General features: G+C 54.6%; 31 protein-coding genes across 31 annotated transcripts; 12 read left to right on the top strand and 19 right to left on the bottom strand.

Annotated features, from left to right (window-relative positions):
• Positions 1–420: 420 nt before the first annotated feature.
• Positions 421–1867, bottom strand: CORC01_12190 (beta-lactamase family protein; the record flags this gene model as incomplete). Its single annotated transcript, XM_022623811.1, has 3 exons — positions 421–561; positions 690–1720; positions 1783–1867. 3 exons carry the CDS (start codon positions 1865–1867, stop codon positions 421–423), a joined length of 1257 nt encoding a protein of 418 aa, XP_022469710.1.
• Positions 1868–3162: 1295 nt separating this feature from the next.
• Positions 3163–3799, bottom strand: CORC01_12189 (cyclophilin type peptidyl-prolyl cis-trans isomerase/CLD; the record flags this gene model as incomplete). Its single annotated transcript, XM_022623810.1, has 2 exons — positions 3163–3588; positions 3722–3799. The coding sequence occupies 2 exons, from the start codon at positions 3797–3799 to the stop codon at positions 3163–3165; spliced, it is 504 nt and encodes a 167-aa protein (XP_022469709.1).
• Positions 3800–4838: 1039 nt separating this feature from the next.
• Positions 4839–6814, top strand: CORC01_12188 (major facilitator superfamily transporter; the record flags this gene model as incomplete). The annotated part of the gene is made up of 4 exons (XM_022623809.1): positions 4839–5005; positions 5072–5495; positions 5565–6692; positions 6764–6814. The coding sequence occupies 4 exons, from the start codon at positions 4839–4841 to the stop codon at positions 6812–6814; spliced, it is 1770 nt and encodes a 589-aa protein (XP_022469708.1).
• An 865-nt stretch (positions 6815–7679) lies between these two features.
• Positions 7680–9939, bottom strand: CORC01_12187 (HSF-type DNA-binding protein; the record flags this gene model as incomplete). The annotated part of the gene is made up of 2 exons (XM_022623808.1): positions 7680–9414; positions 9503–9939. 2 exons carry the CDS (start codon positions 9937–9939, stop codon positions 7680–7682), a joined length of 2172 nt encoding a protein of 723 aa, XP_022469707.1.
• A 2276-nt stretch (positions 9940–12215) lies between these two features.
• Positions 12216–13859, bottom strand: CORC01_12186 (cyclophilin type peptidyl-prolyl cis-trans isomerase/CLD; the record flags this gene model as incomplete). The annotated part of the gene is made up of 1 exon (XM_022623807.1): positions 12216–13859. One exon carries the CDS (start codon positions 13857–13859, stop codon positions 12216–12218), a length of 1644 nt encoding a protein of 547 aa, XP_022469706.1.
• Positions 13860–15010: 1151 nt separating this feature from the next.
• On the top strand, positions 15011–15520 carry CORC01_12185 (uncharacterized protein; the record flags this gene model as incomplete). The annotated part of the gene is made up of 1 exon (XM_022623806.1): positions 15011–15520. The coding sequence occupies one exon, from the start codon at positions 15011–15013 to the stop codon at positions 15518–15520; it is 510 nt and encodes a 169-aa protein (XP_022469705.1).
• A 350-nt stretch (positions 15521–15870) lies between these two features.
• Positions 15871–17063, bottom strand: CORC01_12184 (deoxyhypusine synthase; the record flags this gene model as incomplete). The annotated part of the gene is made up of 3 exons (XM_022623805.1): positions 15871–15942; positions 16011–16790; positions 16845–17063. The coding sequence occupies 3 exons, from the start codon at positions 17061–17063 to the stop codon at positions 15871–15873; spliced, it is 1071 nt and encodes a 356-aa protein (XP_022469704.1).
• Positions 17064–18715: 1652 nt separating this feature from the next.
• Positions 18716–25915, top strand: CORC01_12183 (myb-like DNA-binding domain-containing protein; the record flags this gene model as incomplete). Its single annotated transcript, XM_022623804.1, has 1 exon — positions 18716–25915. One exon carries the CDS (start codon positions 18716–18718, stop codon positions 25913–25915), a length of 7200 nt encoding a protein of 2399 aa, XP_022469703.1.
• Positions 25916–26721: 806 nt separating this feature from the next.
• CORC01_12182 (short-chain dehydrogenase) lies at positions 26722–27846 on the bottom strand (the record flags this gene model as incomplete). Its single annotated transcript, XM_022623803.1, has 3 exons — positions 26722–27287; positions 27344–27412; positions 27465–27846. 3 exons carry the CDS (start codon positions 27844–27846, stop codon positions 26722–26724), a joined length of 1017 nt encoding a protein of 338 aa, XP_022469702.1.
• Positions 27847–31360: 3514 nt separating this feature from the next.
• Positions 31361–32715, top strand: CORC01_12181 (arrestin; the record flags this gene model as incomplete). Its single annotated transcript, XM_022623802.1, has 3 exons — positions 31361–31438; positions 31535–32419; positions 32473–32715. 3 exons carry the CDS (start codon positions 31361–31363, stop codon positions 32713–32715), a joined length of 1206 nt encoding a protein of 401 aa, XP_022469701.1.
• A 1601-nt stretch (positions 32716–34316) lies between these two features.
• On the bottom strand, positions 34317–35507 carry CORC01_12180 (origin recognition complex subunit 6; the record flags this gene model as incomplete). Its single annotated transcript, XM_022623801.1, has 2 exons — positions 34317–35277; positions 35326–35507. The coding sequence occupies 2 exons, from the start codon at positions 35505–35507 to the stop codon at positions 34317–34319; spliced, it is 1143 nt and encodes a 380-aa protein (XP_022469700.1).
• Positions 35508–36263: 756 nt separating this feature from the next.
• CORC01_12179 (uncharacterized protein) lies at positions 36264–37013 on the top strand (the record flags this gene model as incomplete). Its single annotated transcript, XM_022623800.1, has 3 exons — positions 36264–36387; positions 36462–36780; positions 36851–37013. 3 exons carry the CDS (start codon positions 36264–36266, stop codon positions 37011–37013), a joined length of 606 nt encoding a protein of 201 aa, XP_022469699.1.
• A 95-nt stretch (positions 37014–37108) lies between these two features.
• Positions 37109–38365, bottom strand: CORC01_12178 (tRNA wybutosine-synthesizing protein; the record flags this gene model as incomplete). The annotated part of the gene is made up of 1 exon (XM_022623799.1): positions 37109–38365. One exon carries the CDS (start codon positions 38363–38365, stop codon positions 37109–37111), a length of 1257 nt encoding a protein of 418 aa, XP_022469698.1.
• Positions 38366–38685: 320 nt separating this feature from the next.
• Positions 38686–39273, top strand: CORC01_12177 (RNAse P Rpr2/Rpp21/SNM1 subunit domain-containing protein; the record flags this gene model as incomplete). The annotated part of the gene is made up of 1 exon (XM_022623798.1): positions 38686–39273. The coding sequence occupies one exon, from the start codon at positions 38686–38688 to the stop codon at positions 39271–39273; it is 588 nt and encodes a 195-aa protein (XP_022469697.1).
• A 369-nt stretch (positions 39274–39642) lies between these two features.
• Positions 39643–41153, top strand: CORC01_12176 (ZPR1 zinc-finger domain-containing protein; the record flags this gene model as incomplete). Its single annotated transcript, XM_022623797.1, has 2 exons — positions 39643–39771; positions 39825–41153. The coding sequence occupies 2 exons, from the start codon at positions 39643–39645 to the stop codon at positions 41151–41153; spliced, it is 1458 nt and encodes a 485-aa protein (XP_022469696.1).
• A 3491-nt stretch (positions 41154–44644) lies between these two features.
• On the bottom strand, positions 44645–46121 carry CORC01_12175 (uncharacterized protein; the record flags this gene model as incomplete). Its single annotated transcript, XM_022623796.1, has 3 exons — positions 44645–45438; positions 45639–45855; positions 45906–46121. 3 exons carry the CDS (start codon positions 46119–46121, stop codon positions 44645–44647), a joined length of 1227 nt encoding a protein of 408 aa, XP_022469695.1.
• A 2851-nt stretch (positions 46122–48972) lies between these two features.
• On the top strand, positions 48973–50424 carry CORC01_12174 (tRNA splicing endonuclease subunit; the record flags this gene model as incomplete). The annotated part of the gene is made up of 1 exon (XM_022623795.1): positions 48973–50424. The coding sequence occupies one exon, from the start codon at positions 48973–48975 to the stop codon at positions 50422–50424; it is 1452 nt and encodes a 483-aa protein (XP_022469694.1).
• Positions 50425–53225: 2801 nt separating this feature from the next.
• CORC01_12173 (uncharacterized protein) lies at positions 53226–54296 on the bottom strand (the record flags this gene model as incomplete). The annotated part of the gene is made up of 3 exons (XM_022623794.1): positions 53226–53538; positions 53613–53791; positions 54240–54296. The coding sequence occupies 3 exons, from the start codon at positions 54294–54296 to the stop codon at positions 53226–53228; spliced, it is 549 nt and encodes a 182-aa protein (XP_022469693.1).
• Positions 54297–54803: 507 nt separating this feature from the next.
• Positions 54804–54947, bottom strand: CORC01_12172 (uncharacterized protein; the record flags this gene model as incomplete). Its single annotated transcript, XM_022623793.1, has 1 exon — positions 54804–54947. The coding sequence occupies one exon, from the start codon at positions 54945–54947 to the stop codon at positions 54804–54806; it is 144 nt and encodes a 47-aa protein (XP_022469692.1).
• A 2287-nt stretch (positions 54948–57234) lies between these two features.
• On the top strand, positions 57235–60393 carry CORC01_12171 (uncharacterized protein; the record flags this gene model as incomplete). The annotated part of the gene is made up of 2 exons (XM_022623792.1): positions 57235–57332; positions 58452–60393. 2 exons carry the CDS (start codon positions 57235–57237, stop codon positions 60391–60393), a joined length of 2040 nt encoding a protein of 679 aa, XP_022469691.1.
• Positions 60394–61144: 751 nt separating this feature from the next.
• On the bottom strand, positions 61145–62241 carry CORC01_12170 (phytanoyl-CoA dioxygenase family protein; the record flags this gene model as incomplete). Its single annotated transcript, XM_022623791.1, has 2 exons — positions 61145–61821; positions 61914–62241. The coding sequence occupies 2 exons, from the start codon at positions 62239–62241 to the stop codon at positions 61145–61147; spliced, it is 1005 nt and encodes a 334-aa protein (XP_022469690.1).
• A 352-nt stretch (positions 62242–62593) lies between these two features.
• CORC01_12169 (uncharacterized protein) lies at positions 62594–64387 on the bottom strand (the record flags this gene model as incomplete). The annotated part of the gene is made up of 6 exons (XM_022623790.1): positions 62594–62757; positions 62835–62963; positions 63120–63551; positions 63656–64036; positions 64113–64161; positions 64385–64387. 6 exons carry the CDS (start codon positions 64385–64387, stop codon positions 62594–62596), a joined length of 1158 nt encoding a protein of 385 aa, XP_022469689.1.
• A 757-nt stretch (positions 64388–65144) lies between these two features.
• CORC01_12168 (uncharacterized protein) lies at positions 65145–65669 on the top strand (the record flags this gene model as incomplete). Its single annotated transcript, XM_022623789.1, has 1 exon — positions 65145–65669. The coding sequence occupies one exon, from the start codon at positions 65145–65147 to the stop codon at positions 65667–65669; it is 525 nt and encodes a 174-aa protein (XP_022469688.1).
• A 339-nt stretch (positions 65670–66008) lies between these two features.
• Positions 66009–66944, bottom strand: CORC01_12167 (uncharacterized protein; the record flags this gene model as incomplete). Its single annotated transcript, XM_022623788.1, has 1 exon — positions 66009–66944. One exon carries the CDS (start codon positions 66942–66944, stop codon positions 66009–66011), a length of 936 nt encoding a protein of 311 aa, XP_022469687.1.
• Positions 66945–67768: 824 nt separating this feature from the next.
• On the bottom strand, positions 67769–68899 carry CORC01_12166 (uncharacterized protein; the record flags this gene model as incomplete). Its single annotated transcript, XM_022623787.1, has 1 exon — positions 67769–68899. One exon carries the CDS (start codon positions 68897–68899, stop codon positions 67769–67771), a length of 1131 nt encoding a protein of 376 aa, XP_022469686.1.
• Positions 68900–71027: 2128 nt separating this feature from the next.
• On the bottom strand, positions 71028–72096 carry CORC01_12165 (short-chain dehydrogenase; the record flags this gene model as incomplete). The annotated part of the gene is made up of 3 exons (XM_022623786.1): positions 71028–71484; positions 71556–71886; positions 71973–72096. The coding sequence occupies 3 exons, from the start codon at positions 72094–72096 to the stop codon at positions 71028–71030; spliced, it is 912 nt and encodes a 303-aa protein (XP_022469685.1).
• Positions 72097–73386: 1290 nt separating this feature from the next.
• Positions 73387–75743, bottom strand: CORC01_12164 (ATP-dependent metallopeptidase HflB; the record flags this gene model as incomplete). Its single annotated transcript, XM_022623785.1, has 2 exons — positions 73387–73854; positions 73908–75743. The coding sequence occupies 2 exons, from the start codon at positions 75741–75743 to the stop codon at positions 73387–73389; spliced, it is 2304 nt and encodes a 767-aa protein (XP_022469684.1).
• A 3158-nt stretch (positions 75744–78901) lies between these two features.
• Positions 78902–80411, bottom strand: CORC01_12163 (uncharacterized protein; the record flags this gene model as incomplete). Its single annotated transcript, XM_022623784.1, has 4 exons — positions 78902–79874; positions 79937–80016; positions 80070–80261; positions 80337–80411. The coding sequence occupies 4 exons, from the start codon at positions 80409–80411 to the stop codon at positions 78902–78904; spliced, it is 1320 nt and encodes a 439-aa protein (XP_022469683.1).
• A 5960-nt stretch (positions 80412–86371) lies between these two features.
• Positions 86372–87232, bottom strand: CORC01_12162 (uncharacterized protein; the record flags this gene model as incomplete). Its single annotated transcript, XM_022623783.1, has 2 exons — positions 86372–86534; positions 86958–87232. The coding sequence occupies 2 exons, from the start codon at positions 87230–87232 to the stop codon at positions 86372–86374; spliced, it is 438 nt and encodes a 145-aa protein (XP_022469682.1).
• An 8922-nt stretch (positions 87233–96154) lies between these two features.
• CORC01_12161 (uncharacterized protein) lies at positions 96155–102607 on the top strand (the record flags this gene model as incomplete). The annotated part of the gene is made up of 3 exons (XM_022623782.1): positions 96155–96389; positions 102142–102214; positions 102280–102607. 3 exons carry the CDS (start codon positions 96155–96157, stop codon positions 102605–102607), a joined length of 636 nt encoding a protein of 211 aa, XP_022469681.1.
• A 1773-nt stretch (positions 102608–104380) lies between these two features.
• CORC01_12160 (uncharacterized protein) lies at positions 104381–104623 on the top strand (the record flags this gene model as incomplete). The annotated part of the gene is made up of 2 exons (XM_022623781.1): positions 104381–104507; positions 104553–104623. The coding sequence occupies 2 exons, from the start codon at positions 104381–104383 to the stop codon at positions 104621–104623; spliced, it is 198 nt and encodes a 65-aa protein (XP_022469680.1).
• Between the last annotated feature and the right edge of the window lie 6042 nt (positions 104624–110665).

The following is a 110665-nucleotide window of genomic DNA, read 5'->3' as shown; positions in this document are numbered from 1 at the left end:
CATCACAGGGTTTTGAGTTCTTTACTTGACTGGTTGCACATGCTTGCGCCTTTGTCATGGTAGATTATAGCGAAGGCGAATGATGGAAACTTTCTTTTCTTGTTTCTGCATGGCTAGTTTCTTTCTAGTGACCTTGTGTGTTTGTGTGACATTTGACGAGATGGGATTTGCCCCGTATGACGCCGCAATGAGCTGTGGTTGAGCAACGGCAGTACCATATTGCGATGGAAGATGTGGATCGAGAAGAAGATGACAGGATACCTGCCTTTACACTAGGTGCTTTGCTCTATCACCGTCTAATTTACTCCGAGCACCAAGACACGGGCCATCGTGGCGGGCAATAGTTCCTGGAAGTCGACATCCAATGTCTAAAGTTGACATGGGAACCGAAAACAACCAACCAGACTTGCTATCTCTTGCTCAATACCCTCTCTTCAAACTCTGGACTCTCGAGTACATTTCGTCTTCAAAGGCTTTGATGTAGCCCCTGGTCACCGCCTCGCCGGCCGGCATGATCTGGGTGCCAAACACACCAGCGAGTCCGGTTTCGCGGTCGATCCACTAGATTAGTGAGTCCCGGTCAGCACCTCTCAGCAATTCTGTCACAGGGTTGCGGCAAGGAAGGAGATAAGAATTGGGGGGAAAGGAGGAAGAGAGAGAGAGAGGGAGAGAATGGGAGTAAAACGCACCCAAAAGATATTCGCCGCCCCGCCCCAAATCAATGTCCCCGGCCTCCGGCGCGGATGCGCCTCCCCGTCGACGAGCAACCCGCCAAACGCCCAGTCATACTCCCGCGTCGGGGGCAGGTCCCCGACAGTCCACGACGAATCCTCCATTTTCTCCAAGAGACTCTTCTTTGAGGCCTCGCCCAGCTGCGGGCGGAACATCCCCGCCGCGGTCTGCGGGCGGAGGAGCCTGCCGTCGTCGAGGAGCAGGGAGTGCAGGATCACGAGGTACTCGTCCATACGCCCGTACAAGCCCTGCCCGCCGAGCGGGGCCTCGACGCCACGTTGGAGGTCGATGCCGACACCGGTGGTGTGCGGGATCACGCGGCCCGTTGAGGCTTCGCGTTCGCTTAGTGGCCAGAGGGTGTTGTTTCCCTTCTCCCCCCCCTTCTTTTTCTCCCCCGCCTCCTCCTCACCGGCGACGCGGGCACGGGAAAAGGTGAAGGATTCGAGGCCGAGGGGTTCAAAGATGTTGGTGCGGAGGTAGGTCTCCAGGTCGACGCCCGTGACGGACTCGACGACACAGCCTGCCCAGTCTATGCTGTTGCTGTAGGACCATTCGCGGCCCGGCTGGTAGACGAGCGGGTGGGCGAAGCGCTCTTCGACGTTGGCGCCGGAGATGGGCGTGATGTCGTTGAGGGCCTGCCAGCGTTGGATGACGTCCGGGGAGAGGAAGTCGTAGGTGGTGCCGGCGGAGTGGGTCAGGAGGTGACGGAGGGTCAGGGGGTTCCCGCGGGGTTCGAGGATCGGGACCGGTCTCGCATCGTCGTCCGAGGTGGAAGTGAAGCCGGTGAGGACTTGTTGGGAGGCTAAGGCGGGGATGTGGGGTGCGACGTCCTCGTCGAGGGTCACTTTGCCGCGCTCGACGAGCTGGAGGACGGCGATTGTGGTAATGAGCTTTGTGGCGGAGGCAAGCCAGAGGGTTGATGAGGAGGTTAGGGTGGGAATGTGAGGTGTGTTCTCTGGGCTGATGACTTTGGCGTAGTCGAGTTGTCCTTTTGATGGTGTAAGTCAGTACATGGGTTTATATGTGAGGCATGTTTTGGAGATGAGATACCAGATTTGTCCTTTGCGTAAAGGACGACGCCCGGGAGGATACCATCGCGGACGGCGGTCTCGATGAGGTCCTCGAAAGAGCTCATATTGGTATATTGGTCAAGTCACTGCGTAGGTTGAGGCGTGGCTGAACTGGATTTACTATCGAGTACTCTGTACAGTAAACGCACTCACAAGCGAGGTATCGGTGAAGTTTATGCAATTGTAGTAGCACTTGTAAGTATGTTTGATACGAAGACGTCTGGTTTGGAGGTGATCTCGTCCATCTGGAGAGCCAACTCCTCCAATTTTATATCTGATTCTGAAGTTTTGCATTTTGTCCGTGGAAGTCTCGATTCGCGACGTCAAGTACAATATTCGTGAACGAGGCTCCTCCTTGTGTGTAGGTAGTAAGGTATGCAGGAACAACCATCACCAGTTTTGAATGTGAGAGTGAGTGAGTAATCCTGAGCGCCGGGGAAGTCTGCATGGGAATGATGATAACCCCCACTATTGCCGCGTTAATCTCACACAAGAAAATGTAGCACCGGCCTAAGCCACTTTGGGGGGCTTTTCCGTGGATATTGTCACTGACGTGAGCCGGTCTAACTTCCCCCGAACGATGAGGCTGTGCTTATGTTTACAAAGCCCCCATCGGGTCTGAAGAGAGAAGACGGAAAAGACTCCCCGTCACGGCCTAGTAATCTGCCCGACTGCTATCGTCGTCCAAAGTGTCTCTCAACGCTCCTCAAATCTGGAGACTTTGGGTCACCAGTCTGTCTGGAAGTCGACTGATCGAAGCACTAGTCTCGATCAGCTACAGCAACGTTTGCTCGTACCCGACGAGTTCTTAGTGCTCATGCAGGTTACCTCCCAATCAAACCTCGATGCTTCGCTGGTCATACCGCATGATGTTGGTACAAGCTGTTTGGGCAACCTCCCTTTTTTTCCACGTCGACTTCCATTTTGGACGCAACGCCATACGTAGGTGACAAAAGGTTGTGCTGTACACCTGCACGCACACAATCTACTGGCCATTTCTGTACGAAGAGGACATCGTGACGAATGCGGTTCGCCGAAACTAAGAGACTCATGAACACGAAGGCGACGGTATGAACTTCACGTAGGCAAGCTTCCTGTAGCGTAAGCGTGGATCTGTCACTTATTAGGACCTGATTGTGGCCCCTGGCTCGCCCAGCGAGTGTTTGACAAAGCAAGCCTTTATTTTCATCTAAACATTGTGTGCGGTCAGGGCAGTCTTCAACCACGAGACTGTTTGACGTATGGGTATCATAACTTTTCAGGGGACCTTTTTCCCCCTTTCTCCCTTTCCCACGAGCCATTACTAATTCTCTTTCCTCACATTGACCAAAAGCGCAAATCTCAACAGACACAGCACGTCTCACCCAGCCAGCGGGTTCGCATGGATAGTAACCCTCTCAATCGTGACAGGCTCCTTGGGCCGGTTCTTCCGGTCCACCTCCACCGCCTCAATCTTTGCCAGCGTGACGGTGCTGTCGTCCCCAATAATCCGGCCAAACACGGTGTTCAGGCCGTCCAGGTGCGGCGCCTTGTCGAAGAGGATGAAAAACTGCGAGCCGTTGGTACCGGGACCCTTGTTCGCCATCGACACGACCCCGCGCGCGCCGTGCTTGAGGGCCGGCCTGATCTCGTCCTCGAAGGCGCCGCCCCAGATGGAGCGGCCCCCCTTTGGGTTGTCCGGGGGCGAAGGGTTCGCGGGCCCGCCGGTCTGGGCCATGAATTTTGGGATGAGGCGGTGGAAGGGCGAGGCGTCGTAGTAGTGTGATGCGCAGAGGGCGAGGAAGTTCTAAGAAAGGGGTTGTTGTCCGTTAGTAAAATTGTGAAGCTGTCTCGCGATACGATCCGGGGGAGGGGGGGTGGCGGAGGTGGGATGCAGATGCGGATGCGGGAAGTTTTTGGCGACGATTGTGAGTCCTTACCTCTGCTGTTTTTGGGACGCTCTCGCAGAAGACTTCAATCTTGAGGTCGCCAAGATTTGTGTGTAATGTGACGGACATTTTCAAAATGTGTCTGGTGGTCGTTGAGATTGCGAACTCGAAGAATCGTCTGTCGTCTGGTGTTGTTGACTGCGCAAAGCTAGCTTCAAGCTGTATGCATGCTGCATGTATGGGACTAGAAGTTTAAAGTTACTGGTGGACCACTCATTGGGGCCCGGCACCGGTGCATTGAGCTCCGGGTGCCGACTCGAGCTCCTGCAGCACGCCACCCCCACTTCACGAGGGGCTGTCAACTAACAACTCTGTTACGACCGCTTTGATTTCAACTTCAGCTGATACGAGTCGATTTGCCTCGACGAGACTTGCCTGTTTAGATACAACCTTGAGAACACGAAGTCAAACACAGAGTTCAAGATCGCAGCTGACTGCTGCTAGTGCTAGACGTTCCAAAAAGAGTCGTATGAAGCTTGACAACAAGCAACGTGATCGCCAGACAAGCTTTAAAGGGAGTGTCTAGCATGTCCAGTTGACATGTCAAATAACTGAAAGGTCGCCAAATGCCTTCTTCCAATCTCTTTCTCCAACTATACAAGGGTACAACAGTTTTGTTTCGGTGACGTCAAATGCATAGAAACAATCTTGGCCCGGATCCAGTCCTGGCCAAAGTCACGGAGGACACACGGCCCCATGCCGATGGGTGGGCCACACGCGGGACCGGACGGGACGCAAGAGTGGAAACTCGAGCCGGGTGCGCGCCGCCAGGAAGCCCAGAAGGGGGAGGGGGGGGGATGCTCGAAGCAACTTACCGCCCTAGGCATTGTCCGAGAGGGCAAGCCCGTACCGCTCAGCTATGCCAACTCAACTGAACTTATTTGCGAGGTTTCACACGTATTCGGGCAAGTTCTAGAGGAGGGGGAAAAAGGCAGGTTTCCATCGTTCATTCCTTAGGACGATGAAGGTCATCTAGACATTCAGACACTTGAAACTTGACGGACTACCGCTCCAGAATCATTTCTGTCCTTTGCATATAGAGGATTGATTTGTCCTGATTCTATGTTGACATCTGAGCCTTTTTCTGGTCAAGAAACTAAGCCTATAGATGACAAACATGCTGACTTTTAACGAGTTTGTTCGAGATACGTGGGCATGGCATGTCATTCGTGCGGTAACGAGAGCCAAATACCCGGCGTTCCAATACTTTGACGAGAGGCACCCCTTGATCCGTCAACGATACACGGAAAGGAGCTATGATCGGTCTAACTCAGGGTGAGTGGGCATTTGACTCGGGGAAAAGGGCAATCCTGACATATGAACCGTCTTTTTGAACGCCAGAGTATCGCAAGCTTCGAGACACACCGAAGTTCGAGGATTCTCGCTGGACTCCGAGAAGGCGGACAACGACTTCCTCAACCAGACTATCAGCCGCACGACGTGGGAAAAGTATGGAATCGAGAACAGGAGGGGTCTACATCTCGTCGAGTTCTTGCCGAATGACCCAGAGGTACAGAAATACTCCCTTTCATCTATCCATCACTTGACGCCGGAGTTAAAACATGATGAACAGAACCCGAGAAACTGGTGCGTCTTGAAGAAGGCTATCGTCAGTTTCCACGTATGTCTGCTCGTCATCGCCGTCTACGCAGGAGCATCCATCTACACCGTCGGCACCCATGGCGTCCGTGAGCAATTTGGCGTCTCGGAAGTTGTCGCCCTCCTAGGCCTGACAGTCTTCGTCCTAGGCTACGGTCTCGGACCAGTAAGTTCCAGAAACAAGCTTCCACCATGAACTCTTATTTGCAGCATCGTTTAACACCACAAACGCTAGATGGTCTGGGGCCCCCTCTCCGAGATCCCCCAAATCGGCCGCAACCTAATCTATATCCCCGCCCTCGCCGTCTTCGGCCTCGCGCAGATCCCCATCGCCCTCGCCACCAGCATCGGCATGCTCTTCGGCTTCCGCTTCCTCGCCGGTTTCTTCGGCTCCCCCGTCCTCGGATCCGGCGGCGGCATCCTCATCGACATGTACGCCTCCCGCAAACACACCTACGCATTAGCATCCTTCTCCCTCATCGGCATATGCGGCCCCACCATCGGCCCCATTGTCGGCGGCTTCGCCGTCGAGCTCAAAGGGTGGGCCTGGTCCGCCTGGATCGTCTCCTGGCTCGCCGCCTGGACCCTCGCCGTGCTCATCTTCTTCCTCCCCGAGACGAGCGCCGACAACATTCTCTACCGGCGCGCCATGCGTCTCCGAAAAGTCACGGGCGACTCGGGCTTCGTCTGCGAGGCGCAGCTCAGGGCAGATTACACCTCCGGCACTGAGGTCTTCAAGGCCCACCTCGTCAGGCCCTTCACCCTCTTCCTGACAGAGCCAGCCGTCTTCTTCCTCAACCTGTACAGCGCCTTCACGTACGGCCTCATGTACATTTGGTTCGAGGCGTTTCCCCTGGCGTACGGCGAGGTTTACCACTTTGGCACGGGAAAGCAAAGGATAGCGCTACTGGGCCTCATCGTCGGCGTCCTCCTCACCATCCCGCCCTTCTTCCTGTACTACCGCAAACGCATCGAGCCCCATTTCGACCGCGACGGCAACATTGAGCCGGAAAAGCACCTCCACCCGGCCATGGTAGGCTGCCTCTTCATACCCGCTAGCCTCGTCTGGTTCGGGTGGACGGCACGCCCCTCCATCAGCTATCTGGTTCCCATCGTCGGCTCGTCGCTTTTCACGGCGGGTGGCTTGCTCCTCTACATGTCCATCCTCAACTACCTCACCGAGTCGTACCCGGACCACGTCAGCTCTGTCCTCGCCGGGAACGAGCTCTTCAACAGCATCTGCGGGGCGACGTTCCCGCTCCTCATACCGCCAATGTACTACAAGTTCGGCGTCCTCGGCTCGAGCATGATCCTGGCCATCTTCGCCGTTGCGTTTGTGCCTCTGCCGTTTATTTTATACATGGTATGAATAGGCCCCCTCTTTCGACCCCTTCCGCTTGTATAAACTGTGGCACTTTACTGACAGATGAATAGAGGGGAGCTAGACTTAGGAAACAGAGTAGTTACGCGAGAAAAGGCATGTGATTTTGGCTTGATAGAGAAGAGGGCGCTTACTCTACTTTGATGATAATTTTGGTCTGAAGTAAACAAGCATGGATTGCGTAGATCGTAAACCGCTTACAATGACTTCCCCCTCGAATTTGACTCCTTCGTCGGAGACTACCGCTGTTGGATAATTGTGATTTATCTGAGCATGTTCAGTAATGCCTTTGATGACCACTCCCGCGAGTCAAGAAAAGGGAGCAGTAATTAACTATCCAGGTTTCTTGCAAGCACTTAGGTACGCTACCTTGTAATCAAATCTCACGTCAGCCTGTCATCGTCGTTATCAACTAAGTCTGCTCAGCGAGACACGTGAATCCCCTCAGCTCCTCCACAAACCCTCGAGAAATGTCATGCGACAACATGGGTTATTCATCAAGGGTAATATTGAAAGCCCACACCAGAAGCGGCGAGTTTCTTCTACCTTACAGGAAAACAACGTCCTAGGAATTTTCTCAGTGTAGCTAACCCCCTGAATCAAGTTGCCCATTTGCGACCTCAAATCACCCAGTCGCCCAAGAAAAACCTCGAGTCTTCCTGACGCAAGAAACAACGTCCATCCATCCTTCCAGTCCCTATTTCCCAACCCAGTTCAAAGAAAGGGGAAAAGAGAGAAAACAATAAGCAAATTTTTGGATATCATGCTCTTTTCCACGCACAAATATTTCGAGTACCCGCCGCCTTCCGGAAAGAAAGAGATAGAAAGAGAAGGAGGAAAACTCCATATCTTTTTCATCCTCAAGTACTTGATGATCAAGACCATTGCACCACTGACGGTGCTGCTAAAAAGAAAGTCATGAGAGGTAACCAGGCGATGGCAGACCCCCCTTTAAGTCATGAATCATCATCAACCCACTCGTCTGCGTTTGTTACCGCGGTCGGGGCTGTCAGTGAGCCCATCGAAACCATCCCGCGGAACCTCTTCAGTCCCGGTGGAGCTCGGCGTGCCATTGACATTGGCTCCACCGTTGTTGGGAGCCGAGCCGTCGAGAGTAAAGTTAAAGTCGTTTCCGTCGCCGTTGAAGTTGACGCCCGGGTAAGCGTTGTCTCCTTGGAAAGCGTCTGGGTTCAAGAATTGGTCAATATCCAGGTCACCGTCAAAGTAGCCGTTTACGTTTCCGTTCTCGTCGATCCCGGGTATGCGACCAGAAGGACTGAGCGGTCCGAGCATGCTCGAGAGGTGGTCTAGCTTCGCGGCTTGCTCCTCCTGCATGCGGTGTAGCGCGGCGAGGTCCTCTTGATTGAAGTTGATTTGCTGCAGTGAAGGCGGCGGCGCAGCGGAGCCCATGATTGGCGAAAGCGAAAGACCGGGAGCGGAAGGCATAGGGGGCGGCGTATCGGGGGTAGCAGTGACAGATGGAGGCGGCGGATTGGGAGAGGCGGACATTGAGGGCTTGGAAGACTGCGGAGCGTTGGTCGAGGGTGTTGCAGAAGATCGACCAGCCATGGCATTCAGCATCTTGTTCCGTTGGTCGTTGCTCATTGTGGCGGGAGTGTTATTGACGACGTGGGGGAGGTCGATGCCGGATGAGTTATTGGCATTTGTGTCGTGAATAATCTTCATCATGCTCTCGTGGGGATTCGACTCGAGCTCCTGGGCCAGATAGTTGGTGGGTGAGGTGTGGTCGCCGGGCGAGGTTTCAAAGAGCTCCGTGACCGTGCCCATCTCGCGGTTAAATGGCTGAGGCGTCGCCGAGCCGCTAGCTGGTGACGGCGACACAGTATTTGCGCGGCCATTTGGAATGGGCGGGAGAAGCGCTTGCCGACGCTTCGGGATATTGATATTGTTTACTGCCGAGGTTTGTGCTTGGACGTAGTCGCCCAAATCCACAACGCTTCCTTGAGGTACAGAGCTGGAGCTTGTGCCATTCGGAATGATGCTCGCGAGCAGGTCGTTTACACTCTGAGGGCCCGCTTGATCCTCGAGTGTCTTCCTAAACACATTGGCCAAGAAGTTGAGAATGGCGTTGATCGAGTTCTGATGGCGGTCGTGTTGGCTCTGGAAGACCACGGCCTGTTGATACAACGTGGTGTTGTCTTGCTGAATTCGCTGAATCGCTGTCATGATCATTCTCTGCTGCTCGCGTACTTTGGCCAACTCTTCACGGATCAACGTCATTTCCTTCTTCTGTATCGGCATGTCACCCGAGGGTGGCAGGGCTTTGCTGGCAGGTGCACTGGCGGTGCTAAAACCTTGTGTAACGCCATCGTCAATGTTGACGGCGTCCTCCTCGCTGTCGCCCTCGACCTCTGCGTTCTTGGCGCCCTTTTTGCCCTTGTTACCACTCTTCGGTTTATTGATGAGCCAGAGCAGGTTGGGATGCCCTCGTCGGAAGAAGGGATTCGAGTACTCGCTTGGGCTCTTGTTCTTCCGCTCGCTCGCGCGCATCGAGTTGTCCGACAAGCCAACCCGCTTGTGGAAGCCGTACATGTTGAGTTGTCGTACAAAGGAAGCATAGTTGTTGTGCTTGAAGAGGTCGGGAATCAGCTTCTTCGCAAATTCATCCTCGTCGAGGACAATGAACGATTCGCCTTTTTCGGACCACCGAATGAGCTCAGAGTTCTTATCGTCGTCAAGAAAACTATTCGAGATTAGCATGGAGACACACGAAATCTTGCCATACAGTACAATCTCTCGCGACTTTTGGAGATGAGGGGGGCCCAGCTTACCTGCTTAACTTCTGCACGAATGGCGGAATCTGCTTCCGCTTCTGCTGCGCATCTCTCATAGCTTTGCGAGCCATCTCCTCCAGGACCTCGATGTTGTCGGTCTCGGCCATGGTTCCGTTTGCTTGTTGTTGCTGCAAAAGTGCAGAGTCTTCACCGACGAAGGACCAAGGGTCGCTGGGCGAATCGAAATTCTGCCTTGCGCTTGTGGGAACGAGTGCTCTATTCATTTGCCTCCGTGCAACAGCATTGTTGGGGCTCGGTGTGGGCTGCACGAATTGCTGCTGTTGTTGCTGACCGGGGACAATGCCGTAAGAGTTGACAGCCTGTGCCCCTGTGCCGTCTACGAGGCCGGCAGGATCCGCTGACCCTCCCCATCGCAAGAACTGGTCGCTGGGCGGGCTGGGAAATGAGTGCTGTTGTACCTGTGGCATCGGCATGGTGGGTGTTGTTCCTGGGCCTGGTCGCTTTCGAGGGTTCGAAGACATGGAAATATGAATGTGCTTCTGGCGGGTGGTGAGACGGAGTGCCGTTGGGAATCGGCCAGGTCACCGGCTGATGCGGCGCCTTGGAGGCGAACGTAATAGGCTGACGCGGGGGTCGCCTGCTCGATGAGACTCGTTTGAATCTTTGCGGGCCGCGTCTGGGGGTTGGGTTGAGGCTGTAGGCAGCCTGGTACCAGCCTCGCCGTGAGCAAGCAGAAAACCACCTCCTCTTTTTACAGCGGTATCGACAAGCGAGGAGCGGCGGCGGCGGCGGCGGCGGCGAATGGATCGGTCGGGATAGTGCAGAAGAACCGAAAATACGCCTGTGGCATGCGCAAAACCAGGTTTGCTGGGTGCCGAAAGTCGTCGTCGTGGAAGAGCGCGGTGGCTGAAAGAGGGTGGTGGATGAATACGGCTCGTAGTCTATATACGTTCGAACTTGGTCGTGGGCGTGAAGCCGGGTCTCTCTCTATGTCACGGTGCTGAAAGGGCAGGCTGGAGGGGGGAGCCTGAGTCAATCGCCAAAAGCGTGGGGGAAGCTTTCGTAAAGGGAGTCTATTGTGCGGGAAAACCGTCAACAACAATTCGAACTATGGGCTGGCAAAGAAGCCCTTGTCGCGATAGGTCGGGATTGGGTTTCGGCGCAAGGATGCGATTGTCTCGGTCGCGGAGGATGTTGCGAAAGCTCTGAATGAGAGAGGTTCCGCTTCTTTTCTTGGTGGAAAAGGTGAGCTCGTGGTTAGGTAAGGCACATTAGACGGCCTCCGTAGGTACCTTGAGGTAAGGCGTCAGGCGTCAGCGATGGTGCTTGGTGCTTGGTGGCTTGAGATTGTGCTTTGGTCGTTGTTGCTGGCGGTGCTGCTGGCTGCTGCAGACGTAGCGCGTCTCTCACTTTTTTTTTCTTCCCCTTCTTCTTCTCTTCCAAGGTGCGTGGTGGGGGGGGGGGGGTGGGTGGGTCGGCGCGGCGTCGGTGCACGGGTGTGGGGGGGCTGGTTATGAAGAAAGAATATTAGTCAAAAGACGATATTGATGTTTTGTGACGGCTGGCTTCTGGCGGTGGCCGGGGGGCGCGGGGGGCGGGGGGGGGGGGGGGGGGGGGGGATGATGTCGCTACCACGTCGTGTACTGTGGGTTGATGGGATTGTCTTAAAAGAGGATAATTGGATAAGAAGGAGTGTCTCGCTGTGTGCGGGCCTGGCAATTGAGACAAGTCGTGATAGACTCTTTATATAGAAAAAAAAATTGAAGCAATGGACAAGGCCGTCCGAGTAAGAAGGCCACAGGCTCAAAGGCTTGGGAAGAGAGTTAGGCTGTCTGAAGCTGTCTGGTCTGAACGTGGGGGACAATATCGTTATATTATCATTATCAACAAGACGGGACGAGACAACTACAAGCTGAGGATCCAAGGCTGAGTTTAGACCCGAGTGGACCCTGAAGGAGACCTGAGAACCAAGCACCAGCAACACCGGCCACCGGCCACCGGGCTTGGGACCATCAGGGAACCCCATCCAAACACCATTCATAACGGGAAGCGTGGTCGTTTAGGGCCTGCGACTGGGACGGATAGGTTAGGATAAGGTCCCTTGCGCACGGGACAGATCGTCCGGCCCAATCAGCAGTCGGTTTCACCTCGATCCTCCCTGACACTGTCACACGCTCCAGACTGAAGGTGCAGGTCAACCGACCATTGTTCACCTAATAGTACCTATCCGTATTCGTACGGATACTTGGCCTGACCCGACCATTGTGGATGAACGAAACCACCCCGCCATCCTGTCGCCAGCTGTCAAGCATCAACTTTCATAGCCTCCGCCGAAATGCCTGTTTCCACTTTCACCCCCAAACCCTTACTACGAGTCTACGAGTCTACATATTTACACAAGGGTCTGGACTCGGCTGAACTACCTACTGTTCTCTCCTCGGTGACTGCCGTCGTCTCTCAAGGCCATCTCGATGATGCATGTGGGGACCGGCGGGGAGCTGGCCCCTTTGCAACGTCATTTTCCCCCGATTCCTAGCTTATTCTTCGATCTCAATTCTACCAGCACGGTCCCCCCAGTGCAATTTTTGCTGTCTGAATTGCATCGCGGAATTGAGAATTACTAACGCGACCTCCAAACTTTGAGTCGTCATCTTGCTTCAAATTCAAGGGTATCATTGGTTCACTGCCGTTATGCCCGCCCTACAGAGTCGCATTCACCCATGTTCCTTTCGAGATTTCCCGATGCTTTCTACCTTGCTCCTCTGCCCACAAGAGCCGAAGCTCTGGCCATCTTTGCATTCCGTGCCTGATCCCATTCACGCCCGGAGTTTCCGCTCCGGGCCTCTCGCGATGCCTTCTTCTCCTCTTGCAGACTCCTGGCCTTTTCCCGGGGATCAATGACAACCAACTCTTCCTCTGCCTTTTTGCGATAACTGAGATCCTTACCCAGCTTATCCGCTTTAAAGCTGAGTGCCCGTGACATCCACCCTTCGTCGTCGCTGTCTTCCTTGGCGGCTTGGTCCCAAGCCTTGCAACTCTGGCAATCGGCAATAAAGTGAAGATCACAAAGCTCCGCTTCTTCGTCGGCGACCTTCTCCTCCTTGCGTGCCCCCTCATCGGCAGCGGAGGTGGGTCCGTCTCCCTTCTCCGGAGCCTCCTCCGGCGGTGCCTGATCCAGCTTTGACTTGAAGGCTTTCAAAAAGTCGAGAGCTTGTTGGTCTTCGCGGGTATTCGTATTACCGCCGGGTCTTCTCCTCCTACCCCGGATTGACGTCTCGGGAATCATGCTTTCGAGCGCAGACTTCTTGGTCTCCTTGACCGGTTCGGAATGAAAGCTCCGCTTCATGGAGGCCTTAAGAGCAGCAATCTCCTCGTTTGTCTTTTCGAGAGCTGTCCTGGTGTCATGAATCTCGGCCTTTGGCGACGGAAAATCTTGAAGTCGAATAGGAATGGCGCTCTTCTTCTCTGATAACACATCCTTTGGCGGTGCCGTCCGCTTGTCTTCAACAAGCTCGGGATTGGACTCGTCTCGTAGCGGGGGTTGCGGCACCTCGACCTTTGCCTTCCCTTTCGATCTCGATTTGGTCGACTTCTTCACAATTGAGTCATCCTCCTCGTCCACATCCACGACAATTCTCGTGTCGAATTTGGTCTTTTTCAAAACCGGAACCTCGTCGGCATCGCCCTCATCATCACCGAAACTCAAGAGCTGTTTCCCACCTTTCCTCTTCTTCTTTTTCTCAATGACCACAGTCTTGGGCGCTTGGGTCGCTACCCTGGACCTCCTCACCATGTCCTCAAAAGGGTTGACAAGAATTTCAACGTTTGTGATCTTGACAGGGTAAGTCGGTCGGTCCGTGCCTGGGTTGACTTCCGCCTCGCCCATCTTTGCTAAGTTGTATATCGTGTCGCCAGCTACCCGTCCGAACAGCGTGTTCTTGTTGTTGAGTTCGTCTGCCTGATCAAGTGTGAAGAAGAACTGGCTGCCGTTCGTATCGGGACGACTTTCATTCGCCATGCCCAGCTGCCCGCGCCTGTTCCATTTCAGCCGTGAGTGAAACTCGTCCTTGAACCCGATGCCCGTTGGGCCGGCATTGACACCGCGTCGCTGATCCATTGGCCAGGGGTCCAGTTCGTCGCTGAATGCGCCTCCGTCGTAGATGGACTCGCCGCCATTGCCAGTTCCCGTTGGATCGCCGCCTTGGAGGATGAATCCCGGCACGAGTCTGTGGAAGATTGTATTGTCATAATAGCCATCGAGGGCGAGCTGAAGGAAGTTTCGGCAGGTGAGTGGCGTTTGTTTGGCAAAGAGCTCGACGGAGATGTCGCCTTGGGTGGTGTGAAGGATGACAGACGCAGTCGGCTGCGGTTCGAGGTTGTAAATGGCCGACATCTTGGCCGGCCGTCGCGGGGCTCTTTCAAGTCTGGCGTGGAACTTTTAGGCTAGGGGTGGACGAAGGTGGTAATTATGGGAGAGGTGCGTTGAACAAGTGAGTGGTGGGTGCAGCTACAACCTCGGAAAGTTTCTAGAGCGTCGTCGGCGAGGTCACCTCTGAAAGGTTTATCGATAAGATCACGTGCAGCTTCCTCGGAATGTTATCTAATTCGGTACGGATACCGCTCTGCCCGTTCCGCCTGTCCATCTGCTGCACCTCCCTCGCCTGGTCTTCACATTAAGTATCTTACCTCCTTGGTTGGGTTAGGTATGATTCGAAATTTGATTTGAATTACTATCCGTCGAAAGAAAAAGTGGCCGGGAAGCTTGAGTGGTTGATAGCCCATCATTCCACGGCCATGCTCACCTTCGCTGAAGTATAAAGGTTCGAGCCTTGACTCTGCCTTTTGCTTTTGCCGCGACTCTATTTTTTTCACTTTTTTGTCTATCTCTACAAGGTAGGTAGGTATCATGTAGTCCTTATGAATGAATTGACTGAAATTGACAAAACACTCAATGAGGGGTACCTGATTGAAATATTTGATTGACCTCTCAATGTCGACATTATCACCGCTTTGTAATAAACACGGGGTATCACTTCGTTTTAGAGGCTTTCTGAAGAACTCACCCACCTAGCAAGGTCCATGGTCCAAATTATGACAGAACCTAGATTTGGAAGTGCTGATTCCCTGTGGTACACCCATCTAGGACTATTGTGATTGCTTTGGATTGTAGACGGACGGTATGGGCTGTGGAAAACTGAATTTGCACCTATCTCCAATGCACGACTACCCTTCTGGAGATAGGCAGAGCCCTTCCCATGACACTTATCTTAAGGTAAACCGCATTTCTGTCTGCGTGCCTGTCCATACAAGCAAGAAAACAAACCGATACCACTCCATTGTTCGCACAAAACGACGCAAACCGTCAATGCCGTGGCTTCCCTCCAGAGGCGTTCGAGTCCTTTGCTTTCGTCAACCTCCACGGGGCTCACGTTCCGAATATTAGGAAACATACACCAAGCCGGCTCGAGGATGACTCGTGAGACACGTTCTGCTGAACGAAGGCTGGTTTCATTGAAGAAAGACGACATAAGTGCATTTTCGCAGATGACTGAAGCCTCGGCCAGGAACACCAGCACTACCAACCACGGCTCACGGTCTAGCCCAGCAGCACACGCACCTCTGGAACTACCGGCTAGGATGGAAGCGTCTGCGCGGCACGTTGTATCAGGCTGCTGCGTTTTCCCCACGGAGGAACACTTGTGTGCAGAAATCATCGACTATCCAAATGGCCTGTGTGGTAGGATGCGATTACAACAACAGTGTCGATACTTTCCTGAGAGTAACTGCAGAGGAAGTAGAGAGCGCGAGGCATCCAGCTCTCTGAGCTCAGAGTCCGGTAAAAATGGCGGAAGCCGTACAGCTAGCAGCGCGGCAGATCCAGTCTTCACCTCTGAATCATCGAGTTTGAGTGCCGGTTCTGTCTTGACACCGCAGGGCGTTCCGAGTGATTGCCGCAGTAGCGAGATCACCACTGCCGACTTTTATGACTCGCAGGCGACCGAAAGCGCCTGCGAAGACGAGCCGTCGGTTTTTGAAGATGCAGAGGAAGAGTAGTGTTCGCCGTGTTGCATCATACTGGACAAGGATAACTGACCGTCGCTGTAGGGACAGAAAGCCCTGCTGTGTCTGCCCTGGTTGCCCACGGCATTCTAGGCTGTGCCAGGAATGCGCCAGCCCACCAGCTCCGGGCGAGGACGAGGACGATACGTGCTGCTGCCCTGGGCCTGATGCCGGATTCTCTGGGTCAGATGCCGAGGGCATGGAATAACCTGGGGCATGTTGGAACAAAGTCACCTCAGTGGGAGCGAGCAACGTTGCAGAAAAGCCTAGTCTCAGGAACATCATGTAGTGGTGCTCAGGAGGTGGACGATGAAACCGTTTTGTCTTTTTTTCTCTCGTAACGTCTATGATGATTTGTCTTTGGCAAAAGTGTTTGCAACAATGAATGGAAATACCAATGTGGCGTCCGCATAGACCTACAGGCATAATAGGCGTTAGCAATGGAACAGTAATTTTCTCCAAGCCATTTCTCGTGGTGACATACTTTGACGGCATCAGCGCCAATCTTGATCTTGCCCCAGGAAACGGCTTCATCTGGCCTGGCGCCCGCATCACTTCCGTCAAACTCCTGGCCAGTGTTGATGTAAACAGCCGATTCGGCGCCGTTGCGCATCAGGCAAGCATTCGCAATGTGATGCTTGATGACGCCGCCACCCAGAATGATCATACCCGCCCTCTTGGCGCGTACCGAGATGGTGTTGATTTTTCGAATATCCTCGACAATGTCACACTTGAGCTGTCCAGGCGAGGTCTTGAAGGTGTGGAAGTACAGCATGTCTCCCAAGCTTCCGTCAGTGAGCGCCGGGCAGAAGACGGGGATGTCGTTCTTCCACGCCCAGTAGTAGACGGAGCGCTCATCGTTGATCTCCTTGCCGAGCCTGTGGATCATCTTGGATGGCGTCCAGTTGATCTCGTCGTCGGTGCCTTTGCTGGCTTCCTGCTCCTCGAACATCTTGTCGAAGATTGGCACGACCCAGTCCTCAAAGGCGCGGTAATTTGAGTTTGGGACGACGAGGTTGCCGATTCTGTTCTGCCCCTTTTTGCGCAGATCCTCGCCGTTGGCGCTAAAGGACGACATGTAGGTGTCGCCTAAACACTTGATGAAGTCCTCCTCGATTCCTCCGGCCGTAGTCACGATGGCGGACACATGGTTGTGCTTGACCAGCCACCTGAAGACGCCTCTCATGCCGGAGGAGATCATGTTGGAGGTGTAGCCCAGAAAGATGGTGGTCTTGTCGCCGGTTTCTGGGTCTCGCCAGGCCCTCTTGGAACCCCTGTCAGCAGGGTCGTCTCATACGCAGAAGTGGTGGCAGCTCACCATATCGTTGATAATCCGAATGGATTCAGTAAGAGACGAGGCTTGGAAACCCATGTACCTCATGCCATGGTACAGGCTCTCGGCGGTGATTGGCCCTGTGATGTCGTCAAAGTCCAACTCCTCGACCTTCTGGGCGCCCTCGGGCATTTCCTCAGAGACGACGAGGACCGCATCGGTTGCTGCCGCCGGCGGGGCATTGGGGTTCTCTTGAGACGCCATGATATGCGCTCTGTAATTGAAGGACTGAGGCAAGTACTCCGGAAACAAGAAGAAATAAATCCAAAGTGGAAGTGTTTTTCAAAAGTGAGATTGTCTCAAGCCCACCGAACAAAGGTACATACCAGTGAGGGGAGTGGCGATCTACAGCGGATGGTGGGAGCACGAGTCGGCGCAGAATTGTATGGCTATCAGACAAGAACCCTGTGACTGTTTCAACCGAAATAAAGTATGTGTATCCGTACTGTCTTCTTCTCATCAACTAGGGAGCGAGGATATTTGATGGAAGTCGGCGCTGGCGCGAAAAGTGACCATCACACACCACACTCAGAATGGCTCCATCCGGGCGGGCATGGGATGACTCCACGGCCGCGATGTCCAGAATAACGGGCTCCACTCTGCAAAGAATTTTGACGGAAAGGTGGAGTAGGTAACAGGCCGCAGGGTCTGCCACGGCGCGCACACAGGGCCCACCCCAGGGCCACCTCGAATTGGAGTGTCCACCCGAGCAGGTCGGGTCGTCTAATGTTAAGGCGACACGGTGACGAGGTGTGTGTGGTCACTGTGGTGTGTGGGAGGTGCCTGGGCACAGGGGCCAGTGAAGAACGATTATTTGGTTCATTGCACACAAGACGGGGAGGCTCAACGATGGAGGAGACGTACGAAGTGCCTACCTTATCCGTACACCCTTAGGAATCCCCTCACCTTGAGGTACCTTGCGGTAATGTGGATTTGGTGACCAGGACGGACTGTGGACACTAGGTAGGTACCTAATGTAGGTTCTTTCAGTTGGTTGGACAGGACGGTACGGATAGACTCCAGAGGTTTGGCAAACATTGGAGGGTACGTACCGCATGTCTTGAAACCTGGAAATTGAGATTTCGGAGGCAGGCACAGGGCCGAAGACAACAACCTCGAACTGCCGGGGGGCCCGCTAGAAGCCTGAAAGAGCCTAGCGCGACCGGCGGTAAAAGGCTGGCGCTGCCCCCAGGGAATTTGAGATCCAATTCAGCCCAGTGCCAAACCTCGGAACTAAGCGCCACTGCACGCGAACCGTATTTTGCAGGCTGAACGTGGCCGTGGCCGCCGGGGTCCCGTCTTCAATCCTTCAACATCACACGATTGTACCCCAAAGTGCCTGAGTGTCGCACCTCCGCCCTTCATCACGACGACACATAACGTCCGCCCATCCGGAGCAGCGCTGCCAACGGGACACCGTCCACACTCATTCACTTGCTCCCATCCGCCGTACATCAATACCCAGTGCCAAAGCATACCTTTACACAAACACACAACGACCCGCTGTCGGATGCACCCACTCCCCGCCGTGCCCGCTACCTCACCTCCTGAGCAGCGCCCGTCCTGACGCTTATCCGAGGTTGGGACCCGACCACTCCAAAAGTCTTCCATCGACCCACGACAGCCAAGGTTCTCTGGTTCCACGTCCCAATCCAGACACATATGGTATTGGGCTTTTATCATAGGCAACGTTAAGGGCTGTCGCCCGGCCTAGTGCGATGTGAGTAGACGAGGCAACAAACCTAAATCCCCAAGGTCATCAATCTTGCATTCAACCCACATTCGCATGCCAGACCCAGACAAGGCATCGCGCTCGTGGCAAAGCGAGTCAGAGAGACACTACTTCTGACCACCAGATGCGGCCTCCCTTTGACCACAACAGGCGTCATGCAGATGCGAGGCGGCCCCTCGAACGACCCTTTCATGCTAATCACGATCTCTACAGGGCTTCGAGATATTCCTCGAGGTATGACGGGGGAGATCGCGGGGACCGTCGTTCCAGATCGCCTCGCGACCGCTCGCCCGATCGTTACGAACGCGCATCGCAGTACAGTGACGGCGACCGCCGCCGATCTTCCGCCGAAGCGCGCTCCAACACTTCGGCCTTTGTGAACAACAGAGATTCATTCCGCGACAACCTACCCCGTGATCCGCCCCGAGGGCCTAAGGCGCTTTTGGACCCTCCCAGTGGCCCGAGAGGCGGCGGGTATGCCGGCGATTTTAGGGGACGCGGCAGAGGCCGCGGCCGCGGATGGAACCGCGATGACAGCAGGGATCGCGGACGGGACCGCGATATCGATTTCAGAGAGCGACGCGATGGGCCCTATCGAGATGAGAGAAGCCGTGAACGTGATCGGGACTGGGATCGACGGGATAGAGAGAGCTATCGAGGACGCCCACGATCGCCTGGTAGAGGGCGCTCACCACCACAGCGAGACTTTCGCGACAGAGATCCCCCTTTAGGCGTCGATGCTGAACGGTCTAGGCGCGGTTCAAGGGACGGAGGTCCGCCTTCCGCCGGCTCGTCCAACTCTGATCCCCCCTTCGGTATGGGTCGTGGTGGTTTCAGAGGAGGTAGAGATCGAGGACGCGGAGGATGGGAGAGAGGCAGGGGACGGGGTGGTTTCTACGACGAACGCGACCGGTTCGGGCCTCGCAGTCGCTCTCAGGAAGGGCGATGGGGCCGCGACAGAGACGACCGCGACCGTGGGGATCGATGGGGTGATGCTGAAGTTCGCAGAGATCCCCGAGACGAACCCCGTGATCCCCGAGATCGCGAGTTGCTGAGACCCAAGGTTGATCGAGAACGAGACCGAGGCATGTCTTCCCAAGCGCAGTCGCCAAACACCAAGGATGTCTCTCCACCGCCACTCGCCCCTTCAGCACCCGCATTTGGCACCGTTCCCAGTCGCAACGGCCCGGCCGACGGATCACCCATTATTGGCGGCACTGGCAAACTACCACCCACAGCCCCGAGAGCATTCAATTCGGAACGACCCGTCTCTGCCGGACACGGCGGCGGAAGTAGCGGCGGAGATTTCCCAGCACCTCCTACCGGACCAGCGAAAATGAATCTCATAGAGGGCAGCCCCCCCATTCCCTCCGGCCCTCGCGCTCAACAACAGAAACAGCAACGCCCCTCGAGTAAGCAGTGGATAAATCCAGCACTTACAGGGAAAAAGATTCCGGAGTCGCCCAAGATTATGAGATCGCAGAGCTTTGCACAGCAGCAACGTCCAGTGCCCTTCCGCCATGAAAGCGTCCCGGCGGAACAAGGCGACAACGACAGGCGTCCACGCAGTAGTGATGCAAAGGCTGACTCTCACAATTCTGCGACTGAAGGCTCGGTAAAGTCGCTTAATCTTCCGGAACCTGGTGAAATTGTCATCAAATCTGAAAGAGACAGCTATTCCGCAAGAGGCTCCATGGATCGAGATGTAGAGCATCTAGACGATCCTAGAGACACTGTCATGGGAGGAACCGACGGCCATGGATACGAGGAACGTCGGAATCGTGCGAGGCGCGAAGAGAAACTCGACACAGGGACAGCCGACAAAGACGACAGCGACGAGGGCTTGGTGGATGAGGACGAGGAAGAGAAAAAGGAACCACCCAGGCCTGCGAAGGAGAGCCGAATGTCGGTGCCGCGAGTAAGATTCCGTCTCCTACCCCAGGAACCCTCGGCGCCAGTCTCCGAACAGACGTCTGAATCCGACGACGACGAAGACTATGGAGAATATTTCGCCTTGGAAATCGCAAAGGAAGAGGCCGAATTGCAGAAGCTACAAGACGCGGCTGACAGCACCCCGGACAATATCATATCTCGCTACGCTACGGTCGCACACGAAGCCTTGGTGGCGCTTGTCACAGAGTCAGAGGGCCTGGTGGATATGCTTGGGCCGATCCCCGATTTTGTGGAACCCCCGAAAGAACCCCTCCCGATTCTGTCATGTGTTGAGGAGAAGCGCGAAAAGACCCCCCAGGTCTCGAGCACTGTTATACAGCAATCCAAATCATCACCAAAGGAGACTACTGCGGTACCTGGCCCTGTCCCAGTTGCTGTATTCGCGCCGAAGTCCCAGGAGCCCGAGGTTGAAGAGAAGGCTGAGGGAACCACAGTTGAGAAGGAGGCGGACAAGAATCCAGAGAAGGAGGCAGAAGAAGAAGGCGTGGTGACGGCCCCGAAGGTATCCGAGCAAGAACCGGAGAAGGAGGTGGAACCCGTCGTCGAGAAGGTCGCCGAAAAGCCCACTGAGAAGCCTCTGGAGCAGGTTGTCAAGAAATTTGTTGATGGCGCTGAGGAAGCCGCAGACGTTCCGGCTGAGAACAAAGCTGAAAAGCCTGCCACGAAGGCGACTGAACCCGTTGTCGAAAAGGTTCAGGAAGCCCCCATGGCTCCGACCTCTGATGAGCCGCAGCCGAAAACGGAGGAGATGGATATCGACGAGCCTGCTTCCGTTTTATCGGCGCCCTCGCTTCCTCAGCCATCCGAGCCGGTAAATGATGTAGATGTTGCTATGGAAGATGCATTCGAGCCTGAGAAAGCACCTGTGGAGTCGGTTGCCGAGCGCGAAGAACCCAGGGATCCGGTTATGAACGGTCAGCATCTCCTCCAACCATCCAGTGTGCCGATGGAAACTATTGAAGGCGACAAGGGCCTGCCCAGCACACCCTCTCAGATGGACGATGACGACGACAACTCTACCGAATCGGAAGATCCCGACGTGATGCTCATCGATAAAATCCGGCAGTTCTCGGCGACGCCCCCTATTGATAGCTTACCAGACTACAGCTGCCGCCCCTGGAGCCGGGACAGGGATTTCTTGCAGTCGCTTGAATCGGACTCGATGGTCGACGACTTTATTCTGCAGCAGCTCGATAAGATCTCGCTGGAGAAGATGGCTGGGCAAGGAGAAGCTCGCAAGGACTATGCCGAAAACTATATCAAATATCTCGACTTTACAGTCTCAAGCGATCCGATCGCGATCAAGAGCCGAGAAACCTTTATCAGTTGTTTACCGACACCCGAGAAACATATCCCTGTTCCCCCTCCTCCGGAGCTGAAACCAGAAGGTAGGGGAGCTGGCAGAAGATATGCGAGCGAACGGGATCTGGAGAGAGTGTTACAAGCATCCATGCGGGAAGATGAAGAACGGAAAGAGAGAGAACAACGCGCCATGCAAGAGAAATATCGCAGTGAGAAAGAGGCCGTCATTCCTGAGATGTACTGGACCAAGGAGGATCGCGATAACGAATTCTTCAAAGACACCACCGGCTTCACGCCTGTGGAGAAGCTTGTACCAGCATGGCAAATTATGCCACCAATCAACAACTTCACCTCCGAAGAAGCAGATCTCTTCGAGAAGAAGTATCTCACGAATCCGAAGCAATGGGGCGTAGTTGCTGAAAACGTACCCAAACGCAACTTTGGTACCTGTATTCAGTACTACTACCTGATGAAGAAGGAACTCAACCTCAAGGAGAAGCTTAGAAAGCAGCCCAAGCGCAGAAAGAAGGGCAGAGGTAAGACCCGCTCAAGCGCGCTTGTCTCGGAGTTGGGCAACGCCGAAAACGAAGGAGAGGAGAACCAAGAGAACGGCGAAAATGGAGAACGGAGACGGCCACGCCGTGCTGCTGCCCCGACGTGGGGCTTCGAGCAACCGCCTACGGATTCCGACAATGCCACACCAGCCGGCACACCTGGTCGCGGTCGCGGAGCCAAGGCGGATCCCGAAAAGGTCGACGGCAGGAAGCGTGGGAGGAGGGCAGCCAAGGATAAGGAACCGAAGGCACCCAAATCGCAGCAAACTCTTGTAGCGGCACCCACACCCACTTCAGGCAAGGGAAGGTCTCGCTCGAACTCTAGAGTTCAGAACACTGAGTTCCAGCCTCCTCCGCCTGTGCCTGTGGAGAACCGTCTGCCATCGCAATTCGAGGTTCCGGCCACAGGCGTACAGGCCCCTCTGATGCCAACCCAGCAACAGCCACCTCTGGTTGTCCAGGAGCGCCCTGTCCCTATCACCCCTTCGCCGATATCCGAAGTTATGGCGCCTCCATCACTTCGGCCAGAGCCGCCACCACCTCCTACGCAACCAACCGTTGCGACGTTCGACATTGCTCAGCCGCAACCCGAACGCCGTGCCCCCAGTCAGGCGTCAAGTTACTGGAGCGTGTCTGAAGCAAATGACTTCCCTGGCCTCCTGAAGTCTTTCGGTACTGACTGGGTAGCCATCGCGGGTCATATGGGTTCGAAGACAGCCGTCATGGTGAAGAACTACTTTGTCAGACAAAGAGACCAGGGCAAGACTGAGTGGGAACAATTTGCTGCTGAGGCTGACGCGAAGCGAAGCAGAGGTGAGAAGCTACCCGATCCACCACCGCCAACCGTCGGTGGACGAAAGAAATACGACTCTACGCCTGGGGCTTCGTCACATCGGCCTCTGGCCTCTGCGCCTGCTACTCCGGCGCCGCCGACCGCGCCCGAACCGCCGAGCGAACCTCCTGTCACCAAGGTCGAGCCTCCCGCCCAACAAACTGGAAACCCACCCTTTGGTCGCTTTGCCATGCCCATTACCCCGGCACCACCGACGCCATCAGCGCAACAGCAACAGCAACAGCAGCAATCGCAACCGCAACCGCAACCGCAACCGCAACAACCCCTAACCCAAGCTCCTCCTCCCCCTGCTGTTGCCGCCACACAGGCCCCTCCTCAAGCTCCTCAACAGGCGCCGATTCCAGTTCAGCAGCAGCCGGCTGCTCAGCCGGTCGTGTCACAATCAGGCTCGCCTATTGCTCGCCCACCAAGAGCACCGCCACAGCAAGCCTTCGGTTTCCAGGAGAGAGAGCGGGAATCAACTCAACCCCCTCAACCTGTCAGGATCTCACAGAAGCCACCTGCCACACCAATCACTGAGCCTGCTCAGCAACGACCTTTGGCTGCCGCACAACCTATTCAGTCTGTGCAGCCCGACCCATTGGTCGACCGACAACAGGCCGAGAGGCGACAAGAGATGGAGAGACAGGCGATTGAACGGCAGCAAATCGAGAGACAACAGATGGAGAGACAACAGCTTGAGCGCCAGCGCATAGAGCAACAGCAGATTGAGCGACAACAACTAGAGAGACAACAGATTGAGAGACAACAGATTGAGAGGCAGCAAATCGAAAGGCAGCAAATGGAGCGTCAACAGCTTGAGAGGCAGCAGATCGAGCGTCAGCAAATTGAGCGCCAACGCATTGAGCAGCAGCAACTTGAGCGCCAACAGCTCGAAAGACAAGCTATCGAAAGGCAGCAAATGGAGCGTCAACAGATTGAGAGGCAGCAGATCGAGCGTCAGCAAGCTGAGCGACAGCAGATGGAGAGGCAACAGATGGAAAGGCAGAAAATGGAGGCACAATCCAAAGAGCACCTGCGCCCGACTGAACGCACTCGCCTTAAGCAGGAGCCTGAGATGACGCCGCCGCAACACCATTACGAACCTTTCTCTTACGGCCAGCAGCCGGTGCGGAACGTGCCACCTCCTCGATCCGAGCCACCGGTGTCGAGACAGCCTACTGAACCGCCGCGGGCAACGGCGACCCCGGTCCCTCAGGGCTACGGCCAACCCATGCCTCAGCCAGGTGGAAGACTCTTGGGTGATCCTCAGCCGTCCGTCTCAACACCTCCCGGCCAGAGGCCTATCGCTGCTCAACGCCCGATGCCCACCCATATGGACTCATATGGCACTCCTCCCCAACAGCAACAGCCGCCGGCAGCAGCTGCCGCGCCCCCGTCTCGCTCGTCAGCTTCGGAGAATAGGAGATCCAACATCATGTCATTGCTCAACGACGACCCCCCAGCAGCTGCAGCTGCTGCCGCTCCCACACCCCCTCCTCAACCCAAACGTGTCAATGATATGGCTCAAATCAAGCCGTCCCCGACGCCGCCGCCGCAAAGCATGTCTAGAGGGCCTGTGGCCGCGCCGGCACCGACTCCCCTGCGGCCAGAGCGGGAGCCTCCTCAAGCATATCCTTATGGCCGAAATGCTCCCTCAGCCTCTGCGATGCCTCCTTTGAAGCCGACTTACACCGCTTCGCCCCAAGCGCAGCATATGAGTGCCCCGAGGTCAGCCATTGCCTCTCCGCACGATGCGGCGGCGGCAGTCGAGCGTGACTACTACCGCCATCAGTACCACCAGCCTCCAGCGACGAACTCTCCCCAAGTCGCGCAGCCTTATCCGCCGCAGCCCCAGTCTCGTGATCCTCGCGATCCTCGCGACCCCAGGGACTCCAGAGACCCTTACCAGCCTCAGACTGGATACCCTGGATATGGTGCGCCTACTTCCCACGCTGGCTCGCCGCCGCCTCAATATGCTGTGCATCAGTCGGCTTCCAGACGCGAAACGCTCCCCCCACAAGGCAGGGAATCAGCATGGCCTCCTGGGCCTCAAGGACACGCCATGGGCCAACCGCAACCGCCACAGCAACAGTCCTCTTGGCCGCCGGCGTCACACGCGCCGCCTGCGAAGCAATCCCAGCCGGCACCCCCTCCCCAGAATTGGGCCTCTCCGCATATGTCGGCCCAAAAAGCCCCTCCTGCGGGCTCGGCCATGCAGCAACAATCTTGGGCTTCCGGCCCGCCTCAGCAGCAACAACAACCGCCTCCGGGTCACCACATGTCGATGCGAGACGAAAGAGGCTCGTCCATGTACGGTCAGCTTCCTCCCCAGCACCAGCACCCAATGCAAGGGCGATACCCACCCGTCTCTCGGGCGCCGGAGCAAATGCCACCTCAAGCTCCACAGGCGTACCCGCCACGGTACGCATCGACGCCCGCGCCCAGGGATCCCCGGGACCAAATGCCACCGCGGAGCTACACGCCAGTGGGATATGATGCTCGCGGCCCGCCTCCTGGACCCTATCCTCCGGATCCTAGAGAGATGCAAATGCGCGAGATGAGCCGCGATCCCAGGGATCCCAGGGATCCTCGGGAAATACAGCATCAGGAGATGCTCCAGCGCGGCCAATTGCGTCCACAAGATGGCTACGGGAGACAACCTGATCGTTACGGCCGCTAGGCGTATTTGGTTCATTTATCAAGCATGTATCAAAGAAGAAAAACTTTTAACGAGGTGTATGGTGTGTCTTCTGGTTCGGGTACCGGAAGCATAAGGAAACGTAGATTCAGGGACGGTAGGAGACGTGTATTCATAGTGTTTCAAAACGCATAAAGCAGAAGAGTTACTTCAATGGAATTTCAGTCTATCAACCATACCTTGTCTTCAAAGTCGCCCATCAAGTCTGGTGTGAAGTATTCACCCGCACTTTTGAACATGATGTGTCTCACACATGTCATATTTCCAAGCAAAGCTTCTCTCATCATGTACACATGCCGTTCAAACTACTTGGGGCTCTGTTGATAAACATTTCGAACCACATCTTCCCAGCGGCGCCCTCATCATCTCAGCCTCGAATAGCTGAGCCCCCGATGTGATATATCGCGGCCAAAATCCAACACGTCGGCCCTTGTACGGTATGTAGTCCACGCGGATTTGCCCCCGAGACTCGAGGTATTTTCGTGAGCTAGTTGAGAATGTTCGCCGTTCTCGGCGTTGATGATGGATCCTATTGACTACCGGATCGAGGATCCGGTCGACTTGTTCTCCATCACTGGCTCCTTTCGGCTGCTTTCCGTCTTCAAACTACTTTTCGCCCGGCGCCATATCGGTAGATGCCCAGTCTACACAGATTCAGAGCAGGGAGTTCGTGATGGCAGTGCGAGATAGAAGAGTGAAAGTTCAAATTCTATAAAAGGTATACAAGCTAGTCTTTTTTCACATTGTGTTCATCGCAAGAGACAACCCCCCCCCCCTCGGATACCAAATCACTGGTCATCCTCGAGCCCAACCATCTTCAGACTCTCAATCCATAATTTCTTCTCCGCCGCGGGGTCAAACGCGGTCGGCGCATACCCGGGAGCCAGCATACCGGCCTCGGGCGCAACCTGCTCCGCCTCGGCGCAGTTCTCGAGGTACTTGCCCCCCTTACCCTCCCACTCCTTGGCGACGGCGGCCCAGACGGATGTGGCGGCGCCCTGGGCGGTGCTCTTCATGATCTTGGCGATATGCGGGTCCTTGATCATCACTGATATCTCGGGCGAGTGCCTTTGGAGGGGCGTCTCGATGCCGCCGGGCATGAGGCTGAGGGCGTGGAGACCCTTTGCGCCGTAGCGGCGGTCGAGCTCGTTGGCGAAGAGGATGTTGGCGAGCTTGGCTTGACCGTAGCCTGCCCAGGGTTGGTACTCTACGGTGTGGTCAAAGTTGAAGTCTTCGAAATTGATGCGGCCGCCGCGGTGGCCTGATGAGGACACAGAGATGACGCGAGAGTTGAAGGATGGGGTTGAGGAGGCGAGGAGGGTTGGCTTTAGGAGCTGGAAGAGGAGGAAGTGACCTATAGATTTCACGTTAGTGGGCGTGGATTTCGTTTCTGTTGCTTTGAGTTCTTACCGAGGTGGTTGGTGCCGAACTGAGTTTCGAAACCATCTACTGTCTTTCCCTTGGGACAAGCCATGACTCCTGGTTGTAAAGTTAACTCATGAGAGACTTTTGGTGATTCAACATCACATACCGGCGTTGTTCACAAGCACGTTCAACTTGTCAGACTTGCTCAAAAACGTCTTGGCGCCCTGTCTGACACTCTCCAGGGAGCCGAGGTCCAACTTGATGACCTCGACCTTCCCGGGCTTGCCGTCTGAGAGGATGTCCTTGACAACCTCCTCACCCTTTGCGACGTCGCGGACGGTGATGTAAACGTCGGCACCGGCAATGTGGAAGGCCCTAGCGGTCTCGGGACCGAGACCGCCGGGGGAGCAGCCGGTGACGATGACTACCTTGCCGGTCCATTTCCCGACGAGATCTTGATCTTTGATGATTTGGATTGCCGAGGGACGGCTGTCGTTGGGGCCGGAAGTGGTCTTGTGTTGTTCGGCGTAGGGTGCGAGGACGGTCATGGTGGCGAAAGTCTTAGTCGGGTTGTTGATGCGGAGCTGCGGACGTGTAAGTTTTCTGTGTGGTGAAAGTTGTTGGCTTTTTGTGTCTATGTATTGAATGTGACTGCTGATGTGTCTGAGTTGAATTCGAAATAATGGAAGATTTCGTGAGTATATATATCGTGATGCCATTGTGTTGAAGTGAACTGTGACGGAGGGAATGTCTCATGGAGATGCGGACGATGCGGCCGCATCGACCGCACGCGATGCGGATTGTCTGGAGCTAATCGGCTTAAAGCCGCTTTATTAGCCAGGAGTTTCTGGACTTTGGATTTACAGTTTAGCGGCATCGATCCCCCTGCCCATCTCCGCCGTATGGTTGCACCAGATGTGGTTGCTGTATATGTAAACTTTGGAAGTTCATTAGGTATAGCCGTATCTTCATGACTTCGCAGACGGGGAATTATTGACCATTGCTCATATTGCTTGACAGAAGACATCTCTCTGCCAGCTCGTTGGATCTGGTCTCCCTTGCATACTCCGTGCGCAGCAAATTGCGAATCGTGTCTGCAGACATAACTCTTTCCTTGCCGCCTATCGTGCGAATATAGGTCTACATTACATAACACTCCGCTAGTCCGCAAATGCCGGCATCATCGTGCAGGACGCGGACGGATTTAAGAATGAATAGGGTTGGAGCTGGGAAAGGTGAAGTACCGGTATTCAAGCCGGAAATAGGCGATAAGATGGCGGCGGCTTACATAAGGAAAGTGAAAGCACCTTGAGGCACGTGATGACGGGATTAAGGCCTCGGGTTGGGTGGCTCGTGCATCTCGACCCGCTCGACCCGGAAAGCATCACCCCAACGCCGTCCGTCCCATGTCCAGACTCCAGACCGAGATGACGCACCGAGAGCCCATGCCGCAGACTCAGTCTGATAATGATTAAGGTGTTCTGACAGCCCGGGCCTGAGGTCCGGGACAAAGTCTCGAAGTTCAAAACTCGGGTTGATGCCGAGGCCGGTCTTGTCTGTGATTAGGACCTGGGACAGCTTTGGGAAGCTCACCCCTGCTCCGTCCTAGGGACCCCCTACACCTTTTGAGGCTGTTCGTAAGTCCGGGGTGCCTAGGGCTGTGCAGGGCGAAGCTTCAGTGCCCCAAATTGCCAGGGACCATGGAGCCATTTCTAGCATGCCAGGGGTGGTGAGCAGCTTCCAGAACGATGTTTCGCGGCACGATGGTTTTGAACTGCCTACACTGGAGAAGTAAGTTTGCGAGAAGAAGCTGAGGCAGAGAATTGGCTGGTGCGCTTCAAATAGAGCGCGATGACCAAAATTATTGAAGAGAGTCTCTGAAGCCGCTAATGATGGCATGCGAGTCTGGTCATGAAGACGTTGAAACACCACCGCGGCTGTTCATCTGCAATGTAACAAATGCGAACTCGGCTCACGACATTGTCTGGCAGGAAGCACTTTTGATGTTGGCAGCAGACCTTTTTTTCGTTTCGGTTAGCAGTGAATATGACTTGCTTATTCTTATGGGAATTTGCGAATTGATGGAGAGGATGCTAATGAAAATGGTACACAGGCACACAGGGTCGAATTGGTAAACATGGCGAAGATTCTACGATTGACTCGTCACAAACTTGGCAAACCACAAAATTCGAGGGTCATTCTTTCTGCAATGACTATTCATGGTATCAGTTTCCGTGCAACCGGTAGGCATTTTCACTTCCCACTTCCTGACGCTCCTACCCAGATCACTTACAAGGCTCCCTCAGGCGTGTTAGGGTAAGGTAGAGTTTAGACTCTGAAATCGCGTTGGAGGCATTCCCCGCACCTTCCCAGCCCGCCAATCGTCCCAGCAATCACTCCCTGGTCCGGGGCACCCCTCCCCCTTCCAAGTATCTCCCCTCAAGTCTACTTACTCGTCAGTACCTCCTCACAGTCCCGGCCGCTAATTCGAGTCGAATCAAAATATATGATCCAGAAAGCTTCGTTGGGTGTCAGGAAGACGCAATGTTGGCTACTGCTCCCTTCGCCGTTGGATGCCTGTTAGTCAAGGAAGCAATCCAAACCAAATTATCCCCCAGATTTCCGCTCAGACACCGTTATCCGACACGCAAGCCATCACGACGACTGGCCCCCAACTGGAATACCGGGCTGTCTCTCCCACTGGCTCATCTCAAGTGTGGCTCAGAGGAAGAGGCTGTCCCACCAGGAAGCCCTCAAGTATCCGTACATGGTACACCCGCCCCTTGTACCGATCCTCTCATCTTTCTAACGCCCCCCCTGGTAGACAGCCCACAGGCCAGCGGCTGAGCAGTAGGTAGACTACCCAATCGCTACCAATATCAACACACCGGGGGAGGAGAGTGAAGCGAATCCCACACAGAGCGCAAATAGCCGCCTTCAGAGCCTGATCCATTGCTGTGCAAAGCTCAGCAGTCAGTACTCACTGGGACTTGCCATCTTATACCCATCTCAACGTGCGTTTGTGCACATGGGAGGCTGACTGTACGCCCCAGACACCTCTCACACTCCGAGGAAGAGATGACGACGAAGGGAAGAAAGAAAGGGCACACGACAACAAGACAACGAGACAACGGAAACAACGGCGGACCAGCAAAACAAAGTTTGGTTGGCATAGACAGATCAAGGGACGTGTGCGGTGTCCATCTCTGGCCGCATAGCCCCCCGCCACATCGGGCCCCTCCACCAACAACCAGCCTTCAGGTCTACCTACCTGAGGTAAAGTACCTCGACAAAGCTGTGGTCTCTACTCCCTCCACCCTCTATTACTCGCCAAGCTGAGTATGCTAGTTGCACAACGCCATTCGCAATCCACCGCTCATCCCAGAGCTTCCCTGGCCTGATCTGACCGAACGAGCCTTGTGTGCTGCTGCTACCGTTGCTACCGCCGCTTATGTTTGCCTTGGGAAAATTGATGCAGAAGCGAGAATAAGCTGCATCAGCCCAGCTGCATCCACTCAGAGCCTACCTTAGGTGCCCTGTTTGGCTGCTTCACCTTGCTGAGGTACACAAGTCGCGCGACCTTGTGGCTTGGGCTGAGAGGTCTTGTTTCTGCTGTTCGCTGCTCTCAATCCTTCTTCTCCCCCCCATTCCGCACTCTCTCCAACATCCGCCCGCCGGTCCCATCTCCAGACTCCGGGATAGGGCGCCGCTTCTCCAACCCCTCCGACTTTGCGCCAACTCCCATCTCGACGCTGGACCGCGCACGACAACTCCCCACAGCGCCCGACGACGCCAAACTCAGGCTACAGGCCAACTGCGATCCGTCCATGTAATGCCGCCGCTTGGCCTTGCGCTCTGCTCTTGCTGTTGCACGTCCCCGATAGCTTGGACTCAACTGTCTGGACCCCACACCCACCAGGCGGCAACGCGCGCAGCGCCTAGGACGCACGACTGCCGCCCACCGACACATATGAGAACCTCACCTGCGTCATCCGCCCAACGCCCTCACCACTTCCACGCCGACGAGAGACGCATCTTGGACTCTCTGGCGATACCGCCAGCATGGCCGCCTTCGTGAGGGTTTCTGGTCCGCCCAACAGCAGCTTCCTGGTCGGCTATCCGGGCATTTCTGCGACGCTAGTACGTTGGACCCTCTGTGATGACGTCGGGCAGGCTGATATGGTCGAATTCCCATTTGCGCGCCGCTTGCTGACACAGTCTTTGCTTGCAATATAGCCCCGAATCGAAGGCAAAGTCGAGATCCGTCCATCACAGGGCTATTCCATGCCCGTTTCCGTTTCGCTAGTGCGCATATGTCTACAACGGAGAGAAACGATACACCCCGCCGCCGAGAATGTTGCGAAGAGACACCTGGGCACCCCGAGAAGGGAAACAACGGATGTGGTCGGTAAAGAGCTACTACTTTTCAGATGTCAATCAGGAAAGGATGCTGAGAGCGTCATTGCGATGGACCTGCCGTTCGTCCTATTCATCCCATTTGGAAGAGGTGGCGAAGAAACGAACCGACGAATACCCCCAGCATCATTGCAACTCCCTAGCCGAACGGCCGAGACGTACTACGAGCTTGTTGTTACCGTGCAACAAGGACACACTCTCCAGAACAAATACTCCTTTCCAATACCACTACAGCGATATGACACCTTGTCGACCTTTGGCATGTACAACAAGCCCGAGTCGAGGCAAGTTAGCGACGCAAGCGTTGTCACACTGGGTATCTCGGTTCCCAAATGGAGCTACGGCCCGCTCGACCCGATAACAGTCTACATTAAACTAGTACCCAATCCCGACTGGATGAAAAAAGCGTTGAAGGTTACGATTCAGAAGATCACCGTCACCATCGAGGAGGAGATTACGTACAACCCAGAGGGCGACGAGCCTACGAAGAAGATCAACAAAGTCGCGAAGAACACGCAATTGGTCAATACGAAAATGCCCGAGGCAGGATACGCAACAAATTTGGGTTTGGTGTTTCCATCCAAGGACTTGCGCGATCCGGATGGCATCATTCGCAGAGGAAAACCAGCGTTTCCCCTCTATGAAGTTACTTCATTCACAACGAGCTCAACTTTGTACAAGATTGAGTTTTACTTGACTGTTAAGGTATGTTGATTACGCTTTGCGACATACTTGCTCACGCTCACGTTCTTCATCAGGCGCAACTAGGATCCACCAGAGATTTGACTGTCAGGCAGCCGCTGGTGATTTGCCCAATGGACCAGCAAGCATGCAAAGAGGAAATGGACGCTATTGAACAGGCGGCCAAAGACGCCTCGCACGTCGATCCGAATAACCCCATGCTCCCTGCCCGGGCGATCGTCCTAGCGAATGACCGAGAATCTCTCCAGACATTGGGGCTATGTCTGGTTGGAGGGCAGAAGAAGCCGCTGATTGAATGAACAACGGCTGGAATCGTACGGAGTATTTGTATGAATTGCGTGGCGGAAATCTTGGCGTCGGGCTGCGGGGTACGAGACCGGCAATATGAGAGGGCTGGCGATGTACCCCGTAACAGCAAGCTTACATCCGATATGGCTGGTTGGTTGGTTGCATCGCAACTTCCATTCTCAGTCGCAGATGTGCAATGCTGCGACCCGCAACAAGGCCGACTCAGCCGACTCAACTGTTTGAGTTGAAGAACGTGCTTAACGGACGAGGAGTCAAAAGGGGACAGGATTGATGGGGTGGCGCGGGAGCGGGTTACCGATTCTACGCCAAATATACTTGGATGGGAACATGAGTTATGAGGGAACGATACCCTCGATGATTGGTTTCTCGCGTCACAACCAAGGGCCTGCTGTCGGCGTTTACACAGCGCTGCGGTAATTCGGCAGGACATGGCATCATCACGGCACGGCACGGCGTTGGCGGGATCTTCCGGCTGAAGAACACTTGAGAGAGCCGGCGAAACTCAGGCTCCTTTGGCATTTTGGCGGAGCACGTTTGGATGCAATATCATGAGACGACGAAACTTGGACGAGGTGGTTGTGTGTTGAGTTGCAAAACCGAGACTTTTGTTTGAAGCTGTACATATTGCCTACGAATAAGAGACGTAAGAGACAAGCAACTCGGAGGTGAGAGATCATTAAAGAAACACCTGCTTTTCAAATATGATCTTCGAGTGCCCCAGAGTTTATCATCTGTGGTAATAAGATTAGAATTAAGTGAACCAGGAGTTCAAAGTATTTCAGATACAGATCTCTAGGGGCTCGTAGGCCGCTATTCGTTGAATCGGTTTTCATGCAAGAAGACAATCGCGGTGCTCAGGATCAGCGGAGGCTGGATTGAGATGATGAGGCAGATGAGAGCCGACCTCTGGCAATTTCCCAAGGCAAAGTTACCATTTGTTTGCGCGACGTACTTCTTGGAGAAAAAGCCAGCCCGTTCGTTACCTGAATTAGTCCCGAATGATCATGTTGGATTGGGGTCCGCGAGAAAGAGGGGGGAAGGAGCGGATGTGGATACACGCATTTTGGGGTGAGATCCAAGGTTCCTTCGACGCAGGTCCGCCGGCAGCAGCCGCACGCTTGTTGCTGTTGAAGAGACTGGGTTCAGAAGAAGGATTCACATTGTTCCAAATAAGCCGTAGGTTCGGAATTGAAAAGAAGAAAGATCACGAGGCAGGTAGGTAGGTGGGTATAGCGCTTCATAAGGTATCTGGCATACGGGGATTGTGCAAGGTGGCGGCGGCATACTTGAGGAGATTATCGGTGCTTCATGCGGCAGAAGGGCATCTGCGAGAGTAAAGTGCTGAGGGTGGCTGGAATACTCGAAAATACCAAGGTTTTCTATTTCGAGCGCCGACTGCCAGGCATGCCGTTTTCTGCTTTCGCAAAGAACGGCGCCGCTTGTCAACTCCAGACCGGTGCGGAGCCGGTCCGCTTTGCCTCTACGGCTGAAATGCCCTCCGCATCGACGGGATCTTCATGGCATAGGCTCAATACGTTGGGAATCCCGCTTCGGATCTAGGCCGTGGTATTGATATCCTTCTCACGACTCCCTAGTCATCCACCTCCATGCGGTCACCGTTTTCCTTCTCCATCAAGTCTATCCTCCTGAGGATACTCTCCTTCCATATCCTATAGTCTCTGCGCTTCTTGTCGCTCAAGAAATCATACCGGTCCAGGAACATCGTGTCCGCACCACGAACGGGCGCCTTGTAAGTTTCGTCTCCCCGGCCATGGCTGGCGGCAATCGCATGGCCCACCTCAATCACATCGCCCAGACTGCGGTACCAATCCGCATCCAACCAGCCGCGTTCCGTGACCTCCCGCACCGCGACATCAAACTCCTTTGTCTTGACCGGCGCCCAGCCCTCCCACGCCTCGTCCTCGTCCAGACCCCGCGCGTCGACCTCCTCCCTCGCCTTACCCAAAAGATCCAGAACCTGCTTCCGCGCGGGCACATAGTTCTCCCGGTCGACATCCTTGCCCGTCGCGAGCTTCCGGACCTGCTGCGCGACGAAGAAGAATACTGCGCCGCACAGCGCAGCCAGGTTCTCCCGCACCCATGTGTCGCGCGTCCTCCGCCCGCCGGGCACAACGACGTACTCCATGCCCGCGAGCATCGTCGGCCCGAGGTGCTTCTGGTTTGTTTCCCTGCACATGTAGCGGATCGTTGGCTGGATCCAGAAGTGGAGACCCGACTTGTCGGACGGGTAGGCGACTTTGCCTGTTGATTTTGTCGGCGTGTTGGGCCCGCTGCCTGCCGCCGCCGCCGGGTTGCCCGTTCGGAACTGCGCCAGGGATCTATCCTTTGTCGGCGTTGGCCGGTGCGGTGTCCTGACGGGGGAATCGACGCCGTGGCGTTGCCTGTTGCGCGGGGTGCCGTTTTTGCCTGGGGTGCGGTTCAGGGCTGTGTTGGGGAGGATGTTGTCGAGGTGGCTGTAGAGGCGCTTGTAGATTCGGGGGGGGATTGGCGGTCGTGGTTCGATTGGGGGGAGGTCCAGGGTGATTTTGAGTCTTTGGAAAGGTCAGCAGCTGTGTCGAGGAGAAGTGGCGGGACCTCACCTGTCGCAGGCAATGTGTGCGCAAGCGTATAGCCGCCCGATTTCTTCGTCTGCCTTTAATGTGCTCGCTCGGTGTCTTGATTGTGCTAGTAGGGAACCCGCGAGCTCTACCAGAGACGGCGGAAGGACTGAGCCGTGGGTCGGCATCAGCGAGAGGAGCGTCTGCTCTATGGATCGATTCATTGTGAGGGGGGTTGCGCGGGTTGAAAAGCTTTCGGCGCAAGACGCGTCGAGGCGCGTGAGAGCTCAAATTCTACTCTAGGAGAGTGTCTACGGCACGGTATATGCGCGCCTCGCTCAATTCTCGTTGAATTATTGAATGCTTCCTATCCTGGTTAGCAGGGTCGGTCGTGGACGGAGTCGGTCGTCGCTGTGTCAAGCTGGAAAAAAAAGGGTTTGGGAGCTGAAGTGGTGTCGAGAATGGGTTTGTTGCGTCACCGAGGCACCCATGGGAACCCAAGCTTAATTGGCACGTCGCGACCCCGGGTCTAGCATGTTTAAGCCCCTGTCAATCGCCGATCCGTGCATCTGCCGCTCTAAGAGGCCGTGGTGGCTCCCCTGAATCTGGCCATGGCGGACGCCACCTGTTCCTGTGAATATTCCATTACCCTGTGCCTGGTTCTCCAGTCCCCATTCCAGTCCGCGGGTATCCTCAGCAATTGCCAATCCACGCCGCGAAGCTCCCTCCTCGGCCCAGCTTTTTCTGCTGTTTTTTGGAACCTTGGTCACCCTAAATAAGGTATTTGGACACCGTACCCATCGACCTGCCCCCGAACCTTTGTGGCTCTTTGTTTAACCTCATCGGCACCTAGCTCCCCCCATTGTGTACCTTATCTAAGTGTCTGACCTTTTGTCTGCGATTATTACACGTGTCGTCAACAATCAGCAAAACTTGCGACTCCATCTTGAAAATCCCCCAAGCAGCCCAGCGATACCACAATGCACACCATTTACCTCGCCGCATTGGCACTCGCCAGCCGCGCCCTCGCTCACGGCGGCGGCGACCACAGCCAGAAGCCCATAGTTGACAAGAATGCCGATTGGATGACGAAGCACATGGCTGGTATGCACATCACAGAACACCAAGGTACCTGAAGGTAGGCAATTGGGGCGCTGACGATTCTTGTCTCTCTGTAGAGGAACACCACATGGAGGGCTGGGATTCGGCCTCCTTCTTCACCCTGCACGACTACAACAGCGACGGCGTCTGGCAAGGCGACGAGATCCTCCGTACATACGGCCTCTTTGACGAGACGAATCACCACGTCTCCGAGGAGAAGCGCTTCGATATCCTCCACAACCTCATGGAGCTGCTCGACGCGAACCACGACGGCAGCGTCGACCGCTCCGAATGGGACGCCTTCATCGCCAGCGGCAAGACGCTGCCGGACGTGGGCATGGGTCCGGGGCACCATGGCGACGACGAGTACGAGTACGAGATTCATCACTGGGAAAAGTAAGTAGTGATTGCGGTTTCCGGGTGATGAGCAGACAAGAAAGAGGGGCTGACGGCAAACTCCATCTAGGTACCACGACGAGAACACCAAGCTCGAAGACCTGACGCACCCCGAAGATATTGAACACTTCAAGAAGCATGAGCAGATGGAGGACGCGCAAGAGAGGCAAGAGCAGCTCGACCACATGGCAGTCGTGGAGGATAATATCCCGCAAAAGTTCCGTCGGTCATAGCGCTCGGTCCCTGTCCGAGACGAGGATGACAGATGACGGGGTGATGTGGGCAGGACAGGATTGACGACGTCGACGAGCAGAGAGATTCATGATGATCATGTAACGCTACTAGATCTTGTAATATGTACATCAAAGACGCAGTGCCAGACATCGGGCGCGTACGTCTTGACTAATTCGACATGCTCGACCGTCGCGGCTCGCCCGCCGCCCTCTGCCGTTGCCGCCCAGCCGTCGAAAAGGCGTTGGATCTGTGCGCGCCGCGGTTCTATCTCGTGGACGCCGACGTTCTCGTGGAGATGAAGCCAGCAGTCATTCTCGGCAGGTGTGGTGATATCCCACGCCGGTCGCCAAGTAGGCTCGCTGGTTGGGAGAAGCCCGCCGTTGACGTGCAGGATGTCGACAGCTGTGCCCGAGGCTCGCATGTCTGCTATCCTGGCACCGGCCTCTTGGTTGTCCTGGAGGAAGATGGTGATTTGTTCATCGCCTGTCAAGAGGTCTGCGGCAGGTAAGCGGAGGTCTTCTTCCCTCTGAACGACCTTTACCCGCCAGCCGTTGGCTACAGCACCGCGGCGCAGTGCCTCAACGCTCCATGGGTTGAGTTCCCAGCAGAGAACCCTCAGTCCGAGCTTGGCGTAGGAAAAGGTGAAGTAGCCGATGCCCGCGTACAAGTCCACCGCCCAGTAGCTTCTGAGAGCAGCGGCCGGTAGTTGCCGGCGATGAGGCAGGGTGTCTGGACCGGCCTGGCTGTGAAAGTCAAGGAGACGCGTCTTCTCCTTGATGTTCCCCCGGCTGAACATGGTCCATCGAGGAGCCCATGTTTGGTGAATGCCGTTCTGCTTGGTCGACACCCAGAAGGCTCCCTCAAAGTCCTCAGGCGAGGGGTTGGCGGGGTTGCTGGAAGGGCCGAAGTCGCCGTGGAGGATCTTGAGCCCGCTTGGAGTTCGCAGGATGTTTTCGCTCTTGTCGGCGATCACACCATCCGCGTCTGTGATTGTCTGCAGAGGGATTCCTTCGTTCACGGCGAGATGCGTCAATGTGGTTGAGCCAGTCTTGGAGACGTCTCGGAGGATTGCGTCCCACAGGCGATGAATCTCATCCTCGCTGATGTCTGGGTGGTTGAGGAGGGTTCGCCATAGGCCCTTGTTGAAACTTCCGCTCGGGAGCAACAGCATGGGCTCGTATACTGTGAACCGCTTGGGCGTGTGCTGGTTGAGTAGGGTCTCGAGCTCGTCTGGGCTGTTCCATGGCTGTGTTTGCGGAGGTACTGAGAGAAGCCAGGCTCTGGTGGCTGCGGATATTGGGTTTTCTGGCTTGGGTTTTTTGCCTCGTGGTTTCTCCTTCCGATCTGTCATAATGATAGTATTTATAGTTGAATGGTGAGAAGAAGTTGCGAGCGACTAGGTAGACTCTTCGACATAAGAAATTGTTAGACCTTCATTCGGCGCAGTACCTTATGCAGCCAAAATCATTGGTGTTGCGACTCATTAGTGCGTTCAGACAACTTTACAGGGGTCACAACGGCTGCCACCTTGAGGACCGCTAGAAACAAGTGCCTTAGGAGTGGGGTGCCGCCAACCAAACGAGCCAGAGTCAACTCACTCATCTGCACTGTCTTCTCATCGTCGCCTTCATCTTACCTTCAAACGAAGTTCTCGAGTGGCCGAGTGAGAAGATGGACGCACCAACTTTGCCAGCGCATTTGCGCTATCTTAACGATGCTGCTCATCTCCTTAGGGCGTCGGCCCCCGAGACCTCGGCGTATCTAATGAGCCACCACAACGAGCTCATGTTCATCAACGATGTTGAGCAAAACGACATTCAACGACAGCACGTCTGCGGCGCCTGCGGTCACATCATGAACCCCGGCCAGGGCAGTTCGCTCAAGCTCGAAACTGAGAAGGCGTTGAAGAGGAAGAGGCGCAGGGTCAAGACTCAAGCATCCAAGACAAAAGCTGAACTCCAGCGGCGGTCTGGCACGCGAAAGCTTTTCAGCTGTGGAAAGTGCAACCGCACCACCAAGATCTCGTTCTCTGCGCCGCCACCGGCCGTGAGACGCCGATCCAAAATTGAGCAGCTGCCCGCGGCGAAGAATCAGCAAGCCGCGGCGGGCGAGGCAGCTAAACCGGCCACGTCCAACTCTAGCAGCAAGAAGCGTGCGAAGAATCGCAAGGCCGGGTTGCAGGCTCTGCTTAGCCAAGCCAAGACCTCGTCCTCAGGTGCCAGGAACTTGAGTCTTGCCGACTTTGGACGGTTGGGATGAGAAAGGCTTAAGCACGCGCTTCACAACACGCGAACGCTGGAGTACTTACGGCGTCCAGCTCCGCGATCCTCTGTCAGTGGCGGCCATGACAAACCAACGAGCGGGCGGGCAATTCTCGGGAATATTCTCGAAGGTTTCCTGCCTTGGGAGGAACCCGGGGACCCGCTCGATGACACACATCGGTGCCCGGCCTGCAGGGCCTGCAGCTGCGATTGCCCCTCCAAAAATTTCGAGACCCCGCCATCGCCATCCCACCGAGTCACTTGGATCCCCCGCGACCGATAACAAAACCGACAACGAGGCCGCTGCGCGATGAAGAGAAAGTACGACCACTCCCAAGAAACACCTACCAACAACAAATCATTCGCCATGGCCGCTCCCGATTCCAAGACGACGCCGAATGAGTTCTTCCAGGCCATCGGCTCAAAGGTCGACGGTAGCGATGACCAGAAGGTTGTCGAGGAGATTGAGTCTCTCTGCATGAACTGCGGAAAGAATGTGAGATGCGCTGGGTCCTCAACTGTTCGGCTTTGGACTAACTTGACATTCAGGGAAACACCAGACTGCTCCTGACCTCGATCCCCTACTTCCGCGAAATCATCATCATGTCATTTGCCTGCGAGGAGTGCGGCTTCGCCAACAGTGAAGTCCAGCCTGCAGGATCCATCCAGCCCAAGGGCACACACTACGAGCTCCGCCTAACCGCGATGGAGGACTTTTCGCGCCAGGTTGTCAAGTCCGATACGGCGACCGTCAAGTTTATCGAACTCGACCTCGAGGTGCCTGCTGGCAAGGGCCAGCTTACAAATGTAGAGGGTCTTCTGAGCACAGTCATCAACGATCTCGACTTTGGACAAGAGGCGCGCAAGGAGCAGATGCCCGAAGTCTACCCCAAGATCGCCGAGATCATCGAAAAGGGCCGCGCTATGCTCGACGGCGGCTCTTTCCCCTTCCGTGTTACTGTCGATGACCCCGCTGGCAACTCTTTTATCACACCCGACTTGAAGGATGGTGTCGGCAAGTGGGAGAAGCACGAGTACCTCCGTACCGCCGAACAAAACGAAGCTCTGGGCATCTCCGCCGCACAGGCTGACGAGCTGGCCGCTGCTGCCAACCCGGGTTTGACCGCCGAGGGCGACATCATTCCCAACGAAGTTTACAGTTTCCCCGCCAGCTGTCCGGGTTGCATGCGCCCATGCACAACACACATGAAGATGGTCGATATCCCCCACTTCAAGCAGGTCGTCCTCATGTCTACCGTCTGCGATGAGTGTGGCTACCGCTCCAACGACGTCAAGACCGGCGGTGAAATTCCCGAGAAGGGAGAGAAGATTATCATCAAGGTCGACGGGCAAATCGACCTCGCCCGCGATATCCTGAAGTCTGAGACCTGCGCACTCGAGTGCCCCGAGCTCAACCTGTCTGTCAATCCAGGCACCCTTGGTGGTCGTTTCACCACCATTGAGGGTCTCCTGACCCAGGTCCGCGATGACCTGAAGAGCCAGATTTTCCAAGTCGATGGCAGCTCCAGTGGTTCTGGCGGTGATTCTCTCGACCCTACAGAGAAGACCAAGTGGACCGCCTTCTTTGACGGTCTTGACGAGGCCATCAATGGCGACCGCGCGTTCACCGTCATTCTGAGTGATCCTCTCGCCAGCAGTTTCGTCCAGCCGTTGGTCGACCCCCCCGCTCCCGACCCGTCCATCCAACGCGAATACTATGACCGCACACACGATGAGGAGGAGGAGCTTGGTCTGAACGACATGAAGACGGAGGGCTACGAGGAGGAGGCTGCCAAGGAGGCTGACGAGAGGGAAGCGGCTAAGAAGATGGCTGATCTTGATAAACTTTTGGACGCCAACATGGGCAAAAGTTCATAGGACGTGTCGGACGAGGGGATGGCATGAGTAGCATGATGCATTTGGATCTCAGGCGAGAAAGGACGGTACGGGCAGGGACGACAAAGTTAGTCCATGATGATGATACCTACGCGTAGACGGGTTATTGAAAAGTTTTGAAGCCTTGAAATTTGCCTGACGTGTCTTGTGATTCTCGCTGTGTTTAAAGTGTCGTGTTTTGTGTCCATCTGAGGGCACCCCGTACATCATATCTACGCGGTCTACTGACCAAAAGTGAGTTGAGAACAGATCCTTTAGAAATGGTCCGCTGGTACGGATACGCAGTCTCTTCTATCCTGTACCGCAGTCATAGTCGACAGCGTCGTTCTTGAGATCAACTAGTGATCCAATATCATTCCTTGCGACAGCCTTCCCAACGACGTCAAGAATCACGTTCCTCTCATAGCGTACCTATAAATGGACAAATAGTGGTGGTGTTTCCACAGAGAGGCTAGGATGAAGCTCGAAGTATAGCATAGCGACCTGTCGCATAACCTTTATCTTACTGCCCATACTAAAATATCAATACTTAAACATAATCTATTAATCATCCTAAACCTCTAGTAATTTTATCCCCCCCCTACTGCCCCTACTATTCTTAGCTCTTTCTTGTATATATTAGGACGTGTATATATGTGTAAGAATAAGTGTGTATAGGCTAGGTAGCGATTTTAATGATATAGCGGCGACGCTTCTAAGTGTCGGTGAATAAGGTCGTTAAGAAGTTGTCGAACTCGACAGGCGTAGAATACAAGTCCCGACTTTGACAACGTGGTCATCACAATGGTGCTTGATAGCCTTTGTCCCCCCGAGTAAATAGGCAATAGACTACGCGGAGAGCAACCATTAGCTGTTCATTTTCACATACATGGCTAAAAATTCCTAAACACGCGACGGCATCGATGGACGAAGGACGACTCGCAGCATTCGGCCTGAGGTCTAAAGTCAAGCACCCAACCAAGCGCAAGGCCGATGGACACAGCACCTTCGGGCCTAGAGAAGAGAGTCGTAGCTTCGCTCACGTCTTCTATACATACAGCAGCCTAGAGCACAACTATAGGAGCCCTGGGCCCAATAATACTTACTAATTCTTGAATGCCTCTGAGAACGAATTATTGGCGCATCGTCGAAGCCGGCGCGGTTCAGGGCCCAGACCGGCTGTCGGCCGATGCCCCGCTTCTTCAGACAGCATCTGATATGATTGGTCATCTCTTATTTGGCCCCACCCGGGGCCTAGCACTGCCGTGCGGCCCAACATTGCACAATGTACCAAGAAAACAATCAGCCCGGAGTTAATGTGTAATCGCAATGGGCACCCTCACCAGACGTTGGGTGCGTTTTCGCCTGCAATGTTTCACTATTCGGACATGATAGTTGTTTTCTTGGGTTTTTGTGCGGAAGATTGGCGGGGCCGGGGAATCCGGGTCGTTATCCGGATCTCGGCCATGGACGCGCCACCACACAGATTTTCTGGTTTCTTCGGCCGGAGGATCATACAGAGCGATAGCGAGTCACTGTAATGTCTTGCGGGTGTGTCGGAGCCTCGGATTTCCCAAGGTAGGAAAGGTTCCCAAGATCTTGAACCCGCAAACATGGCCAGACCAGTCGGCCAACAAGAGGAAAGCCGACAGTCGACATGAATTGTGCCGTTGCTCCTATTGGATTAGTTCAAAATCAAATTTTGGTGTTGGTTGGAGGGAACGATTCCGGTGGCAGAACATGGTTAGCATAAACCACGCGTGCATAAAATACCTGTCCCAGAATCATATGTTCTTTGTTTCCAGTAAATTTGACTACCTTTTCTCCCTGCGGATAAGTCTGCCTCTATAATTGACATGATCGGGTGGCTACCTTGCTCCAAAGTGGTAAGTTGCTTGGTGGTGGTTGCACACTACATTGTGATATCTACATGTATGGACGCCAACAAGTTTACAATGCATTCTGAAATGAGAGCAGCCCCCACCTCTCGCTGGTCCCACAAATCATATTCCATATTGGGCCTAGCGTGACTACCCCCTGCCGTCAGGGTCAGCAACCACCATTCCCCCGCCCCAGTTTGGACGTGCAAGCTGAGCCATCCGCACCACGCATCTCCCCCAAACGATATTAACACATTTGCCGCTCGGCTGTCAACAGGTAGAGTGGCCGAGTGGACTAAGGCGACAGATTTAGGATTACTAAGCACAGTAGCCTCTGTTGGGAAACCGCGCGAGTTCGAATCTCGTCTCTATCATTACGAAATCTTTTTGTGTTTTTAACATTCCAGCATCTGGTGAAACCTCGAAGGATTTTTCACAGCCATGTTCCCTCCCCTCTTCTTCTTGTACATTACCTTCTTTGCCTCAAGATGACAACAGTTTAGGTGCGTGAAATTCGTAAACGAGGGTTCCATGACTGGGTTGCCTGCGATGGTCTTTTTACATAGAATGAATGGGCTACCTTGGTTTACAAGCCGATCAACATGGGTCCAGCACCTCCTACTGCACGTGTTGCTAGGAAAAATGAGTCAAGGAAGAAAGACAATCAAATAGCTTGGGGGTTATATATACTGGGGCTGGCTGCTGAACTTTCTCCCGACTGTGTTCGTATCACAATTGATGCGTTTTCCAATCATCACACCCCCCACCTTCCAACCAATTTTGCCACTCACCATCAAGGTTCGGGCTCACGAAGCAACAATGTCTATAGCTAGCGACTCCCACTTGGTTTCCACGCTGGTGGTGAGACAAGATGCCGCCGTTGCACTGTCGGGCAAGACCTGGAGGAGATAGACATCTACGTCTACTATTCGCGCGTTGGCATGATGATTCTGGACGGGACGGGTGGCTAGTGACGGGCCAACGTAGGGAGGAATCGGCCATCTCAAAAACAACAATAGTATTGCTTTGGGCGAGAGTCGGATATATGTCATTGCCGTCGGCTGAAGCTTTGCTTGTGATGTAATTCAACTCCGTCCAGCATGCGTCGCCCGACCATACACTCACACCTTCCACAGTCGAGAGCCGCGCGGGTATCTTTGCAGACCAGCCTGGCACTCCACCGATTCCCTTCCAGACATTAATAACAGATGAGATAGGGAATAACGCATTTGAGCTGTGTAGATTCATCCACTGAACTATGGATTTTCACGTTGACTCAAGCAGCAGCATCGCCTGATATGTCTCCTACTTGAAGGAAGCTGACGAATTAATGATGAGCTATCTTGGTCTGTATGGGGTAAGTGTCGGTGTTGTGGAGAGGCTCTGATATCACGGCGCTTGACATCCGCGCCAGGCATGTATGGAAATGTGACTGACATCGAGACAGGCAGTCTTGATGTCTACTCATAGCAGTAAATCTAGACCTAGACTGAACAACTCAGCCTCAGTAAAGTACTTCAACTGGTTTATGAATTGGGCTCTTGACTATGAATACTGTCTGACTCTTCCCTCTTACTACTCGTTATCGTGAATTAGTTGAATCCCAGGTGTTCACTACGGAATTACCACATCTAGGCCATGCTCCTCCATCTCACTCATCAGCCAGCTCATAGGCGTAACATAAGTCACGTCCATGATGTACCCATCTCCACTCAACCCAGAGGTGACCATGCCAGCGATTCGGCCCGTCAAATCCCAAACACATGCTCCCGAACCTCCTACTGCGGTGAAAGCGGATTTTAGAGGTCCATTAGCGCTGACTACGCACCACTCGCTGTACAATCTCTCACTCCGCTCCTCTCCCGTTCCTTGACCCACGACTACAACTTGGCGGATGACTGACTTGACGTTATTCGAAATGCCCCAGGTCAGGCCGGTGGTCAGACCCCTCTTTCCCACAATGAGTTTGGCAGAGCCGTCTTTTGCATCGTAAAATCTCGGCTGGAAGATCTCGGACACTGGTACTAATCCATTCAGGACGATCGTACCATCCGGGGCGGGCTCAAGGAAGTCGATTCGGCGCTGGAGAATGCTGAACTGGCCACGTATGTCGATATTGCCTACATATAACCGATTCTGTAGTTGGTGGGTCTCCTTTTCATGCATTCCAGGGTTGAGTGCGATGAGGGCCCAATCGGCGATGAAGTTGTACTCTACGGACTGCTTGGCCATCACTGCAGGGGATTGCGCGACGAAACCGAATCGTCTTGACTCTGTTGAGGACCGTTGCTGATACTGGTCCAGTAGCCTTTTGACATAGGATCCGTTGTGCTCATAATTTTCGAAACGCTCCTTCTGGATCTCTGGGTCCATGTTGACCTTTCGCTTTAACCTGTTGATTGTGTCATCTATGCTTATATCGGTTGCAGTCAGGGAGTCAGTGGCCGCCTGATGGGATTGGGTCCCCGGCTGGACCATCGGCACCCTTGGTCCAGGAGCTTCTGTGTAGTTTGTTGTATCAGTCGCAGACAAACACACGTGTCGGCAAGTAAGTGTATGCATCGTTAGCTCCGACGGTTGCGATCCCTTTTTCGCAGCCATCACATACAGACATTTCGTTCCTTCTCTGGAAGGTGTTCCTTTGCCGCGATGCCAACACCAATCTGGTCAGAAAGATTCCGTTCGTACTCGTTGTTCGGTAGTTCGAGAGGTTCCTGGATGAGCTTTGGGACTCTTGGTGCGTCCGCAACGACACGAACTAAACGTGAGTCCTTGACCTCCACGTGTACATCGAGGATACCGTGTGCCAATAAATATCGCGGCACCTAAGAGCAAGTAACTTTCCATTATCAGGAGATGTTGAGTTGGGATTCACTGAAATGAACATGACGACTGGGAAATCGTCCACTTCGGGGTATCCAATTCGCAGGATATCAATGGCATCCCAATCTGTTTCCTCTCGGCCCAGCTCCGTGATGATGTCAGAACGCAGGGAGGTCTTGGTTCCGTCGTTGTTCCACTGATCGGCGATCGGATGCGTGCCCACAGGCTTCAGAACTTTTCTTGCTTGACCCCAATGAGGCGATGTCATGACGGGTTTCCAAGGGTCACTGGAAGAGCGAGCGATAAGCCTCGGCCGAGACGGGAGACCATAGTAGTAATTTTTGGCTTCCGCATCATCGATGCTAGCGAGAGAGAGTGACGACGACATTGCTTCCTAAGAAGGAGATTGTGATTCTTCTCTCGATGATGATGACGACGACGACCTTGGAAAAGAAGATTTGCCGGTGTTACGTTTGCGATGACCGTGGGTAAGATGAAGATTGGGCTAAGGGAGTGGGGGCTTTTTGTAGATCGGTTCTGTCGCGGAGAAAGGTTCGTTTCCTATTGATGAGGACGCCACGGTTGAACGAACTTGTAGGGTTCTACATGAAAGTTTGGTGGCGTGGAATACGGTTTTTACAATCCTTGTGGGGAGGAGCTGAAGGGAAAGAGCTTAAGGGAAGGAGCTTAAGGGAAGGAGCTTGAGGGAAGGAGCTTGTCGTTAGCGACATTCAATCAGGGATTCTAGATTAATATAGAGCGAAGCAGATATAGCGGCGCTTGTTTTTCAAGGACACATAATATGGGCATAAAGATTTCGTAGAAGTCGTCGACATGCTCGATCAAAGGGGACCAAAGTACGAAGTCATTGCACTCGTTCAAAGTGGTATATCGGCCACATTATTCGCTTATTTCTTCATTTATCATGTCGTAGGAATGTATTCTGGAAGGAAAAGGCAGTGGATGCACTAATAGTGGATTATTTGACGAGTTTGGTAAATGTGAGTGGGAGCTAGCTTACTTGTTTCTTGCCAGGCTTTCTAGATATAACTGAATTAGGTACCTGGGAGAAACCACAAAGTCAGGAATGTTTTCCGGTTGACCTAGAGTCCATGAGCCAAGTGAGCAATTGAAATTCTGGTAATATGGAGAAGAAACGAAAATTGTATTGCAGCAATTCCAGATTGACCATCTGATGCAGAAGTTCTCAGCCATGACGAAGCTTCATGAGGCCGATTTTACGTGAGACCCAAAGGACGTCTTTCATCCAGGTAGGGTATCTGTTCAATGACTCCCTGAGGCATTTAAGGCATTAGATACCTTAGCTAGGTACGTAAGTAGGCGCTTACGAGACCGGAGGACGTCTGCACCACGTGATCCAAGGCATCTTCAAGTCAATAGTGAGGTTATCGAATGTTCTAGACCCACTCTTCGTCTTTCTTGCCTTGCCCGGCACCTCCTGCCCCTTTGCCCCTTCTCTCCCTCACTCCTCTTCCTCTCCTTCCTTCCTTGAGAAAAACCTCCAACTTGAGAATAAGTTATGTCTGTGTATTTGGACCGCTACTCATACCTTCCTTTTCCACAAATCTACCTTCAACCTGCCCACTCTCCTCATATCACGAGAAGCATCACAACATCGCCGTTCTACTCTGTTCATCATCGCAAATTTGAAGTGAGTCTGATATTTCGCAGTTAATCCGAGCGCACTTTCACGCGAGGCGCGACTTCCTTCGGTTGGATGGACTCACGCCTTTCAGGTCGGCCATATTCTGTTTTCCTTTACTTCGACTCGGGTCGTCGCCGCAGTCTCATCTTGCCCAACTCACAAACCTTTCGTTTGGAGCTAAAAGTTCATCTCACAGAGAGCCGAGAATGGAGAACAATCCTGTCGATCCTGGATGATCTAACCACGCCGACGCCGCCATGGGCAGCGTTACTGACGGAGCCACGCAGAAGACCGACCCTTGGGGAGATCTTCCTGGCTCTGAGTCAAAGGCACGTATTGATTTGAAATTGCCTCGGACGAGTTGCATCACAGCTAACAGTCGTTCAGGATTTCAGTGGAAACGGCGCCACTTCTGACAATCCTTGGGGAGACCAGGGCGGTCTGAATGACCAGGAGAAGAAATATGACCTCAGCGTAAGTCTTGCATTTTAGTCCGGACGTTGTTCACCTGTACATTAAATCTGACCATTCGTCCTAGCGGGTACCTTTCCAGACGTTAGGGGGCTTACTTGGGTTGCTTGCTCCCTGTCTAGAGTGGCGAATAGATCTGGAAGTCGAAGCCTTCCGAAATGAACGCAGAGACAATCGACAGATGCGGGAAGAAGACCCTCTCGATCGAGCTCAAAGTCTCTGCCAAGATGCAGATCGGGACAAATGTTCAATTTATCGATGGGTCCTCAAGAGCAGTCGAGGGACGACGGTGTAACCGCCTACCACGGTCCTGGACAAGACCTTAAACTGGCCCAGGTAGGCGGCCTACCTGCGACTCACCAATTCTGAACAGGTAAGCTTTCCGTGGACAGATGAGATTGATCAGTAATCTTCGAAACATGACATCCAATGGTTCTTGAATACTAATGACTTTGCACTGATGCAGAAATTCATACCGACAAGCTTTCATTCTACAGCGGCGTCCTCATCAGCAGAAAACGAACCTTTCATGCTTATTGGTAAATCCAGCACGATTATTCAACGAGAAAAATCCTCGCCATGCCAAATAATTTCCATCGGCGGACAAAAAATCAAAGTACAACGCGATTGATCTCTATTTGGCCATCCTCGCTATTGATGGCATGTACTAAGTATATACATGACCAGTCCTTCGGCTTTGGATTGTTTCTAGCTGCACTTCCCAGCACACAGCTCTAATTGGCCAAAGCTCACAAGCTCCAACGGCAGCTTTGCCCAATTTTCCCCCCACATTGGAGGGGCTTTCCCGACGACGACTCACACCAAGGCGCATTCTACCTAACTGCAACACCACCCGATATGCAACGCCAGTTGACACACCACCGACCGTAGACCCAAAATTGGAACCGATCGATTAAACCTCCGACGCCAAAAAACACAGCCTCTGGAAGTCTCCAAAAAACCCGAAGCGCCCGCCAAAAAAATGCCCCTCGACGACGACGATAATCCCACCGCGGCGCCGGTCGCGGCCCAGCTCAATAACGACTCGGGCGCCGGTGATGAAGCCGAGGACGAGGGCCTCTTCGACATGCGCCTCTTTGCGTCCATGTTCAACAAGAAGGGCGTCGCCTCGCAGGCCGTCCGCAAGGGCCAAAAAGATTTTGAATCGCATGGCACAAAGGCCCAGGAGAACGCGCTGGAGATGAGCAGGCAGGTCATCGAGGAGGTGCTTGGCTACACGAGAGTGCACAGGGACACTTGGAGCAAGGGCTGGTACTTCCCGGACTACTGGACCGAGGCGCTGGAGGCCATTGAGGAAGGGGACACGTCCGGGCTGGCGAAGCCCGAGTACCTACACGAGTTCATGACCGAGACAAGACCGATATACGCCAAGGAGAGGGTATTGGTCGTGGAGGAGCTGAAGGGTCCGCAGGCCAGGTCCATGGGCAGGGTGATTCGAGGACTCAAGGCACCGAGACCAGCGGTGGGAAAGCTGTGGCTGTTGCCCGAGGAGGCGCTGTTTCTCGTTGAGAGGGGCAGCTTGGAGCTCTGGTGGCCGTACCGCGAGCTCAGGGAGATTCTGCCGCCGCCGGAGGCGAAGCTCGCCGAAGAGCAGACGGTTCCTGGAGACGTGCATTTCGATGACGAGTTCGACGCCGGCGTGCCCTTGAGTTTACAAGCCGCCTACTCGTTCTTCATCGGCCTGGACGGCGAACGGGGCAAGATCTCACTCCCGAAATACCAAGTCTACTCACATCTCAGACGATTGGGATACTACGTCCAACGCGCGCCACCAGAACCTGCAGATTCCATATCCACGCCCAAAGTACCGCGGAAATCACTGTGGCAATGGCTCGTCTCCCTCCTCCAGAGACCGGCGGCGTCGCCCGCAACACCGCCCTACGGACCTCTAGTCAAGCCGGGCGTCTACAGGCAATACAGTTTCGTCTACAAACGCCTCGAGTTACTGTCCCGCTACCAGCCGTCGCCCGCGCCGCAGGAGCCCAAACAGGCCGAGGACCCGTACAAGATCCACTGGCACGTCTGGAAGCCATCGAAGCACCCCAACCTCCGCGTGACGGACCTCCCTCCACCCGACATCCGCATCGCCGTCGCTGACGCGCGGGACGATGCGATCCCGGGCATCGAAGAGATTTCGGCACTGCTGGACTCGACGCCTTATGACGCGCCCAACCCGGTCTCGATGGGCGGGCCGGGGAGGCTCTACCAACGGCTGAGGCACGGGTACCGTAACGTCCTCATCGCCGTCGTGGACCGAGGCTTGGTGAATTTCATGAGGTTCGGGCAGGCAGCGTTTGGTGAGGAGAGGCTCTACGAGAGGTTCGACAACCGGGGCGGGTTCCGCGGCGGGAAGAGGGGTGGGAGGGGTGGGCGCGGGAGGGGAGGAGGCAGAGGACGAGGCCGGGGTCGGTGACTGATTGCTGACCAAACCCAAAATTGGTGTTGCGGCAAGGTTGGGAAGTATGTAGATTCGTGAGGCGGGCGGACGAACTCTACGGGATGGATACCCAAAGACTATCGTGACATTTATAGAAAGGCGTACAACTGGGAAAGCCTCGCGGTTCGAAATGATACGCCGCCAGTAGCTGATAGATTAACCCCCCCCATCAGCACAGCCTTACCGGTTAAAGATGAATTGAAAGGACGTTATTGCCGAGTTCCACTCTTGGAGAGTCCTAGACTGCCCCAGTCTCATCAAACCTTGGAGTATGTCATGGAAACCCCAAACCCCTCGCACCTGCTGTAGAAGCTATGCTGATAACGGCTCTACAAAACTCCAGAATCCACAACATAGACTTCCATTTCTCCCACCCCCTTACCCATTCTTTCTACGTAGTAATACAACGTAAAAGTAAAAAGTCTGACATTGCCCATTAATGCAAAGAGTGAGACGTGTGTCCACTAAGCAAGACCTCGCTGAAATGAGTCATGCTTAGGGACTAAGGACTTAACGCTCGCACTCAATGCTCGTACTCGAGTTAATCTTAACTTATTCTACACTAGGGCATGCCGTAACCTACCTACACTGTCGTATTTGTATATAGTAGGTATTCTTTCGCATTCCCAGAAATTGTCTAGTCAACAAAACTCTAACGGATTGAAACTTACCCTAAAAAAAACAACGGCCGCGGAATCTCCATCGTAAATGCCGCCTTGTCCCCCCCTCCCTTTTTTTTTTTTTTTTTTTTTAGAGAGGGGGCGACAATGATGTTGCATGAATGGCAGTTCGCATCAGACATGATAATGCAGAAAGTCCTCGTCGTCTCCGTCGTCGGGAGCAGGTCATAGTACGCTATTCTTTGATTCCTTACTACCATCGACTTACTTCACGGTAAAGGATGTACTGTCGTCGGCACCTGCTGGTAGAGCTATGGCTGCAAAGACCGCATACCAGGAACCTGCCCTTCTTGAGAACTGACGCGAAAAGCGTCACTGATGCTTTTAACCTAGTTGCATGGGCCTTCAGAATGCAGAGAGTTGCGAATCATGAAGGCTGCCGTACGAAAGTCATGACAGCAGCAGCTAGCGGGCGGCTTATTCGGCGAGAAGTTGGTCAGCGCCGGCTGGAGCTTTATCTGGAGGAGTGTGGGGAGGGGGTCTTTTCCAAAGTCTCAATAGCTTTACGGTGCGGATATAGAATAATCACATGGGGGAAAAAATGAGGGCGCGATGGAAGGGAGGAAGAGAAAGGTTGAACGCAGGGCAGGGGGGGTGGGTCGTGAGGCACGCAAAGGCCATCCATCCATTTTGGTTTAGGTTGCGGAACGCTATCAAGGGGTATCTGGCGAGAGCAAGTTCCGGCTTCAGCCTAGATTGAGTGAAGTGTTGTGAATCCGGGACGATGGAGCCCTCTCGTCTTCCACATGTTGAAAACATCATAGGCCACTGATGGTAACTTGACGAGATTGACCAAAATCCCGTGGTTCAATAAGTCATTGCGGTAAAAAGATACGCTGATGCGTCACCTGGGGGCGAGTCGGCCGTGGTTGGTTGAGTTGCTGTATGGAGATCAGGGTAAGCGAAGGGGAAACACCAAAGGACTGGAGGCCCCTCCCATCCCTGTTGACGTGACCACGGCGACTGCGCAGACCAGTACAGCACTGTTTCTGAGTTTCATTGGGTGGCAGCTCAGTGTTCAAAGTTCAAATGACTGGTCGTTGTCGTTGTTGGTTGTCGCAAGTATCGAGTGCTTGCAAATGCGGCATTTGCGAGTGAGCTCCATGGGAAGCAGCACTGAGGAGGTGATCAAACCGATGGACCTGCCGGGTACGGTTCGCCTGCCTTACGAATAGATGCTCTATCCATTGCCACCTCCCGTATAGATGGAAAGCGTGTGCGGCGAAGTTCTGCGGCCAAAATCAATACCACCTGGCTATCGAGGTGTTGTGCTAGCGAGGAGGACCTGGGGATGATGGCGATGAGGTGATGAAAGAGACCAATCTCATCATTTACCCGCATGTCAGTTGCCTTGTTCGTGTTGGTGGTTGGTTAACATACCTAGTTCTCAACCCGGAGAGACTCCCAGCCAGGCCACCGAGGCCACCGAGGCCACCGAGGCCACCGAGGTCGCCGCGGTCGCCGCGGAAATTGTCGCAAACTCTCCTGCGGTGACCGTACAGCATGATGCACGTGGTAGAGAAATGAAATGAAGAAAAGGAGCATTGCAACGGCGACTCTGCCAAAAAGGAAGCGTTACTAGCATTAAATGCCAAAGAAAGTGCGACAACAGCAGGGTTCGAACCTGCGCATCCGAAGATAATAGATAACGATTGAAGGATCAATTCAAGTCTATCGCCTTGGACCACTCGGCCATGTTGCCATGTGCAATTGTTGAGTTTCAGAGGTGAAATTGAGGACCAAGTACCCATACCACAGAACTAGTGGGTCCCACAGCCGAATGAGACAGTAGTTCCGGTGTGCTGTGAGCAACGCGTGCGATTGCCCTAAAGAAGGAAATAGCAAGTAAGCGTAAAGCAGCGACTCTGAAACCTACATAACCGCAGCGAGCCATTGTCACCATCGATGAAACATACCGAGCACGCTTTCTTCTCTGGTGGTTGTGGGTGGACCAACTGCCTGTAGCATACTTTTGCCGGCGCAAGAGTCAAAACTTGAAAGTGCATCAACTCCGGTTGCCGCGTTGTCCGGCTAGTGGGGAAAACTCGGGGGTTCACGCAAAAAAAAAAAGGGCACCATGAATGACCGAGGTCGTGATTATGAATAGTTCAGGATGGAACATTTAATCTTGGCGGCGAGGCGGAATGCGGTATCCGACATCCATGCCACCCAGCTGGTGGGAATCGCCGGTGCGCCGCCGCATAACTTCGAGAGAACAATGGCACGGGGCCAGCCGGGCCCGGCAACAGGTGCGAGCTCACCCGAGAGGTGGCCCATTATGATCCACGCCCCAGTTTCGGGAGTTCCTAGATAGGGTAGCTCGCTGCGTTTCGAGTTGACGAATTGTAGATCCGTCGTTTGCTGACAGCGCTCCTTGGAAGGGGACAAGGGGGTGTCCTGGCTCTGGCCCCTTTTTGTTTGCACTGTTTTGAATGCGTTGGAGGTCACATGTGTGCCCGACGGGATAAGCGAGTTGCGACAGACAAATCAAAGATAGTCGGTTTGCGTAAAGTATCGTGGCCCTTGGTCGTGTCAGTTGGCATGACATAAACATTAGCAATGCGCCGGCTCCTATTCACAAGGTTGAGAATAGGCGGCGCGCGGAGAAGAGGCACGGCGTGATGCTTGACGCAGAGACCAAGAACCGCCCGGGATGATGCGATCTGATGCGCTGATGCAGTGTCAAGCCATAGATCCACCACTGCAGCAATAACATTCTTATATCAGTGCCACGGCTTTACACGCTGTTCCAAGGATGCGTGGAGCCGGCCACCCGATCAAGGTGGACTCGTCATCGCAACACCAAAGTCCCACGTTCATGTCGGGAATTGAGGAAGAGGATGGTCGAATTTACCTCTTGTATGGCATAAGCGATTCCTTCTGTTGATAACGGCAAAGGTAGCCGAGGCACAAGTAATTGTCTCATGAACCCAAAGCCGAAACTGGTGTAACCTGAATGCGGACGCGTGGGCGATCGCGAATGGTGGTGAGGGACGATCAGAGAAGGAATGACAAAGATAGACATACAAGCCAGCCGATTGCCTCAGGTCAGCGGATCATCGTGTTTGCAGGAGATTCAAACAGACAACGGCTGGAGTTGCCGCGACTGACCTGCTGATCGGGCATAGTTGCCATCGGTTGTACGCGCTCTTGAGTGTCGTGTCGCATGGCGATTGCTTGCGACTTGCGACTTGCGACTGCTTGGCCGGACTTTCCCACCGGGCCTCAGGACAGAACAGAAGGAACAAGTAGTGAACTAAACTCAAGACAGGGGTGGGCCGATATGATGCGGATACAAGGCAAGAAATGCGCTTGGTGGCAGTTGGCTGGCGTCCAGGTTGTCTTAGTTTGTGCTAGCCTGGGTTGTTGATAATGTGAATCAGTACAGTACTTTTTGCCAAGTACTTTGTGTGTTATAATACATGGACTTAATGATATCCTCTCAGATGAGTTGCACCATGCCAGAGGCCAGAGGCCTGACCCCGATAACGAGTACCGATGCCAATGCATGAGCCTGATGGTGCAAGGTCAAAATGTTGAGAGGGGTAAGGGGCATTTGCTCAAAGATAAACACCAATTTGTAGGTACATGACGACAGAGACTCGCGAGGCACTTACCAAGTACGGATACAGTAGTCATATAGTGAACTTTGAGCAAAAGCCAATGGCATTCAATTTAGGTTGGCAGACTGGAAGCGGACCCAACCCAGCCAAGCCAATCCAAACCGTGACCATGCCCAGGCAGTAAGACAGACGTAATCTGAGGATATACATGGAACGGCTGTACCTTTTCATTATACCAACTTGGACCATGCGACATGCCAAACGCTCAAGGTAGGGTACATTGGTGAGAGGCTTTTGCGCGCAGCGCGCGGCGGGGCTCCGCTACGGATACGGTACCACTGGGATTCCAGGGTTTTATCTCACATTTGCCGGTGCAACTGTCAAACAGTCAATCAACTTACAGATACACCGGCGAGGCGTCAATCAAATTGGGTGGTTGCCCCCCCTTTCCAAGCCCCGCTCAAAACCCCAAGTCAGCCAGTCATCGAAACTCTGGTCACAACTGCGACTGGGATTGATAGGGATTTACACGAAGCCGTGGTCACAGCTTGGCTGTACACTACTTCGTTACCACTCTGATCCAGAGCGACTAGACCCTATCATTTGAAGATGCGCGACCCGAAGGAGGTGCGCCCTGGGTAGAAGAGTCCGAGACGGTCGTACAGCACGAGCCCAGATGGTAACTTCCACTGTATAAGTCGTTGGGATATCCTCCACAATCTGTTTAGGTGACGACTCGCAAGAATGGCGAGGTGTTTGGCCCATCTGATCTGGTGCGATCTGGGCACGCGCAAGTCGAATATGGCCTGGGCAGTGGTGGAAGCTGGAGACGGATGTTAGGGCGGCGGTGGAGGAGGAGGAGTAGGGAATAGCAAAGTGGAACGCGCAATCCAGCTGGCCGGGCCTAGGAAAGGTACTATTGATGCAAATTGCTTGGTGCATAGCCGTGCTGTCCTGACTCGATAGGGCGATGACCACCTTACCTTTCCTCATCCGTCCGTCTCCATTACGGAGCATTGGATGTATCATTGGAGTTCCTACAATGTGTGCCGACAGACGACATGAGCCACGGGCCACTTGGATCAAGGTACGGATACCCTTCTCTCTCTTGCTCTTTCCTGTCTTTCACCTCCTGCTTGACCTCCTGCTTGATGGGAGCTAGAACTCACCCAATAAACTGGAACCACCCCCGAAACCAAAAAATCTCAGTCGCAACTCTGGTTGGCCTCTTCTCCCTTGGGGACAAACTAAAACCTGTGTCTCTGTATTTCTCGCTCTTATCCTCCTCCCCCCTCCATCCATGGCCACTCACTCGCCCACTGGCAGAAAATTCCTCTCATTTGTTCAGTAAAACTTTCTCGGCCCTACCATAGTGAACTGATTCCCCCCCCTCCAAGTTCACAGCCGATTCCCATACCAATCGCTTTGTTTCCTTGCCTTCTGCTCCCCCTACCCCCTTCCATTTCCCTCCAAAGTTCCCATCCTTTTTTGCTCCTAACACGCCCCCCCAACTTTACAAACAACACGTCAATAACCCAGGCTCCGACGCGGCCAGGCCACAACAGTACTTGCTCGATTTACACTTCCTTGCCTTGCTGCACGCTGTGCCCGACTTTTACATCATCCCACACACGGTCCTCCTTTGGGTCTATTTCCAACTCTTCCTCTTTCTCTTCCTCACTCACATACACCTCAATAACCCAGTCCCGTCAACTCCTACTTGATGGACTCACACATCCAAAACTGGTGCTTCCATCCATCAACCGCAGCAGTTCTCTCCGCTAAAGACGCCTTCATCTCGTTTAAGGCGCGCTGAATCCTGTTTCCCGCGCCATTCGACTGTCAGCGTCCGTGCTCTGGGACAGAAGCCTGAGGTTCCATTCACCTTGGCTTTCTACCCTTTACCACCCACCTCTCAATCTCGACACACCCTGCTTGGACTAGAAATCCGACTGGGGTGCTGACGACTGGTGACTGGGACTATCGCCTCATTTGGCTTGGCTCTTCTTATTTATTTTATTTTATTTTCCTCAAGTCTAAACTGAACATAATACGGCCAGACGGTGAAGCTGTGGAATCCAATACTTTGTCCACCTCTCACCTCACACACTTATTCACACTCTCTCGTTCTTACCTCACCTCACCTTTCCCCTTCCCCCCTGACACACACCTTCCTCTACACCTTCCGTCTCCACCTTCCCCGGTCACATTCAATCTTGGCCTCAAACACGAACCGCGTCCTCCGATGATTTGGAGCCGTCATTCACCTAAACCACCGTTCCCCCCTTAGCTCTTGTCTTCTTACAACCACACGTCCCAACGTATTTTCATCCAACAACGCCTAACCCGCAAAATTACCGGTCAAGTCCATCATTCTTTTTCCTTATCCAAAGAGCCAGGCTGAACCGCGAGTGTTTGTCGCTTCATTTCCGACAACCCGGGAGTTCACTCGATTTGTTGCGACCGCATCGAGATTACCGCCAGAAAACCTGCTAAACTCACCTGAAGCCGATCGCTACACAACCCACGAAAGACCAACCGCGATGGAGACCACCACCGAGGTTGAAACCAAGCAGCCTTCAGTTGCGCCATCAGAGCCCCAGCAACAAACCCCAGTTGCCGAGACCCCTACGACCACAGAGTAAGTTGTATCTTTGTCTCTTTCCAACCGCTGTTCTGTCTTGTTGGTTGCATCTTAGTTGTAACTTGGTTCTTCCTTCTATAATTGATTGTTCATGTTGAAGAGAGACGCGCGCGCTATGACCAGTGGTGAAGTCATACACTGGGTCGCACCTGGCCGCGATCCATCGTCACCTTCCTGCTTCACTCTCTGCTTGGTAGTCCGCACCAACTACCTTCCCAGTGTCGTGGCCGCACGGCAACTCCTTTCCTTCCGCCCTCTCTGCATCTGACGGCGCTTCTAGCTTCGGCCACCACGCTAGACCGCCAAAGTTCCCTCTCGTCATCCCATCCCTCTTCAACCAGCTCCGACCCCTCCCTTGATTCAACCACACCTCTCTTCCCATCAATCAACCAGAGCACACCCTTCTCCAATTCTTGTGCCCCATCACAATTGTAAACTGTCTGTCAAATCTCCAGTTTACACAGCCTTGTTGAGCATTGGTTTCGTTGACTGTGCGCCGCAACTATTCTGTCTTTGTTCTTACCCTCCTGCGACCCTCTCAGAATGCCATTCCGACGAGATTCCCGCGTTAAGGGCACCACCACCGAAGAGCCCTCTGTCCCTATTAAGGAGGAAAGGTGCGTCGCATTTCGTTGAAACATTCGAATTTTGATTTGAGCTTTCTGGTTCTTGACTTTTTCCTTTTTGCAAGTCAGGCTTCCAATGTTATCTTGGCAATTGACAAAATTCAATTCATACGCCTGGTTTGCTCGTTTTGGACAAGAGTGCAACTGGCGAGTTGCCAAAAGGCCCATGTCGAGTCAGGGACCGATGTGCCCGATTCATGTACACCATCCGCTTTGGATACCCCATGGCTTCTTACCCTTGCTCAACTCGAGCCGTTTGCCGTTTTTGGTCTTGCGCAACTGCTTCCTTGCCAGCCAATCTTTTTCCTCTTTCTCCTTCTTACCATTGGACCGGGCCTTCTCAGGTCCAACCACCAGGGGCGAGTGCCACCGACTTGGTTGCCAAGAACTTCAACAGGGTTGCAAGCGCACCCATTTCGACAACGGTTCGACATGTTTTGGAGGGCAACAAACTCAATTAGGTACGAGCATATACTAATGCCAATTGCAGGCTTAGCAGCACCAATGGCGTCAAGCCACCAGCTCTGGATGACGATGACACCGCCAATGATGACGATCTAAGCCCGCCTCCTGAGAATTTGAGCCCTGTATCAGGCAGCCATGATCGCGCTTTGGAAGATGAGATCGTTGTCGGTAATCGCAATGGTGCGCACAAGTCGTCACCGCTCCGCGTTGTTTCTGATCCGGAGGATGAGAACATGGCGGATGCCGAAGATGAGCCGATTGTCTCCCACTACCCTAAGCGGAAGCGTGCGTCTGTCTTCAACGACTTGAGCGAAGACAAGATGGAGAGCAGCCTTGTCTCAGAGAAGGAGGGTACACCGCGCAGCACCAAGCCAGCCCGTAGGCATGGGCTGGGTGGTGTAAAGGGCGTCATTCTCGGTTATTGGCGCGATTCGCCCGTTCCCGACCCTAGAGGCAAGCATGCCGTGATCGGCTTCATCGATGTCCGGGATCGCCTTCGCACTCGCATTCAGCAAAACACGCGCTTCGGCGAGCCGGTATCGAGTCTTGAGTATCCCCTCCCGCCCGGACCTGGTGGCAGCTGGGTGACTTTCGAGCGTGTCGTATTCGCCGATCACCTGGTTGGTTTGGACCACCATCAAGTCAAGGAATATGTCAAGCTTCGAACGGATTCTATTGAGGTGACGGAGGAGGCCCGTGATGCTGCAGAGCAAGCTGCGGCTAAGGAAGCAGTTCGACGCGTCGAGGAAAACCCTCCCCCCGAGAACGTCGTAGCTCCTGCCATCGCATACGGTGCTGAGATTCCTGACTACGCCACAATGCCGTCCCGGCCGGACTCCAAACGTCGCCGCACTGGTAGTGGCATCGGCACGATTAGCGGAGGACCAGTCCAGCAGACGCCGCCAGCACGAGATATCGTCATGACCCCTCAATTCGACCCTCTGCCAGGTACCAGACCCACGCGCATCGTCGTGGGCTATTGGAAGGGCTCCAGTGAACCTGAGCCTATGAACCGGCACGCAATCTACGGCATCCTGGGCCAAAATGATATGTTTCGAGTCAAGGTGGCGCGAGAGACACGTGACAAGCGATTCGTGGACGGCAACTTCCCCGTTGGAGCGGGTGCGTTGTGGATTCACTGGGAAGAGGTCGAACTGGAGCCTCACATTAAAAACCTGTCTCGCACCGAGGTCAAGGAATACTGCCGTGTCCGTCAATACCAAATCGATCAGGGAGAAAGCCCCAATGAGCGAGCCGACAACGAAGCCAGGGCAGTGTTCGAGGCCCAGCAGCGCGTTGCACATGGTCTCAACAAGCCTGGTTACATGAACAACATGGGCCCGCCCCCTGCCATTGTTCCTCAGCCGGAGGAGATTATCGACACACCCGAGACCAAAGTCGAGGTTAACCCCGAACTGCGTCAGAGCCGCAGGACGGAGAACCGCGGCATTCGGCACTCGCTGCCCGACCTCGAACTCAGGCAATCATCGCGAACCCCGGTGCAGGCCCAAAACAAGATCGACGCCAGCGCACGTCGCGAGATCGCCCGAATCGAGGCCGCACAAATTCGGTCCGAGCGTTTCGCCGCTGACCGCGAAGCTGCTCAGAATGCCCAGGCTGCTCAAGCCGCTCAAGCCGCCCAGATGGCCAACTTGGTACCTCCTCCGATGCCGCCACAAGCTATGTCTAAGATGCCTCTGCAGAACGGCAACGGCAACGGTCCTCGCATGAGTAGCCTTTTCCACGAGCGCGACGAGATGCAGCGCCTGAACAAGGTTTGGGCCAGCCAGGAAGAGCACCGCAGCAAGGTTGGAGGTGAAGAGACCAAGTTCTATGGTGGTATAAAATACGAACGCAAAACCAACGGTCCCTTTGTCGGCAAACTCGTCTCACAAGGCACCATTATCAGTATTGACGGAGAGGATTATGTCGAGTATCGCGTGCTCACGAAGCCGAGTTTCTTCTAGGCGGCCACGACATGGGTTGGCGTCCGCTAAGCGATGATTGACCAGATTATGGGACGTCTCCTGGACGCTGAGTCTCAACAAATCGCTCTCTTTCGGTACTGAGTTCATCGGATGAAGGATTTGGGATTTCCTTTGTTTCTTCCCGCGACAAAAGGAAGCGAGGTTCGGCGGAAAACGGGTCTTTCCTATTATACCCCCTCTCAACCGTTTCCGATTAATTACCTTTTTCTTTTTTCGTCTTTTGGGCGCGAAAAAGCCAGCTCGGTTTCCTTCATCGCCTACGGAGACTTCGCCATGGGATGAGGGGGGACTACTATACCATGTTTCCTTTGTTTTTTTGCTCTCAAACCCTTTTTCGTATTAACTCGCTCGCACACCGATGGCGGCTCGCCTCATCAAACGGTCGTGAGAGACCTGCATTTGTGGGCTTTTTTCTGTTGTTGTCTTCGATTATCATGATACTATTGCTATTCAGAATGGATACCTCTCAGGTGGAGGTGAGAACAGAGCGGAAAGGGGAAAAGCGTGCAGTAGTGGTTAGTAGCTTACACTTAGCAGTCAAATGAATCTTCTAAATGTATTGCATGTCACTTGTAGACTCATGAGGATATCGACACCTGAAGGAAGACCTGATCCGAGGAACCATGGTCATGCTCCATCTTCAGACAACTGACTCGGCATGCGTAATCTTGAATTAACTTAAGCATCTGATCTAGCCTCCGCTCCCAAATACATCCACGGAGCCACATACTCACTTCTCCTGATCAAAGTCATAGCTATTCCCGAACCCCCGACCCAGATAGGAACGAAAGGCCTCGTCCCGACTCGTCCAGTCGACGGGTATCTCGAGGCTGTTGTTATCCGTCTCCAAATCTGACCCCTCGAGTAAAGGTCTCACGTCCTCCGCAAACTGCAACCGCATCGGGTTGCGGTACCAGCCCGCGAAGTGAATCATGGCGAGCATGACACGCACGTCGGGCGTCAGGTTGGGCATGCCGGCGTGCCAGAGACGCAGGTCCCTGATGATGATGCTCCCCTTTTCCACTGTCGGCTGCGAGGGCCCGCGGACGGTCCGACGGAGGTCGAGGAGGTGTGGTTTGATTTTGCCGCTTGCGCGGTCACCGTGGATGCCTTCTTGGGCTGCGACGCCGGAGGGAATGGCGCCGGAGGATGAGGGGAGGGAGGGGCCGTGGGTGCCGAGCCAGAGCTCCGTTGAGCCGTTGGAGGGAGTCATTGTTACGAGAGGGACGTTGATTACGAGGGCAAAGGGGTGGGATGGGTGCGCGAAGTCTGCGTCCGAGTGGACGGGTTGGCGTTGCGGTTTGGACGCGAGGGTGTCGGGGGGCGGCATGGCGGAGTTTGCGGAGCAGAAGGTCCATTTTGGACGGGGGCCTAGGATGGAGGAGGTGATTTGCGTCGCTATGGGATCTAGTTGTTGTGTTTGTGAGTAGGTATAGGCGGATGAGGAGAGCATTATGGTCATGTGAGACGGGAGGGGGGGAGGAGAGGATGAACTTAACTAGTAAAGATTGACTTGTAAAAGTACTCAGCCACGGGGGGCGGATCTTGTTGTAGATTTCCCTGGTTATAGTTGAAGGGCCCCTTGTCGCCCAGGGATCGGAGGTACAGCGCATCCTGGACCATTTTGGAGTTGAGTGCGTCGAGGTTGGCGTGCGGGACGACGTCTCGTACGACGATGAGGCCGTCTCTGTGAAGGTGGCGAACGGCGAGCTCGAGGTTTCGCGGGGAGAGGCGGGCGTTGCGGAGTTCGGAGTGTGAGGGGTGTATTGTTGCTGGCGTTGTTGGGAGGTTTTCGTCGTCGTGGTGTTTGGGTGTAAGTGAGGCCATGGATCGGCGGGTGAGGAGGGGCTTACGAAGATGAAGAGGGCTTGAAGAGGGAGGGAATGGGAAGTGTGGACGAGGAAGGAGCATTGTCGAGGATGAGATGACTCTCATGTTTTAGTTTGGATGAATGTTAGGGGAAGAGACGGTTTATGATATTGATGAAAGGTGCAAGACTAGATTCTCATGTATTTATATATCCCGGAGTGAGGAGGTTGAGACGTCTCCCACCCCAATTCCGAGCTCGGGTTTGAATGACAACGTGCACCCACACCCCTAAACTTTCCCCAGATTTTCTCCAAACCCGAGCTCGGGGTACGCTAACTGACAGCAGCAATAGCTTCCATCATGCGCCTCCTCATTCGTCGTCTTCTGTTGGTGCGCGCGTTGGGGGCGGTCCCCTCCACTCCGCCTCCAGGTCCGAGACGAGTCTCTGGACTGGCCAACCGATCGTCCCTTTGCACGCCCAGAGGCGGCGGATCAGCTCCTGTCTCGAGGCTTCTGTGCGGATGAATCGCGAGCCTGTTTAGATGTCTAAGAATTTCGAGAAAAAAAAAAACACTGACAAGATGGAGCAAAGATTTATGTGGGAGACTTACAGAATGCGATGGGACCAAAGGCGTTGACTTGTACCGAGGGCAAGTTGGCGGTGAAGGCCACGCCGCAGACCTTGAGGGCAAGGAGCTCCAGGATGTCATCCTTCGTATCTTTATCGCCGAGACGGTCGTCTAGTATACTTTGAAGATTTTGTAGTTGATCCGGGGTTGCGTGAATGCAGAGTATCGCCGTGGCGACGAGTTGATAGTGTAATGCCGCAGCTTATGCCCCCCCTCCTTGATTACTAGATTGCCAAGCAGGAAAAGCTATAGAGAGACAAACCCTACCGTGATAATCTCTCAGCAGCCAGATGGAAGGCAAAGCGAGGCCGAGGCCGCGGTCAAGCGTGGAGAAGGGTTCGAAACGCGTTGGTATAGTTCCACGCCATTCACGCAACATCTGGAGCAAACACGACCACGAGTCGCCTGTAACCGATTCCGAGGCCACGAAGCATGCGTTGATGATGCGGCCGAGAATGAGAGTGGCGACGTTGAGGCGGTCCTGGTCGGTTCCTTGACCAGTCGTCGGCAGGGCTACAGGCACCTGGGCAAGGTTTATCTTGAGGGGGCATCTTCGGAACAAGCTAAAAGTGATGTCCTCGCGAAGGTAGTTCCAGAAGCCTGCTGCTCGGAGGCCGGACCCGAAGTCGTCGGTTTGAGGGGTGTTGTAGGCTGCCAGGGAATATGCTCCTTGAAGGTGTCTGTTTGGGTCGACCTCTTCTGTTCTGTTCTTAGTATCCGTGACATCCCACGTCGGGGGTGCGTGGGTCGTAAGGCTCATGGAAAGAGAGAAGAAAATGGCAACATAGGGAACGCAAGCTCACCACTCAAAATCTCATACGACCGCAAAAGACAGACAGAAGCCAGCGCCAGCCCCTTCGAGTGCTCGTCGTCGTTTTTCCCCGCTGTCAGGTCGATCAGCAAGCGGACGCAGTGGCCGTGGTAGAACTCCGCCACAGCCTTGGCGGAGGGCGCGGTCGTGCGGCTCGTGTGCACCGCGGACAGGGCCACAATGGCGGCGAAGGGCAGCGGGCTCTCGAGGGCGGCTTCGGGGAGGCTGGTGGCGAAGGCCAGGGACGCGTCGCCGAGGTCGTACCACGGGGCGATGTCGGCGATGTAGTGAGAAAAGTAACGCGCTATGGACGGGTTCTGGAGGGCTTTGCGGGGGTTGGATGGGGATGGGAAGGGACTTTGTGGCTCGTTTGCTATGGGTAAGTAGTATGTGAGTGGTTCAACGTTCAAAGAGGTTAGGAGAGTGAGGTGAGAGTCGAGGCTACTAACTGGCGGTGTCAGGTTTTGCTGTGTCTCCCTGGCTCTTGCTGTTGTTCAACTGTGGGAGCGGGATGGTGCGGTCACAGTATCGCTGAGCCTTGCGACAACGTTGACATGTGGGCAAGGCTTCGTCACCTAGCCTCGTATTAGCCAGAAGGTATCTTATGGTGGTGAAAATTTGCTTGCATTTGACCTTGCGAACGCGGCAAGTATTGCTGGTGGCACTTGTCAGCACGACGGTCTGCCGGCGAGTAGTAGTATTCTCGTGTTGCCTTCCTTACCATGCTTCGTCTATGTTAGCTTTTCGGTCACAAAGGACGTTCGTTTGCGCCACCGCGTCAAGATTGTGTCTCACCTGCCGGGTTGATAATACGAGGCATCGCGTCTCGACAGATTTCTGGGGATTTTAATGGGAGCCTGATGGGAAACAAGGGGAAAGAAGTACTTGCGACCAAGATCGACCATCCGGGATAATGTGGCTTGTTCAGATGAAACTACATTTGCTGGGAAGCAGTGACCAAGAAGTAAATCTTGACGCAAATACCAGGGATGATGATGAGAGGAATTGTTTCCTTGAGTGAAAACCTCGACTCGAGTCCGTCTCTATAGTTGGAGGGCCGGTACCCCGCGCTCGGAGCGAGCGGGAGAGTGGGTCCCGGTGGTGATCCCGTCTCACGCGGATCGCCGGCAGCCATGTCCCTAAGCACTAGGATCGCCAAGCCCCAAAGATCAGCGCAGAGCTAAGAAGCACTGCTCTAGCGACGGCGTATGACATAAATCACGTAAATAGAATCTCTGAAAGGATCCGAGGTGAAGAAGGGAAGGGAGTGTGTCATGGGGTTCGACTAGTTCAGTACCGCCACGATGAGAAACGTTGCATCAGAAAACAATGAGAGATGATCGAAGGCCATTTTCTTATATAAACCAAAGGTAGTTGCCGTGAGAGGAGATTCCAAACTTTTTCATCCTCACACACAAGACCAACAAACTACGGAACATAATCAATCACAACTTCTTGCCTCCATCAACAACTAAATCAACATGTTCACCCAGGCCCTCGTCAAGACCATCCTACTCGCCGCAGTGGCAACAGCGGCCAGTCTTCCAGTCAGACAAACCACAATACCCACCTTTCGCCTCGCGGCAAACGTGACCAACTTTGACCTCACACCCTCCATCCAGGGCCAAGAGCTCTCCTACACCCCCAATGCCGACTGTGAAGCCAACGCCATATTCGTGCCGGCCGGCCAGGGCGCTGAATTCTACACCACTGGCAGCACCGTCGACGTCGCTCACTTCTCTGGTGACGAGGCCTCTTCCGCGGCTGGACTGATCGTCACACCTGGCGGAACGGCTACGGTGCCCAGCTTAAACACTGTCCAGTTGCAGTGCCAGGCTGCGACATCTGGTGTCACCGTCGCTGACGGAAGTCTGCAGTTCCAGGACGGGTTCTGGATGGCATGTCCTAGGAACGGCAGTGTTGCGTTGAGCTTCAAGGAAGCTGGACAGAGGACCCTCCTTGGGTGTGCTGATGTCCAGCTTCTCAGCATTTCGGACGACGTTTGACGCCAATATCGGAGGGCTGCTTTGAAAGAATGGCTGATTGCATTGAATTACGGACAATACGGGGCGGGAATGGCAGAGGAAGACATTGCTAGTATGATTTGGTTAATCTTTAATCTCACTCGCACTTTATATAGACTGGGCATATGTGAATAGCGGCAACAAATGGACGAGGCGATATGAGGAGGATATTTCATCGTTAGATTTTGGTATTATTTAATCTCATTCGCATATATGTAGACGTATAAATCCACTTCCATGTGTTTTCGACCACTCAGCCAAGGCGAATCAGACCAGCACATGCTGCATCCAGCCATCTCCCAGTTTCCCTTCTGAACCAACTCATTTCGTGCACTGGTCCACAAATTCCGCAATCTCCTTATTGAACCTCTCCGGCTGCTCATAAAACAACCAATGGCCAGACTCGAAGACGGATGACTTCGCCAGACCGGGCCGGTTCTTGTCCACCCTCCTGACCGTCTCGAGCATACCCTCGAGCGGGAAGCAACCCGACTTGCGCCCCGCCATGACCAGCGTCGGCACGCTAATCATCTCAATGGCCTCGCGGTGGTCGTACCGCGTGTGGTCAGCCAGCAGCCTCGCAAGCCACGCCTGGTCGCACAGCGCGCTGATGCCCGTAAAAAACTCCTCGTCCTTCTTCCTCACCTCGGCCGGGATATCGTCGGCCGGATCGGGCTTCGCCCGGTACCCCAAGCACCCGTCCACGAGATCCACGTGCGCCGCCGCCGACTCGTTGATCCAAAACTTTTGCGCGCCCAGCATGCTCGCCTCGTCGTAGCAGCCCGTGTGCGCCTTGCTCTCGTCCCACCCGTCAAACGACGAGCGGTCCTGCAGCGGCGCCTGGTCGACAAAGACGAACCCCGCAAAATCCGCGCACCCAAACAGCTCGACGTACGTCCACAGCACCGCGGCGCCGATGGAGCAGCCTACGGGCACGATCTTGACGTCGGGGGCAGCGCGAGTCAGGTGGTGGACTAGGTCGCGGAGGTCGGCGGCCAGGCGCGCGACGTGGTAGCCGCCCTTTGTGCGGTCCGATTTGCCGTGACCGCGCATGTCCGGCGCGACGACCCAGAGACCCTTGGAAGCGAGGACATTGGCGTTGCGGTGGAAGTAGTCTGCCGAGCCGCTGAAGCCGTGCATGAGGAGAACGCACCGCGTGGCGGAGGCGGCGCCGGTGAGGGGGAGGGAGGACTGGAAGGCGAGCTTGCAGCCGTCGTTGGCGCCGCAGTGGGCGTAGTGCATGCTTGACGTCGCCATGTTCTGGTCTTTGATGGGAAAGAATGTTGAGGCGATGCCGGAATTAATGAGATACCTTTTTTTCTTTCCCTTGGTGAAAATAGTTGTTGGTGATGGACTTGTTTTAAGAGGTTTCATTGACTGTTCAGGGTTGAGTGGACGGCGGGGACGTCATGGCGGGGGATGCTTTCTGTTGGTGGGGCCGCGGCGGGGGTGAATCGGCGGCCCGTAATAGCGGCGCTCCCGTCCCGCTGCCGATAGCGCCGAAGTCTGACGTTAATGAGACGCACATATTCCATAGGCTTCTTGAATTCTCTCAATTTGATATAGTAATGGTTTCCATAGTTTCTTCTTTTCATTGTGTATATTTTCTGTCGACTTACGACGTAAAATGAACATTTTGTTAACAACTCTTCTACCCGAAACGTCAAACACCGCCATATCGTTTGATTTGTGATGGTAAAGCTCTGAACGAAACAACATCACAGACATGTCCAGGATACTTAAAAGTCCTTACGCTATCATATCACATTACAAGTAAATCCAAGCGAGTCAAGTTGTAGAACAATGTAATATGTATTCATTTCCGTTTGCTATTCCTGAACTAAACACAAACTGCCCATGTCGTCAGCATGAAACTTTCCCTATCAATATGAGCATTGTACAGTCAGCAAATTACTCACAACACAAGACCCGACAATATGCCCAACTTTGCTCTCCTGTACAACGCTCACCCAGCGCGCAGTTGAATCAAGGTGTTTCTAGAAACCCTTCTGAAAATGCCCGAGCTCTAGGCTGCAGCACCAACAGTGGTCAGCGGTTTAAAGAGACGGAGTGGGGGAGGTTTAGGGACCCGGGGGAGCACCGGCAGGGAACGTACCATTGGGAGGAGGGCCACCCGGTCCTCCGGGGCCGCCGCCGCCGCCACTCTGGTCGACACCGCCGCCCTCGTGGTAGTGGGCAGCCGCGCTGACATGGTCGTTATAGTCCGCGGTAGTGTCGATACCGATGGTGATCCACATGAGGAGGCCGTCGTTGAGGTCATCGCCGAGGCGGACGTACTTGAGGAAAGGGTCGTAGACGGCGGTGGCCTCGCCCGCGGCGATGCCGTCCTGGAGGTTGGTCGTGAGGGTCTGGCGGTTACTGGTGTAGGGAGCCAGGGTCTCGACCTCGGAGATGAGGTCCTGGTCGAAGAAGAGCTGGCCGATGTTGCGGGCGGTGCCGCCCTCGAATGTGCCGTTGGGGAGGATCTCGGCGCCGTCGGTGGACATGATGTGGATATGGGTGGCGCGGCCGGTGTAGTGGCCGGGGAAGATGTAGTCGAACTCGACGACGCCGTCAGAGTCGGATTGCTGGACACCGCGGCCGTGGGTGGTGTTGAGACCGCCCTGACCCTGGGCCGAGACGCCAGAGTAGATGCCGGTGGCGTTGCAGGCCCAGACGTCAATGATCTGCTCGGGGACGGCGGAGCAGTCGTTCACGTCGACGAACTGTATGTCCAGATGGACGGGGACACCCGGCTGACCGTCAGTGGTGTCGGTGCGGATGAGCTCGCCCTCGACGTAGTACGGGCCGATGGTGGTTTCCGGGACGAGGGCGCAGGTGGCGTTGGAACCAAAGATCTCCTCGAGGGGGGTGTCCAGGGTGTAGTCCGCGGAAGACTCGTGATCAATGGCGGCCCACTTGACGAGGTCGGCCTGGGCGCGCTTCTGGTGCATCTTCTGATCGGTGAGGCCACGCTTCTCACGGAGCATCTGGGCGGTGGCGGCGCGGCGCTCGAGGGCGCGTTGCTTGAGGGCCAGGGCGGCGGGGGAGCTGGAGCAGGCATTCAGGGCGCGCTTGCCGTGGACGGTGACGATATCGCGGAGAGCGATCTCAGCCGCGATATCCTCGGCAGTGTGGCTACCATGAGCAGCGACGGCCCCGATGAAAGGGGAAAGAGCCAGGGCCGCAGCGAGTGCGGAGCGGAGCGCCATGGTGATGATCTCTTGAGATGAAGATGACGGGCTTTGTGCTGGCGAGTGCAGCAGACCACAGAGAGTCAGAAACAAGCTGGAGAAGAGAAGGACGATTGGAGGTGAAGGGCCTGGTGAGAAGAAGAGATATTCGTCGTTATGGCAGGAAAATTGGCCTCCTCTTATATCATTCCTCTTCTTGGCATTTCCATGATCCATCTTGTTTCCTCCTTCCTGATCCTGATCTCGTCGACATCTTGGCATTGTCATGGCATTGCAACATCTCTCATCCCTTCATTTTCCCTCAACTAGCAAGCAGCGATCCACAGGCCAACAATGTCACGCACGACAAGTCGAGCACGGAGCACGCAAAAGCAACGGCACTTCGTACCAGGTAAAGACGTCGTTCCCCACACTCCCGCGCGCTGGCGCCTGGCGAGACATTGTCGTCACTTTTCCTCCAAAGTTGTTTCCACCGGCGTGTGAGGGGCGTGACATATCGTTCGCAAGCTGTGTGGTTAAGCCATAGCAGGGTAGTTGGGATGTAGTTTGGGCGAGTTGGTTCTTCTCGCGCAGCGTTTACAAGGATACCTACCTAGGACTTGGCGTCCGTCACTCCGCGGGTGCGCTGCGGGTCGCAGGGTTGGTGGCATCTGGATGACCAAGACAGCAGTCACCCAATGAAGGTAGAGGCAATTCCAATTGCATTGCGTTGGTTGTCATTTGGCAACACGATGGTCCTCCCGTTCCGCATTGTGAGGTGTGGTCAACGGGCATGGTGCGGGATCGGGGTGTGAGTGGGCCGTCTACCCCCGGGGGGGGGGGGGGGGGGCGGGGGGTGGGGTGGGGCCCTGGGGGGGGGGGGGGGGGGGGGGGGGTGCGGGGGGTGGGGGGGGGCGGGGGGGGGGGGGGGGGGTCCGCCCGGGGGGGGGGGGGGGGCGGCGGCGGTTTGGGATGGCGCATCGAGATGTGGGCGGTCGGGAGGTGGTTACGTGGCTTGGCCGAGACCCAGGCATAAGCAAAAGACCACTCTCGTAGACTCCTGCAGAGAAGCAAAGCACGGCAGGAGGGACGTTGGTATGAAGGAGGAAGGCGGATAATCCTCCTTCCATTACGTGGCTGCCCGCTTCGCCAAGAGATCTCTTAGCCAAACGCGTACAGACGTGCCTGGAGATCCAATTTGGGTGGGTTTCATCTTTCGGAGCTTTGAGAAGGAGGAGGAGGAGGAGGAGGAGGAGGAGGAGGACAAGACCAAGTAGCAAGTACGACGACTTCTGGATGATTGCGATTCCAGTCATGGTTGTGGAGACCCGTCGACGAGCCTCTGGTGGCATGCAGAAGCAGCCAAAGCCACTTATGCTTGAATGTTTTCCCCTAGCCCACCTTTGAAAAGTGGGATTGCAATCTATGGGCCCGCGCCACGAGCGAATGAGGACGGCAGTGAATGTAATGTACGATGTGATATGGCGATGCGGAGGCGGCAGCTAGTGTGCTAGCTTAGGGGGAAGATGATGGATAGACCCGTAGTCCTCCACACGCAGTCCGGAATCTGTACGGCTCTTGTGATATGGTTTCCGGCTATCCACAAAAGAGGAACCCGGAAGATGGGCATCGAGGATGGAAAGTGGTAATGGCGTCCAAACCTGTTCAGGCTTATTGAAGATCCCTATTAAGGTCCCCTTGATCGAAGAGGGTCAATGCGACTCTGCCCCTCCTTCTTCTCCCGTCGACGTGCCCAATGACTTCACTGGAGCCCCTTCACCGAAGTCCATCTTGGAGAATCCAGAGAACCTGGGCTCACCCACATTGGTTAACTTCCTTCCAATCTGTGCGGCCGGCCCCAGAAGCCGGCCGCGATAGCCTCGGCCGCCCACACCTTGTCCACCTTTACCCACCTTTGCCCCAGCCCCTCTTGACTCACCCTTGCCTTGCCTCGCCTCGCCTTGCATGCTTCACATGTCTACGGATACGCAGACACGATTCCTTCAAACTTGCCCTCAGAAGATATGATGTATTCAAACAAAGTGCCTATTGCCCGCACAAGTACACATATCAAAAACTTGGAGAGGAAAAAAAAAAACAAGTCTTTTGTTCCCTTGCTGCAGCAGTCGGCCGTCACCGCCGCCGCCGCCGCAGCCGCTCTCTTTCATCACGCAAGCTTCCCAACCACGTACGGATGTCCCGCGCTCAAGCCACCGTCGACCGCCCACGCCTGCCCATTAACGTAACTGCTCTCGTCGCTGCCCAAAAACAGCGCCACCCGCGCAATCTCGTCGGCGTGGCCGCCGCGCTTCATCGGGTTGATCTGCCCGATCTTGCCCGTGGTGCCACGCGCGCGAGCCGCGTCCCACATCTGGGACGTCATGCCCGTCTCAATAAGGCCTGGGCAGATTGCGTTGACGCGGACGTTGGTTCCCGCGGCCTGGTAGGCGCAGGTCTGCGCGACAGAGATGACGGCGGCTTTGGCGGCGGAGTAAGGGGTCGTGCCGGCGTTGGATCGGATGCCGGCGACGGAGGCGGTGAGGATGACGCTGCCGCCGGGGGCCTTTTTGTCGGCGGACGTCTTGCCCATGGCGGGGGCGGAGTGCTTGGCGGCGAGGAAGACGCTTTTGCGCAGGCAGGGTCAGAGAGGGAGGAACGGTGAAGTGAGAGCATGTTGGCCGGTAAGGGTACTCACCTCAGCGTATTGGTGCGCAGGGTCTGCATAAAGTCATCTGCGGAGATGTCGGTGAAACCGTTGTGAGGGCCGGTGATGCCGGCGTTGGCAAAGAAGATGTCTAGCCTGCCGTAAGTTGTCATGGCGTGAGAAACGACCGCCTTCACAGCACTCTCCTCGGCAGCGTCGAACTGGCGGGTGTGGACCTCGACATTGGGGTACAGCTTGTTGAGCTCCTTCTTGTGAGACTCGAGGTTGTCGTCGGCATAATCGCAAATATAAATAGCCCGGGCGCCGTTCTCAGCGAACTGATGTGCTGATGCGCGACCGATGCCCATGAGAGAGTTTGCGCCTGGCTTGATTGTCAGTCTGCTGGTCGGGACGTTGGGACGTGGTTGGCCAAGGTCCGCGTCCACTTCCGGAGATGGATTGACCGACCTGTGATAATCACGACCTTGCCAGGTACTCGAGGCGCCGCAGAAGGACCGGCAATCTTGATAGGAGGAGGCGCATCGAGACCCTTGCCCAGAGCTTGAAGCCGTTGCGTTGCTTTGTCCGACATGATGATGATGATGATGATGATGATGGATAAATGATGGATATTTGAGGTCAATTCGGCTGGGAACTAATTTACATGAGAGAAGACAAAGGGACAGCTTATTTGGATGCAATGGCAATGCTATGCAAAAATGCGGCGCAGCTGGATGTTGAATATGTAAAAAAAGGTGGAGGGGTATGACGATGCGGAGGCTGAGGGATGGAGCTGGAGCTTGACCTTGGTTGAATTGGACCGAACCGAGGCTCACCGGGGGATTCGAAGACTTGTACCCAGTATCCGTACCCCGCCAATTGGCCGCGCGCTGTCGGTGGGTCTACCCCAGATGTTAGCGATGGACAACCCCCCGGGGCCGGCTCGGGACCGCCTCTCCCCGCTGTGGGCTCCCCATTTCCCACGTCCATCGCTATCTGTAAACATGTCTTCCTTTAAACATTCAATCATATCCGTACATCGCACGAGATTACTACCTACATTCAGCGACAATTCAACGTCGGCGGGTTCAACGACCACTGAGGCGTGCTCCGAAGATATCGTAAACACAAGACTGGATTTCAGTTTCCGCTGTCGCCGAGCTCCCTTTGACGACTTTTTGGCAGCTATGTCACTCTGGTTCAACTTGAAATCAGGGACTTTCACGACGAACTATCACTGCAAACTCCATCTTCCGCAAAGTCTGACACATTGCCAAGTAAGACAGAGTCAAGCTGCTTAGCCAGTCTTCATCAGGTACCGGGCTATACTTCATTTACATAATTCTACAAACGAAATAATACACTCAATCGAGTGGCCATAGGTCACCGAGTCCAGCCGCTGTCATTCCGCGTAGAGAACGGTCCGCTTGCGTCGCTGTGACGGGGTATGGACCTACGTGGTTGGCTAGGCCCCTCCCTTTACCCAATAAGTAGCCAACCAAACTATGCCCGACGCCGACGTCTTAATTACGAGGCGTATCAATGCCCCAAGTGAGGGGAGAGTATTGTTTGCGCGCAGCGGATCTAAGAGACCCCTTCAGCTTCTTTTTGCTTTTGGCCAAAACTGTGCCGACCCAGAGCTGCGTGGGCCGGAGCCTGGTTGTCTTGCTTTACTGTTTGTCCTCCAAAGCAGATGAAATTGCACATTCTTCTTTGAATTTCTGAAACGCCTGCCATGCTGTACCAATGAAATGACACAAGTGAGACCATACCAGTGCCTCTCGTCAGGCCGCGACTCGGCCCTCACATTTCCGCATGCTAACCGTAAAAATAAAATGTATTGATAGTAGTCCGGATCAGAGTCACGTCCAGTGGGCTTTGATCATGGCTTCTGGTTGGACCCGGGAGCGATGCCGCCCGTAGAGGTCGCGGGTGGTGGTGGCGCCGGGGGAGGCGTGGCAGATCCGGCAGGGGGAGGGAACGGCGGGGGAATCGTCTGGCCAATGTCGACACCCGAGCTCGCAGGCACCTTCATAGGACCCTTGGGCATGGGCGTGCGGTCAGGAAGCTTTTCGCCGCGAATCACCTTCTCCACCTCGTTCTTGTCCAGCGTCTCGTACTCGACGAGAGCCTTGGCCAGAAGATCGAGCTCCTTACGTCTTGACGTGAGCAGCTCCCGCACCTTCTCGTACGACTCCGTCAAGGTACGCTGCACTTCTGACTCGATGAGAGCCTTGGTCTCTCCGCTGAGCTGGTTGTAACGCTCGCCGTACTCCACGGGGCCGAGCTTGGCAGACATGCCATAGAGAGCGACCATCTGGAAGGCCAAGTTGGTGGCATTCTTGAGATCCTGTTGACTGTCAGTAATGATTCGGTTCGTTGATTGATTTGAGGACGACTTACACTTGAAACACCGGTAGTCACCTTGTCGGTGCCGTAGACCAGCTCCTCAGCGAGCTTTCCGCCCAGAGAAGTCTCAATGAGACTCTTGAGATCCCTTGTCGTGTACGAGTACTTGTCCATCTCGGGAAGGTGTGCAGTGTGTCCAAGACTCTGGCCGCGAGGCAAAATGGTAACCTTGTAGAGCTTGTTGGGACCGCTCTCGTGGTAGAATGATACCAGGGCGTGACCGGCCTCGTGATAAGCCGTCATCTCCTTCTCCTTCTGGCTGATAACCATGCTCTTCTTCTCAGCACCCATGATGACCTTGTCCTTGGCCCACTCGAAATCCGTCATGGAGACCGCAGCATTCTTGAGCCTGCTGGCGCGAACGGCAGCCTGGTTGACAATATTCTCGAGCTCGGCACCAGAGAGGCCGCCAGTGCTAGAAGCGATGGCCTCAAAGTTGATCTCGGGGGCGGCCTTGATCTTCTTGGCGTGGTACTTCAAAATCTCAATGCGGCCGCGGACGTCGGGGAGGGGAACGGTGACATGGCGGTCAAAACGTCCAGGTCGGGTCAGAGCCTTGTCAAGAAGTTCCGGGAAGTTGGTAGCAGCAATGATGACAACACCACTGTTCTGCTCGAAACCGTCCAATTCCGTCAGAAGCTGATTGAGCGTCTGCTTGTGGTAGGCGGCATCCCTAGTGTTGCGGCGTCCACCAATGGCGTCGAGCTCGTCGATGAAGATGATGGCAGGAGACTTGGACTTGGCGGAAGCAAAAAGATCGCGGACGCGCTTGGCGCCGACACCGACATAGACCTCGTCGAACTCACTGCCAGACATGTAGAAAAAGGGGACGCCGGCTTCGCCAGCAACGGCGCGAGCCAAGAGAGTCTTACCAGTACCGGGGGGACCGACCATCAGAATACCCTTGGGAAGCTTGCCGCCGAGGGTGGAGAACTTGTCGGGGTTGCGGAGGAAGTCGACCAGCTCCTGGAGCTCATCCTTGGCCTCGTCGGCGCCGTGCACGTCTGCGAATCGGGTAGTCTGGTTCTCGGCCTTGGCTTCGCTGTCGACTTTGCCACCGGGTCGCTTGAAGAGGTTGAGACCCTCGACCAACATCGTGACGACGACCAGACTTAAGTACGTGAAGAGGCAGAACCACAAGATGAACTTCACCCAGCGGAAGACGACACCGCCAAACGACTCGTCCACGACGACGTGCAGCGGGTTAGTCGGCTGCCCGTTGCCCTGGATCTTGGCGGTAGCCATGTTCGAGTCGCGGGACCTCGCAGCCAGAGCCTGACCAACAGCCTGCAGCTGCGCCTGGCTAAGGTTTCCTGGGGACTGCTGGTTCAGCTCCTGGCCGCCGAGCGTACCGGCGTTGCCAAAGGCGGAGGGCAGGTGGTCATGACCACCCAGTCCGCCAACGACCCCGGTGCTCTGCATGCCGATTGCCTGCGCGTATGCCTGGTCCACCGCCTCGTTCCTCGCGAATCGGCCGGAGTTGTAGCGCTCGATGACGATGGCGGGCATGTTGGCCTTGAGGAGGAGCTGGTAAAATGCGTTCTGCGCGGTCGCACTGCCTGGGTTCCTGTTCGCCGCCGACTCCCTAGTAGCGAGAAGGTTGCGCGAGATGGCATTGTGGGTTCCAAAGAGTCGGTGTTGTTGCTGTCGTTGAAGTTGGAATGCAAGGCCCAGACCGGGAGTCCTCGTGAAGGGGACGGCGGCGGCGGCCGGGTGAGCGGAGGAGGTCGCGAGGCGGAAGATCGATTGCATCGTCGCGGGTTGCATCGCCGCCCGTCGGAGCAGTGGGCTGATCGCGCTCAGCGCCAGCGCTGCTGGGCGTAAGGCCATGATGCCTTGGGGGTAGCCGAGGAGGCGCAGTGTCGACTAGATCGCGTGTTGCCTGTCAGAGTGGACACTTTTGATGGTTTGCTGCTTCTGACTGATGTGTTGGGGATGGTAACGAAGGGTTCGTACAGGGAGTTCCCCTTACGGAATCGAAAAAAGAAGGGAAAAGAGAGAAAAAAAAACTTCTGCAGTTGCTATCGACGTCGTATGCGGAGGTGTGATGAAGATGACATGGTTCGCCGTGGATTACTCGTCGTCTTGTTGAGCGGCGACGGAGCGGCGGATATGGATACGTTGAGGCGAAATGCGCTAGTTGACGTTATTCATTGACCACGACATTGCGGTGCTGCCTTCCGAGTTTTTCCCTGCCGAAGGCCGCGACCGGGGGAATCTGCAAGTGCCAGCTACCTTACAGACCCCACGTGACGTCCATTGGATTCTAGAATATCGCCGGTGCCAGAGAAAGACCGATCCGGCGAATGATGACAGAGCCCAGTTGGAGACAAGCAGGGGCGTGATTTGACCTCATGCCATTGGTTAATAATCAGTAATCCAACTTCATCATCGCCTCTCAACTCGAGAGTCTCAAGAATCTGACCACGGATTACGGCATAATTCAATTCATGGATGAGCAAAGTCCTTTGTATTCCGTTTTCTGATTGTATTTACAACGGAAGAGACTCTTTCCATCTCGCCGACTCGCATTGCAGCGCACTTCAGCAGAGACGTCGAAACGAAGCAATACGATTGGCCAAAAAGTCATCAACCAATCACAACCCCCCCCCTTTCCACCCGTCCATCCATTGGAACCCAGAAACACATCATCAACGCCGGGCTGAGGAATGAGACGGATGCATTCTTCCACATTCAGACAACAGCTGCAGATCATACAGGCCCCTCAATTGTGATTAAGCGCCTTTCCCTCGTCGTCGTTGTCTTCGCTCCTGCATCATCTCCAAAATCCCGCGCCAACTCTTTCCGTACTCGTAACGCCTTTACACACTCTCTTTAGCTCGTCTTCAACACCTTGTCGCGCCTGTCAGCAAATCTCACATCAGCCCTCGAAACCCACAAGGCTGCGACCAAATCTCACACTCTTCCCTTTGAAATGAGAACGATTGCAATCAGGATAACCCGGAGCTCCAATTTATCTCGTCAAACGGACAACCGCGTCTCGCCTCTTTGCACCTACAGCCAACGTTGTCCGTCCCAACAGCATCAGATCGTCGCCGGCCAGCATCACGATGGATATACTTGCCCACGACTTGACTGACTTCATAGCTCAGTGCCCAACACCAAGGACATGTACCCAGACGTTCCCACCTTCACGACGAGCCGCGAGAGAAAGGAAAAACTACTCCGATTCCACCCCACCTCCGACCCTATCCATATCAGCCGCCGGTCGGCCTCAAGCGCGCGATTTATCAAACATTCCTCGCCAACGCCCTCACCTCCCAAACCGGAAAAAGCCATGCAGACGCCCATAGTAACCACCGGAACCAAAGAAACCAAATTATCATGCAGTCCCCTGAACTAACGCTGACGCTTCTGCAAGGAAACGTGTCACGGCTCATAGCTCAGCTCATTAAACGCATCAAAGTTTTGACTTACATAGGCTAAACCCAACTTCTGGTCATGCGCTCCCTCGTCCCCCTCTAGATTCAACCGAATCTCTCCCATTTACCTCACATTTTCTCTCGCTCACTTAAAAAGGACGACGGGACCGCGAATGTTGATTAACAAGTCTTTATTTCCCTTTCTGATTGACCAGGTATCGATATCCATAACTATCCCATTTGTATCTCATATCCCTTTCAACATTCCAGCACAATACACAAGGGAGAAACACTTAAAATTACATAAGCATAGCAAACTGTCGTCCTCTGGGTTCCCTTTTCCCCGGTCTCCAACTTCATCCTCCTTTCTCGAGTTGCTCCCCCTTCGTCAACCCTTACCCCTCCGAATACACTGATCTAGGGAATGCGCCGCCCACCAGACAGAGAAATCGTCGACTTCGTGCTGTTGTTACAGGGAATGCTTTGTTTTCCGGGTCGCCGCGAAGCACTGAAAAAAGCAACAGAAATTCCAAAGCTGCCAAGTCCGACAAGGCCTTTCGTGTATCAGGCATCGTTGACGGTTCCTTTTCTTCCCCCCTTTGCCCCCAATCTCCTCATCCTCATTATCATCTTTCCCCATCCCACTCTCATGACTTCCTCTCTGCCTTCAAGGTCGTAAAAGGGCCGTCAATATTCGGATATCGTTAAATGATTCCCTACATGCCAAGTGTCTTCCCCCATCCGCTCGCCCGGCTCCGGTTGTTATGCTTTCATCGCATCGTATTGGGAAACAGTCGACATGGTCAACGGACGTCCCCGTGGGAAAGGAGTGTGGAAGAACTGGAAAAGAGGATATTAAGTAAAACAGCACAATCCGCCGTACCGAGCTCCAAAAACCCCACGAGCACCTCGAACAAAAACGATTGACGAACAAGCAAAATTATAAACTCGAAGCGACAGAGAAGCCTCCAATGATATATCCTGAATCACAAACAAATGCTAATGTTCCGAGTCGATGGGGTAATAGTATGTGCTTGACAAAGGAAACGGTGCCTATGGGCGAAAGAGCCACGGAACGAATCGAGGCGGAGATCGAAGCGACGAGTCCGATCGATGATCGTCCCTTTTTCGACAGATTGACGATTACACACGGCAAAATGAAATATGCCGGCAGTACTGGGTTGGTGCGTGAGTATTGAAACCCAGAAAACAAAATACCAATTTGGTGTATGCTTTTGGGGCTTTGGTTTGACCTGTTCTGTTGTTTTTTCTTTCTTTTTGTCTGGTTCCTTTTGGCCTGTTGATTATCCCAAGGAGATCCAAGGGGAGGAATGACAGGCTTGGCGGGCACTTGGCCTAGAGGCGTCCGAAAGGCTCGTCCTCTTCTTTTCAACAATCGACAGCTCGGTTCTGTGGAGCCCGCGTGGTATCTCCTTCTCTTTCATTCAACGAGATGGGGAATAAGTAAAATCAAATCGACGTCATAATTTCCGATGGTGGTACAAGCGGCGCCTGAAGCGGGCACCGATGGAAACGACGAAATGGTAAACGGAAGGCATCTATGCCTGGTAGAGCAGTGGCCGTCGTCGAGTGGCCGGCTAGCCCTTACATGTTCTCGATCCGCGCAGACGGTAACTGCATTGAAGGGTCCTCAAACTCGATCTTGGGGCCGCCCCACGGGTCGTACACGCCGGAACCATAAGTCGGGAGCTGGCCGATGGTTGCAACCTCGACCGGCGGCTGGTAAGGAACGGCGTTCCAGTACTCTTCGGGCTGGGCCTGGGGTGTCGGTGAGGCGTATTGGCTGACTTGCTGAGGCGGTGGCTGCGGTGCCTGAGTCGGGATCGGTTGGGGGGTATGGATCTGCTGTTGCATCTGCTGGTGCGGGTACGGGACCATGCCGGCTTGTTGTTGCTCGATGACGGGGGAGGCATGATGCAAGGCATACGTGGCTGCTTGGGTTGGCTGGTGAGTATAAAACCCTTCCTGGATGGATGGGCTCCTACCCGATGCTGCCGAGAAGCTGCTCGGGCTGCTTTGAATGGACTGGTTCATACCAGGTTGAGAGTACGGTACATCGACCTGCGGCTGTTGCTGCCGCGGCACTTGTCCGTACTGTTGGGGCATGGCCGTGTTCATGGTAGCGACCCCCGGGTTGCCCTGCTCCGTCACGTAGTACGAATGCTGGCCCATGCTGGCGGTTCGCTGCAGCATGTGCACACCGGGGTGTTGCTGCTCGTGGACCGGCATACCGTGCAACTCGTGTGCTCCGCCGGAGGAGAGGCTGTGGCGGTGGGCGCCGTAGTGTTGCTGTTGCTGCTGCTGGGGCATCGGGTAGCCGTTCATGTGCTGGCCAAAGTCGGCAAAGGAGGCAGCTCGGTGCATGGCATGACCCATCCCCGGGTGGTTCATAGCCATCACGCCTTGAGGCGGCCATTGCATGCCGGCGTGCTTCGGAGTCGAGGGTGACTCGCCACTGTCGGAGTCTGACGTGCAGTCGTCCAAAAGCTCGTTGGGGTGGAGGCCACGCTGGTGAGACCGTCTCTGGTGCTTAACCATCGTGGTCTTGCGGCAGAAGCTGTTCACTCTGTCAGTTTCAACTCCTTCAAGCGAAGGGAAAGCCAGTGGCGCGAGATCTACCTCTTCAGGCAGCCATCGTGGGCGCACTTGTAAGGGCGTTTGCCTGTGTGGATGCGGCGATGTCTAGCCAAACTCGAAGACTGCTGAGGTTAGTATTTACTGGCATACAATGTTATTAGGAACAGGATCGTACGTCAGAGAATCGCTTGCCGCAGCCAATGTGCTGACATTGGTGAGGCTTCTCCCCCGTGTGAGTTCGGATGTGGACAGTGAGAGCACTTCGTTGGATGAAGCTCTTGCCACAGCCGGGCGTTGTGCACGAGTAGGGACGCTCGTTCGTGTGAATGCGGTAGTGTCTCTGCAAATCAGACTTCCTGTTGAAGCTCTACCAGATGTTGAGATTAGATCCGTTCAGTCACAGCGCAGCAGGAGCCTAGTGGTCCTGCGGTTCGGAACTCACTTTATTGCACGACTGCCAGTCGCACTGGAAGGGGCGAGCAGTAGGCTCGTTTTCGACAAGCTCCATGAGTTCCATTTCTTTGGGTCGTGTTTGTGCGTTGATCGAATTACCAAGATGCGGAGCGGTGCAGTAGCTGTACTACTTATAGTTCCGCGGCGGAGGATATTAAAAGATGTCTTGAATTATCGGGTGATGAAGGACTAGGCTGGTATGGTGTCCGGAGCAGAAGCAAGGATAGTGTGGGTTGATGTATGTAATATGGTGCCCCGGGTTCGGAAAGTTGCTCAAGCGGGATGCTCAATGCGGGTTCTCCGTATGCAGACTCCCGAATCGTTGTTCAAGGTATGCTGAGTTGGGACAAGAAAGGCAAGGGTGGAGGATCTGAACCGAGAAACAGGAGGTCGACGACTTGAGACAGGAACGGTGCGGCGTCCAGCGCAAGGTTGCCGAAGATGAGCAGTGTTCGAAGTGTTGGAGACGATGGTCCGTTCAAGAACGTTGAACAATGCAGGAGGATGGTAGGATGATAAGAGAGAAGAAGAGGAGGAGGAAGAGGAGGAAGAGGCCTGAGCTTGGTTGTTGGTATTAATCAGGCGTGGTGGCGATGACGGGGAAGCTGACTCTCCTCTTCAGGTAGAGTGAGAGATATGGAGATTAAGGTGTATGAAGGAGAGTAGTATGAGAGAGGAAGGAAGGGGAGTGAAGCTGGTAGGAAACGATCAGCTCAAGATAACCCAAGGTACGACGAACTGATGAAGGCCAGAGGGTAGAGTGAGTTCATAGCGGGTGGGAGTAGCCTTCTTTAAGACAGCCACAAGTGTGGACGTACCGGAAGGTGTGAGGGTCCTGGTGCACAGGCACTAAAATTCTCCGTCTTCGATGAAAATTAGCCACCTGACTGGAGGATCTGTTGCGAGTGGTCGAGCGCAAACTGGTGGGAAGTGCTGATGATGCTTGCAGGACAATCCCTTCTTCGGGCGGCGGATAAGATAAGAAGGGTGAACCAAGTTCGGGCTGGCTTGCCGTGTATTTTGTTTCGAAGTCCAAGTGTCGAGGGCCGGCGTGTGTTAAGTTTCCGAGACTAGAAGCATAATGGTGGCCACCAGGAACAATGCGATCGTCGAACCTCTGAGCGCTCAGGTACGGGAGACCAAGCGGATCTTGGACGACTGGCGTCGTTTTTGCTCGGGGGTGTCTGGATGACAAGAAACAAACTCGAGTCTGCTACCGGCAGCTTCCTTGCTTCTATTTTCTCGTCTGTCTTCTCTTCAACGACTCGCGCAGAAGTGTGCACAGAGCTCTGGATGGTCTCCGAAGGTGAAGAGGATCCACTGCAGGACGGTCTAGACAGACGGACCGCGAGAATCACCCAAGTGGGGGGCCGAAGGAAGGACTAGGAAGGAAGTCTGAGGTTCTCTCTCTCTCTTTTGGGAGGTGTGTGGTGAGGCTACTTCGGGCGATGCCAGGATGTTGCAAGTATCGACGACGGTGAGCCGGGAATGGAGAAACCTTGGTGTCTATGGTGAGAGTCGAGTAGTGTGTTGTGGTGGAGAACTGGCGAGAGAACGACAGATTTGTTGTCAACTTGTTATTGTTATTGTTGTCCAAGTGTGAAGGATGACGACGATGATGGTATGGTGTTGTGGTGAACGAGTCTATCCGTAGGAACGACAAGGACGAGTGGGATATGCCCGGCACAAGACGAGTCCAAACGCAACAGCGAACTTTGGCTGAAGAAACGAAACAATGTGGGAAGTTGAGATGAGGTGCAATTGCGTGTGACTTGTGCGTGTCGTTGGAGTATGTGAGAGGTCGTGGCGCTATGTTATACTACGAGGGGTAGAAGAGAGACGACCGCAGGCCAGTCCAAGATTATCGTGGAGGTGTTGCTTTATGAGCGAAAGACGTGAGGCGTCTGATGAAGGTATATATTATCGGCAGCAATATAGCATTGCATTCAAAAGAAGTGGTGCTCTTCTGCTCTGCTGGAGCGGGCAGGTTGCTCTTCCAGGGGCCCCTGGAACGAGGTATGGGCTATGAACAGGGGGATAGGGGAGCTGTGGAGGCGTGGAGTGAGGTGCGCTCCTAGGTACCTGAGGTAGTACCGATTGGGCCCTTTCTTATTTTCGACGGTGCTGACGGGTAAGAGAGAGGAGAGGTAAGGCAGGGGTGCCGGTAGGGTAGGGTAGGGTAGTGGGTGAGGGAGGAGAGAGGAAGAGTACCAGGAGGAGGAGGGTAAGGGTAAGGTAGGTCGAGTGACTTTTGGCATGTACCGTAACCGTCGTCGTCCTCGCCGGCGGGTCTTGGTGTGGGAGACGCTCGAGCGCTGGCAGGCCAGGTAGGGCCGGCCTGGTTTTGCTACAGAAATTGATTAGATCAACCGAGAAAAGAGACCGCGCGCCAGACTTAGATGGCGGACGGCCCTGCGGGCGTGGCGATCCTTGAAATGGGAGAGTAGCGTTCTGTGCGTCAGGTCGCAGAGGTTCGAAACGGAATAGCCTCGATATAAATATATTATCCGTTTTTGGCTGGCAGTGACGGACTGTCCGGAGACGGGACAGATGGAGTTGAATTGGAAAGGAAGGCGTTGTCGCCGGCCTTGTATTGGGCAAACCGCAATTTTGAGTTGAGGGTACTGACTGAGTGAGAGAGAAGCTGCCAGCGCACGAACACACACCCGCAGGTTGAACGATCTCTACTTCTGCTGCGGCTGCTGCTGGCTGGCAGTATGGCGGGACCGAGAAGTCGGCAAAAGCCCAGCGTCCGAGCAAGTTCAACTGCACCTGGCAAGGAGGCGGGAAAACGGGTGATGAGTGTGAGCGATATCTGTAGGACGATGGATCCCCAAATGTACAAAGCTCGAAATGCAGGCAAAAAGAAGCAAGGCCCTAATGTGACGAGTCGAGGCGGCAGAGCAACGATGAGACGTTCTAGGTATGCCGGTAGCAAGGGCCTCTAGTTTCTATTCTCCTCTCGGATCGTCTGTCCGTGGAAGTAACCGTTGGCGAGGTGTATGTATAGGAAGAGGGGATAAGTTTGCTTTATGCTGCAAAGAAGGAAGAGAGATCTGATACAAAAAAAAAAAAAAAAACCAAGTTACGGTGCTGTCTGTAGGTACTGTCCTGTACTGTACCTCAGCATAGAAGCAATGAACAAAAATGAAAAATTGTTGGTGATGACTCTGGGGGAGGGGGACCCTGGGAAAGCGGTGCTGGTTTGGATGGAGAATGAGCAGGGCTGAGGTGACGGTTGGGGAGCGCGTCTGTGAGGTGAGGACGAGCGGTGTTGAAGATGAGATGTGAGGAGCGTTTCTTTTTCCACAACGTCGCTCTGCTGCTGCTGCTGTTGGGCTGTTCTGGTGGAGGTTCCGTAGCCACGGCCACAGTTCCCTACGATCGGACAGAGTCGGAGGTCTGTCCTCTCGGCAAGGAAGCACAGTCGTTGGGGGAAAAGCTTCGAAAAGAGCAACAACAAGGTGGGATAACGCGGAGGGGGGCCGAGATCTCGAAGCTCCAGCGGTCCGGGTCCAAGATGTTGAGCAAGGTTGTTTACTGTGTTGGAGAATAAAACAAGGTGTGTGTGTGAGAGTGTGTGACGGCGTCGGCGTAGATGGCGATGAGATGTGCACACAGACAATGGGCCAGATGCCACCAGCAGTCAGGCGATTGTGAAGGATGACAGACACAAGGTATGACTGGACTGCCGGTGATGGAGGGTTGAGGTTTTCTAGCGGGCGTAAATGTGCGCGATGGTAGACTGCATGCTCTCACGAAGAGAGAAAGCACAAAGAGAATATGCCCCTGTCCAAACCGTAGGCGTAGAGAAAGAGAGAGTCGAGGTAACGTCGAGAACGTAGCAACCGAAACCACACGAGAAAACGGGGGGGGGAGAGAGTGTGATGGCGAGAAGATTGCAACACAAGCAAGGGTGATCGAGCAACAGCAGAAGTTCAAGAGTTGTAGAAGCACAAGATCAATTCAAGAAGAGGCTTGCCTTCCCGTTGCCGACATGCGGTTGCGGCTGCGATTACCGTTGCGCGGGCAGCCAGCGGGGCAGGTATTGCAACAAAGAAAGAGCCCCAACGTTGCGGTTGTTTCCTTTCCTTTGTGTGTATGAAGATGGTGTTGTTGTTGATCCTGCCACACAAAAGAGGAAAACATGGGGGCACACAGCGGAAGGAAAAACACACACATCTACACTAGCCGTCGCAGTTGCTGCGCCAAAAACGCTACAGTGGCAGTAGCAGAGGCAACGGTGATGGATGAGACGGGGCGGCCGACGGAAAAGAGAAAGCGAGAGAGAGACAGATAGAAGCTGCTAACAATTGATCCAGTAACGACTAGTTGGACTACATGGACCAACGGTCTGGCGAGGACGTGAGGGAGTGCAATGAAGCAAGCGATGCGACGGTGTAAGTGTGCCCGCCCAGATAGTATGCGGGGAGAACTTTTTGTTGGTGTCGTGAAATGCATGGCCAGAATGAGTTACTACGGAAAGGTAGCCTTGCGTCGCCTCCAGTCCGTCCCGGTCTGGCTGTCTCTTGTCTCCAATTGAGAGTCGTCCCTGCGATTTCTTGACCCCTTTGGTGGAGATGGGCGCAATACGTGAGGAATACTTGAAAATGGTGGCTTTCAAGGCTAGACCGAGATCGAGACGTTTGGCTCTCTCGGCGTACCATGGCAGTACCGGTCTGTTTTTTCTCACAAAATTGGAGTCTGGCGAAGAAGCCCGACTCGTCCTGGACGTTTGACAACGCTAGATACATACCCCCGCAACTTGCAGTCTGGCTGAGGTCGCTGTCTCATCAGGTGTCTTCATGGAGCATCGAGTGCGGATACTCTATAAAGACTATCCCACTTTGACCGTGCCTAACAAACATCGACGGAGGTGAAAACCACGGCGTGTTATCCGCCCACTCGGTCGCAACCTTGTTCCATATGGACGTCGTTATGGCGAGTATCCGTAGCAAGACTTTCGCCCATGTGCAAGGTGTGACAAACCCCTAAGTCGTTTCCGAGCGAGCAGAAAGAAGTGGCCAAGCGATGAGATACAGGCGTGGAGTCCTGGCTAAATGGGGGGCGGAAGTTGATCACTCACTTTATCTTACGCAACAGTACTGGAGTCTGTCCCGCCGTCCTGTTCAAAGTTGTTCTTCTTCTTCTTCGCCGTCGTTTCTCGACAGGCGAGGTACAGACAACAGGGGCAGGCCCAGGCCCAGGCCCAGGTGGTTGAGGCGACAGGGCAAGACAGGACAGTGGGAAACATCCAAGAGGTACTTGCAGAACCCACTGAGCTCGCTCTCCCCCTGTCTGGCTCTCGTCTCTCCTCTGTCTCTGGTCTCTGCATCTGGTCTCTGCCACTCACCGGGGCTGGATCCAGGGGCCAGGGGCTGGAAGGGAGATGCAGTACGTATCCAGACGACCTAGTTCAGGCAAGGTACGAATAGCTCTCCCACGCCCAGCGGCTCTAGCTCCGACTCGACACCTCCGCCCACGCCCACTCCTCTAGCCCACGCCCAGAAAGAAATACCAAACTTCTCGGAGTACTTCGTAGACGGTGGCCAAGAGGCACAGTATGTACTCTTCTTCCTGCTTCCTCTTAGCCGATCCACCAGGAATCCCCCACAATGACTCGTTGTTTCCCATTGGTAACGCGAACTGCGCGCCTGTGGATGGGACGAGAGGAGCTCTCGATAACACTGGTCCATTAAGACCGCCGGGAGATATTGGAGAGAGGACCAAAAAGTAAGCCATGAACTCTAGTAACTCAAACTCTCCCCCAATGACTGGGTCAAGAAAGAAGGCGAAAACGCTGTCAATCTCCTCATCCGCATCCTTCATCCGAAAACCAAAGAGATAAGAGCCAATATAGACAAATGACCGAGAAACCAGGCAAAAACCTTCGTCCCGGCTCAGCCATGAAGAAAAGGGCGAAGGAATGAGAGAGACAGCAGGAGAAGACATGTTTCGCGGTCTCGGGGCCAAGTCCGTCTTCCCTGCTCCCGACCCCTAATGTCTGCCTGCCTACTCAACCTCTTACCTCTTCAGCGCACAGCAGCAGCAGACGCAAACGCAGCAGGCCTGTAGGTACATTGTTCGGACACCGAAGAGGGAGACGGGGAACAGGAGAGGGGAAGAGGTACAGCCAGGGCTTACAGAGGACCTTCGCCGAAAGAGACCTTGACGCTCACCTGTCTGTCTGCAAAGCCATTACTAGCGAAGGCCTTCGCTTCAGGGGACAAGGGGCTTGCGAGGAAAGGGAGGGGGAGGGGGGGGGGGCACGGGGGAGGGCGCTGCAGGGGAGGTAGGGGAGGCGGCGGGGGAGGGGAGGGGGGGGGGGGGGAAGGGAGGGGGGGGGGGGGGGGGGGGGGGGGGGGGGGGGGGGGGGGGGGGGGGGGGGGGGGGGGGGGGGGGGGGGTCTCGCCCGAGAAAGTCTTTGCCAAGAACAACCCCCCGGCAGGGGTGGGAGAGCATCCGCACCCGAAGGCAAAAAAAGGGATGCGGGCCTACTGCAGGCCCATGGTCGCCGGGGTCCCCCCCTAGGCTCCGAGGTGGCCGCTTCTGGGGCACACACCTCTTTTCTCTGTGTCTTTTTCTCTCTCTCTCTCTCTCTCTCTCTCTCTCTCTCTCGCGCTCTGCCACCCCTGCTCGAGGTACGTGACTTATCTCCCTGCTCGCTCTCTGTCTCCCCCACCGCAGATTGAGCAAAAAAACACCATTTTCTGCCCCCCCTGACCACCGTCGTGATGGTTGTCTCCTTAGTGCTGCCGACCCATCCCAGGCCCAGGTTAAGGTATTGCGTAGGGTGTCGAAGAGAACGGGGATGGCGTGAGAAGCCGCAGTGACAGGTAGCGAAGGTGGTGGGGTGCACAGCGAGGATGGTGTGTCATGTTGCATGTGTCGACGCGATACTCTCTTTTCGGTGCTGGTGTTGTCGATATATGTATCCGTAGTAGAGCACAGCTCACGAGGGACTTTGGCGTTCTGAACGATGGTGGGTGGATGCCAAGTTGTAAGCTTTGGGACTGACGTAGCGCGCCTCAGTCATGACCGTGAGGTTAGTGAGCAAGTCGCCTCTGGAGGACTCGAGGAGGCTGTCATACTGAAGAGTCTTTCTACGATATCTTGCGCTGTCCGTATGGTCGCACAAACTCTGGTGGCTAGCGGACGAGTTGTGTCGCAGCCGCGGAGGAGAGATTCGGACCCGGCTAGTCAAATAGATTCAAGCCAGGTATCGAGTGAACGATCCTTCGCTGACTGACCATCCGTCGCCGGCCACCGCCTTACTCGATTCTGTAGTGCGTATCGACCTTCTCCTCTCAAACATGTGCCCTGTTTCTGTTACCGCCACAGCCCGATTGCCTGCCTCAACTGTGTGGCTCATCTTCTCCCCACTTCCTTACGCTGTACCGCAACTTTTAGAGTTTGACCAGGAATCTGCAGATGTGTGGCATCTTCATGTCATCTCAGCGCTGCCAAATGGCAGCCGCCTACTGCGAAGTGTACTGCTTCTTCCTTGCGTCGCATCCTCGTCGTTCAGCCCGTCTATCGATGCAAGCTTGTCGCAGCTGCACTAGACTGCATACTGCGTGCCGGATGACAGACAAGAAAGCTTCTTGTCCTTGTTTGATCGTGATCCGCCTTTTCCGTGGAGTACCGTGGCTTCGTCACCGTTCCAGTTGTCTAAGTTGATGTGCTAGGGCAATCTCTTGCGTCTTTCAAGTTTCCGGGCCTCCCTGGAGTCCTTGAGGTCGTCACGGCATAACTATCGAACCAGTCTTGGTCGCCGCAAAGCCTCAAGGCCGCGTCAGTAATCCATTGGAAAGCGACTCTTGTTGACGAAGCGTATTTCGATCAGCCCGCGACGAAGGAAATTCTATTGTGACGGGTCTCATACCCAGCAAACAAGCATCTGGGTTATTCACGCCCGCCAGCGGCACGCCAATGTTCCAAGGTCTTACGACGAAGGCGTGTCCCAGAGCTTGAACTTGAGAAAGAATGAATCCAAGAAAGAAAAAACCGAGAAAAAAAACCAAAAATAAAAGTGCTCACAAGCTTGCGAATGGCCCCCTCCGGATGCCCCTCCTCATCTCCATCCGTAGTTGTCAACATGTCAGTGCCGTCCGTACCGCTTCAATGAATGCAATGCCGTCGTCAACTTCGCGGTGGAGGCTTCGCCCCTCATATGAGCATGGCCCCTCCATGTTCGGTTACATTCAAACACATCAATCACCGGGTGTCAGCATACTCCGCCAAACGCATGGTCTCGACAAGAGCCGTCGACGACAGCTGCATGCCGGAGTTACATCTGCCAGACTATGGCAGGGCGAATGGATTGGCCACAGTCCGGGCTTGGTCCGGGCTAGGCCAGCCGGGCTCGTAGCCGGTACGGGTTTTGCCCACTCCAGTCCTGTGGCGCTGACCGCCCTGGCATCTCGTCCCTACTCCCTGGCTCTCTTATCACTGGGCTCGTCTCGTTGCAGGCCCCTGTTCTGTTGGAGACTTACCGACAATGTCCGCCCCCAATAAACAAATTCGATTGATATTCCTTGACGTATCATAGTGCACTTCGTCATAGTCTTTTGCGGTGACTACTCATGCACCGCCGGGCACCGAAAAGCGCTGCGAAGGGCCCCCGTTGTTTCAAGACTGCATCTCCGAATGGGCCTGTTTTGTTAGCCATCCTTGGATTTAGCCATCCTTGGATTTAGCCCTCCTCATACAGACACACTGCCTCAACGCTGCCCAGGGGGCAAGATTTGCTGGTCCTCTTCTCCATGCAGTAGAGGAGCACGGGTGAAGGAGTGGTGTCTTTGTGGGATTTGCCTCTCCTGTACCCCTGTCAAACCAAAACTGACTTCCCCTCTCTCGCTCAAGATGTCCGTAAACCCGCTGTCACGAATCGGAACGAATTGCTCCCGTCTCCCCTGGACAAGCCATCGCTGTCTGCTCGCAGAACCGTCATCGGTCATGCGTAGGGTCCAGCCTTGGGTTGTCCGCTGCCATTAACTTGAATATTCAACAAACATATGATGTTCATCATGGGCATTGACCGGCGAAGATGGCCCGGTCTCATAAAAGATCAATTCTGGGCTACTGGAATTTAGTTGTATTGATGTAGCCTTACGAGCAGTCGTTGTCGATTAATACTTGTTGACAAAAAACGCATCGCATGTTAGCCTCGCGAAGCCGATAGCCGGCATATGCCTTATTGAAAAGCTGTCGGAGGACGAGGTGAGGGGTGGGTAGTGATCTCCAATCGATTCGCGGGCATTGCTCTATGCCAGATTCATCTTCGTGTCACAATCATCACAGCCTTCTATTCCCCATTCGTTCGAAAGGAATATCTAGCAATTCCTCGGCCACTGGCACTATTTCTCGTCACGCCTTTGAGAGCGCGGTATTAGAGAGCAGCTGGCAATTTGTCGAAGGTGGAATAAACAACTTGGAGCGGTTGCAACCGTCCCGCACAGCGCGAAATTCTTTACCAAGATGAGGCAGGGGAATCCATGCTATTTGTCAATCATCCTCAATGCTCAGGCGAGGCCCCACGGCAGGTCTGTCTTCACCTGGGCCAGCGGCGCAGCGCGGCCATCAACCCCCCCTCGAGGACGTGCAAGGGGCATTAGCATGACATTTTTCAACCGTCTCTCAGACCGGCTCGCATCCGAAGTGGTGTTCCGAACAGGGGCCTGCTTCGTGGAGGGTCTGATAATGGAGATGCCGTGATTTCGTCAAGCACGTTGCAAATGTGCTGTATTTAGAGCTTGACTCGATTTGTGCAGATATTCCCTGTAGACGTAGCGAACCTGGGAAAAGAAAAAAAAAAGGGGTCCTAGCAGGCCGACGGCGGCATGTATCTGTAATCTGCAAAGACTGACTTGAACCGCGGCGGATACGTCTTGGATGTCGGGCTGATTGTTTGCGCTTGTCATGTTCAAGCTGACCACCTTGAGCAGGTTGCAAGTCCTTGGGTGTTTAACTCAAATGCCAATTTCTCAGGGGTGAGCTTGAAGCTAGGCGGGTAGCCCTACTAACGCCATTCATTGCCCGTCACAATTCCCCTGTATAGCATTTGGAAGCATTGGGCTAATATCTACGTACTTTGTACGGATATGGCCTCATTTAATCGCTGTCGCTAGTGTGAAGCCGTCTGAATCTGCGAATCATCAAGTCTCTCGGTCCGGCTTGGTTCAAGCTTTGATGCCCTAGAGTTACCCCGGACTCCAGGTCTCTGTATTGGGAAAAGGGTGTAGTATCCTGGCCGGCCACCAATGATAAGTCACATTTGGTGCTCGTTTGGGAACTCTTCGCTCATAGCTTGGGTCTTGGTTTGTCGACGAGGTACGGAGTGAGTAAGACACTGAGAGGTGTCAGGGCGGCTGCTGACTGATATTGCAGAACTCAGTCGCAGACGGGTATGTGGCCGTGATGGCACAACACGTTGTTTAACTTGCGTCGCTTGGGGGATTGATTCGTGCGGTTATCGTAACGCTGTAAGCCTCCCATTGCTTTTCTCGTCTACTGTCGAATGCCCCCCCATTGTGGACTACCTGTCACCGCGGCCACATCCCTTCCCGCCGCTGGGCAGACGTTAAGGTGACATGGGCCACCACGGGGCTGGCAATGGCCTGTCCCCGCGCATCTTGCAGCCACGGTTAGTCTGTCTAGGTGTCTTGTATCCCCCCTCCTCTGGTAGTACCGTGTCGTGTCGAAGATGGGTTATAATAGAATAAGCGCAGGATTCGTTATGCGCAATGGAAGACAACGAACGCCTCGGCGGCTTGATGACTCTTCCCGGTGGGTTTGATAAGCATATTCTTCCACGTCAATCAGGAGAGAAGAAGCGGCTTGTCAAGTCGCAGCTAGTCTTCAGACTTGAAGCCCCAGATACGCATTATCAACCCAAAGTCACTTCATCCAGCAGCCACGAACGCATCCAATGCGCAGCCAAATAAATTGGCGCGAATAGCGGCTTGAACTTGTCGTCTCCCCTGTTCGTCTTACCATCGTACGTTGGATCTGCATCTGAAAAGTCGCAAGCGACAGTCACTTGTCGGAGACTAATCGAGGGTTGTCCTATAGTAGATTTCCGACAGTAGATGCCCGTGCGCGAGAGGCGGGTGGTGTGAGGCTGCGGGCATTGATAGGTTACAGAGGAGCGGCTCACCAATGGCGGTCCCTCTTTGCTCGGTGGTGGCCTACCTTATCAACCCTAGCTACACATCGCGGCCTTGCCCTCCTGACAGGAGTCGGTGGCATGCAAAGGCCCCGTTCCGATGGAGCCTATTGGCAGTTCCTTGCCGGCTAGGCCCTCTAGGAAGTTGTGAGGTCGGGGCTTAGAGAAGCAGGCCGATCCTAGCGGACAGGGATGATAGCGCAATGCGGGATTCGACGAAGAGGTGCCGGGGAACCACACTTCGGAGCCGGAGCTGTCGCTGGTGGAGAGCTGAGAGAGCCTTGGCCAAAACTGGACCATTGGAGATTGCCATGCACGTCAGTCGTAACCGAGCCAGCAGGGCAAAGAGTGCGAAGGCAGGATATCGTCGCCGAGGCACCCTGTTGGAGACGATCCAGCACCGTTTACATGCATCCCATCATACCATGTTGTCTAGCGCTGATGATGTACAATCTCTCGTGTATGAGGCCCTTGAGTCTTGCTGGTATCGGTAAGGCAGTTCGAACATGGGATGGTGGTGCGGCAGACATAGCGGCCAAAGAAGGGCTGCTCTTGAGTACACCGTGCTCCCAGACCGGGCGTAACGGCAACAACGGCCCCGGCCGGCCGGATCCGCCACGCAAAAAGGCTTGAGTAGCGCGAGGAGGAGGTACAAAGTCTAGATGTCTCGATGAGAGCTAGCATTCAACTGCCCACAGCCTGATACCCTACGAGACGAAAGCGGCCAATATCGAAGAGGGTGTCCTGGGCGACGAAGTGGAGTGCAGGTGGTGAAGTGTAATATGCACTGCTTAGCAGCCTGGTAGTGACAGTGCAAGATGCCCTCACTTGTCGACGACGCACGACGCCGAGGTGGGGGTAGGGTGGTATGGCTGTCCATTGGATGGTACTGTTATGCGCAATGAAAAAGGTTAACGATCGGTTGAGTTGGAGACCTAAAGAGCGGTGGGCACAAGATGGTGCACGGGCGGAGGGGCTGAAGGTGATGTTGAACGTCTTGGGTGGTGTACTGTGTATGCGAAGGTCGCGATATGCGCATGTCAGGCCAGAGTCCAGGCACAAGAAAGAAGCGAGGGGTTTTGCGGCTGGCATTGTTTTGGGACCTGAGAAAACGTGGCAATGGAGGGGGGGGACAAACATCATCGTCGTCACTTGTACTTCCTTTGGCGTATGTCCATCCTTCCCCCTCCTTTGGCAGGGCAGGCTGATACCTCACCTCAATGCTGTAGAGGGAAGGCACGGCTTGTTGTTTCTAATTACTTGCACCTACAAGAGCATCGCGCTTGGGGGCAGTGGTGCACCTCCCTGTTCCCATTTTTGCATGCTTTCCTGCCGTACTACTCTTACTTTGAAGAGACGTCTTTCGGGAAACAACTGCGTCAACCGAAATACCGGCGTCATCTCAGTCTGCCGCGACTTCTTCCAATGCCGAGCTCTGACTTACATGCCTTCCCTCAAGCCCTCTTGCCTTTAGGTTCTTCGTTGTTGCCTCCTTGTGCCGCTTCGCTTCCCCGCAATGACCCGTACCTGAGCCGTGCCCACCCATACCTTCACGGTTCATCTCTGCCCCACTTTGGGCCGAAAAGGATGGAGCAGTGTCCTTCCTTCCCTCGTTCCTTGCAGCAACTTCACATTCGGTTTACACCTCGCTGCCTCACCGCCCTCGAGCTACCCCAACCCTCCTCCGCAGCTCCTTGCCTCCCACCGGCCCCCAAATCTGCCTGAACAAATCATCGTCTTCCAAATCGACCCCACATGAATTGAACGCTGCACCACCCACCTCACCTCCACGCATCTAATAAGCCCTCAGAGTGTGAGTGAGCCAGACGTGGTCAAATTCTGGCTCGAAACAAATGCAGGTGGGCTAGCTTGTGTTACTTTCTGCTGCAAACGACTTGACCGTCTTTGTGATAATCTGTCAACGCCACTTGTGGCTTTCCCCATGTGGCTTTGTGCAGCAGCATGGCCTCCACGTTAAGGCACCTACCTACCTGCCTTCTGCCCCTTGCCCCTCTCAGATCAGACTAGAAATTCCCGAATGCTACCAAGAGCCCCCTCTCGAATGACTACCTGCATCATGTATTGTCAGGTAGTAGAGTCTATTAGAGTCTCTCAACCTCATTGCGTCTCCGTCTGCCTCAATTCCTCTACCACGCGATGATTAACCATTATCCTGTCTACCCACCCGTTCTCGTTCCGCTTCCATGGCTTGCGGACTGCGACCATTGTCCAAAACGACGTCCCCTTCTCCATTTTGCTTATGACATTGGTTGCGCACAGACCTACGACGCTTCGTCTCGGTTCAGGCACGAAGAGAGGGAAAAAAGGGGGGGAAGGGACGAGTGGTCGCTCCAATTGAAAGTGAATGTCCTGCGACCAAGATGCTGACGAAGCGAGGCTGATATGCCTGGCCTGCCTCTGCTTGTTTCCCGGCCCTGTCCTGTTTGTGTCTGGCTTCCTGCCCGTGCCACCGGCCGACTGTGGGGGTTGCATTTTACATGGACTCTGCCACCATTCGCGTCCAATATTGAGTCCCGGATTTCGTATACGTGCCTTATACGTACGTTGCCAGTCTCTCGTCCAAACTGGTAAAGAATCCGTAGAGGAAGTGGCTAGACTTAGTCGTTGCTGAACATAGTAGTCTCGTACCACTTTTCGACGCAATTCGACGACTGGACCGGGGAGGTGTGCCTCGGTCACGTCCATGTCATCCTTATGGGGTAACAAATCCATGAGGGGGACTACTGCAGGTGCTAAGGAAGTCCCACTGGTCCAGTTCCTTGATTTTGCGTCGCATGGCAATTGCTCCCGCTACCACATCAAACGCCTAAACACAGATTTCACCGTAAGTCTCAACGGCTCTCTTCGGACTTTGGTGCCTGAGAATCTAAGTTCTGGTGATAAACACTATACAGTGGACGGTCCGCGACGGGAAATGCCGTCTGGTCGCTGGAGTTGATAGCAGTCGTCACACCACAAGAGGCAGGCCCCTTCGACTTCCCTCGTAATGAGGGGGAGAGTGTGCGCAGTTGCCACACTAAAGTACAACACAAACTCAGACTACTAGATACGCGGGCTCATGGTCGCTCGGATCAGGCGATAGGTGCGGAAGGCAAGAAAACATGACGAAACGGGCATACACGCCATTACCAGTATGTGTGCACGATGCTACCTGTGTCGATTAGTGGCCCGCTCTGCCCTGAGCATCCTGGATCCAGGCTGGCTGACACCATCAAAGCCTGCTGAATTTGCCACTTCTTGCGGATCGGGGGTGAACCTTTGCGAAATGCCAATTACTATTGCCTCTTGTTTCCATTTGCTTGGCAATTATTTGGTTCGAGACTCGAGGGGTGTCATCGTAGGCCCTGGGATCAGTACCTACCGAGCGACGAAGATGGACAAGCAGAAGAAGGACCGGAGAAGGCTTTAGCCCACTGGTCCTCACGTGGGAGTGGTGATCGCCCGGGATAAAACGTGGGAACTATTATAGGCCTCGCCTTTGAAGGCCCCATGTGGCGACTACTAGTGCAAAACAGCGGTTCAGCTTGGGAGAGGCTGGGAGTTGGCGGTCTGGCTACGCCCGAGTTGGTTTGGCCAACACTTTGCGAAATAACCTGTATTGATGGATTGGTGCTCATTCTGTACCATGAAGGCCAGTGCCCGGGGGCCTTGTCATGGATGACCCTCTCCGTGGGGCATGGCGACAAGACCGAGGTTAGTGTTTGTACTCTGTACAGATACCGACGTCTCTATCATGATGATGTATGAGTTCCCACTCCAGGACCCTCCTTGTCTTCCCAACCACCGCTGAGCTGCTTGGGAGCTTGAAGATAGGTGGCTTGTCAGCGTAAGAGAAGCTGCACTCGAGAGGATCTGGGGCGGAGGACCGGTGAGCTCTCACTTGTTCCAGACTCCGGCAGGCCAATGAACAGACCCCGTAAAATCACTTGATCTGAAACGGGCTCGAAACAGGACGTGTCTTTTTTTTTTAATGGATATCTTCACTTTGGTCACTCACAGAGCAGGTGACATCAAGTGGCAGATACTTCTCCTTCCACATCATTCAGGACAAGCCTGATTACCTCAGCAACGGGGATGGTGCCTGCCTGCTTAAGCTTCCATTTTCTATACTGGTAAATTGGGAAAGTGAAGTGAGGCGTCGCGATTAAGCAGTTGTAACCCGTCCACTGACAATGCAAGAGGAAGGAAATATCCTTACTTCGTGTAGGCTCGAGTAGGCCTAAGGTATGCCGGAAAAAAATGTTAAACGCAGTTTCTGAAAATGCCTTCTACGGAACCCTCCTCATTCTCTACCTGATTTGGGCAGGCAACCAGCGACTTCTTTCCCGAGGCCGCCAACGTGATGAGAACGACCGGATCCCCCAAGGACGGGCATCACTCGACGACCTCACACACCACCACCACCACCACCACCACCACCACCACCACCGCAACCGCAACCGCAACGAATGCGGCCACCAGCGCACATCTGCTTTGGGCAGAACACGTCTCTCCGACTATGACATTTGGCTGTTCACCGCAGTGGCGAGGCCCATCACTGTGCCGTGCCGTGTCCTGAAAATGACCAGACCCTCCAGTGACAGACAATGATCCATCATCCGAGATGCCCAAGATTCTGCATGGCGAACATCACCAAGAACAAGTCAACCAATGTGTACTTGATTTCAGCGCTGGCCGTAAAGGCGAATGCACTCCGTGCGTCATCTCGGCTGCAGCGCCCCTTCATGGTTAGCTCTCTCGCCATCATCGTCGGAGACAAGGAACGTGGCGAGCAGAAAATTGACCCCCCGGAACTTGACGCCACACGCACCAGATCAGTCTTTGAGAATAAGAACCGCGAACAGACCTCCCGAAGTACTCGCGGCGGCCAAGAATCTTGCCTCTCGACCGGGATCTATATCCGTCCTCATTCGACTCCACGACCGTGTCTCCCAATCGACTTGTGAACGTACGGCGCATGGTTGTTTTTCAGAGTACGGGGTTGCCATACCTGGCACCTGTCCATCTGTTCACATTCGACAAGAACAGATCCCGACCGGACCACTTACTACGCCTCCCGGCTCTATAGGCACGACGCCAAGTTCAAATGTAAACCCTCCTCGCTGCCAGCCATGGTTCGTTCATATTCCCACCGTCAGAGAAGTCTCGAGAACATGTGCCATCACACACATGACACGGCGATTTTTAATCACCTCTCAAACATCACGTTAGTCACACGCGTAGAGTGCCGACTGTGGCCTTGCACCGCTAGCGAAACACTCTCCCGATATGCGACGGCCACTATCCGTACCACAGACCATATGTTCGCCTCTACTGCGTGAAAGGGCGTGCATTAGCTTGAGGTGGACGCAACTCCGGCACCCGGTCTCACTGTAAACTTTACGCCGTTCATGTCGACCCGAACCATACCAAGGAGTCGCTGGGACGATCTGGAACCAATGGCCGAGGACACTGCCGTATATTGGAACCATCAGCACAACGCCGGCCCTGGTCTCAATATAGAGAGTCAAAGTGAATCGTTGAACCTCGCCTGCGTTTACATGAGGAGCAGAGAGGGAAGCCCGAGCAGAGAGGGAAGCCCGTTCAAGAAAGGGACTTGTCTCCACAACTCGCACAACGCCGCCTGGTAACCCTTCCCATACCGCCTTCTGGTGTTTTCCCTGGCCATTTTTGCGGATCATGTCAATGGTGTTCCCTTGACTTGTCTCCGCCCACCGACTTGTAAGATATCGCACTCCCGGCTGGATTCAGGATCAATGGATCATGCAATCATTGCAGAGTAGACATGTGACACTGATTGCACTGCATTGATGGGACGAAGAATCTTCAACGTGTAATCACGGCTGCGCCGAGCTGGAGTTCATCTTCCACGAACTCCAGAGGCCCGCCATTGTCCAGGGGAGAAGAACCTTAGTACTCACCAAATATAGGGGTATCCGTACGGATACATTCATGCAGGTTCCGCCCCTATGCAGGAACGACTGGCTCGGCCAATGGCTTTCACACACAGCTACGCCGGTGCCCCAGCCAGCATCGGCATCAGCCACACGCTTTCGACTGGCCGTTTCACTGTCTCTTTCATTTCAGAACGGACTACCGTTGTCGCAAACTGCAAGCTTCTTTTTAGTCTCGGATTTACTAGAGGCTCTATATTCGGGCGCAACATGCTGCCAACTCGGGACGCCATGGATGTCCTTCAATACCAGAAAATGTCCTCGAGTATGGCGCGCGACACCAGCATCAGTTCGGACCAGATCCGCCCGTTGCGTTGCCCAGCATATTGACGTCGATGGCTCTGCTGCCCGTCATCTTTGTCCCTCCCGTCTGGAAGGGAACAACCCTTCTGTACCGTGGATCTCCCTTGCTGAAGCGGTTAAGGAACCCCCAGGCCTGCCAGTGGATGTATCCACATCTCATCCAGGCCTCCGCGAGCTCAGGCTCTGGAATTCTACTTTCGCAGAGATCGTCTTCCGCCATCCCAAGTCTGTCATCCAGGGGGCCTGGACTGCTCCTGCGGCGCACGTCCTCTGCTATGCGACCCTGCCAACAACTAGCTCGTCACCGCCCTGAACCCCCCAAACTATCACGCCATTTTTTGTCTCCCGCGATGCTCTGGGATGACCTCTACGGCAGCATGTCCGCTCTACCCTCGCACGAATCTGGACGACCCGCCTGGGAGATCTTTTCAACACCATACAGAGAGAGCACCCATGGCCATCACAACGGACGTGCGGCCCCGACCATCTTATTGAGGGTATCCGTACCGAGGGGCCGATATGAAGAAGAATAACCAAGCGGCGAGTGGGAACTGCGGGGGCAAAACTTGCAGCTACGCTCAGTCGCACAATTGACACGTCTATTCGTACCTGCCTCCATCTTTCTGCGTCTCGTTCATCACCATCTGCATGGGTGCGGAACCCAATCAATTACTGGTTGGATAAGGAGGTGATTCCGTACCATCGTCTTGCAGGTCGTTCTTGAGATATACATGCTATCCTTGGGACGCCCCAGATTTTGCCAAACCGAGATTCTCTGCGTCAGCGACCCTGCAAGACCGAGGTGATGATTCGAAAGGAGGCGCCGGATGGAGGCAATGCACAAGAAATTTACGAGCGCCAAAGAGACATAAATATTTGGACGCAGGGCATGTGGCTCGCAATGCCAGTTTGCATCCAAGGCAGAGCATAGCTCGACGAGGGGCTTTCGCAATGGGCTGAGTTCGCAGGAAAGATACCTCGAAATCACCCATGTGCTATCTGTATTGCTTAGCGCATGTGGGGGCAGTTCGAGAGAACTATAGTATCAGACGAAAGCATCATGTGTCTCTCATCGAGTGAAGCAGACTCAGAACGTTGCTTTCTCGGTATCTGCGGAAATCTCCGTGTCAGACATGTCGACTGAAAAAACTATTGTGGAATTTTCCACGATTCGCCAAGACTAATTTGTTCCTTCGCCGCGATTTCCAGAGGCTGTGGCCGAATAACCGGTGATATATCGAACCGTTGTTTTCAGAGCGAGCCACCTAGCACCAGAAACACCCTTGTCTGGAATGGGGAGATTGGACACGGACACATCCGACTTGCTCCAATTTTCGCCGCCATGGTCCAGAGACGAGGCACTGAAGAAGACTGAGAAAGAAGAATACACCGGGGTCTAACAAGATGCCAATCTTCTCGAAGCCATGTCTGGCCAACCTTGATCCAGACGACTGGAAATTGTCCAAAAAAATTACTGGAAGAGGCTCGTCATAGTGCATATCAAGAACGACCCAAGAGGACCAGGAGGATACTTTCTCCCATGATAGACCGGCACCGTGTCTCCGCCGCAGTCGGAGCCTTTGTGGGTTTGTGTGGGCAGAAGAATGGAAAATCCCCTGCTGAAACCTGGATTGCCAGCCAGCTCAGGCATGTCTGGAGCGTTCTTTGCCCCCCCCCCTTCTTGTGTGGTCCGTGGCTGTACCCCTCAGACAAACAGTCTGAGGACTCAGTTCGCCTGGATTGGCCTACCTGCCCGAAAGCTCCATATCGACCTCGCCGCCGTGGGCAGTCAGAGAATAACCTCAAGCCAGGTGTCGAGTGCGAACCTGTGTCCTAGTCACCGGGTGATTGAATATTGGTTAAATCGTTCGTTGCCGGCACGTTATCAAGGGCGGAAAAAAAAAAGGTTCCAATGTTTCGGGTTTACCATTTGGACAGCCGCTAAAGCACATGGACGGCCGCACAACCAAGGTATCAAGGATCAAGCCCGCAGTCTGGTTAAGCGGACTCTGGACGAGGCCGTCACCAAAGCACGCCAGTCCAGCATGGCGTCCAAACTGGCTTCAAAGTTCAAAGACATGTTCATACAGAGGAAGGCGTTATCCTAAAAGCAAGTCGGTCGGCTAATACACCAGTTGACGTCGACTGGAATCGAACGCGACTTGACCTATTAAGCGCACTTCCGCTTCCACAACCCTAGGAGACCCCTCAGCAATTGATGAGTGCTAAGGCTGGTGGGCCTGGCTCGACAGACAGGTTCGACAAATGGTCCAGGCTTCTTTCATCCGTGAGCGCACATCAAACGTTGACAGCAAAACCCTAGGCCTGCTCATGCTCTCCGCTGTGGCATATCCTCTTTTTCGATGCAACCCGGCCCTGGGCAGATTCAGTAATCCCAGACAGCCAGAGCAACGTTGGACTGCATGTGGGGGTTTCGACTTTCGATGCCCACTTCCCTCCCTCTTGTGTGTTGAACATTGGAGACGGGGATGGACCGAAGGGAGTCAGGGACTGCTGAAGATAGGTACCTTTTTTTTGCCAGACGGGACCTCGTCTGTGGATTAACCATGAACCTAGTCTCGCCAGGATGAGCACTCGTGTCTCCAGCGCTATAACAGCGAACATGCAGGGGATTTTTCATGGTTCAAGGGTCACGAACAACTAAGAAGAAGTGTCGCGACAAGCATTTTTGGCTTCAACGCACAACGTGTATTCGCGGCGGGTTATGAGCGTGGCCGGCAGGCAGTGGAAGAGGACGGTGCCTTTTTCTACACTCGCCGGGTCGTGGAGCCGGGGCCCTCCCTGGTAGATTCCGGGCACGGCGACATTGATCTATACAAAGCCGCAGTATACCGAGACTTGCGGTGGACCGGGCAGCCGGAAAAAAGAGCAGCTTGAAATTGGCAACCAAAACAGACAACCGGTCTGTGGACTCACGGCAGTTGTCAATTGGGTATTGCCCAAGTCACGTGTGAGCGTTGTTGGTCAGATGCGAGGTATGATGAGCAATCAGAGGGTCCCGAGCTAGGAGGGGCATTAGCCCGCTGAGACCAAGTTATCGGCAAGTACAACAACGAAGCATAGTAGCAGACTAGCTGTATAACAACCAGAGCCGCCGGCTCATGGGCCAAGTAATGGTTGGTTGTTGGCTTGGTAAGAAGACCTTGAGTCCAGTTGAGCCGTTGTGCTTGGGCTGGAGTAGTGGTGACGTCGACGACACCGTTGCAAAACCACAGATAGGGATAATAATACCGTGTAGATGATAGGGGAGCTCTCGTGGCCAGCACACACCCTGACAAGGCATGTCCAAATGGAGCGACATGAGGGTATTCTATTGGTCAGTCCGTCGTTTGCTTGCTGCTTGGAGCTGGGAACCTGACGTGCGGCGTACCTGGGCGGGCAGAGAGAGTGAGGGAAATTTCCGATGCCGGCTGTAGCCACGGTCTTGTCCAATGGCAAGGGACATTGGCTGCCAACCGGGCAACACCAAACCCAAGCCAATGGAAACCGCTGCATGATCCCACGCCTCGGCCACCAAGCTGCCCTTGTGCGGCGCGCCAGCCCCAGCTCTGAGCCATGCCGGCGGGCAGCAGACAGTGTGAGCAATGGCCCCCAGGGGACACACCAAGCCCGACTTGGCTTTCTCTGCTCACCTGTGCCGCAGTCCCATACCATTCCTTCGGGTCTCTGGACGGAGGGGAGGGGGGGGGCTGGCTGACAGCCAGACGCAGACGGAATACCTTATCTTAGCTTGCTCAAGGTCTACGGAGTACGGAGTACGGATACAGCGGACGGATACCTAGTTGCCTCCTTCGTCAGCCGCGACCCAGTTCTTTGCCTCCATTTCGAACCTCGAATCCGATTCTGTCGTTGGGCCTGTTCGTCTAGAGCCGCTGGCCGTCAGACACCACTCCGCTTGCACCATCGACAAGCCTTGCCAAACCCTGCCCCGTCCATCTCGGCCAAGGGCCATCTGGCTTGCTTCAGGCCGTCACCTGAAGAATCGTCTTCTCATCCCGGCGAGGCAGGCAATGCCTGTCATGATCCGCCCTCATTTGCAGCCGGATCCATTGCCCGCCGCCCTCGCCTGATCTGACAGCGGGCTTTGCCGTCATTGCAGCAAACAGCGCAACATGCCCTGCTCGGTCTGTTTCTTCTTGTTGGAGGATTGTGGCCTGAGCACACCGGTCGAATGTCACGTAAGGTCTGCCACCAGACCACTAAATTCCAGCTTCACCGTATCACCTTGGATGGGTACGGAGTATCAAGTTGGATAATACAGTGGTGATCACTGTATTCGGTAACGGTTCGCAAGTCCCTCGCAAGTCCGCCAAACCACACCTCCTCAGTCGCCGACTTTCATACGCCGGGTGCCTGGACTCGCACCAGCCCGGAGATGTTGGTGGTTCTCCTCCGGCCAGAGTTCGTCCAAATCTACGGATACCGTAGTACGCAACTGACTCGTCGTTTACGCGACCCTCTGCTAGCGGTGTCGCAGTGCATTCAACGAGAGTGCGAGATGGTTTCCACAATATCACTGCTAGTGCTAGGGAACAGAGCTGCAGACCGAGATGCACTAGTGGAAGCCCAAACACGTCTCTGCCTGGGAAGCAGGAATCCACCCCAAAGTCTCCGCCTCTGCGACACTACCGTAGTATGCAGGTTGATGATCTCCTTGAGAAACAGCCTCAGGGCCGCCATCTTGTGCCAAAAACGAGGCGGTTCAGCGGCACAATTACGCTCTTCTGTCTCAGACGCCCTGCCCAACCCAAGGGCGGCTACTTTCACTACACCACGCGCGCCACAGGCCGGTGAGCCTCGTCTAACGCGGCCGACGTATCATTGATGGAACCCGAAAGTTACGAAGACCCCTCACTCCCACGCCAATCCGGGTCCCTACTACCTACACTAGTACGTACAGAGCACCTAACCTGCGCTGTCAATGGCAACTCTCGCAAGCATCGGCGGCTCGGCAAGTGTGCAAATCATGAGTGCCAAGAAACGCCTGGCACAGAGTCCCGACTCGGCAGGCAGCGCATTCTGTGGATTTCTTGCGCTACCTCACTCGAGTGGGCTACTAATATAACGTAGCTTCGCTGCCGCAGCGTGGCTTGAACGGAGCTCCGGTGGCTAGCCGTTCATGTGTACAAGACGAGTGTTCTATTCCCCGTCGAGGCCGACGCCCTTCACAAAATAATTGTCTCGATGACAGAGGCACAGGGATGGGATGCTGTTCGGGCCTTGGAGGAGGCTGGAGGAGGACGATCCCTAACCCAGGGGCGTCCGCACTGCTTCTCTCACTGGCCAGTGCTCTGAAAGGGTCCTCCATCCCCCGCACACTAGCTCCTAGTCAGGAACGAGCGTTCTAGCCCGGGTCCGAACCAGCGAGGCGCGCAAGCTGGGGGGGGAGCGCGCCGAGGGGCAGCCAGCTTTGGGTGGCTTTGAGCCTGGAGAGACTCGGTTGCCCTTACAGTCTACTGCGACACTGTTATCAATGGAATATACATCACAACCGCCTCACGGCTACAATACCACGCTGCGCCGAGCTAGATCACGGGCGGATCGATGGGGGTCACAACTCAATGTTCATGACATCGTTCGGCAGCTGACCGATCATGGTCCTCAACGCCGCGCGCTTGAGCCAAATTTTGCCGTTGCATTGGGCTATCGATTGCTTGGCAAGTCGATCAGGCACATGCCTGCCCGGACAAATTCGCGTCAATTCTCGAGGATAAAGTCGAGACTAAGGTTCGGGACCGCACGACCAGACTGGACAGCCATTGCAAGGCCCACTATAAACACGTATGGCGTCAACCACGTCTGAGATGAGTGCGCTGGGAGAGGGAGGGGGGGATGAAGGGAGGAGCCACGAAGAGAGCCAGCCTCTGGCGCATTGGTCAAGTTGGGAGGATCCGGGACCAGTCTTGCCGGACGGCAGGGAGATCGTCTTGAGCCTCAACTTGGTTTCGACGATGAAGCCCCCAAGGCTACTGTCGATGCTGGGGCCAGTCCACGACGCGGTCAACCAGAACGGATGTACGGATAGATGTCGACGGTTTCAGCTCCTAGAACATGAGTCGCACCCGAGGCTGCCGAAAATCGGAGACGACTGACGGCGCCGAGATGGAGGAATTGTCCGGGAGACACACAAACACCGTACACGGAGGCTCTACGCCTGGTGCAGAGAGCGCAAGCTTCACGGGTGCAGGCCCGACAACAGTGGGCTCCAGCTGTCAAGGGGAAATCAAACGCGGATCGCCCCGCGGCCAGGAGTTGACGGGTGTGTGTATCTTTGTACAGATTGAAACATCTTCAACGGCGGGTGAGCACCCATTCAGGCCGGGTGTGTTACGCGGGGACGTTTTCCCTTTGTACAGATACCGACATGGGTCACACTTGTTGCGCCAGTCATCTCACATTTTCCGTCACATGAACATGGGCTGTAAGTGGGATAAATCCTACCCAACCAACGGCTGCCAGAGGGCTGTCAATACAATGTCAAGCCAGTCTCTTAATAATAATTTTTTTACTTTGTACGAGGCACACTAGCGGAGGTCCCAATTCAAATAAGAAGGCGCTTGTATTGACATGATCAACGTCAACGTTGCCTTGCAGAGGCGGGGCCCAGGTTATATGAAGGACAATAAGAGAGCGTGCCGTGGAATCCGGCTATATCGCGCTGCCATTATGAATTCACGTCTGATTGCTACTACCTATGTATCCGTTTCCTACGGATACAGCTTGTGTCTTTCCAGTGCAGGGAAGGGGATGGGGGGAAGAGAGAGGGGGTTAGGATATATCGGATGCCGAGTAATCGTGGGACACTATTGAACCCCCCCCACTCTGCGTTTACGCTACCCGCAGAAGAATTACTTACAAGTTGGAAGTCCATGTCGACGCTGAACAGGAAAGTGCGGATACACTGTCAAGCCTAACCCTATCGGAGAAAAAACACGACGGCAAAAGTGACTAATCACTGGCTTTCCTTACCAGGAAGAAACCTCGTGGGCCATCCCGTGCTCTCTTGCGGGCAAGTACAACGGTTCCCAGTCGTGTCCTGCTGCAGGCGTTCGCATCAGGGCAAAGCGAGGCGGGGCAGGAGTGAATACGGGCAGAGCGAGAGAGAGTCATGATGATGGCTCTGTCCCATGTCATTGTGGATGGCCCAGATACCGACCTGTCGACAATGCTGCGAATTCTGCGAAACTGTTGAAACTTTGGGGCGGCGCATCCCCTTGGAGGATGGATGCAGTTGTGCGAGACTGACCACTGCCACCATAACACACAAAGGGGGCTTTTCTCTCCTCTCCTCTCCTCTCCTCTCCTCTCCCCATTCCCCTTCCCCTTCCCTTGCCCTTCCCCTTCCCCTTCCCCTTTGGCCAAAATGAGCGAACTCCGGCTCTCGTTGGAACCAGCATCAGGTACGCACGCACGCACGCACACCACCCCGGCCGGGGCCTTGGATATCATCAACACGTCGGAATAGGTATGTCTGGTACCGGTATGCCAGGGTCCGCAGGAACTCTCTGCCTTCAATGTGAAAGCAGCAGCAGCAGCTTGCAGACGAGACTGACCGAACCAAAGAAGTCTCATCCCGCGCCCGAAATAACGAGTCAAAGCGCTCGGTCGACTGCGGGCGGGGTCGGTCAAGAGAGAGTCCATCTCCTCCTCCTCCTCCTCCTCCCCCTTTGACTCACTACTCCGCAAGGCGTTGCTACCGCAAAAGGGGTAAAGGAAGTTCGCCTTCGCCGAGTCCTCTCAATCTCGCATGAGTTTACAACGGATGATGATTCTGCAAGTCGAATCGCAAGGGGAAATCTGACAAACTTTTGTGGTGCGATGGGGGGGGGGGGGCCCGGGCGGCAGGGGAAGGGCGGGGCGCCGGCGCGGCGACCTGCCACCCGCGGAGGGGTTAACACCGGAGCAGATCTTTCAACTGCGAGTGCAAAGGGGAAACGGAAAAACGTTTGGGGGGGCGGGGGGGGGGGGGGGTCCCGGCAGCATGGGCATGGTAGCCGGAGTGGTGGTCTTACCAACCGTGCAACAGCCGTTGCTTGATCGGAATGCACGTCGAACAATCTGGCAGGAAAGGTGCATCGGTCGGTCAAGGAGACCATCTGGGGGGGGGGCTCAACTGGGCCATTATTATCTGTATGCCTGCGAACCGCAACCACACACTCCCCCATGCTGCTGCATGCCTTTGCGGTGCCCCGGCATGGCGATTTCTGGCGCAGCAGCACCGGAGATCCTTCCAAACACTTGAACTCACGACTTATCGCAATGGTGTCTATCAGTCAGCGTAATGAAAGGTGTTTGCTGCGTGTGTCCTCGCTTGAGCCCCCCAGCAGCCGTCGTCCGATGTGTCAGTTGAGCCGACATGAGATTCACAGGCAGGGTGCCATGACGAATTGACGTTTGGTTCCTGCGGACGCCTGCACTGACTGTGACTGCCGTGGTGGTGTTTGCTTTGCAGGCAACTTGACTGACAAGTCAGTCTCCCGAGTCCCCGGACGCACATGCCGTGGGAGGATGGTGCATTCTCTTTGGGCCGGTTATAGACCAGTCACTTGCTCAATGTGCGTGATGTCATGTCATGTCAAGGCTAGGCGCAACGATGCCTGTTGCGTTGCGCTGTGTCCTCCTCCTGCTCCTCCTCCTCCTCCTCCTCCTTGCCTCTGTGGAAGAGAGGAACCAAAAAAAAGGCCTTTGATACAGATGAACACTGGGTCCGGATGCCGTACGCTGGTGGCCGCGGAAGGCTGGGCTCAAGAGAGTTAGTTTGCGCGTGCATCCCTCCTGGAACAGCAGCGAATGAGAGGCAACATTCAAAACGTTTTGAATGTCGAAGCAGGGTCGTTGTTGAGCAGCAGGAAAATGGGCTGCGGTTGGGTCTCTTTGACTACTGCAGCTTCCTCCGCATTCCGCTAGCCAACTTGCGAGGGTTTTTTTTTTTTTTTTCGAGGACTTTTCCCGGTAGATGGCGTTTTGTGGTCGGCCGCTCCAGTCCCCCTCCCCCCCCCCGCCCCCCCCCCCCACCCCCCCGCCACCCCCCCCCCCTGCCCGTGGTTTTTTTTTTTTTTTTTTCTTTTTTCCCCTGTCTCTCTCCCCCCACCGTGTCCGCCGGCCGGCGGGGGCGTGCCGGTTGCCGCGGCCGCCGCGGCCGCCGGCCCCCCCTTCACCCCCGCCTCTTTTCCCTTTTTTTTTTTTTTTTTTTTCTTGGTTGCCCACATGCTGTAACCCAAAAACGGATGCGATAACGGATTTGCTGCGGCGCGGGATAGGCAAAACTCTCTCCGCGAGCCGCGAAAGCGACGTCGTTCATCTTTCCACAACCTTGCAATAACAAAGATGTGACGGCGCCGCGATTGACCAGAGACACCTTCAAGGAAAGTGTCAACTGCCGCTCAAGTCACAATCAGCCCTGGGTAGGTAGTCTCTCCCCCCTCCCCCCCCTCATCCATCGTAATTCTATCTCATATCTCTTGGTTAGTTTCATGCAGGTTGTGCCGCCGCGAGAGGCGTAGGATGAGAAGTCTGTCTGTCACTTTGCAGATCGAAGCACACCCGCACGGTATCGCGTCCGGTTGGACCTTTTGGACCACCCCCATCCTCCCCTCACGTCTCCTCCAGATACTTGCTTCTCTTTGACCGGCAGATGAGCGTTGCAATACGTGGAGCAGCGCCAAAAAAACCCTGAAACAGAAAGATGACAGATTCAAGCAGCTATCGCCTCTCACACACACCCCCTCCCCTCGCGGATTCAAGATTTTCTGCACAAGCCGATGGTTGCATAGTCCGTCAGTCTTAGTCTCGTTCATCATCGGCGATGCCATCGGATCCCCCTCTCCTTCATTAGTCTCTACGGTACGGATACTTTATGCCATCAAACGGAACTATCGACATTCACCGAGCCGGACGTCGCACGAATCTATTCTTCATGCTCGCAGTCATCCTGGCATCAAACGAATCCAACTCACCAGACGAAGTGTGTCTGTGGGAGAGAGCGGCGCTGTAGAGAGAGAGAGAGAAAAGGTCTCTTTCCATGTACCCGAGAGCGACGGGAAGCAACGTGGCCGGGCGGCCGGCCGGGTGGACAAACGTCGGGACAATGAGTCAAAGGGAAAACCGTTCGTCACAGTCTTGTTTATGCCCTTCTTGTCCAGATGGAAACAAAACAAACAAACAAACGAACAGAGCAAGATTAACACGGAATAGGCGTGGTTCACGAGACGTCCAGGCCCAAAGATCAGGGCACGTTCCTAGGAAACTCTCGGGTCTTACTTTGGTCTGAACCTCTCCTTCTTTTTTCTCTCTCTCTTTACCTCCATGGTGGTGTTGGCGATGCCGTGCCCTAGGTCCCGGGACTGCTCGCTTGGGGGGCAAGACCGTTGGCTGCGGACGAACGCTGTCTGTTCGCGCCACGCTAGATGGTGGTGTTCACCGTGGTGCCGGTGTTGAACCGTACACCCTTTGAGTGTGTGTCAGTGTTGCCTGACGGCGATGACAAAAGATGGAAAAGGCTGTCGACAATGATGACGACGACGAAGGACGATAAATGGCCGCGGTCCGGCGGCCGTGGGTTCGCTTGATGGCGTGGCGTCACGGACATCATTCACATACAGTTTTTTTTTTTTTTCCAACGCACAGAACAGAAACCTCCCGGGGAGGGGGCAACGTAAGGCAAACGAACATGGCTTTGCCGTCTTTTCCCGCCTTGGGTCTGGGGAAGTCCATGTGGGCAGTGTCTGTTCCGTCAAATCCAGTTTTTGTTCACGCGCGAAGGAAGAAGAAGAAACGAACGAAGGAACGAGCCGCATGACTTTAGGCAGGCTCTCGGACGCACAAACCAGGAACGACAAGAGATGGATCTCGTCAAGATCTGGCTGCCGCTACCTGGCAGCCTACTGCACGTACTACTTTGTACGTGCGGCGCGATGCTCCGACTCTGACCGAGTGTTTAAAAAAAAAAAGCCGATCTCACACACATTTTGTGTGTGAAGCTGATCACACATCCGGATGTGTGAAGAGGACTGAGCGAGACTACGCCCCAACGTGAAGCACGGATTACGTCGGCTTCCATCACCTTCCTGCTCGACCGCAAGGAAGACACCAAGACAACATCATCGTCCGTCTTAATTCTTCAAACCGTTCTTGACAGCATCAAAGCATTGACCTTGCGTTCATCGTCGTGTTCACACCCGCGCCCGGGGCCCTTTTTCTCGAACTCGGTCCTCGGTCGTCCCATCAACGGGCATTCGACTTGGGAACTATATCGGTCTTGGATCTCATTGTCTCTCGTAAACACCTTCGTTCCTCGGTCTCTGGGCTGATTGCTCCCTCCGTCCCTCCTCCTCCCCGCGCCGTTTCTCCTCCGTGCCTTTCCCCCTACCGGACTCCGTGCCACTGTTTCCCTCCGTGCTCTCCTTTCCGACTGCCTCTCTCTGTGTGTTTCTCCCTCATTTGCCTTCTCAGCAATGTCTGTTCTTCGTGAGCCCTCCATGTTGCATTTCTCCGTGCTCCATTGTGCCTTGTTTCCATGGAATTTCGATGGACATTCCTCTGTCCCCCCCAACTCTCTCTTTCTCTCTCCTATTCCCTCCGTGCTCCGTGAAGTCCGTCCGTACTGTCTAGGCACGCCCCCCATTCACCTTCACCTTTACCTTTTTGATATTCTCCCCGTAAAGTCAGTCTACAGAGGGGTATATGCTCGGCCCTTCTGAACCAGGAACCAGGAACCGGGGCTTTTCAAAACGAAACGGCGAACCATTGAACCAATAAGCTCAAAACCACCTTCCGAAATAGGTTCGGTCCAAAGATAGATCTAACTCTTTTCTTTGCTTTCTACCTCTCTCCCTCTCTCCTTTCTCTCTCTCTTTTCCCCCATTGGGCTAGGTCAGCAAGTCCAAAAGCTTAGCAACGAGGAAATTCAATCTTTTCACCCCGGATCCCTCCTTACATGTCCGTTCCCGTCCTTGACTTTCCAAGAATACGAGTCGCGAAGTCGCGAGGCGGTCATTAACTATTACCTAAACCCCACGCCCGACCGAACTTCAAGCCTTGCCAAGCCCGAAGCCGCTGTACTTATGTTACCATATATAATCCCCCACGCGGGTCTACGGGGAACGAGCGCCGAAGGGGGACCCCAACGGAGTGGGTTCCCGCCGGATGGCTCTAGGTCATGATGGAGAACATGCGTAAGTACGTAGAAAAGTGAGATAGAGAATGAACTCATGAATCGAGATCAGAGGGGCTTTCTACGCTAGGAATATGGCGAAATACTCCGAATAATTCATCCACAATGAATGCCGTAATTTTGACCCACGCCCATCACGAGAAGAAAGTATATTCGTACCTTCAACCCAGGCGGTCTCTGCTCCGGGCTGGCAGGGTCTTGCCGGCGGCAGAAGGTCGTGAGACGGACCAAGTGGTTCCTCTAGGCTCCCCCTTTCCCCTATTTCGCTCTGTGCGTGTGCGACGCGCAAACGACGACGACTAACACGACGCCCCCGATCTATTTTGTATTTCGCGCCTGTTCCTATCGGAAAGCCACAATGGCGAAGAGGCTACACAAGACGGCGTGACCAAAAAAACGCTCAGACGGTGGAGATTGTAGGAATGCTCCGTACGGAGTCGGGCGAGACTGGGATGGGAAAGGAGGACAACGTGGGAAAACGTGGGTGCATATCGGCCGACCGAACGTCTAACTCGACGGAGATGGGGGCGGCGGCCCATTGAGATGGAGAATAATCGACGACTAGCCGGGGGGGAAAGGCAACCCAAAAAAAAGGGGGGGCTGAAAGCTATAGCTAACGGCGATGTTGCCATCATCGGCAAAGCCTAGATGGACAAGATTCTCAAGCCGGGGACCAAAAA

This window comes from Colletotrichum orchidophilum (genome assembly GCF_001831195.1).
Source record: "Colletotrichum orchidophilum strain IMI 309357 chromosome Unknown Scaffold_145.1, whole genome shotgun sequence".
Lineage (NCBI taxonomy): Eukaryota > Fungi > Ascomycota > Sordariomycetes > Glomerellales > Glomerellaceae > Colletotrichum > Colletotrichum orchidophilum.
The sequence above is the reverse complement of the archived record's forward strand: the minus strand, read 5'-3'. Positions and strand labels throughout refer to the sequence as shown.